Source organism: Callorhinus ursinus, unplaced genomic scaffold, assembly GCF_003265705.2.
Source record: "Callorhinus ursinus isolate GAN/ISIS: 27379988/994484 unplaced genomic scaffold, GSC_fseal_2.0 scaffold18, whole genome shotgun sequence".
Lineage (NCBI taxonomy): Eukaryota > Metazoa > Chordata > Mammalia > Carnivora > Otariidae > Callorhinus > Callorhinus ursinus.
In genome coordinates, this window is record NW_027397080.1 from 12117290 (window position 1) to 12227086 (window position 109797).

General features: G+C 48.0%; 4 protein-coding genes across 22 annotated transcripts; 2 read left to right on the forward strand and 2 right to left on the reverse strand.

Annotated features, from left to right (window-relative positions):
* The first annotated feature begins 6 nt into the window (after positions 1-6).
* Positions 7-7272, forward strand: FNDC5 (fibronectin type III domain containing 5). Of its 5 annotated transcripts, none has more exons than XR_012381306.1 (7): positions 7-87; positions 1700-1815; positions 2259-2457; positions 2798-2887; positions 4684-4817; positions 5151-5811; positions 5894-7272. XR_012381306.1 is itself a non-coding variant. In XM_073902978.1 (6 exons), exons 1-6 carry the CDS (start codon positions 15-17, stop codon positions 5154-5156), a joined length of 618 nt encoding a protein of 205 aa, XP_073759079.1. In that variant the 5' UTR covers positions 7-14; the 3' UTR covers positions 5157-7272. The 5 variants fall into 5 exon arrangements, 3 of the variants coding, with proteins under 3 accessions (XP_073759079.1, XP_025712312.2, XP_073759078.1); XR_012381305.1 differs by having other exon boundaries at positions 5721-5811; XM_073902978.1 differs by having other exon boundaries at positions 5151-7272.
* A 3106-nt stretch (positions 7273-10378) lies between these two features.
* Positions 10379-57714, reverse strand: S100PBP (S100P binding protein). 10 transcript variants are annotated; one of them, XR_012381308.1, is made up of 9 exons: positions 45373-45516; positions 39088-39200; positions 37576-38390; positions 36858-36946; positions 35085-35188; positions 31672-31699; positions 19279-19329; positions 15023-15110; positions 12978-13001 (listed from the first exon to the last, which is right to left on the reverse strand). XR_012381308.1 is itself a non-coding variant. In XM_073902981.1 (7 exons), the coding sequence occupies exons 3-7, from the start codon at positions 38386-38388 to the stop codon at positions 12857-12859; spliced, it is 1236 nt and encodes a 411-aa protein (XP_073759082.1). In that variant the 5' UTR covers positions 38389-38390; positions 39088-39200; positions 45373-45515; the 3' UTR covers positions 10379-12856. The 10 variants fall into 10 exon arrangements, 7 of the variants coding, with proteins under 7 accessions (XP_073759082.1, XP_025711795.1, XP_073759080.1 ...); XR_012381307.1 differs by lacking the exon at positions 31672-31699 and having other exon boundaries at positions 12979-13001; XR_012381309.1 differs by lacking the exon at positions 19279-19329 and having other exon boundaries at positions 12984-13001.
* On the forward strand, positions 45673-71182 carry YARS1 (tyrosyl-tRNA synthetase 1). Of its 2 annotated transcripts, none has more exons than XM_025856005.1 (13): positions 45673-45878; positions 48821-48967; positions 49109-49284; positions 54502-54631; positions 58698-58778; positions 60734-60826; positions 62659-62794; positions 63479-63564; positions 66269-66404; positions 67279-67376; positions 68238-68431; positions 68925-69066; positions 70300-71182. In XM_025856005.1, exons 1-13 carry the CDS (start codon positions 45714-45716, stop codon positions 70408-70410), a joined length of 1695 nt encoding a protein of 564 aa, XP_025711790.1. In that variant the 5' UTR covers positions 45673-45713; the 3' UTR covers positions 70411-71182. The 2 variants fall into 2 exon arrangements, with proteins under 2 accessions (XP_025711790.1, XP_025711791.1); XM_025856006.2 differs by having other exon boundaries at positions 45741-45878; positions 48761-48967.
* A 493-nt stretch (positions 71183-71675) lies between these two features.
* Positions 71676-99358, reverse strand: NHSL3 (NHS like 3). Of its 5 annotated transcripts, none has more exons than XM_073902985.1 (9): positions 99047-99358; positions 78260-78430; positions 78124-78179; positions 77707-77830; positions 76992-77108; positions 74327-76891; positions 73349-73864; positions 72518-72558; positions 71676-72422 (listed from the first exon to the last, which is right to left on the reverse strand). In XM_073902985.1, the coding sequence occupies exons 1-7, from the start codon at positions 99279-99281 to the stop codon at positions 73842-73844; spliced, it is 3291 nt and encodes a 1096-aa protein (XP_073759086.1). In that variant the 5' UTR covers positions 99282-99358; the 3' UTR covers positions 71676-72422; positions 72518-72558; positions 73349-73841. The 5 variants fall into 5 exon arrangements, with proteins under 5 accessions (XP_073759086.1, XP_073759085.1, XP_073759084.1 ...); XM_073902984.1 differs by having other exon boundaries at positions 72864-73864; XM_073902983.1 differs by having other exon boundaries at positions 71676-72558.
* Positions 99359-109797: the final 10439 nt, after the last annotated feature.

A 109797-nucleotide genomic window follows, 5' to 3' on the forward strand; every position in this document is an offset into this window, starting at 1 on the left:
CCGGAGGAGCCGCCATGCGCCCCGGGCCGCCCCGCGCCGCGCTCCGCCTGTGGCTGGGCTGCGTCTGCCTCGCGCTCGTGCAGGCGGGTAAGGGGGCCCGGGTGGGGGGGCGCAGGGGCGGGGGGCTCGGCGCGGGGCGGGCGGGCGGGAGTCCTCGGGCCCCTTCCTGCTCCCCGCCCTCCCAACCCGGCCCCGGCCTCTTCCCCACCTCTTGACTCCCAGGCCCGTCCTCCAGCCCCCGACCCCTGGCCCGCCACCCCAGCCTTGGGGGTGTAGGGTCTTGCGATCCCCAGTCCCCTCATCCCATGGCCCTGACCCCAGGCCTTTGCCTCAGGTGCCTGAGCTGAGCTTCCTTCTCTGGCCTGGGGAACAGTTGAGGACACCAGTCCCCCCACCTTGGGCTTCCCTCCCTGTCCCCAAAGCCCTGCAGGACAACTCTGCGGGTCAGAGCAGGATGGGGTCCCAGTTTGCTGAGCAAGTGTGAGGGGGATGGAGACTGGCACCCTAGAGCTCCGGGTGGGTGGGGTGGACCCCTGAGCCCTCGGCAGTCATGTTCTGGCCTGCCCCCAGCCCAGCCTCTCCTGGGGCTCTGTATCTGTCCCTTTGGCTTCTGGCGCCTCGCTCATCACTCCCTCTACCCATCTCTCTGTGGCTCAGTGTTTTCTCTCTCTCTCTCTCTCTCTCTGCTTCCTCTCTCCGTCTGTCTCTGATAGCCCACTTGTCTGTTTTCTGGTTCTGTGTCTGCCGCCACCTGTCTGTGTCCCTCTGTCTCTCTCTCCACCCATGGCTTTGTCGCCCCAGACCCAGCCCCTGGGGCCTCAGGTCCACTCCTGTGTGGGGCGAAGGGTGCTGCTCAGGGCCAGATCTTTCCCTCACCGTACTCGCCCCGTGGGAGATGTAGACACTGTGTGACTCCAGGGCCCCCTTCCTAGAGAGGTTCTTCCTGCCCTGATCACCATCCCTGTCTCCCCCCCACTCCCTTCTCGACTGATCCCCTTTCACCCCCTTCCCACATGCAGAAGACCCTGCCTAGCCTGTACTCTTGACTCTCCCCTAAGAGAACCTGCTCTGAGTGACCCCCTCTTCCCCGCCACCTCCCCACTTGCCTCTTGGGGCTGGCAGAGTGTGAAGAGGCTCCCGTAGACCCCTCCCCAGGCTACATTCTGTCTGCCTCACTGTGATACGGTGGTTCCTCTCCTGATGCTCACTCCCAGCCCAGGGCTCATCCTAGCCTGGCTCTTCTCAACCTCTGGGTCTTTCTCCTTCCCTCAAGGTCACTCACCTAACAGTGTGGTATTGTAAAAAGAGCACTGGACTGGGAGTCCTTTTGACTGCTTTTCATCAGACTAACTTTCAGCACCTGCAAACCTGGCCACCTCTGCCTCCTCTATGCCTGGCTCCCCACCTTTAACCACCCTTCCGTTAGATCTGGCCCTGGCCCAGGCCCATCAGTTTTAGCTTGGAACCCTGATAGGGCCAGTGTGACTTGTGGGGGCTCCCACCCTGGACAGGAGGAGCCTGGGCCTCTCAGGCCTCACTCTTGAACCGCTAATGGACTGAGACCCACGTGCCAACTCCATTGGACGCCTTGCTTTCTTCCTTCCCCCGCTGTGTGGCCTTCCCCAGGTTCCCACTTAGGAGACAGTGGGCCTGGGCCTCAGCAGGGGGTGCTCAGGCTCAGGTGCCTCCCCACCCCCAGATAGCCCCTCGGCCCCAGTGAATGTCACTGTCAGGCATCTCAAGGCCAACTCTGCGGTGGTGAGCTGGGATGTCCTGGAAGATGAAGTCGTCATCGGATTTGCCATCTCTCAGCAGGTAACCCTTGAAGGGCTGGGAGGGAAGGACACATCAAGATAGTAGCAGGGGGTGGGGAGGAGGGTGTATGGCTTGGAACGGGGACCCCAGAGGGGAATGGATCAGTGAGGAGGGCTCTGGGGCCTTTGACTGGAAACTGGGAATCGGAAGTCTGGTTTTGATCTCACACAGACCTGAGTTCGGGACCCGGGGCAAGTTCTCACTGGAGAGACGGTCTCGGGCGACTTTTCTAACCTCTCTGCACCCACGCTGTCTCACTCTCTGTAAAATGGAGCTAGCGATAGTCTTAGCCACCTGCAGAGACGAGGGGTGCGTGGGAAGCTTAAGTGTGTAAAGGCTTTAGCTCAGTAGCCGGGTGAGCCCTTGTCACGGCCAGAGAGAGGGGCCAAGCGGGGTCCGTGGCTGGGCGCTACCGACAGTGGGCCTGGCGTTTGCCTCGGCAGAAGAAGGACGTGCGGATGCTGCGCTTCATCCAGGAGGTGAACACCACCACCCGCTCGTGCGCCCTCTGGGACCTGGAGGAGGACACCGAGTACATTGTGCACGTGCAGGCCATCTCCATTCAGGGCCAGAGTCCGGCCAGCGAGCCAGTGCTGTTCAAGACCCCTCGTGAGGCAGAGAAGATGGCGTCCAAGAACAAAGGCAGGCCTGGCACTGTTAGGGGGCGTTGGGAGGGGAAGGGGGGCAGTCAGGGCCAGAGCAGTGGGTGGCTCGAAGAAAGCAGCGGCCCCCGCTGCCTCCCCGGACCCCCAGACCTGAGAGAGAGGAGGTCACCCTAGTCCCCGAGACAGTGGGGATATCAACTCTCAGCTTTGGGTCAAGCCCTGTGGCTGCTGCCCCAAGTAGCCATTAGCATGTTCTCAAATCTCTTTGTTAGGTGTCGGGGCACCTGTAGAGATAAGCACTTAAGATCTTGGGCCTGGCCCTAAATGGGTGGCTGGGGACGAAAAGAACCTTGGACCCAGTGTCTCCCTCCCCGCAGATGAGGTGACCATGAAGGAGATGGGGAGGAGCCAACAGCTGCGGACCGGCGAGGTGCTGATCATCGTAGTGGTCCTGTTCATGTGGGCCGGTGAGTGCCTCCAGGTTCTTCCTCGCTTGGCCTCTGGGGAAGGGAGGCCCCTTTCCTCCCAGAAGTGGAGGCAGCTGAGAGGTGATGTGAGTAGTCTTGAAGTCCTGCTCTGGGGACCAGATGGGACCCATTCTCTAGCTTAGCTGTCACGAGAAACTTAGCGGATTGAGAGCTAGCTGCCTTGGAGGACCTGTTATTTGAGCCCTCGCCCTTCCCTCCCTTGGGAGTAGTTTGGGCTCCTGGGGCAGACACACCCAAAGCCCCTTTGCCTTCTGGCCATGGCTGTAGCAACCATGCCTCCTCTGGGGTGCTGGGCCTCCAGGTGCTTCGGGCTTCGGACACCCTCTTAACCTACTCCTGCTTCTAGCCCCAGTTCTGAGTCCGCCTCCATAAAATCTCCCCAGTCTGTCCATGAGCATATGGCACTGCTTGTCTCTCCCTGTAGCTCCTCTTAGATGAGGTCGTTGGGCTCATGTCTCTGCCTTTTCCCACTTGTCTGAGCTACTCGAGGATAAAGAACACATTTCATCTCGGTACTTAACTCAACCGGCATTTTCTGAATGGCCTCTCCGTTCCAGATAGTACTAGAGTCATGACTAAGAAGAGCCCGGGGCTTGCAGGAACTGGCTCTAGGAGAAGCCAGACCCCTACTTAACTATAATTCAGTGTTATGGGTGCCCTGTATGGGGGCAGAGGGGAGGGAATTAATTCTAGGGCTTGCAGTAGAAATTAGGAAAAACACAGAGAGGCGGAAACATGGGATGGGAATTGAGCTTTGAGGGATGAATAGGAGTTCACCAGGCAGCCAAAAAAAGGAACAGGGTTCTGTTGACAGCATGTATAAGAAACAAATTCAGTTCAGTCTGGCTCAGTGCAGCTATGATCCAAGAAAGAAAGTAGGAAGGGGGGCAGTGAAGGAAGGGGAGGCTATAAAGTAGGCTGGAGTCCATTTTGAGGGACTTGAACACCACGCCAAAGCTGTCTTAGTTTGGGGGTTGAGAGAGCAGGCTGTATTGTAGAAGCATTTGGAAAAAATATTTTGTAGGCACATCAAAAAACAGGCACTTGTAAAAAAAAAGGAAAAACAAAGGCTTGTACCAAAGAGGTTTCTGGTGCATTGTCAGGCATGACACAGATAGTATTTACATAATCGTAACAATATAAACGTGGTGAACTAACCCAAGATTGTGATGTGATCTGTTAGGATGACGGGAAAGGAAGTGGGGGGAGATGTTAGCCTGTATCTACCATGGTGGAAAGTCAAAAGATAGGATCTAAAGCAGGTGGATCCGGAAATAGCACTATAAATAAAGCAGAGGTAAAAATGGAGAAGACACCTACCAGAATTGGAGTTGGCTTCCTTAATAGTATCTGGCTTTCAAAAACTATCACGTTCACGTATCAGTAGTTTGCTAACAATAAGCATTTAGCCGAGCGCAGACCCTGGAGTGCACACCCCGGCTCCCCGCACCGCGGGACCTTGAGTGGGTTCCTAGGCTGTCTACGTCGGTGCCCCCACTGCGACCTACAGGTGCCCTCCTAGCGCTCTGAGGACTCGGGGGCATCAGCCGTGCCGGGCTCAGCGGGCGTTACTGTTTCTGTTTCCCTGCACTGGAAAAGAGAGCTGTCAGGGGTTTGACGAAGGGAAGCAGGGGACGCGGGGCAGGGGGTGGCTGGCGGGGGGCGGGCGAGGCAGGGGCCGTTGCTCAGCAGGTGCCAGTGGGAAGGAAGCGGGCGGGCGGGGCTGGAGCCTTGGCGTCTCACTGCTCTCCCTTGCCCTCCCCCGCCCCCCCCAGGCGTCATTGCTCTCTTCTGCCGCCAGTATGACATTATCAAGGACAACGAACCCAATAACAACAAGGAGAAAACCAAGAGCGCGTCAGAAACCAGCACCCCAGAGCACCAAGGGGGAGGTCTCCTCCGCAGCAAGGTGAGGGCAGGTCTCGGGCCTGGGCGGGCGGCCCCTGGGCTGCAGCAGGGTCAGCGCGGGGCCGGGCGCGCCTGCAGCTGGGCAGAGCCAAGCTTGGCCACTGCCGGTGTGATGCAGGGGACACTGCACGTGGATTTTGGACCTTCTCCTATTGCCGGGTACCAGGGGCCAGTGGGGTTAAGAAAATGCTGCGAGTGGGGAGGGCAGAATGCTTGGTTGGTGTGGGACAGCACGAACAGGGGGTTCTGGGCTCATTTCGGCCCCTGCCGTGTTGTGTGACCTTGAGCAGGTGCTTCACCTCTTTGTACCTTCATTTCCTCTTCTGCAAAACAGATATGAAAACCTTGTCAGTGCTTGCTCTGAGCAGCTCAGAAGAGACGGTAGAGAAGTGGGAGGATCTCATGGTTCTGACGATGATTGTCCAACAAACAAACATCTGGCCCTCTCTACATTTCCTCCTCCCTCCCATCTCCTCACACCCCCTGGCTTATTGTCTTCTCTCTTGGCTTCTCTCTTTCTGGCGCATTTTCCTGAAGCCTCTTAGTAACCCCCATCTCCAGAAGCACGTCGACAGTGTCAGGGGCCGAGGCCGCGCTCAGAGACAGGTCTGCAGGATGGGAGAGAGCCAGCTGGCGGGATGGCTGTGCTGGGGGTGGACCGGGGGCTGGGGGGACCCAGGGCCTGGCACCCAGTCTTGGCCGCTAAGTGAGTGAGGATGAAGGCTGGGTTTGAGAAGGCAGAGAGACGAGACCCACAGGCGGGGCTCCTCCTTTCCTTCCGTGTGGGACAAAAGCCTGGCTTTTAGGTGGCAGCCCTTCCTTCTCGTGTCCTCCCCCTATTTCCGACCTTGCAAGAAGTCTATTCGATTAGCCCTGGCTGCTTCTCTCATTTTTTTCCTCCCAGTTTCCAAACAAGCCCTCGGTGAACATCATCGAAGCATGACTGCCTGTCTGCAGGGAGAAGGATTTCATTTTTCTTCTCTGCTGGTCTCCAGGTCCATGGGCACAGGGACAGGGAGGACCGTGGTGGGGGGGAGGCCCAGCTAGCTACACTGTTCTCCCTCTTCCCCATCCTAGTCTGGTGAAGGAGGCTGAACTACAAACCCAAATTCTGCAAAAAAATAAACAAGCCACAAAACTAAAAGGCCTGGCCCCATTCTGGAAAAGGCAAAGCTGCATGAGACACAGCCTTCTTTCTGCCTCCTTGCCTCTCCTGGACTGGCTTCCTCTTCGAGAAAATGCACAAAGCTCTTGGGAGATGACAAGCACCTAGACTGACTCCAACGGTGTCTTTCAGACCTAGAGCCATCAGGGAAGCCGTGGGGCAGGGTCATGGCTGCCAGCAAGCCTTTTCTGGATCCAGCTATCAAGGACTTGTTTGCTGTGTGACGCACAATTCGGCGAGTGTGTAAGATGTTCTGTTTTGTCTCTTTGGAAAACACGACTGAAGGGCTTCACTCCAGAGGGCAGAGGAATTCCCCGAGCTGATTGCCTGCAGCCTCTGTCTTCTTTGGCCCTTATCTGACTGTAACATCGTTAGTCTGGCGTCTTAAGAAGACGAAGTGGGAAAGAGACCTGGGAGGTGCTGGCCCCATTTTTTTTAGGAAGAGTCTCTTGGAGTTGGAACAATGCTGGCTCACACAACTGGAAAGGTATGTCCACTTGGGACATCCTGGGGGCTGCTGAGTCACCTGCTCTGGAGTGGAAGCTGCTGGAAGGCAGGCCTGAGCCATTACTGTGGACAGTCAGAGCAGCCCTGGCCTCTGGGGTCTCCATATCTCACCATCTCATCCAGGGTTCTGTGAAAGCTACCCAGGGTCCTCATGTCCTTCCCTAGAGCCTGAGTGGTGTGAGGTAACAGGTCTCTCTCTCCACTGCCCCTTTCTGGTAAACAAAACAAAACAAAACAAAACAAAATGGTGCTTGATAAGGGAAAGCAGACTCTTCCCTGGGACTGACAAGTTACGGCTGCTGAATGCCTGCAGGGGAAGAGATGGGCCTCGGCGCCTTCCGTTGGTGGTGAATGACGGGCATGTGGGAGGACTGCACCTAGCACAAGCCTGGCACACAGTAGGCGCTCAGTGAATACCTGTTGAACTGAACGTTAAGAGCAAGTGCCCCCCCCCCCACCAGCCAGAGAGCTGAAAGCCATCACCCAATGACCGCCCCTTCCTTCCGGTCTACAAGAGCTCTCCCGGCTAGGTCAGCCACCACTCTGCTTGGCCCGGTGTGGCAGCACAGGAAGGGAGGAGAGACAGGGTAAAAGGCAGATGTCAGCAATACTAAGGGCTTCCTCATGGAAGGGCATGAGGCTCCACTCATTGTCTTGTGACTTCCATCCCTGCTGAATGGGGCTGCAAGGCCAAGGCTCCTTAGGGGAGAGGTCCTTACCTCTGATCCAGTTAGAGCAATAACCTCTTTTTAAATGTAAAATAAAAGACAAATGAAAAGGCACATCCTTGTCTTCTGGTAAATGCCCAAATGTTACCCTCTTTTTCCGGCAACTGGCAGCAAGTCAGGATGTGTGGAGGAGGGAGTCCGTTCTCTCTCTCCATTTTGGCCTGCAGCTTCTTAGGGACATGCCTGCCAGCCAAGCTGGAGTTGGAAGGGAAATCTCGAACAGATGGGGGTGCACGTGTAGGAGGAGAAAATAGCTCCTCCATCTTCCTATTACTGAGGCCCCCAAACCCAAGCTTGAGCTGCCTTGCTGCACAGGTACGCAGGCTGGTGCTCAGTTTTTAGAAGGAAGGGTTCTCCCCTCTGGGCGGGGCTGGGTGTTTTCCCTGACCAGAGGAATGCAGTCGTAGCTTCTCCCCGGGGTGGGGAGGGAAGGAAGGAGGAACTGCAGAAGCTGCCTGCTGCCTCTCAGTAGTCCCAGCCTGCTGTTTGGGGCGGTTAAAGGAACATCATTAGGATCCCAACAGCAGGCTGAAAGGTGGAGTAAGGATGTCATTAGCCAGTGAGCAAACCAGTGAATGCGACACCTCGAACACTCCTGTCCAGAGCCAGCAAGAGCTGGAGAGAAAAGGTCAGGTGAGGGGGACTTAGGGCACACTGTTATGGAAGGTTCCAAGAGGAGGAGAGCAAGTCTTCAAGGCTGGGTGGGATCGTGGAAATCTGTTGGCACCCAGAACTCTAAACCACACCTGAGGAGAGGTACTTGCCAGGCTCCGTGTCCTGTGCGCCTGCCTAGTGCCACGTGGCGCAGAAGCCCCTAAGTCAGCACCAGGTACGTACAGACGGCTGTGGGGGCCAGGGATTTAGCAGTGCCTGTAGTACTTCAGCTGAGGGTATGAGGGGGACGGGAGAGGAATGAACACTCCAGTTTAGGTAAACCCCATTCCCTGTAGTTACCTCCCTAAACCCCCAAGTTCTACAACTGAGCTATTCTTGGACCAGCCATCATGCCCAGAACCCTACAGCTATGACTTGAGACGGGGTCCCCTCTTCACCACATAGACCCGCAGACTCCTCACAGCTTGGGACGGGTGTAGGCAAGTTCTTGGAGGCTGAGAGGCCTGACCTGCAGGCCACGCGGGGCCTGTGGGAGAATGCCGGGGGGGAGGTGAGGCTTTCTTGTCACCGAGTGACCCCTCAGACCAGCTACTTCTCTGGGGGGTGGTTTCCTTATTTGTCAAGAACAAAGGGGTACGAACAGGGTCCCAGAGCCCACCTGACACCTGGAGTAGGAGCCAGGGGGCTTCCTCCCAGGAACAAGAGGGAAGCCCCAGGGTCTGGAAGAGGAAGAAGGACGGTGTTTCTGTGGGGCAGGAGTCCTTCCCTTTTTCTGATCCTTTCAACCCAGGCTCTTCAGGGTAGCGTCCTCCAGAATCCACTTTTTAGATCTCTAATTCAGCTCTTTATAAAAATATGTAGTATCGTACCACTCCAGTCATGTGACGTTTTAGATTGCTATGTTATTTCTCACCCTCTTTAAACCTATTTGAGTTTTTGGGTTTTGCTTTTAAGTGGCCTCCAAGAACGAATTGCTTCCATAAATGGTTAACACCCCCTGGCTCCAGCCCCGCCAAATATTCCCAAAATATTATACAATATTCTCAAGCCCTCGTCACTTGAAGCTAAGTCAAAGGAGATCCTCATATACAAATAGTTCCTTAGTGATAATAATGATTGAGGACTACCACATGGAGTGTTTTACAGGTTGTCCAAAAGATTACATTCCACCCCCTTCTCAACGGGTGTTGGGGAAGGTCAGATTTTCTGTCTGTGGCATGTTCCAGTTGTCACTGGAGGAGGACAGGTGGGGAGGATTGACAAGGCAGGAGCTTGTTCATTAAGGAATTCCACCACTGACCAGCTGATACTTCCTGTGACAAGTGGAAATTTTTTTCCTGACAGGTGCTCTGACATACAAAGCAAGCATACCCTAGAACCAGCTTAGGAATAATTGTTTTCTCTTAGAAAAGCAGGACAACACAAAGAAAAGCAGGGAACTCTTTCTAGTTTTAGGTGGTTGGGGTTTTTTTCTTCCTGTAAAAGCTCCAAACAGGCTAGAGAATGACCCTATTGTTTTGAGAGAAGGTCCATTTCTCCTCCTCCTCACTTTTCCATAACATAAAACAAACTAAAGGTAAGGAACACCACCACTTCAGGAGAATGCAGCCTGGTCTCTGAGACCTTTAATGTCTGTAGTAATGCGTTGCTAAAAAGGAAATAAGCAACCACTGGACCAAGGATCTACACCTGACAGAAACAAAATGGATATGTATAGGTCAAGAGTACCTCAGAGTGAGACAGCATCAAATAGCTGAGTATTTAGCAAATCTATATTGAAGCTTTTGCCTGGACTATAGAATATCCATTAGACAAAACTTACATAAGAGCAAGCCCAAGAGCCTGTCCACAAACATGTCGCTACTTATTTTCTCAGCATGACTTGAGATTTTAAAAGCTTTGGCTAATACAGGTGACAAGCTTTTATTGCCGTTATCCTGTCTCCTGGGTAAGTCTAAGAAGCTCAGGTTCACAAAAGGGTTCTAAGGAACGCCGTGTCCCCCACATCTACCCACACTTATTCCACCTTGATTCCAGGTTCCAGGAGCAGTCAGTTTTTGGAGAAGCTGGGTTAAGAACTACCATCAGTTTTGTACGATCAGTTCTGGTTTCCCATATCCCTTTCAAAGGGAGAATGCCCTGGGATAACTCAGCTTCTTCTTTAATCAGCACCAGCTCAGGAGAGGCAGAGAGAGGTCCCTGCACAGCCATGGGAAGGAACGGAAGGCAGTGCTTGTCTGATCGGGCTGAGCAGGCTCCCCCTCTGCAAAAACAGCAGCACAGTGGTATTTCAGGCTTTCCCTATGTCAGGCTCCTGACATGCACTACATGTAGCTGCAAATCCCAATCAATTTCAACATTTCTTACCTGCTGGAAGGCCTTTCTCAACACTGTAATTTACCCTCAAAAGAATACGGAGCGTGGACCCTTGGCTCCCCAGTACCACACTCTACTAACTGCCACCCCCGCCCAGACCCCACTAACCTGCCTACGCAAAAGAGGAAGGAACCCTCCTTCAGAGCCTGCAACAGACGGCCACAGTACATATGCCATGACAAGAACTTTTATTTCTCTTTAATGACATTAAACACAACTGCTACAAGGGAAAAAACATGATAAAGAGGAGGCACCAAACTTCGGTTTCGTAATTGATCCTGACATCTCAAGTCCATCAGGCCTGCACGAGATGCAAAGCTATAGGTTATTGCAGGCTCTTAAAAGTAAACTATGTAAAGAGCACGTTTTTACTCTTTGTCAAGACCCCTGTGGTGAGAACGTAGTCACGAACGAAGAAAGCTAGGTAGGCAGTTAAATGCACATAACCCTTAAATAAAACACAGCAAGAACTCACGAAATACTAGACTGAGAACCGAACACCAAGTATGAGATATGAAGCTTTAAAAACATATTAAAACTCCAGATTTTACCTACTACCATCTTTAAGGCAAACATGCCTGGTAATGAGTTTTCTTTGGCTTTGTTTTTTTCCTTCTTAAAGAATACCATGTTAACCGCTAGAGAACAGTTCTCTCCTCCCCCAGTCCAACAGATTTAATTAAGCTGCTAACGCTTTGGAAAAACAGAATTATTTGAGCAAAGAGGAAATGTGATTGTCACATTTTCTAGTTAACCCGTCACTCATTTGGCAAAGGCCATGCTGCCATTACACATTCAGACTTAAACCCTCCTTTACCAGGAATGTGGGAAGATGAGCCTAAGCAAAATGCTGTCCCTTCACTCCTTGGGTTCATGGCAACTAGACAGCCACAGTGCTAATTATTCCAGCTACAATTAATTTTTATTATGCTATGGTTCCAAAGGTAGATGTCTGCTTATCTTACTCCATCATGCTAATTCAGGGAAACCTGGAGAAGTGACTAATGTAGTAAATGTCCATTATGCCAAGTGAAATAACAGATTTTGAATCTTGCCTTTGAACAGAACTTCTTGGCATTTGGTCCCAGAATCTAAACCAAACGTCCAAGGAAGAGAATTCTCACCTAGATGAAAACAGTAAACACCTCAGGACATCCATCTAAGTTGATTGGTGGCCTGAATGACCAAACCTTTCCTTCAGTTTCTAAAGCAGGGTAGGGTGTTTAAGATGGGTTTCTCACGTACAAAGGTGGGGCTGATGAAAACACAAAACCAGACGAAGGCAGTTAGCCCAGTATCACAGGCCGTGCTATGGCAACTATGTCCAGCCTTCATGGAGGGTGAACAGCACGAATGCGGGATGGCAAAACCTCCCAACAACTGTCTAGAGCCGTCTGTAAAGAATAGCGAACTCCTCAGACATCCTTCAGGATGGCTGCACAAAGTCTGTCAACTTAATTTAGAATACCAAACCTTTAGATCAGGTAATGCTTTTGTACACAGGCTTAATCACAACTACATTAGACCCACATTAGCAGTTTTGTCCAACTGTGTATCAGAGGTTTAACCAAATGAGATGGTAACATCTGGAAGCTAAAGGCACCTCTTGTTAACGAATAATGGAGACAAAAAAGTGCCTCTCCAAAGTCTCTGATAGGATGGAGCTCACTGACTAACACATCAACTCGTACTTGAAGTTGGAGTTAAGCAGATGAAACTGAAGACCAACTCACACCTCAGTAGCACTGGCTTTCTGGCCTGTCCCGGAGGTAAGACTGGGTGGGAAGCTCTTTAGTAAAGAGAGCAGGGACGCTGTTCTTAGGAGGCATATCTAGGTCTAACAGGATACAGGAACACACCAATAGAACCCAAGGAGCATAATGCTCACTGGGGAAAAAAGAAGGAAAATCCTTGAGAAAAGGCAGAGAAGATAATTGGTCACAAGACCACAAATCGACAAGGGTCAGTCAGCAGTCTTCCGTCAGAGTTAAGATGTGTAAGATTTGTAAACCTATTGTGCAAAACATATTTAATGAAGGGGGGGCAAAAAAATAAATAAATAAAGGCAGCTAGTAAGTACAAAAAGGAGAGATTTACACTTTTAATGTGTCCTTTCCACAGGATTCTTGTCCTGCTCCATCGTACTTCAAATGTCCTGGATTACCAACTTTAAAATACTGACAAGTACTCAAGAGATTCAAATAAAAATGTACAAGGGGTTGTTAAAAGTGACTTATGTCCACTTATAAGTCATCAGCAATAATTAACACTGGCTTATAGCCTGGTAATCTCTTCCTTACAGGAGATTAAAAGATGATTCTCTTTTGGGCACCAGAAGTAGACTTCACCTCTGTGAGGAGGTGGGTGTTTTGCTTGAGCCTAGGTATTCTGGCTTAATGCAGGCTTTCAAGAAGTGGCCACCTTCGATTTAAATAAAAAAAATTAAAACGTAACAGTGCTTAAACTTACATGCACACAGACAAACAAGAAGGACCTTATACAAAAAAATTTCAAGTCAGCAATGGAAATTTCCAAAAGGTGACAAGTTCTTTAAATAAAAATCTTGTGAAAAATAAAATTCAAAATCTACAAAGCACAAAAGAGCAGAAGATGAGATGCTGCTCTGAACAGGACCCTGGATAGGGACCTTCACTGCTGATGGGATGAGACAAATGGACTCGATGGGAAGTCTGGGAGACGCTGGAACCGATGGTGGCTTCGCCTGTTCCTGTCGACCCACTGAGTCAGACTGTATCTCTGCAGACGTTTCTGCCGGAATCGAGCAGCGTAGTTTCTATCACGAGAGAAGGAAAATAAAAACAGGAAAGATGAGGGTTTCAGCTGGAATGGCTATTTGCACACAAAAAAATGGCCTAGGCAACTACTTTAAGAATATCTTTACTTTTGGGCACCTGGGTGGCTCAGTCAGTTAAGCGTCTGCCTTCAGTTCAGGTCATGATCCCAGGGTCCTGGGATCGAGCCCTGTATCGAGCTCCCTGCTGAGCAGGGAGTCTGCTTCTCCCTTTACCCTTCCCCCTGCTTGTGCTCTCTGTCATGCTCTCTCAAATAAATTTTTTTAAAAATCCTTAAAAAAAAAAGTATCTTTACTTTTGGATATCAGATATTAATTTTACATTTCAATCCTCACAATTTTAGAAATTATTTATACTATTTTATTTATGTGAAAGTCACAATGTAAGCGCTAATTCCTTCCAACTCCAAAGCCAGTTGCCAAAGAGGAATTATGGTGATATGTGCCATATACACGAATGTTAAGAAAACCTAATATATAACGTATAATAATGTTTCAGTAGGAAAAAATATTTTCTCCCTCAAGAAACATTTAAAACAGGATCTATATTTCATTGGTTGCATCAGACCTGTACCTCCAACAGGACCTCACTGTCTGACACAGCTCAAGGTTGCTCAGGACACAGCAGTTAAAATTAGAATAAAATTCCCAGAGAAGGTAAGTCACCATGTGAGTATCACACTGCAAGTTTAGAGACTGAATAATTAATAGCACGGACTCAAAGTAAAGTTTCTTGAGCTTCTCCTTTAATTACCCCCAGTCCTTTAGGCTGGGGTTCTGAATAAGACCCTCTGAGATAATTTGGTCTCATTCTCAACTCCAGCTGTTCCTAATAACCACCTGGGAAGCTTTTTAAAGGTAAAGATTCTTGCCCCCAAACCCTGACTTAATGACTTAGGGTCCCTTGAGGCAGGACCTGGACATCTGTATTTTTAGCTATCTCCGCAGGTGACTGCCAGGAGCCAGAGTTGAAAATAACTGTAACATTTTATGATATTTCTCTAGCCCTATATGCAAGTACTTGCTGAATTCTTTAAATATGTCACCTCATTTAATGTGAATAACAATCCTATCAGAAAAGCACTCTCATTAGTATCTTGTAGAGGTAAGGAAACGGAGTCTCAAGTTAAATAACTTGTCCAAGGTCATAAAGTGGAGTTAAGTAGAAGAGCCTGGATTTGAATTCACACCTATCTCCAGAATTCATCTAATAACCATCACACTGCCCTGTCTGAGATCTGCTATGATTTGGCAACTATAGGGGAAACACTGAGTATAAAGGCCCTGAGGTGGGAGCACGTGTGACATATTCGAAAAATAGCGAGCCAGTGTGACTAGTGCAGAATGAGCAAGGGGAAGAGTAATAGATGAGGTCGGTGAGCTAACCATGTCAGCCCAAGCCATGGTCCTTATAGGGGATTGTGGAGATGGGAAGCCACTGGAAAATTCTGAGCAAAGAAGAGAATCTGAATCTCTTTGGCTGCTGAGTTGAGAATTGCAGGGAGACCATTTAGGAGACTTGCAACAGTCCAAGTGAAAATGATGAGAAATGGTCAGGTTATGGAGATATTTTGTATGTAAAGCTTATGGGATTTGCTACTGGGCTGAATATGGGGTGAGAAAAGAACCAAAGATGACTCCAAGGTTTCTCAGTAACTGGATCAAAGTAACTGAATAAATCTGTAAAACCACACTACATCAAGAATCCAGAAGGTCCAGAATAGAAAGGCCCTTTGACATCAATTAGTCCAACATATTAGTTTTAGTGATGTGAGGACCAGAGAAGTGGCATGACTTGATCAAAATCATATAGCTAAGTTATAAACTGCAAAGCTAGTACTGGATGCCCTGTTTCCTGAATTTCAGCTCAGTTCTTATTCCCTTATACTCTACTGTTTCTTTTCCCACCTCTGGAATTAAACAACAATTACACCCCAACTCCCCGCAACATTCTTCCTACAGCCAAATTTTCCTCCTCCTCCTCCTCCTAATCACCCACTCACCTCATGGTGAGGTCCGAAGGATGCTGCCATTTTGGGTTCTGCATATGATAAACTTGACCCATCAGGGCATACAGTTCCCCTGAGGCACCTGTGACACAGAGGGATCGTGGTTAGGAAGCAGCTCAGTGAACTCGCCCATGTCAGCCTATGTCAAAGCATGTGCTTTCAGGGAAAGAGAAAACAGGCACTGGTCCTAATACTATGATTATCACAAGCAGTCAGCACAAAAACTGTAAGCCAGAGAAGGGAGTTTGCTCTCAGATGATGATGATGATGATGATGAAGCAATAATGACAGCCACCATTCATTCATTCAACACTTATTAGCTCCTACAATGAGTGAGGAACTTTAGTGATCTCTAGAATATGGTGGTAGACAAGACGCTGTACCTGTGCTCAATTAAGTTTATATAGGAGACAGGCGATTCCAAAACTTGTGGTAAGTGAAGTGACAGGAGAAACACAGGCTGCTGTGTAAGCACAGAGACTGGAGGGTGGGGGTTTGAGAAAGCCCTCTCCAGGGTAAGTAAACCAGAAGCAGGAATCAAAAGGATGTCTAGAAGTTAGTGAGGTAAAGAGGGGTGGGGGTGCAGGTATCCAAGAGAAATAGCTAATATAAAGGCCCAGAGTTCCAAGACAGCAAAATACATTCAAGAAACAAGAGAAGTTGAGAATAGAAGGCAGATGGGGGCTTTTTGCTAACAAGAAAAATTATTGGAGGCAATTTCTCAAACACCTGGGAGCCTGGCAAGGTGCTATGCACTTTATATACTATCTTACCTAATTCTTAAAAAAAAAAAAAAAAATCTCATATGGAGATAGTTGTTATTAACATCTTTTTGGAAAGGGGAAACTGTGGCTCAGGGAGGTGGACTCGCCTTAAATGCTCAATCTCAAAACTGGCTCCTGTCTGACTCCATACTTTTGCCACCATCTGATAATGCTAATTTTGCACTTAAGGGCTGAGACTTAGGTTGAAGCTTGCAAAAACAGAAATTATGATTAGAGAAAACAAAATAATTTCCCTAGACCAGTGATTCTCAAATTTCAACATGCATCATAATCAGTGGAAGTATTATAAAACAGATTACTGGGTCCCAGCCCCAGAGTTTCTGATTCTGTAGGTCTCCAGTGGTACCTGAGAATTTGCATATCTAATAAATGCCCAAGTGATGTTGATGCTGCTGGCCTGGGAACCACACTTTGATTGAAAACCACTGCCCTAGACCGTAGAGACTTTTCTTTCAGCTAGCTCACACACTTCCCATTATTTTCTCCACTATGCTCTCAGAAACCAAAAGCAGTTGAACTAGGCTACAGACCATCTTTTCAAGTTCTGGTAAAAGATATTTACTTAACTTTTAGGACCAATCTAATTTATTGGAAGCCTCAAGAAGTTGAGCTTTGTAGAGAAAGTATATACTTTGAAGTTAGGCAGACTTAAATTAAAATTCTAATCCAGCCACTAACTAGCTCTGTGACCTGGGCAAATCATTTCACTTCTTCTAGGCCCACTTGATTCATCTATGAAATACAGACAATAATACTATCTAGCATGAAGCTGAACATTAGGAACACAGTACATAAAAGACTTAGCATAGTGCCTGACACAAAGCTGTTGTGCAGTATGTGCCTGCTATTGTGATTATGGTGTTAGAGCCACAGGTCTATGTTAGTTTGCAAAGACTCTTTGAATCATGTGACAATCAATCACCTCTCTGTAAGGAAAAATGTTTATTAAGTGGATCAGTCTACACATAAACTATGACATGTTTTATAACACTCAGCAGAAATTCTCTAACCATAACGAGATGATACTCTTCAGGAAAAATTTATAGATTCATTACAAGCTTCTGTGCAGTTAAAATAAAAAAGTACAACCAAGGGTAAAAGAAGACAATTGACAAAATGAAAAATACATTTGAAACATATCTGGCAAAGTTTTAATGTCCTCACTCTACAGGAGTAATCTCCTCATAAACAAAAGAGGTCAAAGGACATGAATAGGCAATTCACAAAAGTAAGACAAATGATCAATAAACATAGTGAAAAGATGTTCAATCTCACTAATATGGGAAGAAAACATATTAATCTCACTTCTTGAGAAGGAAATATAAATCAGAAAAGAATTTCTCCTTTAAGAAGGGAAGTAGCTTTAGATTAGAAAATCCCTTGCCTGCTGGATGTCTTAAGTTAAAATCAAAGGTCTCAAATCAAATTGCCTTTCCCATATCCTACATTCACATCACTAGCACCCCAATCGTTCTAGGCCTGCAAAAAAACATTTTAGTGAGGGGGAAAAACCAGCTTTGTAGGACTTTCAAGATCTGTTTCTCCTGCCAAAGCATCACTAAAGGAGGGCTGGCATGATACAGATACTGTGGTATCCGATCTCAGACTGGAACAAGATTATCTGTAGACCATGTCCTTCAGCTCACTCATCTCTCACCAGCTAGATCCTGATGATGGAGGCTAGAGATATACTACAAAGAAACCTATTCACTTTAAACTCAAAGGAGAAAAAAAAACTGGTCGATTAAGCCCAAGGAGGCTTCAAGTATTAAACTGCTAGGAGTCATAATCTAGCAGAAGCAACTTACATATAGCACTTACCGTGTTATCAGACATTGTCCTTTGAGCTTTACATATATTAACTCATTTGTTCATTGTTATAGTAATCCTATGAGGTATTTTCCCCATTTCACAGATGAAGAAACAGAGGCACAGAGAAACAATCTGCCCAAGGTCACACAGTTAGTAACAGAGACTGAATTCTAACAATATAATACCATCAAGTTGAATTTCCTTAAAAATTTTTCTGGGACTGACATTTCTTAGTGGGGATTAGAAAGCAAGAATCATAGCACAATATGTCTCTTGTATACCCAATTGGTACCTAGCACAGTGCTGAGTAAACAGGGCTCAATAATCAGGTCTCAGCTCATGCACCAAGAAATGTTAGTTTTCCTTAGCACTAAGAACTTACTGATGGACTACAGTAACATTTTTTGATAAGACTTAATGATCTAGAGATAATGGGAGCTACATTTATTAAGCATTAATTATGCGCCAGGCACTTTGCTAACTGCTTTGCATTCACCCTATCATCTAATCCTAACCACCACATGAGGCAAACAGCATGATCCCCATTTTATTCATGATTAAACTGAAGCTTAGAAGATACTCATCTAGCATCTAGTAAATGGGAAAGCCAGGATTCAAACCCAGGTGGAGCTAATAATCCAAAAACCTTATTTCAGCTCACAGCTCCTATTTCTTCTGCCAAATTTAGAGATGCGAACAAGAATGGAAATGTTTGAATTTTCTCTTCACAGTCTCTAACAGATGGGCTTTCTTGGACCAACAATCAGTACCATGGGTATACTTTAAGTTGTGGCTAAAAGGTGGCGAAGACTGTCCTTTGTTTTGTGCCTAAGAATGAAAGAGAAAAAAAACCTTAACATTGCAGGAATGAGATAAGCAATTCATCTAAACCTTAATCTATAAATACGTAGCTGACTAGTTTTGGGGACAATCCAGTCTAATAACTGTCCTTAATAAGTTAGGTCAATCAATTGTTAAAAAGGAGGAGGAATGGAAGATGCTGAATGCCTGCTAGCCAATGGTCCTTCGGACAAGTTTTATATGTCACCATACTTTGTACATGCCCCTGTTTAATTAAGTGTGGCACATGACCCACGAACAGAGAATCTCTCAGCTGGCTAATGACCTAAGAGCTGGCCTGGCACCAACATTAAGTGAATCAATCAGATACTCTCCTTCGGAACGTGACTGTGAGCTTTAGTAATGAGAATGAGAGAGAAGAGCACGCAGGCAGGGCTCCAGAAGAGAACAGACACACATGAGACAGCTAACAGAGAGCAGCAGAAGCACTGGTCAGAGAAGGATTAGAAGTATGAGAATCACTAACTCGGCAGGGAAACCTGAACAGGGAACAAAGGCACCCATTTCTGAGGGTGCATGAGGCCTGGATCTATGGCTGATTCTTTTTGCTACAAGAACCGGCTGTGTTGTCTAATCTTCTGTAAATCCTTAAACTCAGTTACTTAAAGGCAATCACAAAGTCTCTATTCCTTGCAATCAAAAAAATACCTAATACAGGGGAGGGGATGAAGAGGGAAAGAAAGAAAAAAACGTGCTATAGGGGTGCAGGCTACTGCTTTTATAAATACATTAATAAAATAGGAATAAAAAGGAAAAAAGATTAAGTGGAAAATAAGAATGCAAATGTGTCACCTCTAGGTTAACAAAACTGCGATGATCTAGTGCAAATCTTGACTGATTTTCCTTGCAGACAGGGCAAAAGACAAAAGAAAGAAATAGACATTATTATATATATATTATATAACTCATTTTTGAAGTGATGTATTAGATGGGGGCTATTGAGTGACACATAAATGTCCTCAACAGTAATGCCAAATGCAGAAGCAGAATGTACATAACCATTGTTGCTTGTGATCTCCTTTAACAATCAGAGACTTCTAAGCATGATGAATGGGCTTACCTCCCATTCTACTAAGCAACTAGAAACTGGGCAAAATATATGAAACAACTGTTTTCAGACTGCTCAGAATCGTGATTCCTGAGAGAAGGGAAATAACTGAGGCGAACCTGCAAACTTAGGAGTCTCTGAGTCTATAACTTTTCAAAATAAAAAGTTTAAAATGAAGGCAAAACAAACACTTTGTAAATAAAACAAAAGCAGAGAGACTTCATTGCCGGCAGACCTGCACCAAAAGAAATTAAAAATTCATCAGGAAAAAGGAAAATAACAGATGGAGAAGAATCAAGGGCACTGAAAAATGGTAAATATGTGAGTAAATATAAGACTTTTCCTCATTTAAAAAAAGTCTTTAAAAGATAACTGTTTAATGTGTTAAAGGGTTAAACATATACGTATATGTAAAATGTATAAAAATAATAGCATAAAAAACAGAATGGAGGGGCACCTGGCTGGCTCAGTCAGAAGAGCACTCGACTCGATCTTGGGGTCATGAGTTCGAGTCCCACACTGAGTGTAGAGATTAAATAAATAAACTTAAAAAAAAACAGAATGAAGATTTTGAAGTGTACTGTTATTAGGGCCTTATATTATATGTTAAGTGGTGTATTATTTGAAGGTAGACTGGTAGGTTAAAGATCCATATTGTAAACAACAGAATCACACTTCTCAAGGTGTGTTCAAGAGTCCCTGGGAGTCCCTCCACACCCTTCTGAGGCTTTACAAGGTCAAAATTATTTTCACAACAACACTAAGATGTTATTTGTCCTTTCCACTTGCATTCTCTCAAGTGTACCATGAAATTCTCGAGAGGCTATATGACGACAGAGTACAGAACCACAAATGAGGATCTAGCAGGCTTCTGTTAAGCCAGGAATTAAAAGAGATTTGCAAAAATGTAAATCAATGCCATTCTTCTCCCTAAATTTTTTATTTTGTTTTAAAGAAGTTATTTTTAGGGGCAGCTGGGTGGTTCAGTCAGTTAAGCGTTAGACTCTTGATCTCGGCTCAGGTCATGATCTCAGGTTTGTGAGATGGAGCCCTGTGTCGGGCTCTGTACTGGGCATGAAGCCTGCTTAGGATTCTCTCTCCCACTCCCTCTGCTCCTCCCCTCCTCTAAAAAAAAAAGTTATTTTTAGTGGCGCCTGGCTGGATCAGTCAGTGGAGCCTGCCACTCTTGATCTCTGGGTTGTGAGTACAAGCCCCATGTTGCATGTAGAGATTACTCTTTTTTAAAAAGTTATTTTTATAAACTGGGTGGCTCAGATGGTTGGGCGTCTGCCTTCGGCTCGGGTCATGATCCCAGGGTCCTGGGATCAAGTCCCGCATCGGGCTCCCTGCTCCTTGGGAGCCTGCTTCTCCCTCTGCTTCTCTCTCTCTCTCCCTCTGTCTCTCATGAATAAATAAAATCTTAAAAAAAAGTTATTTTTAATAAAAACATTATTTATGTTAATGTGCAATAAGTTCATTTTTAAAAATATTAATAAATATTTAAATAATTTTTCAGTTCTAACTTTTAATATGATTGAGTATAGATAGATGTAACCCATACAAACAAAACTTTGGGGTCCTGAATTTCTAGGAGTGTAAATGGGTCCTGAGACCAAAAGCTTTGAGAACTACTACCCTAGAACAACCACTAAAAATAAAACAGAGGTATAGGTAATAAATCAAGCATGGAGATAAAATGGAATACTAAAAAATACTTTAAAAAAAGGCCAGGAAAAGATGAAAGAAGACACAAAGAACAGATAAACAAATAGAAAACAAGTAATAAGATGGTAGATTTAAAACCAGCCATACTGACTGGACTAACACTCAAATTAAAAGACTGAAATTGGGGGCACCTGGGTGGCTCAGTCGTTAAGCGTCTGCCTTTGGCTCAGGTCATGACCCCACGGTCCTGGGATCAAGCCCCACATCGGGCTCCCTGCTCGGCGGGAAGCCTGCTTCTCCCTCTCCCACTCCCCCTGCTTGTGTCTCCTCTCTCGCTGTGTCTCTCTCTCTCTCTGTCAAATAAATAAATAAAATCTTAAAAAAGAAAAAAGACTGAAATTGTAAGGCTGGAAAAAAGAAAAGCTAGACTCACTATATAGTGCTTATAAGACATCCACTTTAATTTTTTTTTTAGAGAAGGAGGCGGGAGGGGCAAAGGGAGAGAAAGAGAGAGAAAATCTCAAGCAGACTCCAAACCCAGCACCTGCGCGGGATGAGAGGCTCCATCTCACAATCCTGAGATCATGACCTCAGCTGAAATCACAGGTCTCACATTTATCCAACTGAGCCACCCAGGCGCCCCAAGACATCCACTTTAGAACACAAAGATATGAACAGATTAAAAGGAAAAGATTTAAAAAAAATGTATAATGCACACAGTAGTGAAAGGAGGCTGTAATGGCTACATAAATATGAAACAAAGTAGACTTCTAAACAGAATATTACTAAGAATGTTAATACTGAATGCTACTAAGATTTAAAAAAATGTTCATAATGATAAAAGGGGTCAATTTATCAAGAGGATATAATATTCCTAAAAGTGTATGCCTCCAATACCAGAGTTTCAAAATACAAGAGGCAAAAACTGACAGAAGTGAAAGGAGAAACAGGAAAATCCACAATTAGAGTGGAGATATGAACACTCCTCTTTTAGTCAGAAAATCTGTAAGGATATAGAATTGAATACCACTAGCAACCTACAAAACCTCGCTGAAATGTATAGAACACTCCACTAACATCAGAATATACACTTTCAAGTGCACATAGAACATTCACCAAACAGACCATATGCTGGTCTATAAAAATAAGTCTCAGTATATTTAAAAGAATTGAACTCATACCGAAAATATTCTCTGACCACAACAGAATTAAGCTAGAAGTAACAGGAAGATAGACGAAAACTCCCAAATATTTGGAAATTAAGTAACACACTTCTATTTTTTTTTTTAAAGATTTTATTTATTTGACAGAGAGAGACACAGCAAGAGAGGAAACACAAGCAGGGGGAGTGGGAGAGGGAGAAGCAGCCCTCCCGCTGAGCAGGGAGCCCCGGGACGTGGGGTGGGGCTCGATCCCAGGACCCTGGGATCATGACCTGAGCCGAAGGCAGATACTTAACGACTGAGCCACTCAGGCGCCTCTAAGTAACACACTTCTAAATAGCCCATAAGTCAAAGAAGTAATCACAAGGGAAATAGAAATTGCTCTGAGCCAAATGAAAATAAAAATATATCAAAATCTGTGGGATGCACCTAAGCAGCACTTGAAGGAAAACCTGTGGCTTTAAATGCTTACAGAAGGGGAGCCTGGGTGGCTCAGTCATTTAAGTGTCTGCCTTTGGTTCAGGTCATGATCCCAGAGTCCTGGGACTGAACCCTGCATGGGGGGAGGGAGGGTGCGGGGGGTCCCCACTCATCAGGGAGTCTGCTTCTTCCTCTGCCCCTCCCCCTTCATGCTCTCTCTCTCTCTCAAAATAAAATCTTAAAAAAAAAAATGCTTACAGAAAATAGAAAGATCTCAGATCAGTGATCTAACCTTCCACATTAAAAAGCTAGAAGAAGAGGCGCCTGGGTGGCTCAGTCATTAGGCGTCTGCCTTCACCTCGGGTCGAGGTCCCAGGGTCCTAGGATGGAGTCCCACATCGGCTCCCTGCTCAGCGGGAGGCCTGCTTCTCCCTCTCCCACTCCCCCTGCTTGTGTTCCCTGTCTCACTGTGTCTCTCTCTGTCAAATAAATAAAATCTTAAAAAAAAAAAAAAAGCTAGAAGAGCAAATTAAACCCAAAGTAAGTAGAAGAAAAGCAACAACAAAGTGGAGAAAAAAATAAAAATGTAACAGCCAAAAACAATACAGAAATATGAAACTAAAAATTTGCTTTGGGGGCAAAAAATCAGTAAGACTGATTAACTAGATTGTCCAAGAAAAAAAGACAAATTACCAATAATAGAAATGAAACAGTAACCATCACTACAGATCCTACAGTAATTAAAGGAATAATAAAGGAACATTATGAATAATTTTATGCCAATAAAATAATAAACTTAGATAAAATGGGCAAATTCCTTGTAAGACACAAATTATCGAACTGGACTCAAAGATAAAGAAATTCTGAAAAAAACCTCCAGGGTTAGATGGCTTCACCGATAAATTCTATCAAACATTTAAAGGAATAAATACAAATCCTACATAAACTGAAACACTTCCCTACTTATTTTATGAAGCCAATACTACTATGATACTTAGAGGACAATACAAGAAAAACTAAAAACCAAAATGCCTTATAAACAAGACATAAAAACTCTTAAAAATATTAGCAAACTTAATTAAGGATAATTCAGTAAGGCATCCTAGGAATGCAAGTTAGCCTAAGAGTCAAAAATCAATAAATGTAATACACCACATTACAGAATAAGTCAAAATACCATGACCTTCTAAATAAATGCAGAAAATTCAACTGACAAAATTCACCACTCATTCATGATAAAAACTCTCACCCAACTACCAAAAGAAGGGGAACTTCTTCAAACCTGATAAAGGGTATCAATGATAAACTGACAGCTAATATCATACTTAATGTACTTGAGGTCCTAGCCAGTGCAGCAAGGCAAAAAAAAGAAACAAAGGCCTATAGATTGGAAAGGAAGAAATAAACTGTCCTTATTTGGAGATATCATGTTAACACAGAAAACCCTACGGAATTTATTAAAAAGTTACCAAAAGTATCAAAACCACAAGGGGATATCACCTCACACCAGTCAGAATGGCTAGTATCAAAACAACAAAAAATAACAACTGTTGGTGAGGATGTGGAGAAAAGGGAACCTTTGTGGACTATTGCTGGGAACGTAAACTGGTGCAACCACTATGGAAAACAGTATTGGAGGTTCCTCAAAAAAATTAAAAATAGACATACCATATGATCCAGTAATTCGACTCCTGGGTATTTACCCAAAGAAAGCAAAAACATTAATTTGAAAATATATATGCACCCCTATGCTTAGTGCAACGTTATTTACAATAGCCATGATATGGAAGCAACCTAATTGTCTATAATAGATGAATGGATAAAGAAGATATAACACACACACACACACACAAACTAGAATATTAGCCATAAAAAAGAATGAGATCTTATCATTTGCAACAACATGGATGGACCTAGGTGGTATAATACTAAGAGAAATAAGTCAGACAGAGGACAAATATGAGTTCACTTATATGTGGAACCTAAAAAAACAAATGAAAAAACAAAAAAGACTCAAACAGACTCTTAAACAGAGAGAACTGGTGGTTGCCAACAGGAAGGTGGGTGGGGGAATGGGTGAAATAGGTAAAGGAAATTAAGAGGTACAAACTTCCAGTTATAAAATAAGTAAGTCATGGAGATGAAAAATACAGCATACAGAATATTGTAATATTTTAATAATATTGTATGGTGACAGATGGTGACTACACTTACGTTGGTGACCGTTTATTAAATTATGAAAAAGCACTGAGATACTGATAAATGAATTTAACCAAATATGTGCAAGATTTGTACAATAAAAACTACAAGATGTTACTGACAGAAATTAACAAGGCCATAAATAAATGGAGAAATATATCCTGTTCACAGATTAGAAAGGCTCAGTATTGTTATGATGTCAGTTCTCCCCAAACTGATCTATTATAGAGTCAACACAATCCCAATGAAATACCCAACAGGTGTTTTTGAACAAACAGACAAGTTGAAGTTAATTTTTTTAAAAAATTATAGAGATCCAAATAATTTCGACTTGCTGTAAGTTACAGTAATCAAGACAGTATAATATTGACATAAGAATAGACATGTATATCAATGGAACAGAATAGAGAATTCAGAAATCCATGGGAAGGATAATCTTTTCAACAAATGGTGCTAGAATAACTACATATGCACATATAAAAAAGAACCTAAGCCTTTGCAATACAAAACTCAACATAAATAGTATGATCACTTTGGAAAAGTTATACAAACACTATATGACTCAGCAATTCCACTCTAATTATTTACTTTGGAGAAATGAAAATACACATCTATACAAAAACCCATATATGAATGTTCATAGATGCTTTATTCGTAACAGCCAAAGACTAGAAGCACAGATGTCTTTCAACAAGTGACTAAACTACAGTATATTAATACAAGGAAAAATTCAGCAGTAAACTACAGAACTACTGATACACACAACATAGGTAAATATGTAAAAATTACTCCAAGTAAAATAAGCCAAACACAAAAGGACACATATTTCATGACTCAGTTTATATGAAACTCTAGAAAAGACAAATCTAATTATAGTGACCAAAAAGAAAACAGTGCTTTCCCAGTGCAGGAGCCAGGCAGGGACAGAATGACTGAGATGGAGCACAAGGGAAATTTGGGGGATAGTAGGAATGTTCTATCAATCTTGATTGTTGTGATGATTTCATAGGTGCATACATTTGTCAAAGCTCAGCAAAATGTACCCTTAAAATGGGTACATTTTATTGCATGTAAAGTATACCTCAGTAAAGTTGACTTAAAAAAAAGATCAAGGCGTAAACAAAGATTGCACGAACAGATCTCCTCTTGTTCCTAACCTCCCTCACTAAATTAGAAAAGGAAGGTCTCAAATAAATGGTCTTAGCAACCATACAAAGAAACTACAAAAAGAGCAAATGAAACTCAAAGTAAGCAGAAAAAAGGACATAATAAATACCAGAATGGAAATTAATGAATAGAAAGTAGAAAAATAGAGAAAAATCAGTAAAACAAAAGCTGGGTTCTTTTTTAAGGAAGTATTACATCATAGTGTTCATAAACTTTTCGCTAGACTGATTAGAAGAGAGAAAACACAAATTACCGATACCAAGAACTGGAAAGATGACATCACTAGAGAATACTATATAAAAGGCAGGGGCCTGGGTGGCTCAGTTGGTTAATCGTCTGACTCTTTGATTTCTGCTCAGGTCAGGATCTTGGGGTCGTGAGATCGAGCTCCCCTACCCTCCGTTGGGCTCTGTGCTCAGAGCCAAGTCTACCTGGGATTCTCTCTCTCCCTTTCCCCCTCTCCCTAATTGCATGCTGGTTCTCTCTAAATAAATAAATAAAAATTTTTAAAATAAACAAACAAACATAAATAAATAAGTAAAAGACTAAGAAGGGAATGTTATTAACTTCATGCTAATAAATTTAACAACTTAGATGAAATGGTCAAATTCCTTGAAAGACTACAAAGGTTACCCAAAAAGAGATACCAATTCTTCTATACAGACTCTTCCAGAAAATTTGAAGAGGTAGAAATACTTCCCAATTCATTCTGTGAGACCAACATTACTCTGACACCAAGACCAGATCAAGAAATTACAAGTATATGGGGCGCCTGGGTGGCTCAGTTGGTTAAGCGACTGCCTTCGGCTCAGGTCATGATCCTGGAGTCCCTGGATCGAGTCCCACATCGGGCTCCCTGCTCAGCAGGGAGTCTGCTTCTCCCTCTGACCCTCTTCCCTCTCATGCTCTCTGTCTCTCATTCTTTCTCAAATAAATAAATAAAATCTTAAAAAAAAAAAAAAGAAATTACAAGTATAGACCAATATCCCTTATTAAGGCAGATGCAAAAATGCATAATAAAATTTTAGCAAATCAACCCAATGCTATTACTTTACAAGGATAATACTTTTAAGAACCAAGTGCAGAATGAATTAAGACCAGAAATGCAAGACTGGCTTAACACTGGAAAATCAAATAGTATAATTCTCTAATTAATGGACTTTAAAAAACACAACACTATGATCATCTCAACAGATGCAGATAAAGTATTTGACAAAATCCAATATCCACTTCTAATAACACTCTCAATAAGCTATAAATAGTAGAGAGCATTGTAAAGTTGATAAAGGGTATCTAGGAGATATAGCTAACATAATAGTTAACATAATAGTGAAAGACTAAATGTTTTCCTCCTAAGAGCAGCAACAAGTTACTTTAATTACTTGTATTAAACACTGTACTGGAGGGGCGCCTGGGTGGCTCAGTCGGTAAGCGTCTGCCTTCGGCTCAGGTCATGATCCCAGGGTCCTGGGATCGGGCCCCACATCGGGCTCCTTGCTCGGCAGGAAGCCTGCTTCTCCCTCTCCCACTCTCCCTGCTTGTGTTCCTTCTCTCACTGTGTCTCTCTGTCAAATAAATAAATAAAATCTTTAAAAAAACAAAAAAACACTGTACTGGAGTTCTAGCCAGTGCAATATGGCAAAAAAATTAAATAAAAGGCATCCAAATTGGAAAGGAACAAGTAAAAATGTGTTTATTTCTTGATGATCATAGATACAGAAACTGATGCAATCTACAAAAAAGTTACCAAAACTAACAAGTGAATTTATTAGCAAGGCTGCAGAATATAAGGTCAATGTACAAAAATCACCTGAATTTCTATATACTGGCAACAAACAATCCTTTGTAAGGATGGGATCATCTGGAATTCATACACTGCTGGTGAGAATATAAAATAGTATAACCACTTTGGAAAAGTTTGGTGGTCTGGGTTTTTTTTTAAAGATTTATTTATTTGAGAGACAGAAAGACAGCGAGAGAGAGAGCAAGCATGAGTTGGGGAAGGGGCAGAGGGAGAAAATCTCAAGCACTCCCCGATGAGCACAGAGACCAACTCCGGACTCAATTTCATGACCCTGAGATCGTGACCTGAGCTGAAATCAAGAGTCGGATGCTTAACCGACTTAGCCACCTAGGTGCCCCAGGTTTGGTAGTTTCTTAAAAAATTAAACATACACCTACCATACGGCCCAGTCATCTTACCCCTAGATTTTTACTCAAGAAAAATGAAAGCATATCCATACAAAGATTTGTACATGAATAGTCATAACAGCTTTACTTGTAACAGCCAAAATTTGGAAACAACCCAAATGCCCATCAACAGGTGAATGGATAAACAAATTGTGGTATATTTCTATAATGGAATACTGCTCAGCAATGAAAAGGAATAAACTATCAACAAAATGATGAATTTCAAAATAATTTTGCTTTGAGAAAAGCTAGTATATATACTGTACGATTCCATTTACATAAAGTTCTAGAAATTACAAACTATAGTGACAGCAAATCAGTGGTTGCTGGGAATTGAAGGGAGCAAGGAAAGACAAGAAGGAGGAATTACAAAGAGACACAAAGAAACTTTGTGGTGTGGTATATTTATCTTAATTGCAGTGTTTCATGGGTGTATAGAAATGTCAAAACTCAGCAAGTTGTATACGTTAAATTTCTTTACTGTATTTGAATTATTACTCAAAAAAGAAGAAAATCGGGGCACCTGGGTGGCTCAGTCGTTTAAGTGTCTGCCTTCGGCTCAGGTCATGATCCCAGTGTCCTGGGATTGAGTCCCACATCGGGCTCCCTGCTCAGCCGGGAGCCTGCTTCTCCCTCCTCCTGCTCTTGCATGCTCTCTCTCTCCCTCCCAAATAAATAAATAAAATCTTTACACAAAAAAAAGAAAGAAAGAAAGAAAAAATCTTGAGATAAGCAATTAGTTCATAAAATAAGAACGTAATATGCAAAGGGAACAGAATAGGAAAAAAACTCTTAGAAATCATAAATGTGAATATGAAAGTAAAGTCAATAAGAAGAAAATGTCACAGCAAGTAGACTAATTTGCATAAAATAATGAATAAAGAGCAGGCTAAAAACTTCCAGAGAGAAAAAAACAGGTTACATTAAAAGAAATAAAAATCAAATTAATAACAGACTTCTTAACAAGAACATTAGATGTATGCCTTCAAAATTCTGAGGAAAAATGACTTTTAATTTAGAATTCTATACCAAACTACCAATCAAGTATGAGGATAAGGATGTTTTCAGATAGGGAAGGGCCACCCAAATTTATCCATCACTTTCTTAGAAATTCTCAAAGAATGTGCTCCACTAAAATAGATCAAGAGGAAGAAATGGGGGTCCAGGATTCAATCCAGGAAGGCAGCAAAGGGAAACACCAGGATGACAGCTCTGCAGCAAGGCTAGAGAACAAGCAGTATAGATTGGAGCAGAACACAAGGCTCTAGAAAGGTCTCCAGAAAACAATTTTAAAGGAATTGATAGATTACTGGGTATGTCTGGGCATCTGTGGGGGAGGGGGCACGACACAGACACACAGACAATATAGATAAGGATGTAAATTGCATTTGTAAAAAAAAATTAAGGATAAATTAATTTATACTTAAAAATGACAAGCATTGGTGGGGATGGAGAGAAACTGGAACCTTTATACACTGTCAGTGGGACTGTAAAATAGTACAACCACTGTGTCAAACAGTAGGGAGTTTCCTCAAAAAATTCAAAGTAGAAATACCATATGATCTAACAATATTTCTGGGTACATATCCAAAAGAACTGAAAGCAGGGTCTTGAGGAGATAGGTATCTCTAGCAGGTGCGCACCCATGTTCGAAGCAGTATCATTCACAACAGCCAAGAGGTGGAAGCAACTCAAATGTCCATTGAAGGATAAATGGATAAACTGTGGTATATACATATAAAGCAGTATTATTCAGCCACAGAAAGGAAGGAAATTCGGCACATGCTACAACACAGATGAACCTTGAGGACATTATGCGAAATGAAATAAGCCAGTCACAAAAAGAAAAGTACTGTTTGATTCCACTTATATGAGGTATCTAAAATAGGCAAATTCACAGAAACAGAAAGGAGCATGGTGGTTACCAGGGACTACAGGGAAGGGAAAAAGGCGAGTCGTTTTTTAATGGTATGTATAGAGTTTGAGATTTGCAAGATAAAAAAAGTTAATGTGAATAAATTTAACACTACTGAACCGCACACTTAAAAATGGTTTAATTGGTGAATTTTATGTTATTTTGCCTACCACAATTTAAAAAAAAAGATTAATGGAGTCATGTCAGTAGACACAAGACCCCACTTGAAGGAAGGAGTGCCCATTGGTCAAATCTGAGACAAACAGAGCATCAAAAAAAGTAATGACTATTATCAACTATAACACATTAATTTTTAAAAATCTATGAGGTAATACTGATACTAAAAAAAATCTTCATAGAAGAATGATAGGTAATCATTGTAAAATAAATTATATATTTAGAAAATGAACACTTTCTATACAACTCTCTGTATAGTAGCCGATTTAGGTAAGGATCATCAATGAATGCTCAAATAATTAACAATTGCTGTGGAACAAGATATTCAAATGATACCGAAGCAATACCCCACAGATAACTTACTAATTACAAAGGGGAAAATGTGCCTTATAATGGAAAGATGTGGCAGTTAACACTTTATCTTTTTTTTTAAAGATTTTAGTTATTTGACAGAGAAAGATCAAGGGAGAGAGCACAGGTAGAGGGAGAGAGCACAAGCAGTGGGAGCGGCAGGCAGAGGGAGAGGAAGAAGCAGGCTCCCAGTTGAGCAGGGAGCTTGATGCAGGGCTGGATCCCAGCACCCTAGGGTCATGACTTGACCCAAAGATGGATGCTTAACTGACTGAGCCACCCAGGCGCCCCATGGCAGTTAACACTTTAACAAAGTAATCAAACTTAGCATCACTATTAGAACACCCTGTCATTAGGTGATGCCCCCTAATCTGATACAGGCTGAATAGACAACAGTACCTATGAATTATACCAGCCAAAAAATGCTTACTCTGAATCTAATCCCTCCTCTAGATCCAACTTCCAGTTTACAGGAAATACAGGAGGATAGAGGAACAAGTTAAGCGACACCAGAAGGAAACAATCAGACACAATTCAGAATGTGAGACAATCTACAAAATAAGTGACCTAGATTAAGAGAGACTAAGGAGACAATAATTAAACATGTGAACCTTGATTAGATCCTGTTCGAATAATTTACAAGAAGACATTTTTGGGACAACTGGGGAAACTGGAATATAAACTAGATATTAGATGATTTTTAAAAATTATAATTAAATATATATTTCAAAAAAACATAAATAAAAAATGTTTAACCTCACTAATTATTAAAACAAAATATGTTAAAATTTACCTATCAAATTGGTGACAATAAGAATTAATACAATTTTGGGGGGCAGGACAATCTGGTAACATGTAACAGAGGTTTTTAAAATATTTATATACTTTACCCAGCAATTCCACTTCTAGGTATTCATCCTATAGAAATAAGAGTTGTACATAAATATTTATTGACCAGAATGTTCACTGCAGCATTACTAATGAAAATGGGCACAACCTAATTATCCAAGATGGAATAATAAATTATATAATACTTTGTAATCATTAAAAATCTTGAGATATTCAACATGAAAAGGTCCTTAAAATACATTAAGTATTTGAACGGTAATAGCTATTTTTTGTGATCCCAGAGGGCAGAACTAGAAACTACCACTGGAAACTACAGGGAAGCAGAGTTTGGCTCAATGTAAAGAATAACTTTTCTAAGAATTAGAATTTTTTAAGCAATGAATGGCCTGCTTCATGATTTAATGAGTTTTATATTATTCGAATTCTAAGCAAAGGCTGAATGGTCACTTGGCAAAGAGATATATACTGATTTATATGTTAGGAGATTAAAGAGAAGATCTTAATGATCCTTTTCTACTCTAAGAACTTAAAATTCCATATAAAGTTTTCCATGAGCTGCAATGTCAGGAAGAAGTTGTTGGTATTTCTTTCTAAATGCTATTAGAGACTCATGTGGCATTAAACTAAAAAGAGATTATTAGTTGAAGGATGATTTACATTATCATATTCTGTACCAAAAATATACACATTATTGATAAAGTGAAAGATGATTAACCCAATGGAGAGGATTCAAACCGAATTGGCAGGAACTACATTTAAATCTACTCATTTTAATTTCTCTGTATCTAATAAAGAACTTGAACAGTTATACTTTTCCAAGGTGAGTTAGCACTACACATACCAAAAAGGACAGGAGGCACTATATGCTTCCTCTGTCTGCTTCTGGCTGCTCTTTACTTCATATATAAATAGAGGAGCAATGAAATAAGACCGCCCCACTCTCCTCTGCAATTTAGTATATAATCTTTGAACTTTGGATGCACGAATAGTGGGCAGTGGGAAGGAACACAAGAACATGGTATCACACTGGGTTCCTAGAAAGCAGAAGCAGGGGCGCCTGGGTGGCTCAGTTGGTTAAGCGACAGCCTTCAGCTCAGGTCATGATCTCAGGGTCCTGGGATCGAGCCCCGCATCGGGCTCCCTGCTCCGCGGGAAGCCTGCTTCTCCCTCTGACCCTCCCCCTGCTTGTGTTCCCTCTCTTGCTGTCTCTCTCTCTCTGTCAATTAAATAAATAAATAAAATCTTAAAAAAAAAAAAAGAAAGAAAGAAAGCAGAAGCAAGCACTGGAGGCCTGTGAAATTTTTAGAATAATTGGTGATGTTCACAGTTCTTAGACGTCAAAAAGGAATCCCCTAAAAGATGCATTTTAAAAAAAAAAATAACTTTTTACTATGGATATTTTTTCAAATACAAAGTAGAAAATAACATACTGAACCCACACATAACTATCATTCATCTTCATTCATCAACCTTTTGTTAGTTTCCTCTAATTTTCCGGGGTTTTGGCTTTTTTTTTTCAAGATCTAAAAACAAACACGTGACATCATACTATTTTACCTATAAAAACTTCAGTGTGAAAGGATACCAAGTACTCAATCAATGTTGGCAGCTATGGCTGGGTACTGTTCTATGCATTACAGTTGTACTTAAATTTTCAAATATGCTAAGCCTCATTATTACACCCATTTTGCAAATGAGAAACCTGAGTTTTTATTGGCTCAAGGTCACACAGCCAGTAAGCAGTGGAGCTAGGGTATGAACCCAGAAGTTAACTTTAGACTAGACTTTACTTTCCCAACCACTAAAGTATGCTTGCTGTCTTTCCTCTATATGCATTATTCTAGTTGTTCCTCATGGGATACAGATTACTATGGTAAAGTGGGAGAGGGACTGCTGAATGGGAAAGAGACTGGAAAAGATGCTACAAACATGAGCAGCTGCTCACTGCTTTTCTTATGAAATTTTCTTTTCTAAATGCCCCAAATGAGAAAGGAAAATATAACTGGATATCATCAGTCTGAATTGCCTAGGACATAAAAGGTCACTTCACAGAGGGAAAAGCAATGTTCAAGTCTCTTCCACAGAGGTGAAATATATACAAACTTCTTTTAATCTGCTCCTCCAATCAATGACCCAGGTGAAGGGGGTCTAGGCCAGTGGGAGAGGAATGTCTCTAGTTCCACAGCCAGACCTTTAAAATAGTTCAAACAAAGAGAGCGCACAAGCAGAGAGCTGAGCAATCATTACAAGTAGCATTTGAATGCTTAATGAAATCTTGGACTAAAAAATAAAAGGACCTGGAATAAAAAATTCTTCTGGCCGATGTAGTTCTAAAACTACTAAATAATTAAAGATTTGTAAATAAAGGGGAGTCTCCTCTGAATCTTCGGCCAAAAGTTGCCCTAGTGATTTATGACAGATCTTCGAGTAACAGAATTATCTTCCCCATGGAGCCTACCTAGAGCATCCTCTTTCCCCACTTCCACTGTCCCCAAACACAAACAGAAGTGCTTCTTCCTTGCTCCTAGTGCACTTTATACATAATTCTATTAGAATTATATCTCTATTGATTAGAGATATTCTAATCAATATTGTGGTAGAATTATCTTTTCCTTCTCTGAGCTATCAATTCCTAGAGAGCCAGGACCCTACTTTGGTCCTCTTTACATTTCCAATCCCTAATCTTCAAACCTAGCACCACTGAAAGTAGTTGAGAAAGGTTTGCTAAATGAACAAAGAAGCTGAAGATGACAAAATATGGAGCAATCTTTACGAGAAGGAATCCTTTTATCAGTACCTCTCTAATCTTGACACCTTCATTATAGCCCACAAGTTCCCCTCCCTTTAGGAGTTTTCCAATCAGCTACTAGTCCAGGATGAATAACACAGACAATAATCTCTTGAGGCCTGGAGAAAGAATCCAGTCATTTTGGTTTGTAAGAGCTTTTAGTGAACCAAGGAGAACTCAGCTTGAAGAATCTGGAAGGTAGTCAAAACCTTTTAAGAGCTTTTATTCAAATGTCAAGATGCAGAATGGTATTTGAAATGCTTGCTTTTTACATTTAAATTCTAAAGGAAACAAGAAAAAGAAATAATTCTAAATAAAAAACTAACAATTACTAAGCAGCCCCTGGTCATCCACTTCTATTTTTCAAACAAAAAATTCCCTATCTAAAAAACTACAGGTCTGGTTTCAGCCCTCAACCATAGGGGAGGCACTCTTCATGTACTGGTATGAGTCTCCTTGGATCACCCTCTTAATACCGGTTAGCTAAACCACTTAAGATCTTATTTGGTTAGGCAATCCCTTCCAGTAAAAATCTTTGGGTAAGAAAGTTATCTCTCTCATCAATTTAAGAAAACTCAAAATAATCTCCCAGTTTAATCTGTATTACACTGGAAAAAAAAAATCCCATCCCATCTTTTACATGCCATTCTTTGGCTACCATGTTACCTTGGTTAGTGTCCTTCGGGTATTCTAGATGAGCAATGACTTCCTTGAGATAACTTTCCTTCTGCTTTTCTAGATCTGATTGTGAAAATGTCGGAACATTAGTCCTTGAACAAAGCAAACCAGGAGGAGGAAAAACAGTTCATTAGAACCATGAGTATAATGCTTTGTAGAGAGAAGTCATATATTGCTGATCAGTTAGAACAACTAACTTTCAGAGGCAAAATAGTCTTTAAAATCCAGTGACAGAAGACAGTATTAGTAAAAAGCTGAAAAGTATGAAGGTAAAAAAAAAAGGAAGATGAGAAATAGATACAAACTCCTGTTAACAGGGCATAAGAAAGTGAAGATTACCTAGTCCCTAGAGAAAGAAAGCACTTGTTGAGTAATTCAAGGTTAATCAGGACATAGCTAACTTGACAGAGCCACAGAAAAACCGAATTAGATAAAGACCAAAAAGAACCAGCTGGATGTGGCAATTAGAATACTGGTGACCTTGGCAAGAACAACGTCTGGCCCTTGCTCATCCTGACTGCACTGATAACTGTGGAGTCAGTGGACGAGAATATTGAGATAGTAAGTACATAACTGCCCCAAGTAGCCTGACTTGGCTCCTTGGTATAATTTCCACTTTAAGTAATTCACAAAGTTTCCCTCAATTATGCAAACAAAACAAAACAAAAAACCCAAAAAACTGGGGTTAGGGACAGTAGTCAAAGGGGACGTTAGCCTTATTTTTAATATATTTAAAAAAATTTAAAGCAGTGGGGCGCCTAGGTGGCTCAGTCAGTTGTGCGTCTGCCTTTGGCTTGGGTTATGATCCCAGGGTCCTGGGATGGAGCCCTGAGTTGGGCTCCCTGCTCAGTGGTGAGTGTGCTTCTCTCTCTCCCTCTGCCTGTCGCTCCCCCTGCTTGTGTGCTCCTCTCTCTCTCTCTCTGTCAAATAAATAAATAAAATCTTAAAAAAATAAAAATAAATAAAAAATTTAAAGCAGGGGCGCCTGGGTGGCTCAGTCGTTAAGCATCTGCTTTTGGCTCAGGTCATGATCCCAGGGTCCTGGGATCGAGCCCCACATTGGGCTCCCTGCTCAGTGGGAAGCCTGCTTCTCCCTCTCCCACTACCCCCTGCTTGTGTTCCCTCTCTCGCTGTGTCTGTCAAATAAAGAAATAAAATCTTAAAAAAAATTTAATATCTGTATAATCAAAACAACTTTTTTAAATCTCATTGTAAGGAAGCCAATCTGACTCCACCTAAAAAATAGCTTTGCTAATTGAGAAGGCCCATGTAGAGACACTGCCATCTCCTGGCAACAAGAGAAGAGATTGAAAAGGTGACCCAAATCCGCAACCTCCACCATAATTTTTCCCCAAGGACAGTTGCATTCAAGTTGGGAGAGATGACAAAAGGATTTTTCTACATAATTATTTAATATTTGTGTTAAAATTATTCTAACCTCCTGTCCTGTGACCAGGCTTCCCGATGCACAGGAAAAGAAATCTTACATTTATACAGTGCTTTCACTAATATGTCTTTTTTACTCCCAAAATAACCTTGTGAGGCAGAAAAGGCATCATTAGCCTCATTTGTTGACAAACAAACTGAAGTCACAGATCATTTGACTTGCCCAAGGTCACAGAGCTACATGTTAGCGGTCCCAGAACTTAAAGTATGTTTACACCTGGCACATGCTTTTACTCCACACTAAGGGGTAACTGAGGAGGGGAAGAAAGAAATTGAAGAGAACAAATAGAAACCAGAATATTATAATACTGTTACCTTCTTTTGGCTTGCAGAACAGGAATGACTTTGCCTAGTCTTCTCTCATGGACTTTAAGCTTCCCCGAATCCTTGTCAAGAACATCCTGCTTTCGTTCAGAGCAGAAGGAAAGATAATTATAAGGAAAAAGCTGAAAACACTATTGATGGACATATTCTTTTATTCTTAATAAAGGCTACAGAGGCATATTTCTGAACCCTCCTGTGTACCAGGCACTATGACAGATACTTTAAATGAGACAGTGACTGTAATTTTAAGGAAAAGGAAGAAACCCTAAGCGGTATGCCCATTTGATAGACAGGGAATCAGGCTCAAAGAGGTTAGGTAAATTGCCCAAGATTTTTCAGCTCTTCAGTGGATGATCAGGTGCTATATGTCATTTAGCGTGGCAACCAAAGATTGAGACTTAAGCTGAAACCCAAAGAAGGGAAAAATAATAGTAAAATCATTATCTAAGTAATTATTCAATAAGTAGTAATTTAATATTATATACTAGTTACTATAAATACATTATTTCATTAATACTTACTATACTGTTAAGTATTTAGTACAATTTATAGATAAGAAATAGGACGAAACAGAGAGGCTAAATAATTTTACCAAGGTCACAGTTGTAGTCAGAATTCAACTCCCAATTTGTTTGATGAATACAAAGCTCTGCTATACAGCTTGTGAATGAAAATAATTTTTCTCTTTACATTGAAAAAGTATACTTACTTTGTTTGATGAACTGGAAACAACCGGAAACCTCACTTCACAATTTGATTTATTTGATCCATTTTTCCAGGATGACCACGTATTAGGAGTCTCTGAATGGTCCAAGATCTGAGAGAACACAGGTGTAGTTCTCTTACTGTCAGGTATGTTTTTAACAGACACAGTTTGTTCAAAGTCATTGTCTGAAGGAGAAGAGAGTGGGGGCACACCCCAAGCAGAATTACTGGGACTGATCCCTTCAGACTCAGTGCAGAGTTTGCTCTCCTTTGGGCTAAGACCATCTTTTCTCATCTCTTCCCCAAGGGAGGAGGGTTTTTCAGTATCTTTGGATGAATCAGTCTTGTCCTTATCAAGCACAGCATCACAAACTGTTGGATCAAATGGTGTAACAACTGTTATTTTTACAAGATTCTTTTCTAATGCAAAGTGTCTGTTTAATGGTTTAGTAGGAGTTGGTCCATGACCAACTGATGTACTTAGCTGAGGTAGTTTCAAGAGGCCAGGGGTCTCAGCTACTGGTCCCAAGCTATACAATGAATTTTTCTCTTGGGAAGTGTCAAATAGAATTTGACTCCCTTTCCCTTCCTTCTCAACACGGCTGCTATCATCTTTAAGGTCATCATCCTTCAAGAGCTCCTGAATATCTTCCTCTGTGAAACTAAAATGGCCATCATCTTCTTCTCCCTCAGACAGATCCAGCAAGGAGTCATCCAATCCATCCTCATCCAAAGAACCCCAAGAAAATGGGGTATTGTCTTTAGGCAAGAGAGAAGTTCCAGAAGACTGTTCAGAGGGCACGAGTGAGCACGTCATATCTGGAAAAATAAGAGGCAATTTCACTGAGGAACAGGAATTACCCCTATATCAACTTCAATCAGTTCTACAGTGGTGGTGTCCTGATATTTCGAATTCTTTGCACTGTGACTTGCAACATGAGAAATAATTTTAAGATATTTAACCTTACCAGGATCATAGAAATACACATTAGAACCGTGACATAATTTTCCTCCTAACAAAAGAGTGAAAATTAGGATGCCATAATATCTACGTTGATAAGGATATAGGAAATTAGCATCCTCATACACTATCAGTATAAAAGAGTGTAAGTGAGCACAATATTTTGTGGAGAATAATATGCAATACCATTTGATCCCACAATTTCAATTCTGTGAATTTTTCCTGCAGCAGTACCTATGCAAATACATTTGTAAGGATGTTCAAAGCAGCATTATTCAAAAGCGCCAAATATTGGAGACAACCTAAATGTCCATCACCAGAATTGCTCAGTGAAATCATGGTACATCCATACTATGGAATACTTTACAACTATTTAAAACATAATGAGGTAGATCAGTATATACTATCATGGAATAACATCCACAACATACAAATAAAACAAATATATATTATGTAAAATGTTTGGATTCTCACGGTGTATACTTTAAAAAAAACAAACGTATAACTTTTAAAAATAAAAAAAAAAAACTTCAATATAAGAATAGTCTTCCATACTGTGTGGAGCTGCTGGTGTGATCTCTTTGCCACGAGACCAAATGGAAAAAGGTTTCAGCTCCTGCTAGCTGTTCCTTTCAGAAGACTTGTCAAAATGATTGACTCCCACCTTCCTGCAGGCACAAAGAAAATTAGAGGATCTTCTCATCACTTTCAACTCTGCTAATTACAAAGTCAACTGTATTATGCTTTAAGGTGCTCCACCTATTAATTTTGATCTTGATTTTTTTTTTAAATACCAGAAAGTTGGATTTTGAGTCAAGAACATCAAAGAAAAACCTTTAGAGGAAAAATTATGCAACTAAGGAACTAGTTTTGTTCCTTCCAACAATTTTGTACTTTCTTAAGAGTATCATTTGCTCCAGTAAGAAGAATACTGGCTTGGGAGTACTGAGACCTTGCTTGTAGTCCTGGTTCTGTCACTAACCAGCTGTAATAATTTGGGTGAGCCACTTAACCATTTGGACTTGTTTCCTCATTTATAAAAAATGGGGACAGGATGGAGAAGAGGGACGAGGCAATGTCTAAGATTCCACCAAGATCTACAAGTTAATCATGATCACACATGCCAAAGTCTCATTTTCAACTTATACATAAATGCAAAGAACAGATCCAGAAAAATATAAACACAAAACTGATGACTGTTATAACCTATGAGGGGACAAAGAGACATGAAGGGGAGACTTCAGTGTCATTCTACTTTTCTACTTGAATATTTGTAAATTACTTATATAATTAAAACCTAGCTTTTAAACAGTCAGTGATGGACCTAATCTAAATTTAATTTTCTAGATGGGAAAGGTGATAAAAAACTTCTATTTCATGTATCATGTCAACATCTGAGAAGCTATAAAAAATGCTTAAACACTAAACTCAAGGGCGCCTGGGTGGCTCAGTTGGTTAAGCAACTGTCTTCGGCTCAGGTCATGATCCCAGGGTCCTGGGATCAAGTCCCGCATCGGACTCCCTGCTCCTTGGGAGCCTGCTTCTCCCTCTGCTTCTCTCTCATGAATAAATAAAATCTTAAAAAAAAAAAAAAAAAGAACCCCTAATCCCACAACACAAGAATCCATACAGGGCACCTGGGTGGTTCAGTTGGTTAAGCGACTACCTTCGGCTCAGGTCATGATCCTGGAGTCCCGGGATCGAGTCCCGCATCGGGCTCCCTGCTCGGCGAGGGGCCTGCTTCTCCCTCTAACCCTCCCCGCTCCCATGTACTCTCTCTCTCTCATTCTCACTCTCTCAAAATAAATAAATCTTAAAAAAAAAAACCCACTAAACTCAAAAATTTGGAAAATTCCTTATTAGCCTTCTGTGAATTTCCCCACACCCCGCTTTCCCTCCACTTCCTGAATTTTAGCTTCAGCTCATGCATTCTTTCAGAAAACATTTTCTGAGCTAATATCATCACACAGCACTGAGCAAGATAACTGGTTTCTATAGGACTTCTTAAAAAATAAAGACATGGTTTCCATCCTTAAAGAATGTATAATCCGGACACCTGGGTGGTTCAGTCAGTTAAGTGTCCAACTCTTGATCTCAGCTCAGGCCTTGATCTCACAGTTGTTGAGTTCGAGCGCCACACTGGGTTCCCAGGACCCTGGGATCATGACCTGAGCCGCAAGGCAGCCGTTTAGCTAACTGAGCCACCGAGACGCCCCTTAATGGGATTATTTTGAAGCAAGTCCCAGGCATCACATCATTTCATCTGTAAGTAACAAGGATTCCTTTTCTTTTTTTTCTAAGATTTTTTATTTATTTATTTGAGAGAGAGAGAATGAGAGATAGAGAGCATGAGAGGGAAGAGGGTCAGAGGGAGAAGCAGACTCCCTGCTGAGCAGGGAGCCCCGATGTGGGACTCGATCCCAGGACTCCAGGATCATGACCTGAACCAAAGGCAGTCGCTTAACCAACTGAGCCACCCAGGTGCCCCAATAACAAGGATTCCTTACCATAAAATATATGGTTCAGGTAACCAATTATTTTATAAATTATTTTTAAAGATTAAAAAAAATCAGTATCCAGTAAGTCCACACACTGCAACTGGCTGATATGTTTTGTATTTTAATCTATATACTCCCCATCTTTTTTTTCCCTTGCAATCTGTTAAGAGAAACAATACCATATAGTGTATGGATACATATCGTTAAATTATAAAAACTTGCATGGGAATAAGAAGCACAAAATTCAGGACAGTGGTTACCTCTGGTAGTGAAGAGGGAAGAGAAATGGCAAGCGGGCATGAGTACCTTCAATTCTATGTATAAAGTTTTATTTCTTTAAAAAAATGAACAAAAAAGACCTATAAAAAATATGGTTAAGGGGGACCTGGCTGGCTCAGTCAAGAGCCTATGACTCTTGATCTTGGAGCTGTGAGTTTGAGCCCCACATCAGGCGCAAAGAAATTACTTTAAAAATATATATATGGCAGGGTGCCTGGGTGGCTCAGCTGGTTAAGCAACCGACTCTTGATAGCAGCTCAGGTCTCGGTCTCAGGGTTGTGACTTCAAGCCCCGTGTTCGGGCTTAATAAAAATAAAGGGCAACATAATGAGACAGGGAAACCATTTTAGAAAGATTCCATTTCTGCTGTTTTTCTGCTAAGTCCTGTTTACTCATCTTCTATATTTTGCATCTGAGTAAAACAAAGAATCTATGTTGCCACTCCAAGGGGAGATAAGAAAGTTAATCATTCTCTAAGTTCCATCCTAGGCCTTAAAAACCTGGTAACATCTAAGAAGAACCAGATCCCAAACATGTTCCCAGACATTAGCTTAAAACAAACCTTGGTTGACATTGGCATCGATACCCCCTACCTTCAGTGATTTATGGAATAACACCTATTGTTCACCTTACACTCACCTTTGATCGGAGGCTTCCTCGGGTCCCTGAAGGCACATGTACCCTGGACTCCTTTCCACTATAAACCCATAACCTCAAGTGACAGAGCGACTTACTTTTCATTTTCGGAGCGTCCCAGACACTCCATCTGCTATACTCTATCACACTATTCAATGAACTCTGCTCTCACTTCCTCCTGGCTCCCATTTCATTCCTATTCTGCACAAAGCCAAGGACCCTGGTTGGCTGGTATCTGAGAGACCCCCTCTGAGTACTCGGATTCAGCCTGCCTACATCGATAAAATAAAGCTGAATGGCGTGATAATGGTATCATTATGTTACTTCCTATCCATTTTATATGCTTAGAATATTTAATAATAAAAATATTTTTAGGGGCACCTGGGTGGCTCAGTTGTTAAGCGTCTGCCGTTGGCTCAGGTCATGATCCCAGGGTTCTGGGATTGAGCCTCTTCCTGCTCGGCAGGAAGCCTGCTTCTCCCTCTCCCGCTCCCCCTGCTTGTGTTCCCTCTCTCGCTGCCTCTCTCTGTCAAATAAATAAATAAAATCTTTAAAAAAAAAATAAATAAAACTATATTTTCTTAAAGATTTTATTTATTTATTTGACAGAGAGAGAGAAAGCGAGAGCAGGAACACAAGCAGGGGGAGCGGGAGAGGGAGAAGCAGGCTTCCCTCCGAGCAGGGAGCCTGATGTGGAGCTCGATCCCAGGACCCTGGGATCATGACCTGAGCCGAAGGCAGACGCTTAACGACTGAGCCACCCAGGCGCCCAAGAAAATATAGTTTTAAATTAAGAAGTCAGTAGAGAAAGACAATGATTACATTCTGTAGTTTAAAATGTCCTCTTCTATACAACAGGGACCATCACAGTAGCAACCTCATAGTGTCGTTGCCAAAATTAAATGAGACCATGAACTAAAGCACTTCAAGTACTACAAGCACAATGTTAAAGCTCAGTAAATGGGGCGTCTGGGTGGCTCAGTTGGTTAAGCGACTGCCTTCAGCTCAGGTCATGATCCTGGAGTCCTGGGCTCGAGTCCCACATCGGGCTCCCTGCTCAGCGGGGAGCCTGCTTCTCCCTCTGACCCTCTTCCCTCTCGTGCTCTCTATCTCATTCTCTCTCTCTCAAATAAATAAATAAAATCTTAAAAAAAAAAAAAAAGGAAAAGCTCAGTAAGTAATGGCTACAGTTTCTATTTCATCCCACCATCATCACCTCCCTGACCCCTAAAGAGGTCTTAATGAAGCATAGGAATGGTAGAAAAGGATGTTAATCTAGTTGAGAACTTCCCCTAGGTGCTTGCTTGTTAGAAATTATCTAGTATACTCTAATTTCTTTTAGTTTAACCGAACATTCAACCATATTGCCACTGAGTTAATTAAAGACCAGGCTGTGTGGACATCTGAAATATCAGGCAAATCCTTTGAATTAATAGTTACTGAAGTAACAGAAGAGGGACTGAGCTAAATTCAGAGACCTCACAAGTCACTTAAAAGTCTCTGAACCTCAATTCAGATGAGAACACTCATCTGAAAAATGGGGGATGCAATTATATGCCGTTAACTTCAAATACAGATTATCATGAGGATCAAATGAGGGGATGTTTACCAAAGCACTCTAAACCTAAAAGCCCTATACTAATTAAAGTTGATATTTAATGAATTTGCAAAAGGGGGGAAATCTCAGATAAAGTTAAGGTCTAAAGTGAGTTTCCACAAGACAGCCTTAGCGCCTGTCTGCCATTCTACCATTAACTGCCTTTCTTGGCACTTGTTTTGTAACTTCCACCTAAAATGAGGATCTCTTTATTTTTAAGGAAAGAATATTTTTCCCATCTCCCAAGTCTATCTCTTAATTCCTCTGCTCCCCATCCCTCCTGTGACCCTATTCTGTCCTTCCACGTCTCTCTCATCTGTCCACCCCCTTCTTCACACTTCAGTTTACCACCCCCTCGCTCTGTTCTCTAACCACCTAGCTGCAACCTCAGGAACTGGTTCCCTTTCTATTTTTATCGTACCTAAGAAAACCTATTGCCTTAGAGCACAAAGCCTTTATTTTATTCAGGCCACTAAAATTGCAACACCAGACACAACCCTATATCCCTCTTTCAAGGTTCTAAAACCAAGACCGTTACCAAGCCAGATCTGATAGGTATGGCCAAGGGCAAAGATTATTTCCAAGGGACAGGCCTTTGATTTCCAACCTTCCCTAATAGGCAATACATGTGCTGCACACAGCACAAAAGGCACTCACTAGGCTTTATCACTCCGTAAAATGGGCCTAACACTTAAAATCAAAGTGAACTGAAATTATCTGTAAGAATTCTGCAACTTCCTTTGAAGTAAATGGAAATACTGTAGGACACAAAAACAACCTAGGGCTGGACATCTCTGCTTTAGGTTAACATTTCACTAGATATGGATTCCAGGATTCTCATTCCACAGGGGCATAGAAACTAAGTATTACTAAGCTACAGCAACAGATTTCTTTTTAAAAAGAAAATGTTTTAATTTAGACAGGATAGCTAAAGCTTGCAGCCTCTAACAAATCCACAAGAAACGAGATCAGCAGGTAGGCAATCCAATCACTTCTTTCCCCTCGCCGGGGCCCACCCTGCGGTGCCAGCTGCCTTCCCTCCCTCTCAGGAAGGAACCGGTGACACCTCCAGTCCCGAGAGCCAGAAGTAAGGGTGACCCATATCCACCCTTCGTAGGATACTGCTTGGGCTGCCCCCCGCTCTCCCCCAGAAACGCGACGGCCTCAGCACGGCATCGCCCTCGGGGCCAGGCCTTCGTACTTCCCTCCTCCCTCCCCCGAAAACATCGAGAATTCCCGCCACCCCGCGGAAGGCGGGAGAAGCGCCGGCTGCCTCCCCGCCCCTCCCCCCGCAGGGGCCAAACCAACCCCTCAACAGGCCTGCGAGATGCACCGCTCACCCGGAGGGTAGCCACCCACACCCACACCTCGGTGGGACGGAGCCCCCGCCAGCCCAAGGGGTGGGTCACCCTCTCCCTCCCCCACCCGCAAGGCGCGGCGGGAAAATCTTCTCCCTAGCAACAGCCCCCCCCAAAATGGGGTAGGGGAAGCGGCACCCCCAACCTACCTAACACACCCATCCTCCCCCACCCCCACTGGGCAGGGAGACTGACAGCACTCCCCGCCTCGCAGGTGACCCGACGGCCTCCCTCTTCCTCAGCAGGGTGAGGGGCATCTACCGCCCGCCGACGTGGAGGTGGGGCGCAGGGACACTCCCCCTCCCGCCGCCATCACCTCAGGAACGACAACCAGCCCTCTCCCAGCAGGGCGAAGGCCTCGCAACCCTTCAACGGGGTGGACGGGCATGTATGGCCCCCTGGAGAAGCAAGAGGCGCCCCCATCCCCCTCCCAGGCGGGAACGCAAACCCCCTCGTCCCTCCCGCTTTTCACCTCCGGAAGCGGGGCCGAAGCCTGGGCGAAAGACTGCGCCTCACTCCGCCCCCTGCGCCATTTTATCGCCCCCTCCCCGACCTCCCCCACCCCCAGGCAGTAGGGCCAGCGCAGGGGGGAGGGCAAACAGGCAGTGATTGGCAGGAAACCGCCCCGCCCCTCAGGGGGTTGTGCCCCGCGCAGACGCCGCAACCCCGCCCTCTGTGCCGCCTAGCCTTCCTGCTGGCTCCGCCCCTTTCTCGTCTCATCGACCCGCTCGACTCTCAGTTGCTCCTGACTCTTTCCTGTCCGCTCTTAGGCTAAGGGTTCAGGCCGAGGAAGCCGAGCGACGAGCTCAGCTGATGCAACCTACCTGGGCCCGCGTGACAGTTCCCGGCACGCGGCGGCGGCGGCGACCGAGGAAGCGGCGCGGTGCCGGGCTGAGCGCGGGAGATAGGGGCGACGGAGTCATGGGGGACGCTCCGAGCCCTGAAGAGAAGCTGCACCTTATCACCCGGAACCTGCAGGTCGGGCCTCAGACTTGGAAACGCGCTGTTGGGGACTGGGGGCTCGAGGTCCAGTGACCCTGAGCCTCACTACTGGGTCCTAAGTGTGTGGGGTCGGGGACTCCGCGCCGAGGCAGCTCAGAGAGACTATAGCCCTCGCTGCTGGTTGGTCGGTCGGCCAATCAAGCAGCAATTATCTGGGTCGCACAGAAATGACAGTGGGGCTCACCTCCTGTGGGCAGTTACCTTGTGTTGAGCCCAGCTTTGAATTCAGGACTCCCACCCCTCCCACCCTGTTATGTGTCAGGCGCGGTGTTAGGCACTGGGGATACATCAGGGCCCTGCCCTCACAGGGCTTGTCTGGAGGGAATCAGACGTTAAGAATGACCCATAATTCAAAAACTTAGTTACAGTTTGAAACAAGTACTGTAAAGTACTATCCGTGGAGCTTTGGAAGGAATTTAGGGGAGAGGGCTGGGGGAGTGTCAGGGAAGGCTGAGGAAGTGACCTCTAAACTGCGCCTTGATGATGCAGATCACTTCACATCTGTTCCTGCTGTTTCCAGGAACTGCAGGAGTAGAAGTAAATCACAAGAAGAATGGGTTGGGGGGCATTTTAGGTAGAAGGAAGCCAGGTCCAGACCCAGAGGGGAGAAGGAACACTGGTTCAGAGGGAAGGTTGATTTGGCTGGAGTAGAGTAAACAAAGTGCAGATCAAACAATAAATATATATTGCTCATTTCCTTGCCTCCTTCAGGCCTATTGTCACATTATCGGGAAGGTCTTTCCTGACCACTTTATTTAAATAACAAACCCCCTGCCACCAGAATTGTCTCATCCCTTGTTCTAGCCTTTTTTCATTGTTGTTTCTCCATAGAACTTACCACCATCTGACATACTATGTATTTTACTTGTTTGTTGAGAAAGGGTAGGCAGGGACCAAGTCATGAGGGCTTTGCATGCTGTGTTTAAAAGTGAAGTTTATTCTAAGAGCAGTGATACATTGGTTGGGCCACAGCTTGGTTTTTTTTTTTTATCTTTTTTTGAGATACAATTCAAATACCAAAAAATCCATCCTTTTAAAGTGTACATTTCGGTGGGTTTTAGTATAGTCACAAGATTGTATAATTAGCACCACTATCTCATTCCAGAACATTTTCATCACCAAAATAAAACCTGTACCCATTGGCAGTCACTGCCCATTTCCCCCCTCCTCGCAGCTCTAGGGAAACACTAATCTTCTTGCTGTCTTTAATTTGCCTATTCTGGACATTTCATATGAATGGCATCATGTGATATGTGGCTTTTTATGTCTCATTTTGTTCACTTAGCATGTTTTCAAGGTTCATCCATGTTGTCATACCCATCAGAACTTTATTCCTTCTTATGGCTGAAAAATATTCATGATTATATGGATATATCACATTTTGTTTCTCCATTCATCAGTTGGTGGACAGTTGGGTTCTTTCCTCTCATAACTTCGTCTTAACCAGTAATTTTTGCATGCTTCCTCTTAGCCAGATTCTTTGTCCTAGTCTCTTTCCACAAAACAATGCTGGTTGGGGACAAAGGATACACAAAGCTAATGGCATTGACTCACTCAGGTTTTAAAGGGTAAGTGGTAGGACCTTTCTTTGGGTGGCAAGAACTCTCCCAAGTTCCAAATAGTCAGGCTTGGAGGGTGCAAGCTCCAGCCACCAGCTACCTTAAAACAGGATTTTAATAAGTCCTGCTGATAGATGAGTAAAACCAGCAAAACAGTTTTTGTCTTTCATGGCTTCTAACTGCTTTCCCAAACCATCACTTGGAAGAAACACTAAAATCTCTTTTATTAGCAGCATACTGACCTATTAGGATTTTTCTAATATTGTCTTCAGGCAAAAGGAAACCATTTAATATTAAATAGGTGAATGAGTTGATTAATCAAGTTTTGCGTTTTAGAGATTTCTCTGGCTGCCTTCTGGAACATGGACCAGGGGGAGCAAGAATAGATACAGGAGTCCTGTTAGAAGGCTATTACAGTAGTCCTGGTGTGATCTGGTGTGGCCTAGTGGCCTAGACTAAGATGGTGGTATGGAGGCAGAGAGAAGGAGGAGGGTTTAGGAGCTTTGGGGTAACTTAGGCAACTTGGTGAATGATAGTACCATTTACTGCACTGGGGTGAAACTATAAGTGAAAAAGATGGATGGGGAGCGAGGCGGGAAGATGAGAGCATGAGGTTAATTTTGAACATGTTGAGTTTGAATTAACTGGGTTGATAACAAGTACATTGTCCCATATATGGGTGTGAGCAGGAGATTTGGTAGTTACTAGCTCATAAGTAGTAATTGAAGCATCTTAAAAGGGATCAGCTAGGGAAAATGTAGAGTAAGAAGAGGAGAGATAGGGCTGCAAGGATTGCTAATATTTAATGATTAGCAAGAAGAACAACTGCAAAGAAATCTGAGCCAGCAGCCAGAGAAGTAGGAGGAAAACTAAGAGAATAGAGAAGTGGAGGACCAAAAGAGGGGAGTGTTTCAGGGATGGAGTGAGGACTAAAAAAATTTTCATTGAATTTAGCAACAATGGGAGTCATCTGTGATCTTAGCCAGAGCATTTTTAGTGGGGTGATGCTGTATGGAATTCAACTGGAATGGGAGATGAGGAATAAAGACTGGAAGAAGAGACAACTATTTCAAGAAGTTGGCTCTGAAAGGAAGGAACGTGAGTTAGAGTAGATGGAGGGGAGGATGCAGGTAGGGACATGTCCCATTCCCTAACATCAGTGGCATTTCACTGGAGTGGTACTAGCAACAGCACCAACTTAGGTTGGTTCTCACTCAGCCCTGAGAGTATGGTTGGACTTCCCTGCTGGCTCTGGGCTTAGACCCCCAGTGATACGTGCTTTTGTTTTCCTTGTCACAGGGTAAAGGATGAGCAAGGTGGGGCACCAGCATTAAACCAGCTCTTCTGCTTCCACAACAGGAGGTTCTGGGGGAAGAGAAGCTGAAGGAGATACTCAAGGAGCGGGAACTTAAAGTTTACTGGGGAACAGCAACCACAGGCAAGCCACATGTGGCTTACTTCGTGCCTATGTCTAAGATTGCGGACTTCCTGAAAGCAGGATGTGAGGTAAGAAGTAATGTTTTATAAACCAAGCAGTTCCTTGGGGAATGACCAAAAGAGAGATTTAACAAGGGCAGGGCAGAGAGGGGGATTTGGAGGTACTTGGATGAAATTCAATTTTGTTGGTCCCTCATCTCTTATGTCCAGGTAACGATTCTGTTTGCGGACCTTCACGCATACCTGGATAACATGAAAGCTCCGTGGGAACTTCTAGAACTCCGAACCAGCTACTATGAGAATGTGATCAAGGCAATGCTGGAGAGCATTGGTGTACCCTTGGAAAAGCTCAAGTTTGTCAAAGGCACTGATTACCAGCTTAGCAAGTAAGTTCTAGATCATCCACTCTCCTTGTGGCTCTCATGCTACTACCTAATTAGAGGTCTGTGGAGTCCAGGCACTCTTTAAATTTGGATTAGAAGCCATTAAAAAATTTATACTCTTTGTCCTTTTAAGTCATCCATCAAAAATGTACTTAATGCGTGTGTACTGTCCATTTTGCTGGAGATATGAATGTAACCAAAACAAAGTCCTTGGCCTTGCAGAGCTCACAGCATATGGGCGAATGATGATCAACAATTCAGCTTCCCTTTTTCCTTCCAGCCTCAGCAAATAATGATTAAAGAAAGGTGAAAGAAAAATATTTCACTTGTTTCTCATCTCCCCAACAATTTTTTTTCAAGATTTTATTTATTTATTTGACAGAGAGAGACAGACAGCGAGAGAGGGAACCCAAGCAGGGGGAGTGGGAGAGGGAGAAGCAGGCCCCCTGCTGAGCAAGGTGCCCGATGTGGGCCCCTATCCCAGGACCCTGGGATCGTGACCTGAACCAAAGGCAGATGCCCAACGGACTGAGCCACCCAGGCAACCCTCCCCAACAATTTTTGTTTCTTTATATCTTTATCAATTTTATTCATATTTGTAATATTAACATAGATACGATTTTGTGTCCTAGTTTTTTTAATTTGAGTAATTTCCTAAGTAATTCCTCCATGTTGCCTCATAGTCCCCACATTTTTTTATTTTTAAAACCTCAGTTAAGCCATGTATCACTCCACTGGTCACTTTTGCATTTGAACCCTTAGAACAGCTTATTAAGGTAAGCATTGGTGTGTCCTATTTCACGGATAAGGAAAACGGATTCAGTTGTAACTTTCTCAAGTTCATACTCACTGTAAGTAGAAGAGCTAGGATGTGAACCCAGATCTCTTGCTTACAAGTTCATTTCTCTTTTTACTTCATTGATCATAATTTTCTTTCTTTCTTTTTTTTTTTAAAGGTTTTATTTGAGGGAGAGAGAGAGTGCGAGTTGGGGGAGGAGCAAAGGGAGAGGGAGGGAGAAGCAGACTATGTTGAGAGCAGAGCCCGACGCGGGATCGATCCCATGACCCCAAGATCAGACCTGAGCCAATACCAAGAGTTGGACACTTAACTGACTGCGCCACCCAGGCACCCCGATTGTAATTTTCTTTAGCATTCCTTACTGTTGGACATTTAGAGTTTGAAATAAGGCACATAACTTTCTTATGTAAACAGATGTTTGAATCCTCGGCCTCAGTAGAGTCCCTACAATTTCATTTATTTTTATGTTTGTTACAGATATTTATGGAGCACTTATTAGATGGCAAGCACTGTTCTGGGTCCTGAGTATACAAAAATATACTAAAACAAAAATCCCCATCCAAATGGGGCTTACGTTTCAGCAAGGAAATACAGTCAAAGGAAACAAATGAAAAAGTAATATATATAAACTGTGTCAGATGGTGATAGGTGCTACATAGCAGGCAGGCAGGAGAGAAAGTTCTTGGGGATTGGGGGGTTTCTATTAAAATATGGTGGCTAAAAAAGACCCCTATAATAAGAAGACATTAGACTGAGACCTGAAGAAGGTGAGGGAGTGAGTCATGCAAACAGTTACTGAGTTCTTACTATATGTCAGACTCTGTTCTAGGGCCTAGGATTATAACAGTGAATGTCTCAGGGAAGGTTTTTTTTTCCTCCCAGAATTGAACAGAATTTGGGGTTTGGGAAGATAGGATACATAAATAAAGCTACCTTGCTTCAAAGTCACTTGCTCTTTTTGTATACACAAAAGTGACTTCAAAGGAAGATGTCTTTTTAAGTATATGCTTTCATGTACTCCCTCTGTTCCAGACAACAGCAATGATAGACAAAAACATTAAAAAACCGGAGGACATAGCCAGATTCAAAGACATGCTAAACGTCTCTGTGGTAAGAAAACAGAATTGAAATGCAAATTGATGAGTTGGTCTGAAGTTACAGGTTTGCTCCGTTCCAGTCAAGAAGTGGACAGTGGGGACAAACCAGGCTTACTGCTTAAAGCCAGAGTATAAAGCAGGGCTTTTACCCTTTTCCCGTTCCCATCCCTACCCCTCAAGGAAAGTAGAGCCAAGGAGTAGGGGCACTATTAGTCACCTGCCTGGGTCTTTAGGGACTTTTGTCAAGCTTCAGGCCTATGGAAACTCGACTGTATGCATACCAGGAATTAAACCAAGCTGACCACCATTTATGAGTGTTATATCTATGATATTACCTAAAAGACATAAGTTCTAACATGCCAAGGAATAGCATCCATTTTTAAAAAGAAAATGATTAAACAGAGAGAGGCAGAGATGAAACATATAGAAATAAAAAGAATCATTTAGAAATCTTGGAAATGTAAAAATCAGTCATTAAAGCTAAACCAAACCAAACCAAACCAAAAAACCCCACAGGGGCACCAGACTGGCTCAGTTGGAAGAGTTCATGACTCTTAATTTCAGAGTTGTGAGTTCAAGCCCCACATTGGGTATAGAGATTATAAATAAATAAACTTTAAAACAAAAACCAAAAAACTCCGCAAACCAGCCTTCAATAGAAGGCTTCAACTCTAGACTGAACAAAGTTGAAGAGAAAACTAGAGATTTGAGAGATAGTACTGAGATTCACCCAGAATGCAGCCCAGAGAGATGGACAGAAAAACTGTAGGAGTGTTTGAGATGTGGATGAGGGCATTTGCTTCTAGCAGTGTGGCACACTGGGTACTCGGACCAGCCTTACTACTGAAAACAACTAAAAATGCGGGGTAAAATATTTTTTAAACATCCTGAATGCTTCAGATCAGTCAGTTGACAAATAGTCAAGAATACTCAGTGGCCAGAAATCAAACGTAAGTGGGAATACGAAGATACTTTATTTCAGGGGTGCCTGGCTGGCTCATTCAATAGAACATGCACCTTTTGATCTCGGGTTTGTAAGTTCGAGCCCCATGTTGGGTGTAGAGGTTACTTAAAGATAAAATCTTAAAAAAAAAAATCTTAAAAAAAAAAGATACTGTATTTCAACTAATCTGTCATTAAAAATATGGCTGATTAGGGGCACCTGGGTGGCTCAGTCAGTTAAGCCTCTGCCTTCGGCTCAGGTCATGATCCCAGGGTCCTGGGATCGAGCCCCGCATCGGGCTCCCTGCTTGGCAGGAAGCCTGCTTCTCCCTCTCCCACTCCCCCTGCTTGTGTTCCTGCTCTCTCTCTCTCTGTCAAATAAATAAAATCTTAAAAAAAAAAAAATACGGCTGATTAGTCTCTAACATGCCAGTGTTTAAAAGACTTATCTAGATTTTGAAGATATTAAATATTTTTTTAAAATGCAAAAAAATGCATTTTGTAATCTGTAAAATATAATTCGTGGAACACTAAGACTACTAGCGCCTCGAGACCTCGTTGAACTATATGGGATTGAACTTTGGTTTCAATGGCAGAGCACAGTGGGAAAAAAAAAAAAGCTAAGAAAATTGGAGTATTAGGCCAGGAGGTCCAATATTTGAATAATAAATGGTATGGAAAAGGGAACAAAGAGTTAGAGGGAAGGAAATCATCAATGAAATAATTTATAGAACAAGTAAATGAGTGTCCAGAGTGAAAGGGCCCATCAAGTGCCTGGCACGCTGGACGAAAATAAACCCATGCTACAGTGCACTATCTTGAAATTTCACAACACTAAGGACAGAAAAAAGGGGGGAAAATAGTATACTACAAACTTCCAAAGGGACAAAAGAAGTCACATAGAAATTTCAGGAATCACAATAGCTTTGCATTTCTCAAAAGAACACAGAGGGTGATGAAGCAAAGCCTTTGAACTTCTGGAGGAGGGACACCTGGCTGGCTTGGTCTACTGATCTCAGGGTTGTAGGTTCAAGCCCCATGTTGGGTGTAGAGATTACCCAAAAATAAAAACTTTATTTTTTTTTAAAGATTTTATTTATTTATTTGACAAGAGACACAGCGAGAGAGGGAACACAAGCAGGGGGCTGGGAGAGGGAGAAGCAGGCTTCCTGCTGAGCAGGGAGCCCAATGGAGGGCTCCATCCCAGGACCCTGGGACCATGACCTCTGCCGAAGGCAGATGCTTAACAACTGAGCCACCCAGGCGCCCCTTGACTCTGTAGTTTCTGACAAAGAATATAGGATATTAATCCTTGCCAGTTATATATGTTTTCAGTATTTTCTCCTAGTTGGTGGCTTGTCTTTTTACTTTATTTTACTTTTGATGTACTGAAGGTCTTAATTTTAACTTGAATTCATCAATATTTTCCTGTGATTTGTGCTTTTGGTGTGTTTTATTGAATTTTCATTGCCCTGAGATTGTAAGATAGTCTTATATATGTACAGTCTTTTAAATGTTTTATAGTTTGGCCTTTACAGTTAAATCTTTAATCTAGTTGGAATGGAGGGATCATTTTTTCCCCATATGGATAACTAATTGTCTTTGTACCACTTTCTCTTAAAAAGTTTATCCTTTCTTTGCTGATCTGCAATGCTGGCTCTGTCATAAATTAAGTTTCCATATTTATGAGGATCTATTTCTGAATTCTCTATTCTGTGTCAGTGGTTAATTCTCTACCCCATGCTATATAAATGACAAAGGATTTGCTATCCAGAATACTAAGGAACTCCAAAAAAAGAAAAAGTAGAAAAATGGGCTACTGGCATAGATACTTCACAGATGAGGATACGTAAATGACCAATAAAAACATGAAAATAACTTTTTTTAGATAAAGATATTCAGATATTTTACTCTTACACTTGAATGGTAGTTCAGGTGGGCATAGGTTTTTAGGTTGCAAACTGTTTTCCTTGAAAATTTTATTTTTTCTTTTTAAGATTTTATTTTGGGGCGCCTGGGTGGCTGGTTAAGCATCTGCCTTGGGCTCAGGTCATGATCCTGGGGTCCTAGGATCAAGCCCCAGGTTAGGCTCTCTGCTCAGCGGGGAGCCTGCTTCCCCCTCTCCCACTCCCATCCCCGCTTGTGCTCTCGCTGTCTCTCAAATAAATAAATAAAATCTTTAAAAAAAAAAAAAAAAAGGAAAGACATAAAAATCAAGTGGTATTTTGTATAAGACAAAGAACCAGTCACATTTTAGAAGCTACCAGGCAGCAGAGGTCTTTTGGAATGTCTTAAGATTGGGAGAGTGAATTAATGTGCTTTAGGATCAGAGTGAGGCCTTGGCCCAGTCTCACAGCTGTCCCCACTTCCTTTCCTCTTCAGAGAGTACACACTAGATGTGTACAGACTCTCCTCCGTGGTCACACAGCACGATGCCAAGAAAGCTGGGGCTGAGGTGGTAAAGCAGGTGGAGCACCCTTTGCTGAGTGGTCTGCTGTACCCCGGATTACAGGTACTCGGGAGGGATGGAGTTGCCCAAGGGCCTTTTCTGCTCTGGTTCTAGCTACTGGTTGCTCAGCCCCAGCGAAGCCCAGGTACTTCCTGTTCCTTCACTATGCTGCAGGCCTTCCTTCCTGTCTCTCTTCCCTCCCCTTTGACTTCTTCAGCTGTAGGTCCTCCCCTATCTGTCTGCACTTTAAAACACTGCTTGTCTGACACATCTTTTTTTTTAATTTAAACATCAGTTTATTTGCAGGTTGTATATATTTTTTCTTTTTTATCTTTTTTTAAGTAAGCTCTATGCCCAATGTGGGGTTTGAACTCACAACCCTGAGATTAAGAGCCGCACCCTCCACTGACTGAGCCAGCCAGGTGCCCCCAGATTTTATATATATATATATATATTTTTTTTTAATAGGGAAATGCATTTTTTTCATCTTTATTGTATCATTTATCATTGGGGGAGGATAGGAGGTTTTGTCTTTTTATTTATTCCATTATTTCTCTTTCTTGGAGAATCTCTGTTTTACTTATTTAGCTGAACTTGACATGAAAGAATTTAAAGAATACTTTTTTATTTTAAATGCTTGGAGAATTTATAGAGTTATTTTCCTGGATCGGTAATTTTTATGTGTTTTCTTAGAAAGTGCATTTCGGTTAACAAATCTCTTTACACAGGTATACATGGGAATTCACATCAGTTATTTACAGATCATACTGACAAACCACATCGTAAGTCTTCTATGCAGAGGTACACTGGATGTGACTGTTGGCTGAAAATGGCCTGATGACTAGGCTTTTTACACATACATAGTAAATGGGTTTGTTTTTTCATGTCTGCAGAATATGCCAAACACATGGAGGCCAGTCCTCCCAGAGAATGCTTTGCAGTGTCACATATCCTCTTTATGTTGATCATGATCTCTTAAATGAAGAAAATTTTAGAGTGATGTGTAAAAATAAATTTTAGGCCGGGCACCTGGGTGGCTCAGTCAGTAAAGCAGCCAGCTCTTGATTTCCATTCAGGTCATGATCTCAGGGTTGTGAGATCAAGCCCTGCATCAGGCTTCACGCTCAGTGGGGAGTCTGCTTGAGATTCTCTCTCTCCCTTTTCCCCCACCACGCGCACATGTGTGCGTGCCATCTCTCTCTAAAATAAATCTTTATTTTATTTATTTTTTGAGATTTATTTGACAGACAGAGAGCACAATCAGGGGAAGCCTCAGGCAGAGGGAGAGGGAGAAGCAGGCTCCCAAGGACCCTAGGATCATGACCTGAGCCAAAGGCCAACACTTAACTAACTGAGCCACCCAGGCACCCCATAAAATAAATAAATCTTTTTTTTTTTTAAGATTTATTTGACAGGGCGCCTGGGTGGCTCAGTTGGTTAAGCGACTGCCTTCGGCTCAGGTCATGATCCTGGGGTCCCGGGATCGAGTCCCGCATCGGGCTCCCTGCTCAGCGGGGAGTCTGCTTCTCCCTCTGACCCTCTTCCCTCTCGTGCTCTCTCTCATTCTCTCTCTCTCTCAAATAAATAAATAAAAATCTTTAAAAAAAAAAAAAAAGATTTATTTGACAAAGAGAGACACAGCAAGAGAGGGAACACAAGCAGGGGGCGTGGGAGAGGGAGAAGCAGGCTTCCTGCCGAGCAGGGAGCCTGATGTGGGGCTTGATCCCAAGACCCTGGGACCATGACCTAAGCCGAAGGCAGACACTTAACAACTGAGCCACCCAGGTGCCCCATAAAGAAATCTTTAAAAAACAAAACAAAGTAAAATAAATAAATTTTAGGCATGATCCTATTTTCTGTTAAATGAGGCACATCATATTTCATGTGTGTATATTTATATGAGCAAGGAAAAAAAGAAAAATTCAAACCAAATTGTTACTGTTGGTAACTAGCTCAGAAAGATAGGACAAAAATGGTATAGACTTAACTTTTTTTGTGTGTATATATATATTTTTAGATTTTTATTTATTTATGTATGTATTTGAGAGAAAGCAAGCGCACATGCAAGTTGGGGGGGTACAGAGAGGGAGAGAGAGAATCCTCATGCAGACTCCACACTGAGCTTGGAGCCCAATGAGGGCTCCATCTCACGACCCCGAGATCATGACCTGAGCTGAAACCAAGAATCAGACACTTAACTGACTGAGCCACCCAGGCGCCCCTCTTCGTATATGTCTGTAACATTTGATATAAGAGGGGTACCTTTGCTCCTCCTCCCATTCACATGCACTCTCTTCCTCGCTCTCAAATAAATAAATAAATAAAATCTTTAAAAAAAAATGTTTGGTAGAAGAATATCAAGTCTAACCTCATCACCTCCGAAAGAACTTTCTACGGGTTAAGCCTGGACACGTTCTAGATCTACACTGCCCCCATAGTAGCCTCTCCTCTAGTCATGGTCATGTGTGGCTATTAAAAATAATTAAAATTAAAATTTTTAGGTTCCAGTCACATTGGCTGTATTTCAGGTGCTCACAAGCCACACGTAGCTAGTTGCTAACCTATTGAACAGCACAGACATAGAACATATTCATCATTCCAGAATAGTATAGTGGACAGTGCTCTTCTAGATTATTCCAGCTTGGGGTGCCTAGGTGGCTCAGATGGTTGAGCATCTGCCTTTGGCTCAGGTCATGATCCCAGAGTCGTGGGATCGAGCCCCGCATCAGGCTCCTGGCTCAGCAAGGAGCCTCCTTCTCCCTCTGCCTCTCTCCCTGCTCATGCTTTCTCTCTCTGTATCTCTGTGTCTCAAATGAATAAATAAAATCTTTAAAAAAAAATTAGATTATTCCAGCTTGCTCACCTTTCTCTTCCTCTCCCCTCCATTCAATGAGACATGAAATCAGACCAGTTCTACTTTTAAAATCTCTTAAATGTGTTCTTGTTCTACATCCCTGCTGACCTGGTTCGGCATCGTTTCCTACCTGGACTCTGACGGCAGCCTCCTCGCTGTCTTGTCTCCAGTCCAAAGGGCTGTACTCTGTGCCCTGCCCTCTGACTGGTGTGATCTTTCTACAGTGTGGGCCAGGACGATGCTAGGCACCCTGGCATGATGGTCAGGATCCTTACTTCTCTGGTGCCATCACTAACCACTTCCTACTTCCGTTGAAGTTTGTGCTTTTGCATACCGAATCACTAATTTCTCTAAACATTTCACACCTCTTTGCCCTCTGACATCTGTTTCCTCTTCATGGTGAAAAACATCTATATATTCTTCAAAACCAAGGTCAGCCCACAGTCTGATTCCAGGAAGCCTTCAGTGCCACCTGTCTGACCAGCTAGAGATAAGCATTTCTTTCTTTGTGTCAGCACTGTTCCTTAAATGAACATCTCGGGTAGCCCTTCAAACACTGCACTGAAATTATCTATTTACATGTCTCTCTTTTCAGCTGGGTGTAGTTGGCTTCTTATAGGCCGAGTCTGGGTCCAATTCAGCTCTGCATCCTTAGGGCTGGTACTAGGCCTGGCAGGTAGTAAGTGACAAAATCAGCTTAGTCTTGTCTTTTGTTTCTGAGCTCTCACAGCACGTTCTTCTTATGCCTTTTTTTAAAGATTTTATTTATTTATTTGACAGAGAAAGAGAGTGCAAGAGAGGGAGAAGCAGACTCCCCGCGGAGCAGGGAGCCCTATGCGGGTCTCCATCCTAGGACCCTGAGATCATGACCTGAGCGGAAGCAGACACTTAACTGACTGAGCCACCCAGGCGCCCCTCTTATGCCATTATTTGAAATTTGTCACAGGCTGCCTTATTCAGTGGGTACCTTTGACCCGACTCTGCTGTGTCTTCTCCTTCCCTCCCTTCCCCACGGACTGTGAGCTTCCCAAAGGCAGAGGCTCTTACTTTTTCCCCATGACATCCACATGGAGTTCTGTCCACCACAGGCATTCAGCAAATGTTTATGCTGTTCTTGAGGCCAAGAGGGAGGCTGGATGCTGCTTTATTTGCTTCCTGGCTCTACTTTCTGAAAAAATCTAGTGATTTTCAAGTTTCTGATTTCCCAGATCCATATAGAAGAAATACAGTAGGAGTTAATGCTCATGTGTTTTGTTTTGTTTTTTTTTCACACAGGCCTTGGATGAAGAGTATTTGAAAGTAGATGCCCAGTTTGGAGGTGTTGATCAGAGAAAGATTTTCACCTTCGCAGAGAAGGTCAGTGTTCTCTTTCCTGTCTTTTTTTCTTTTGTGCCTTAGGTATGCAGTTAAGGTTTATTGACTATGCCGGTCCCACCACTCATAACTATATTGTATGGCGGGTATTGTTTTCCCTGTTTTGCAGACGAGAAAACCGACTGTCGAGAAAGAAAGTTGTCTATTATCACACAGTTAGTGACTAAGCAGCAGTTAGCCTCAGACCTGACTCAAAAGCCAGGAAGCTACCCCCAGACCTGTCGGATTTGCTTCTTTCCTAATAACACACTTCTTAGGGAAAGGGACCACCAATCAACTACTGGTCTTTCCCAGAGCATTCGGTCCATATTGCTCTGGATCTTACATAAACCACTCATCTCTGAGATGAGACTTAACAGGGTTTAAAGGAGGAAATCAGAGCAAACCCTTAATAGTTCTTTTTGGGGAAAGAACTTGAGTAAGTTGGAAAGGGCCATTGAGAAATGGTTGTTATTTTTTTTTTAGAGATTTTATTTATTTGTGAGAGAGAGAATGAGAGACAGCACGAGAGGGAAGAGGGTCAGAGGGAGAAGCAGACTCCCTGCTGAGCAGGGAGTCCGATGTGGGACTCGATCCCGGGACTCCAGGATCATGACCTGAGCCTAAGGCAGTCGCTTAACCAACTGAGCCACCCAGGTGCCCGAGAAATGGTTGTTATTTTTGAAAGCTTCTCAAAACCTCATCGTGGCAAGGGTATGGAGAAAACACTTAGTGGAAATGTAAATTTCTGGGAGGGTAGTTTGCCCTGATAATTATACAAGTTGGTGCTAAGGAAATAATTTTAAAAGTGCAACTTCAGTTACATATGAAAATATTTATCACATTATCAATTTAAAGGTAAAATCTAGAAATAGGGCCACCTCGCTATTTCAGTCGGTAGAGCATGCGACTCTTGATCTCAGGGTTGTTGTGTGTTCAAGCCCCACATTGGGTGTAGAGATTACTTAAAAAATATCCAGAAATAAACTCACATCCAATGGCAAGGGATTATTATGATATGTGTTACGATAACTCCGCACAATGGAATATTATATAGTATTCTTTAAATGGTTTTTGGATGTCTTTTTTTGTTAAGTTTTTAATTTTATTTCCAGTGTAGTTAACATACAGTGTTATATTAGTTTCAGGTGTGCAGCATACCGGTTTGCCAGTCCTGTACCTTACTCCGTGCTCATCGCGCAAGTGCCCTTCTTAATCCCTACCCCCAATTTCCCCCATCCCCTCACCCTCCTCCCCTCTGGGAACCATCAGTTTATTCTCTGTAGTTGAGTCCTGTTTCTTGGTTTTCTCTCTTTCCTTTTTTTTCCCCTTTGCTAGTTTGTTTTGTCTCTTAAGTTCCACATATGAATGAAATCATATGGTATGGTAGGGTATGGGAGCCCGCTTCTCCCTCTTCTTCTGCCTGCCGTCCCCCCTGCTTGTGCCCTCTCTCTGTCAAATAAATAAAATCTTTAAAAAAAAAAAGAAAGAAAGAAAGAAAGAAGTCAGAGAAAGACAAATACCATATGATTTCACTCATGTGGAATCTAAGAAACAAAACAAATGAACAAAGGGGGAAAAAAAGAGAGAGAGGCAAAGCAAGAAACAGACTCTTAACTCTAGGAAACAAACTGATGGCTACCCCAGGGGAGGTGGGTGGGGGATGAGGATTAAGGAGTATGCTTGTTGTCATGAGCACCAGGTGATGTATGGAAATGTAGAATCACCAAATTCTGCACCAAATACACTAATATTACAGTGTATGTTAACTAAGTTTAAATAAAAACTTTAAAAAAAGAAAGAAAGAAAGGTTGTGTATTCAGTAAAAAAAAAAAAAAAAAAGAGATTGGAAGAACTATATCAAACTGTTACGTTGCTGGCCAAGTTAGATGAGATTGGGGCACTGAGGAGGAGTTTATACTAACGCATGCTTTGTGTGTTTCTTTCTAACCCCTCAGTACCTCCCTGCACTTGGCTACTCAAAACGAGTCCATCTGATGAATCCTATGGTTCCAGGATTAACTGGCAGTAAAATGAGCTCCTCAGAAGAGGTACGTTTTCCAGCTCTGACTTGAGTTTTCGAAACCTTCAGCAAGAGATGAAGGGATTGAGTACTCAAAAGAAGAGTCCCCTCGCTAACTAGAATTCTTGTAGATTTGAGTTCCAAGGAATCTGAAGTCATCCAATTAATTTCAGTGGTTCTTGAGTATTAAAGGACCCAGAAGCAGTGCTGATGGGATCCAGTCATAATCCTAACAATTTTACTGCGGCTGATAAAACACACTAGCAAAAGTAATTTCTTCATTCGTAGAACTGTAATAAGACTCAGCCTTGTTCATGAGGTTAATGAGGCTAGGGTTGCATTTCACCATATGGCATCTTGATTCTCAGGGTGATGTTTGATATAACTAATGTGATAAATACAGTATCTTTTAACAGTTAAAAGTCCTGCTTAGGAAAAGTGCACTTTTGTTTTGATCACTAAGGGTACAGAATGGAGGATGTAGTGGGACCCAAAGATGTGAAAGGCTGAGTTCTGGGTTCCCAAACACAGCTGAGCTTCAGAACCACCTAGGAAATTAAAAAAAGAAAAAGAAAAAGCGTCAATTCGACTCTGTGCTTAGAGATTCTGATAAAGTGGTTCTGGGAACATCAGGAATCTGTATTTTTCCTTCTTTCTTTCCTTCTTTCTTTCTTTCTTTCTTTTTTATTAACATATAATGTATTATTTGTTTCAGGGGTACAGGTCTGTGAGGAATCCGTATTTTCTTTCAAATTCCACTAGATGATTCTGGTTGAAGTCACATTTGGGTGTTCATCTAGTTCTTTAAATCTGACTTTCCAGTCTTTGATCAGAGACCAGTAAATATACGCATGGAAACTGTTACTATTTTTAAAGGAATATATAAAATATTTGTTTTTCTCTGTGTTAAAATGCTCCAGGTATCAGTTATTTCTCTGACAGAATATCATATCACTCACCCTATTTAGTGACTTTCACCGTATCTTAGCCCTGGAAATCAGTGTTAGCAGCCATTTCTGAACATGACTGCATCAGAATCACTCAGAGAACTTTTTAAAAATGCAAATACCTGGCCCAACCTCAAGAGATTTAGATTCATCTCCCAGGAATTTACATTTTTTAAAGGCACCCCAGATGACTCATACATAGGCATACACAGACCAGAATTTGGTAACCACTGAACCCAAAGAACCATGAGCTTACTCTCCAAAATAAGAAACAGTTCCTATTACCTAAAAAGGGAAGATGGCTCTAGATACTAGATGGTACCTGATTTGGGGGGGTTGCCATGTAGCAAGCCGCTCACACACTTTTTCGGGCAGTGACAATGAGTATGCCCTTTTCAGAAAATAGTTTTCGGCCTGGCAATTTTGGGTAGCTTAGGCAAATAATCCTAGAGTAGGCAGAAACAAAAACAATAAAAACCTCTGCAAAGATATTGATTATAATAGTGTATATAATTTGTAAAAATTAGAACAGTCTAACAGTTCAGAAATTATGTTGTCACTAATAATTGGGAATGTGATACAGCATACAAATTAGAAGCAAAGACTAGATAGCCCCTCAGAAATACCTACGATATAGTCTCAAGTGAAAAAGCAAAAGGTAGACATTTGTTCTTGAAATACAAGTTTGTAACAATTCTGTGTGTTATAGGCCTGGGAAGAACACAGGAAAATTGAAATCGTGGTTTTTGTCAGGTGGCAATATTGTGAGTGGTTCTTGACTCTGATTAATTCTGCTTTTGTTAAAGTTGTTAATGTTTAAACCTCTCTTAAAAAAAAAAATTAAAATACATAGATTAGTTAAACATATCTCATTTCCCACCATAAGAGGTCCCTTCTCCTCCGTGGCTTATAGGAGTCCAAGATTGATCTCCTTGACCGGAAGGAGGACGTGAAGAAAAAACTAAAGAAGGCCTTCTGTGAGCCAGGGAATGTGGAGAACAATGGAGTTCTGTCTTTCATCAAGCATGTCCTCTTTCCCCTCAAGTCTGGTAAGATACTCGATTGCTTCTCAGAGGCCAGGCTGAAGGAGCAAAACTAGTACTGGGATCATTCTTGTGGTTGGTCAGGAGTCTTCCTTTAGAGATGGGCCTCCCTGATTCTGTGCTCTGACTTCTCATATACCGGGGTACACTTGGACTTGGGATGTCATTTCGTTGCCCATGAGGTTGTCACCAGGTTGGGTTCTAAGCAGGGTGTCAGGGTGGGCGGGTGTTGAAGAAATGAGGGTGGGCACAGGCATGCGGAATCAGAGCATTGCGAAAGAAATGTAAGGCACGATCCTTCCCCTTGAGTGTGGATGCCTGCTGAGTTCCTAGCTCATCTGATTTAAGATAAATGCCATAAAATAAAGTTTAAAATATATAAGAGAGGGGCACCTGGGTGGCCCAGTCATTAAGCGTCTGCCTTCGGCTCAGGTCATGATCCCAGAGTCCTGGGATCGAGCCCCGCATCGGGCTCCCTGTTCAGCGGAGAAGCCTGCTTCTCCCTCTCTCACTCCCCTTGCTTGTGTTCCCTCTCTCGCTGTGTCTCTCTGTCAAATAAATAAAATCTTTAAAAATAAATAAATAAATAAAATATATAACAGAAACTACAAATATCCATACCATTTGAGCTAGGAATGCTGACTCTGCCATTATCAATGACTTTGTTGGCATGGATCCTTTGTCTTACAGAGTTTGTGATCCTTCGAGATGAGAAATGGGGTGGAAACAAAACCTATACCGCTTACTTGGAGCTGGAAAAGGACTTTGCTGACGAGGTAATCCCAAAGGAGGAGTAATCCCCACCGAATTCCTTCTGACAGACCTTCTTGGCCTAGCCAGCTTTCTAATACCTGCCACAAGTTTCTGCTTGATGATCTCCAGGGCCGTGTATTGTGGGTAATGGCTTAATGAGGGTTCGTGTGGTTCACGGGTTAGGCGAGCAAATGGCAGCTAAAGTATTGGTGTCCTAATCACCCTGCAAAGGATTTAACCTGGAATGAAGAACCAAACCCAGCAAGATGAAGCATTTCAGGGAGAGGGTCAAAGTCAAGGTTCAAAAAAGAAACACCTCAGAAAGGACAGCATAGAGGATCCTGCTGATCTCAACAGACAGCTTAAGAAAAGAATTACTAGGTGCCTGTGAGTTAGGCACCATGGTAGGGGCTGGCATTATAGAGGATTAAATCCTCATGAAGCTTGTGGTCCGGAAGGAGAGGCGGACACGTAAACAAATATCATTGCTGTGTGGCTAGATGATGATGATGTATACACGGTTTAGAGATCAAATAGGAGGAAGTCATTACCTGGCTGTCTGGCAAAGCTTTGTAGAGGGGACGACATCCAAACAGAGGGAATAAATTGTGCACAGACATGGGCAGATGAAATAGCACAGTACGGAATCGCAAGGGGTTTGGTCTGACATGAGTCTAAAAGATGAGGCGGGGTGTTGTGGGCAAGCTAGGCAGGGCCAGGTCATAAAGCGAAGATGTGATAGTGGTGGGTATGGGGAAGGAAATGGGGGCTTTTGATTGACTCTGACTTTGGGTTAAATCAGCAGTGTGATTGGGCTGTCAGAATGTTAATGAAGTCTTGCTATATAAGGCATCAGAAATGTGGAGTCTGGAACCAGGGAGCCGATAGTCCATTCAGTTCTACACTGTTGTGAGTACATTTGGGGTTGTGCATTCAGCCCTGGACTCAAATTTTATGAGGTTTATTGGACAGCCTGGGTTGTGTTGATGTGGGGAGGAAGGGGGCTGTGATAAGGAACAGACCCAAACCCATGTCACAGAAGCACAGTTGAAAGAACTGGGGGTGTTTGGCTGGGAATCAGGCCTGCATTCAGTCCTCCTCAGCTACATGACAGACTCTCGCGGGGGAGGGGTTGGATTTCTTCCTGTGGCCCCAGAAGGCTAAGCCAGGTCTGCGGGTGGGGCCCGCAGTGGGACGTGTTCAGGTTCAACATCAGGGAGAGCCGTGCAGTGACCTTGGGTGGATGGCAACGGGCCGGGCTGCCTCACTTGACCTTTCGCCCCCATCACTGAGGTGTTCAGGCAGAGGCCAGAAATCCACTGCAGGCAACATGGTGTGAGGGTTTGAATATCAAACAGCGGAAAAGTCTCCATGACCTCTGAGCTCTGCGGCCCTTAAGGCCCATTTTTTGGATGTTTCGCTGCCTTTGCTCTGAAACCCTCTATCTGCAGTCTGAGGCAGGCCCCAAAACCCACACGGCACTCTCCAGCCCCGTGAATAGCCATTTGTTGGAATAACAAGAAGGATAGAAGAAATGCATCTGAAAAAGAGCCTGGAGCAGCACTAGCCAACGGCACGTTCTGTGATGGCGGACACATTCTGGACGTGCTGTCTCACACAGCTGCTGCTGGCCATGTGCGGTCAGCCTCTCCATGCGCCCCGTGCAACTGAGGAGCGGGATCGTACTTTACATTGAAATGGCCACACGAGGCTAGCGGCTACCATACTGGACAGAGCAGGTCTAAACACTCCTAAGGAAATGAAAGAATATCGGAAACAAAAATGGAGGCATTGTTGTATTACAGGTATTCACAGCTAAGAGATAACCCCTCAGAACATCTAGCAGAGCCTTTCAGGCCAGATTTGGGATAGAAAAGTACTAGTCACAGGACACAAGAAGAAAAATTGGATTGCTGAGCCCCTGCCACGTACTGGCATCACTCACCATATTCACCCACATTATGTGATTTAATCCTCATTCTGACTCTGAGGTATAGGCATTCTCTTCAGTTCTTAAGTAAAGCACCCCAAACTTAGAGGGGTTAAGTGCCTGGTCCGGGGTCACACAGCTATAGCTGGGACTCTAAGCCCGGTCTAACTCCAACGCCCTCGCTCTTTCTTCTCGCTCACTCAGTTCCCCGCCAGGCTGTCTCCTCAGGTTGCCTCTGTGAGTGTTTCTCTGCCTGTAAATGGACCCTGGTTCATGCCACTACTCGAAGCATGAATGGAGGGACTACGAGAATTTGATTAATAAAAACATTCAGCCTCAAAAAAAAAAAAAAAAACACAACTTCAGCCTCTAAAATCCCTCAAGTTATTGCAGCTCAGGTCATGATCTCAGGGTCATGAGATGGAGCCCCGCATTGGGCTCCACGCTGGGCATGGAGCCTGCTTAAGATTCCCTCGCTCCTTCTCCCTCTGCCCCCGACCCCCACCCACCACCCTCTGATTCCCACCCCTGCGCTCTCTCTCTCAAATAAATAAGTAAATCTTAATAAGATAAAAATCCCTCGAGTTAGTATGGAATTCAGAGTCAAAAGACCTAACTCTCAGGCAAGAAAAATAATCTTTCTGAACCCACGTCCCCCTCTTGGCTTTGTCAGCTTGACAGGGCTGTTCTGAGGATCAACAGCCTGCACTTTACACGCACGTTATCTTTAGTAGACTTGGACTTGCTGTGCCCCACTCCGGTGCCTCCTTTCACCGGGCCTTTGTACACTTCCACAGGTTGTACACCCTGGAGACCTGAAGAATTCTGTTGAGGTCGCCCTGAACAAGTTGCTGGATCCTATCCGGGAAAAGTTTAATACTCCTGCACTGAAGAAACTGACCAGCGCTGCCTACCCAGAGCCCTCCAAGCAGAGTAAGGCCAGCCAGGGAGGGGCAGGGCCATGGGCTGCATGACATCATCAGGACAGAGAGCCTGTCGGTGGGCTTCGGGAAAGGGTCTGTCTGAAATCGAGAGCCTGAGAAGCCAGGAGATCTGAAGCGCAAGAATATCCTACCCCGTCGACTCCTGGAATGGAACTTGAGTCATCCTGGTTTAGGTTTAGGCGATACTGTGATTACATCCTGTTGTCCCAAGTCTACTGGTGTGAGACATGTACTGTGGTCCTTGACTAAATCCTTCAATTAAGAGAGCAGTTGGGTTCGACCATGAGGGTAACAGAGCTACTCAGGCAGAGCCTGCACAGCTCCTTAGGGAAGCTCATCTTGAGCTTCGCCTAATTCCTTTCCATATGCTTCTGACCGGCTCTTAGTTGGCCATCCACTTATCCATGACGCTGAGATATTAATATGGATGGTTTTGTGTGACCTTCCCCGACTCAACAAATGTATGTGGAGAGCACGAATAGAAATAGCTAAAGGTAGCAAAGCTACTGTCGTTCCCCCTCCCCTTCCTCCCCGCCAGCTGATAACTGAGGGAGAGAATAGATGAAAACCTGGCATGTCATTTCTCAAAGGTTGCTGCTCCTGTTTTAAAGAAGATATAACTAGGGGTGCGTGGCTGGCTCATTCAGTAGAGCCTACATCTCTTGAGCTCAGGGTCATGAGTTTGAGTCCCATATTAGGCATAGAGATGACTTTAAAAAGAAAAAAGGAGGTATAACTAAAGGGGTAGATGCTGGGGATTCCGCACGAAACCCTGCTAGTGTCCCCAGTGGGTGGTGTCAGCAGTTGACCTATCATGGCGAAGGAGGAGAGTTCTGACCGCTTGGGGTTCTTCTCATTCCCAGAGCCAGTTGCCAAAGGCCCTGCCAAGAATTCAGAACCAGAGGAGGTCATCCCGTCCCGGCTGGATATCCGTGTGGGCAAAGTCATTAGTGTGGACAAGGTACTCACTTTTCACCACATCCCAGAGAGGCAGATAGGGGTCACGTTTGTCTGTTTCCATCTGGAGGAAACCTGGCCTAGGATGGGAAGTAACATCCCTGAGGTCATATTGCAAGTCAGAACGCAGGTGCCTAATTCCAGGTGTCAGGCTTTTCCTTTTGCTGCCTCTGAACCTTACGCAACCAGACAGCCAGGAACTCAGGGTGGGGGAAGGATATTAGTCAGAGGGAGCCTGCTCATCAGTTAAATCTGGTCCCATAGATTCCTCTGGTCTCTACCAGCTCAGCTGGACGTAGCTGCAGGCCTTATCTCGGATCAGCCACTGTGTCGCCCTGTCCCATCCCACTCACCCACCCCTGAAAATGGGGAAGGGAGAGGGATTTCCTTTTTCCCAGAGACAGAAGGTTATGCAGCCAGTGACCTGGGACCATTGTTGTGGACTTTTTTTCTCTCCCAGCATTGTTTTTCACTGCGTAGACCTGACTACCGAAACAACATTGAGGTTAGCTGCCGGTGCTCTTTGACATGGTGAGGCCAGTGCTGCCCTCCCCCCAGCGTCCAGGCTGGTGAGGCGCGTGGCCATAATGGTAGCCGCCCAGACCGGTCCGGGCCACTTGACCTCTGGGGGAGACTCCTTGCCCCGCCTTTTACCGACAGCCTGCCTCTCGGCGGACAGTAAAATGTACCCTCCTGGCCCATTCCGTCTGCTGTCTGGGGCCTGGAAAGAGTTTGCCCCAGAGGGCCCCCTAGGAGCCTATGCTGGGGAGTGGGATGCCCGCTCCGCAGTCCAAGGGCTCGCCGGGCCTCGTCCGTGATCCGCTGCATTGTGCTCCTGTCCGGGACTAACCTCTCTTGCCGGCAGCACCCCGACGCAGACAGCCTGTATGTGGAGAAGGTTGATGTCGGGGAGGCCGAGCCGCGGACTGTGGTGAGTGGCCTGGTGCAGTTTGTGCCCAAGGAGGAGCTGCTGGACCGGCTAGTGGTGGTGCTGTGCAATCTGAAACCCCAGAAGATGAGAGGCGTCGAGTCCCAAGGCATGCTTCTGTGCGCTTCTACGTGAGTGAGAACTGGGGGCGGGGCCGGGGGGTAGATCGGCCCACGGGATGCCCTCCCTCAAGTCGGGTGGAAACCCTAAGGACACTGACCAAAAGGTGGTACGTGAAGGAATGAATTGTTGGGCAAGTACTGTGAAGGAAGCGCTTTACCTAAAGTTAGTTTTATCAAGACAGAAATTGAAGGCTCCGAGCAGTATGCACGTTCCCGAGTCTCTCTACCAGTAAGAGACGGAGCCAGGAGTCAAACCTAATTCTCACTGGCCGTTCGGGCCTTGCTGTCTCTGTTATGTCCTACTTCCTCCCCTGAAAGCCCAGAGTTTGGTATCTCTCCCGACAGAGGGCTTCAGGGTAGCCATAGTCAACCCAACCCTGGTAACATCCAGAAACAGTGCAGCACTGAGGGCCCCTCTGTAAAGGCCCTGATGCCTTGGCTTCCATGGCAGCTGCAGGCAGGCCACAGCCTCACTCTTTCCTCGTCCTGTGTGTCTTCTCAGAGAGGGGGTAGACCGCACGGTTGAGCCTCTGGACCCTCCTGCAGGCTCTGCTCCCGGTGAGCGAGTGTTCGTGAAGGGCTATGAGAAGGGCCAACCAGATGAAGAGCTCAAGCCCAAGAAGAAAGTCTTTGAGAAGTTGCAGGTAAGTAGCTGGCCATGCCCCGTCCCCTCTCTTGCCTGGGCAGCCTGGACTGGGTCCCCAGACTGCTGTGTTACTGGGTCCACCACTGCCCTCCCCCCCGCGACCCATCCACCCCCTCCCCCCCAGGCCTTCCTGCCTCTCTAAGCCCCTCCCTTCCTTAGTCCACTGCTTTCCAGAGGAGGTGCCTGCAGAACATGGGAGCCCTCGCACATACTGAGCGTGGACAGACTATTTGAGGCACTGTGTGAGGGACTCAGACATTTCCTCTTCTGATCTTCAGTCCGTGATCTGAGGATTGTCCATATTTTATCTGGCAGGACACCTGCCAAGGCCACACAGGGTCACCAGAAGCCATGGAGCCAGGACCCCCTCCCCTACCACCAACCCACTCTGGTCTTAGAGCACTCAGGGGCATGGACTCACATACAGCCCGTCCCCATGACCCCTGAATGCATTCCTCCCTTCAGCAAGTACTGAGCCCCTGATATGCATGTCAGCCACCATTCTAGGTGCTCGGGCTACATCATGAACAAAGCAGCAACCGAGCTAAACGGGACACATATGACCTTCCCTAGTTAATCCCGCATTTCCTCGCTCAGCCAGAGTGTGTCTGGGGGGCATAGAGTCCTCCTGCATGTGGTGGGCAGGTGGTTTTACCCACTCCCTTCCTTCCTCCTTTCCCAGGCTGCTTTTTTGAATCACTTATTTTTCCTGCTATAAAATAAATTTCCAATGTAGAAATGTCCAAAGGATAGGGAACACGAAGAAAAAATACCCGTAGTCCTGCCACCTAGAGTTCCTGGAAAATAGCATTAGTGATTCTTTGTGGACTTTTTCAATGCAAGGAGGTAATATATTTACAGTTTGAGTCCCACCATATGTTTATTTTTTTTATTTAACTTGATGCCAGAAAAACTTGCCCGTCTTTTTAAATACCGAGAGGGGGGATCTGACTGTATAGTGTTGAATCATAATTACTGTAATGTAACAAAATTATTTAGCCTTATTAAACATTAAAGTTGTTCTAGGTTTTCATTATTCGTACGCTCCAGTGGATGTCTTGGTACATAGTTCTTTGCACTTACTCGTGACTGTTTTCCTAAACTAAATGCCTCGGATGAGCTGGCTCACTGGCTCGCCGGGAGTGAAGGAGAGGCACATGAGACCTTGGGGAAGGGCTGTCCTCGAGCTGCTCTCACCGCCACATTCACGGCTTCTGTTTATTTTGTGCAGGCTGACTTTAAAACCTCTGAGGACTGCATCGCACAGTGGAAGCAAACCGACTTCATGACCAAGCTGGGGTGCATCTCCTGTAAATCGCTGAAAGGGGGGAACATCAGCTAGCTATCCCGGCATCCTGCTCCCTCCTCCCATCCCCCCCCCCAGTCATCTGCTGTCTCAGTTTGCTCCCTCCTTCACCCATTTACCCATCTCCCAGGACACCAAAGCAGGAAGTTGGGGACTTTGTTAGGAGTGGAACTCAGTAAGTGGCAGCTCAGCCTCCCCCAGAATCCAGAACCATCCTGTCCGGGCTGCTGGGTGGGCTGCTGGGCTACTAACAGAGCCGCTGCCCCCCCCACCCCCCCAGTAGTAACGAGGGCGAGGCGGCAGCAGGGAGCCCAGCTCTACCTTCTCTGCCTGGCAGCTGACTGGAGAAATCTGGTTTCAATATAACTCCTAGAAAAGGTTTATGCCACAGCCCTTCTAATTGGAAAAATATTGGTTCCCATGTTTTCCTAGAGTTCTCCCGGCAGCTGTGCCTGTCTGGGATCTGGTGCCTGAACTGAGCTAATTACAGCCTTTCCCCAACAGGAAATTGTGGGATTCAAAAAGGAAAGGGAGGGGGAAAACAGAGAACCTAGTGGTCTACCAAGTGGTGGGCAGCTTTCCCCAGTGCCTGCCAACCCTGAGGCCCAGCCCCGAGGCTCCTGCCATTTCTTTCCCTTGATCCTGCGGGGTTGGGATATTCCCTAAACCAGCTGTGTGTTAATATCAGAAGTAAGGCAGATGGCACAGCCTGAATCTTTCTTCAGAGAGGGTGGGATACTTCTCCATAAGGCATCTTGATCAGAATCACTGTCACTGTCACGAATTCAAATAAACTGTCTGAACAAGAGTGTCTGGATGGGGCCTGTCTGTGAGCCAGACCATCTCCGGAGGGAGGAACACAAGTGTGGAGCAGCTGCTGGGCCCCTCACCCAGGCCAGGCTGCTTGTATCTTGGACTTTTGACCCTGTAATGGGCCGGGGGCGGGGCGGGGCGGGGTGGGGCGGGGAGGGGAGGGGAGTGGGTTGAACTGGATGGATCACAGACACTTTGGCTTTTCCTTTGGCCATAAACGCAGAAGAGGCCCGGGGCGCCTGAGTGGCTCAGGGGGTTGAGTGCCAGACTTGATTTCGGCTCAGGTCATGATCTCAGGGTGAGATCAAGCCCTGTGTCGGGCTCCACCCTGGGTGCGGAGCCTGCTTAAGATTCTAGCAAAAACGGGCAGAAGACACCGACTTTGGGGTCCAGTGCTCACAGCAGGCAGAAAGAACATTTTCCCTCCTGATAGTGGGCCCAGTCCCAGACCCCTGTCCCTCTCCCATTAAAAAGCAGCAAACCACAGCCAAGTTTTAATCATTTAATTAACACCTTTGAATGAAACACACACAGAGCTTTTTCATGTGTCTCACTCAGGCTTCAGGGCAGAGGGAATGGATTGTTTGTATAGACATATCAAAGACTCAAAAATTTAAAGAAATATATATATACTTCTCTCTCTAACATTTTTATGGAAATTAAAAATCAGAGGCTTTTGGTCTCTCCATTTGCACTAGGTCAAGCTCATTTACCCCAGAGGACAAAGAAGGGCTGCCTCTTCTGGATCCTCCCTTCTCCTCTGTACTCTGTCCCACCCAGTGGGGAAACAAGCTCAGAAGATTCTAGCTGAGGATAAGGAGCTCAAGTAACATTGAGAGGGGAGGGCAAGAAACACAGAAGCTGGGCTCCCTCCCACCTCCAGCAGCTCTAGGGTTGCCACCAGAGCCTGGTCTCATGGAGGCTTTGGCCTGGTCTTGGTTCCCAGGGCGTTGGGTCAGGAGCTCTGAGCAGAGCAGTGCATACTGACTATCCTCTTTCCCCAGCTCACTGGGCAGGTGCAATAGGTACCCAGTAGCTGCTCGCCCTCACCCATGGGGCAAGGGAACAAGCTTGGTTGACAGCTACAGGGAGAAGACAGTAGTGACGGCGGGCCAGAGGAACCTGGGCTCTCGTACCACATCCCCTGTGTTCCCAGCTCTTGTTCTGGGAGGGGTTCAGTCTCTCCAGAGAAGCAGCTAAAAGTGAGGTTCCTTGCCAGGCTCAAGCCCAAGTCACTGTTGAGGAAAGAGGATCAGGACAGAAGGCGTGGCCCAGGTGGGAGCCACACGACTGGAGGGAAGCGCCGGGGCCAGTGGGGAAGCCAGCTTACCTAGAGAGGTGGCACAGGCTGAAAATAGGTCATTAGAATTCCTAGAGGAGAGATCAGTAACAGAGGCTGACGGCTAGGGGGCAATCACCGAGCCTACTCCCTAGGAGCACAGAACCCCCCTTCATTGACAAGGGAAGAGTCTGCAGAATGAACCTTTGGGTTCCCATCCTTGTCACTCAGCGCCAGCGCCCCCCCCAACCCCGTGAAACCACCTGTGCTGAAAGGCAGCTGCAGAAAGAACATGCACCGAGTAAAGAGAAAGGTCACAGAATGTAATCTGTAGGGCCAGGTTCGGACCCACTGCCCAAACAAGCGCCCCCGCCCCCCGCCAGACCCCTCCACCCACCTCCTCAGGACTTCCTGCCCCCCTGAAAGGGACACAGCTTTGCCACAGCCCATGGGCTCCTGCCTCGGAAGTGTAGTGCCTGCCCACTCCAACCTGACCAAGTGAGACAAGGGGCGGATGCTTGGCATCACCAAGTGCCCACTGAGATGTCTCCCTATTCCATTCTCCCACTCTCTGTAGACAGAGGGCCTGTGGAACTCCCCTCCGGTTCCTCTCCCCCACCCCCACCCCCACTTAGGCCCTGGTGGTCCCCCACTTGTCCCCGGCATGGAGCACCTGGCAGAACTAGAAGGCAAGGAGGGTGGTTGGTGCTAAGTTGAGGCACAGGAGAGCTAACCCTTGCTGCACCCTTTGTGCTTTGGAATCCCACAGCCCCACTCCTGCCTCCAGCCTGGAGAAGCCTGTGGGAATGCAGTGACTCGCCCACCTCCAAGAACTAAGAAATGGGCAAACCGGATCAGAGGGAGGGGACAGATTGGTCCCACCTATGGGCTGGCTAAATGGGGACTGATGCTGCCGCCATGTAAACAGGCCCTTGGAATGTGGCTTCGTGGGCCCTGGAGGATGGACATGCAGCTGCCTTTCAAAAGTGCATTGATTCCGGACCGTATGCGCATGATTTGGACATGTGGAGGGGGAAGCAAAGAAACTCAAATGAGATGCTCTGCTCCCAACTGTGCGGCCTCGAGGCCAGCAGGGGGCGCAGCCACCCGCTCCCACCAGCCTCCTCCTTCAACATGAGGCCAAGGCCAAGACAAGCGGCCCCAGGGAAATCCATTCAGGGGGAAGAGGCATGAGCTGGATGACTTGGAGGGCAGGATCACCACCAGGCTTGCATAAATATCGAAGGCTGTGAAGGTTAAGGCTGCAGGCGTCCTCTCTACTAGGTCTGCCGTATCCTCTCGTCCTTGGAGCTGCTCAGGTCCCTGAGATTGTGTTCCTGGGATGGGTCAGCAGTGCCAGCGAGGTGCCTGGTGGTCAGACCAGCTCTTTCTGTGGGTCTGTGGAGGGGGGCGGGGGGGGACACACTCAACAGGGGGCCTCCCAGCTTGGTTCTGGACGGCCCACGGCACAGCCTCTCCCCAACTGAATGGCCTTGCCTGCAGCACCAGCCAGGTGCTTTACACCCACGAATGCAGTACCACTGCCCTGCGCTTTACAGCGAGGAAATGGAGGCCAGGATGAGTAGAGAAAATGGCAAAGCTGAGGTGGAACTCAGTAGGTCTGACTTCAAAGGCTCCTTCGCTAGCTTATCAAGGGTGACAGCTCACCCTTCCCAGGCAGCCTGACACCAGAAAAATCTGAAAGATCCGGTAACAGATGCCCGGTAGTGGGACTTCAGGCACCTCTTCCCCACCACCAGTGATGGGGGGACCCCCCCGACACACACACACACACTGTCCACGGTACCTGAGCCACACACACACACACACACACACACACACACACACTGTCCACGGTACCTGAGCCAGGCGGGCCCAGCTTCTGCTCCTCGGGGCCCACCAGCTGCACGACGCTTCCGTTCTCCACCAGCTCCCCCTTAGTCCTGTCCTCAGCACGAAGGAGCCCGTCGGTGGGAGGAGCAGGAAGGGACTCGGCCCGAGGAAAGGTGGGGGAGGTGGATGGCGGGACCCCCACCGGGGGCTTGCGGGCCACGGGTGGGGGAGCTTTAGGTGGCTTCTTTGGGGCTGGGGATGGCCGCTGCTCCGAGATGTTCCGAAGTTCAGCCACCAGATTCCGCTGGAGGTCAGCCTGGGCCTCAGGGGACACCGGCCGCTCCAGCTGCAGCTTCTTGGTGCCCTTGGAGAAGATGAAGCTAGCCATAGAGGCAGGGGACTGGGGAGACCGTGGCTCCGCCTCAGGTGGTCCATTGGGCTGGGCACTCTCAGGGTCCTTGCTGGCAGCCAGACTGGAGGCCTTGAGTCGCACAGCAGCATGGAGCCCTGAGGAGGGGGCGGGCGCTGGGCTGGCCCGCCCTGACAGGGCCCTCCGTAGCGGCTTCTGGGGGGCGGATGGCCCGGGTGCCGGGGTTGCAGCTACCGCAGGAGCGCCCACAGAGCGCAGCCGCACCATCTGCAGGAGCGAGGGGGTGACCAGGGGTGCACCAGCATCCTCCCTGGGGGCCGCACTGCCTTTGCTGCAGCCCACTGGTTCCTTCCGAGGGACCTTGGCCAGAAGCCCGGGGACAGCAGCCGAAGGTGGGCCTGGTGGAGCTGGAGGCGGCTCTGGGGAACTGAGGAGCTGGCTCTGGGAAGAGACGGTAACCGGGAAGGACGAAGCAGCCAGGGATCTGACAGGCTCTGGGGCGGCTGGAGGGCCCGCAGGCTCAGCGCCAGCCACAGAGAAAAAGGCCTCCTCAGGTGGGGGAAAGTCAGCCATGGACAGGTCGTGCTCCTCAGGTGCAGGAGGCGGCGGTGGGGGCCAGCTGGGGTCTTGCAGGGGCTCCTCAGCAGTCTCTGGGGCAGACGGGGCCTCAACCACCTCTGGCTTCTTAGTGGGTGGGGGGGGAGGATGATAAGATGGGGGTGGGGACGGTGGGGGTGACTTGTCTTTGGAGGCAATGGGAGACTCCTGCGGTGGGATCAGGGATGTCTGCGGAGCTGGCAGGGGCTCAGGACTCACATCAGTGGTAGAGACGGGCCCGGGGACCACAGCAGGAGTAACCGGAGCAGGGGCCGCTTGGTTAGGACTCTTGGACTTGGAAGGGGGTGGGGAGAAGGGGGCAGGCACCTTGGGGTGAGGAGGTATGGCAAACCTGTCACCCACGGTGGTCGACATCTGTGTACCGGAACGGTCTGAGGGGGCTGGGTCAGAGGATGAGGAGCAGAGAGACGTGAGGGAAGAGGAGACAGAGGCCCCAGGAGACCGAAGGGAAGTGACACGCTCTGGTTTAAGGGGTTGGGCCTTGCCCGGGGAAGCAGGGGCCCCTGTGAGACCCTTGGGAGGGAGGGTAGGGGTACCACTTTGGCTCGAGTACCCACTGGAGGGTGAGAGCGTCCGTTCTGGGGAGCGTGGGGGACGCCGGGAGCCCCCTGGAGACAAGCCAGGCACCCAGGTGCCTGCTGAGCTGGAGGGACAGGGGGCTGCCCCCATCCCTTCTGACCCACCAGTGGTGGGCGGCCGGGGCAGCTGCGGCGGCTGCTTCCGCTCAGGCTTGGGCGGCAACCCCAAGGGCCCGTCAGGGGCTGCCGAGCCCCGCTGATGGAGTGAGTAGGTCCGGCGGGGAGGCGGGGGGGGCCGCTTCAGCTTCCGCAGGGACACGCTCCGGCCCGACAACTGCCCGCTGCTCCGAATGCTGACGGTGTCCGAGGCCTCGGCCGTGCTGCCCCCGCTGGGAGAGCCCCTCCCGCTGCCCCCCTGGGGAAGGGGTGCCACACTATGGCTAGCCACAGAGCTCTCGGGCCGACCCTCAGAGCCACCCTTGGAGGAGAGGGTGGAGCCATCAGACACGATCGTCTCTGAGGACTGAGAGTGGCTCCAGGTGTCACTGGAGGAGGAAGGCTGGCGGCTGCGGGGCCGCGGACTGGAGGCCGAGGAGAAGCGGCCCAGCGAGCGGACAGAGGCTGGGCTGGCTGAGAGCAGGCTGCAGCGGCTCAGGGTGCGTAGGCTGCAGCGGCCCAGGGCCACCACGTCCACGGTGGGAGGGAGCACAGCGTGCGGGATCAGTTTCGACAAGTAGGTGGCCTGGGGCGAGATGGACATGGCCGGGCTCAGGGGCTCTGGAGGCCCTGCTCCTCCTGTCAGGCCGGGCACCGCTAAGGACATGGGCCGGGTCACCGGTGGGGGCCGGGGCCCCGTGGACCGCCCAACAAGGGTGTCATCCCGGTAGATACGGTCAATGTGGCGCTGCAGCATGGCCTCCGCCTCGGCACCAGCCTCGGCCTGCGCCTCCAGCGCCTGCAGGGACACCCGGGCGCCGGTCCCCGAGGCCGGGCCCGCTGGGCGGCCGTCCACCGTGGGGATGCGCACCGCATCCCGAGGACCAGGGGGCCGAGGGGTACCTGGTGCCTCACGCTCGTGCCGCAGGCCTGCAAGGGACAGGGAGGACACGGGAGTCAGCAGTGGGGGCGGCCGGGGCTCCCCACGCAGCCCCACGCCACCCCACCACCCTCCTACTGTGCGGCTCACCGAGCTCCTTCTGCACGTGCTGCGGCAGTCCCAGCACCGTGCTCCGCCTCTCGCGGCGCCGCCGCCCTGACTTCCCAGATGATTTGGAAAATGAGTCATGGGGTCGGAAGGTAGAGCCTGGGGGCCAGTCCAGGGGAGAGAAACCATTAGAGCAGGTCTCGGGGCACATTTTGCAGAGCACTGCTTTCGTAGAATAACTAATAAGAGCTCTGCAAAAAGATTTCCATAATCAAGTAGGCGTGGGCAAAGCTAGGTTCAACAAAGCTAGACACTTCTTTTCGGTACGACTTCTGGAAGGCTTTACTAGGCCGAGGATAATTTCCATTTAGTGAACAATTATTATGTGTTAGTCAGCATGCTAAACACTTGGCATTCATTCTGATAATGTTAAGTACTCTTATCCTCATTTTTATAGAACATCAAACGGAAGACTGGAGTGGCTGAGGGTTGGCCCAAGGTCACACAGCTGGGGAGGAGCAACACCAGGCTCAAAAACAGGTTTCCTGACTCCTAACTGTCCTGCTTTGCAGTTGGGTGTGCATCAGGAGTCTCCAAGAAGACACAGGTGATACTGTGTTTCCTGAATTCACTGACTCACAGAGCTTCGGGAGGTGCTAGATTAGGGGGAAAAGGGGAAAGCTGCAGGGGCTGGGACCCCAGATAGTGCCCACCACCCCTCTGCCCCGTCCAAGAATCCGGGCTGGTGAGCAGACACCTTTGCGCTGGATCATCTCTGAGCGGATAGAGAGAGCATCCTCTGCTGTGGAGCTCTCAGCCGTGTAGGATGTGGTCTGGCTGCAGAAGGAGATGCTATCTTCATCCGGCCCCATTCGGGAAGACTGTTGGGGGAAGAAGGAGATGAGGCCCTGGCCTCAGGCCACCCCAGAAGCCTACGTGGGCCTCTTGCTGTTGCCTCTTCAGGGCTCCCCTGTGGAGCTTTGGACTCCGATTCTCCCTGGCTTCACCTAGCACTGAGCAGACCTCAGCTGGACTAGCCCTTAGGGGTCATCTAGTCTACTCCTTCGCGATACAAGAAGGAAACTGAGATCCAGAAGGGTTCAAAGACATACTTGCCAGAGATTAAGCAGGGAGGGAAAAGCAGAGTCAGGAGTGAGCTGGGGGCAGGGCTCACCTGGATGCTCTGGGTGTCTCCATGGTCCCAGCCACCCTTATTCAGTTTCTGTTTTTCTGGAAGACACCAGAAAGGTGTGTTGGGCTAGGCCCCTGACCTTGGAAGCCAAGAGTAGTCCCGGAGGGGAGAAAGTTACCTTGGTGCTGTAGGGAACGGAGCCCCTCCTGGGCCTGTGTGTGCAGCTCTTCCAGGTGAGGTGGCCGCCCGCTGGGGAAGAAGACATTGTCCTGGTGCTCATCCACTACAGACCCTGGACCCTGGCCAGGCCCTACACTTAGACGTTTGTCACTCTCAGCCTTGGCAGAGCCTAGTGGAATGGGGGAGGAAGAGAAGTGAGGCCTGAGAGCATCTGGGTCCTGGGGATGCACAGGCCCCACAACAATAGCACCCACAGTCCCAAGACTGCACACAGCCCCTGGACATACATGCAACGCCTACCTTCCCCAATCTGTACGCACAACTCACAGTCCTGTGTTATACACTCAATACACATAGCCCCATGTACATGTACAAACTCTACCCAAGCGTGCTTGTATCTGAGTACCACACCACACAAAGGACCCCATACAGGTCACCATACCCAGGGCACACAAGCCCACCACAGAGGCACACAACACCCACAGGCTTCAGTCTCTACACACACCCACAGGCTTCAGGATGTACACAAACAGCACCCAAGTATAAACACATCGGAAGCCAACATCAAACACAGGGGCCCCCAGAGAACATACCCAGCCCCCACAACATCCACAGTCCCCATTCTGTACATATACAAACAGTACCCAAATATACACGCAACTGTGTATCCACACGTCACTCAGGGCCCGACACAAAGCACCCCAATATACACACAGCCCATAGCGGATACATTTCTCTTGTCGCCACACCCCAAGCTCCACTTTAGGGAAAACCAACCACCCCTTTCACACACACCTTTGGCCCAGGCCCAGGAAGACACCGTGGGACACTAGGGAGGGCTGTGGGCTAGCAGGGGTCCTAACCAGAATTCCCATGAAGTCCTGGGAGGAGGGACAAACCAGGGACATGGCCTCTGTGTCCCCTACTCACCCATGTGGCTGTCCCTTAGTGGAAGGATGGGCCGGGGAGGGGAGAAGGCGGCCCCGGGGTCCCTCCACCCCCAGAGGCCCTCCACCCCCAGACGAGGCAGCCCCCACCTCTCTTGGGAGAACATTCCCAGGCATCCCCCTCTCCTGGAGGCCCCAGCCCCCCGTGCAGAGGAGCCAGGGATCCATTACAAAGGATCCTGTTACAGGCCCCGCCCATGGGGAAGCTGGTCATCTAATCCTGGGAATGAGGGGCTGTGTCAGCACTTTGCAGCCCCAGCCCCCCTTTAAATGGAACCCACAACATAAGCAAAAGCACTGGGAGGATCATGTGACCTTGGCAGCACCTTGTAGAGGGGCAGGAACAAAACAAGCCCTTTAAACGGCCACGCCCCACGATCAGGGGCTTCAGCTCAGACACCTGCCCATTCCTACCTCCTCAGCTCATTCTTCAACAGCCAGCTCCTGCCCAGGGAACCTGCAGGGACCCTACAGGGTCAGAGCTCCTAGGTCTCCTGACAATCCAACCCATGGAGTCTCGCCTAACCCCTGAATTTTACAAGTTGGGGAAACAGGATTGAAAAGGAAAGGCCTTGCCTAAGGTCATCCAGCAAATCAGAGTCAGTGCCAGGACTCAGTTCAAGATTCCCAGAGGGGGACTCCTGAATCACACTCAAAGTGAGGATCCCCTGCCCACCCCCCAAAAGTCCAATAAACTCTGGCCCCCATGTCTTAATCCAGGCCTGAAAGCCTAGTTCCTAGAAGCAGAAAGCAGGCAGAGACCCCTCCCTCCAAAACTTCTCCACCGTCCTGCCCTCCGCCTCTAAACAGCATTTCGATGATCGTGCCCCAAATTCCAGCGGGGCTACTTTCCTCTCCCCTCTGCTCCCCACATCCCATCCTCCCACACATGCTGACTGACCTGGGGGTCGGCGGGGGTGTTCTGCCTCTCAGACCTGAAGCATTAGGATGCACCCAGTACAGTGTGGGTACCTCCAGAGGAAGCAGTCTCACCCAAGGGCTGCAGGCTTCAAGGTCAGAGACACCTGGACCCATCCTCCCAAACCCAACCAAGCAGGGCCCAGACAAAAGCAGCGGAAAAGCCGCTGGACAAAGGCACAGCGGAGGACAGGGCCGTCTGGCCGCCTTACTGCTCCCCATCCCCCACCCACTACCCTTCCCCAGCCTTGATCCCCCTTTTTACAGAAGGCTCTGGCAAATGGAGGTGTCAGGGTCCCTCCTCGCCCCCTCCCCAGCCACACCCACTCACCCTTCTTCTTAAAGAGCCCGAGGAGCACCGGGAGGCGGCGGCCCAGGAACACCACCATGACTGCGGGTGCCACCAGGGCCGTCCCCTATTCCGGCCTCTCCGGAACGCCGGGCGCCGCCCTCACCATAAGCCGGCACCGAGTGGTGCGAGTCGCCCGCCCGGCTGCAGAGCCGACTCCAGGCGAGGAGGGGGAGGGGCTGCTCTCCAGGTCCTCCTCCCACCTGCACCACTGATCCCGCCCCTCAAGTGGAGTGCAGAGGCAGGAACAGTCCCAGATTCTGACGGGGAAACTGAGGCCCAGAGTCTGCGGATGCTTAGCTCTGGTGGAGAGTGGGACTAGCAGGGCTGAAGATGCTCAGGCCCCGGGGGGCAGACCACTAACCCGTCCCCAAGTCCTCTTCTAAACGGTCAGGAGCCAAAGCCATGGCAGGGGTCCCAGCTGCCAGATGGTGGGTAGAAGAGCCACTAGACCACACTTGGCATGATGCCCATCCCCAAGTCCTCCTGGCTGGTAAGGGTCATTCCCTGGGGAAGGAACTCAGGGAATGGAACATGGAACAACAGCCTGGCAGAAGCCCAGAACTGCCTGTGATGGCAAGGCCATCGGCAAAGGCCCCTGGAGGCGTGGGAGCCAGCCCAGGACACAGGACACCGGGAAGCCAGGGAGTTGTCCAGAGCAGAAACACAGTGGCTGCTGGGAACAACTCCTCGTGTGTATGTTCAGACCCATGCTTTTCAAAGGACTTTCTTCCCACTTCGGTCATGTGGGAAGCAGCTCAGAGAAGCACTGTGAACTCTCCAAGGTCACAGAGCAGAGGCAGGCTTCATCGTATACCTCCTGCTCCTCCAGCCCAGGACCCTTCCCAATGGCCCCACTCTGTGACTTGGTGACTAGTGGATCACCAGGCAGAGAGAACAGAATTAGCCAAAAAAAAAAAAAACCCGGTAGTAGGCAAGGGCAGTAAAAATGAGGGGTAGGAGGTAACTGGAGGGAAGACAGCTCCAAGTTCAAATTCAGCTCTGTCACACACAAGTCATGACTTCATATGGAAACAAGACCAGTGAACTCCCCCTTACAAGACTGTTGTACCCATTCATTCAACCAGCAAGTATTTATTACGCTAGTACGGGGGCTACAGCGAATGGAGGAGAACTTTATCTTGTTCACCCTAGCGCCTAAATCAGCGCCTGTCATACCGTGAGTTCAATAAACATTTGACAAATACATCAACGAGGTACACTAAGAATACAATTTTAGATTAGTGAGGACTGAGGGGCTATGATAGGGAAGGGGTGCCTCTAGGGGCACGAAGGAAAGTCTCTCTAAGGAAAGGCCATTGGAACCAAGACCCGCAGAAAGCAAAGGAGCGGGCCAGGGCAAGTGCTGGGCGCAGAGCCTTCTGGGCTGGGGCAGCAGCAAGTGTAAAGGCCTCAAGGCAGGAGTGGGGGCTGGAAATGAGGGGGTGGGGGGAGGTGTCTCAGAACAGACAACGGGAGGCCAGTGGGGCGGGAAATATGGTGAGCAAGGGAGAAAATGGCAGGAGCCAGGTCGGGTGAGGCCCCACAGGTCAGCAGGGAAGGTTCATCTAGGTAATGACAGTGTTAAGAGATCCCCTCGGGCAACTCCAGAAAGAGTAGCTGAGGCTGTGGAAGAGAAAGTCTGTGAAGCACTGCCCCCAAACTCACCTCAGGACACGGCTCTCTTGCAGCACCTTTCTCCCTGAGTCGCTAAGAATTCACAGTGGCTCCCACGCGGCAAACAAGGGGCTTCCCTCTGCTGCCCCTTCCCCATTTGCTGCCCCGCCTCTCAGAGACCACTCAAGCAGAGGCTGAGCCCTCACTCTCTGGAGCACAAACTTTTGTGCAGCTGGATAGGGCGTAAATCCACAAATCATTTAAATCTAAACAACAATCCTAAGAAGTAGGCACTTTTATCCCCATTTGACAGATGAGGAAGTGGAGGCCAGAAAGGGCAAGCTGGGAAGGGTAAGGTGGCATTTGCCCTCAGGACAACTTGAACCCAAAAGCTATGCTCTGTCTGCTGTGCGAGCTACAAACCTGATCTCCCCTCTGAGGAAGGGCTGAGGGACCCAATCATCCCCAGAAATTCGAGGTTTCTTGGCCACATCCTCCCCTTGTCCCTCTCTTAGGCCAGACCCATCCACCCCTTATTAGTCCCGCTCAGACGCGAAGAGCAGCAGCCCCACACTTGCAGGGAGATTAATGCCAGGGGCTGGGGGAAGGCAAACAGTCTCTGCCCTCAGGGATCTTAAAACAGCCCTTTGAGACAGGTTCTCGAACATACTCTCCTGTAACTGATCCTGGACCTATGAGGCTCGGAGAGCTAGGTGACTTCCCAAGCTCTAGCTGGCTCCAAAACTGAAGCCTCTAATCACGCAGGGCACAGTCATCCTCAGCTTCCCCCTAACCAGGGAAACTCGGGGCTGAGCTCCACAAAGGGCAGGGGGAACAGCAGCTCAAGGTCCCAGGCCCCCAGCTGGCTGTCAGGGCCACAGCTGCAAATTCCCAGAGGATCCAAGGCTCTCACACTTGATAACATCTGGTTGCTCTAGCAACACCCCTCCCCCCCCCCCAGCTTGGCCAGAGCCTGAGGTCTCTCGGAGCCACTCAAGGCTCAGGCCCACACACCTGTGACTTGCTTAGGGAGGGGCTCAGCAACCTGAGTCTCAGGTGGAGGGCAGGGTCCTCACAAAGAAACTGGGGCTGACAGAGTGGAAGACCTCGCCCAAGGCCACATTTAGAGTCCTTGTTCCTGGACCTTCTGCCCTGGTACAGTCCAGAGGTGCAGCCGGGGGCTGAAGCTCACCACCAGCCTCCGCCTCCCCTCCTCCCCCACCTGCCCGAGGAAGGAAGCTTCCTGGATCAGAGAAGACACCTTGCTCTTGGCCACACCCCTCACATGAAGGGCACACCAGGAAGCACACAGGCCAAGCTTGGGAGCTCAGATCTAGTCCACCAGCAGAGGTTCTGTGCACAACGACCTCCAAAATGTCCCACTGGGCGCCCCCCCCCACCCTGACAGGTGCGTGCTCTCAGGACCACATCCACAAAGCACACCCAGGCCACCCTAATCCAGCTCCTTGTCACACACCAGCACAACTGCACTCACACAGGGCCCAGCCAGGTGGCTGTGTGTACACAAAGGCAGGTGCATGTACCCACCACTCTGGGGCTTTCCTGGGCCGGGGAACAGGGAGGAAAGGGGGGAGGGAGCCCCCAACCCCCAAGGCCAAGTGCACATTTGTGCTCATGCGTACACACTGTCTTGGCAACATCCTCCACGGGGTGAGGCCTCAACCTGTCCCATTCCAGAGCATGGGGCGAGGGTGGTGGCACGCCCACAGCCAGGCAGGCCTGACTCAGGGGAGAGGAATGAAGGGGGGAGGGCACAGCTGCCCAGGTGGCCTTGCTCAGGAGCTGGAACCCTCCAGGCCTGGCCCTGGGCCTGACCCCACTCCCCCACCACCACATCTGACCCCAGGCCAGCCCAGGAGGCAGGATTCAGAGTGTTCAGAGGTCCTGAGTCTCAAGCCCTCTGTCCTGGTGAACAAACCAGGGCCTTCCAATAGGAGCAGACCCAGAACACATGGAGATTTTATTCTCTTAGAGACAAGACAAAGGGACATGAACATCACAAAAACCTTCAGGTGAAGGTTTCTTTTTTCTTCTGTCTCCCAGAACACCTAACAAAAACCCAAAAGCCATGTATGACTTCCCTTTTAACAAATGAGTACAAGGAGGCTCCAGGGAAAGTGACTTGCTCAAGGTCACCCAACCAGGAAGTGGCTGAGCCCACAGCCAAACTTGGGTCTCACTCAACGCTTTCATGGTCCTAAGTCTGAGGAAGTTACGGGATCAGGGGGGCTGCAACCTCAGTTCCTGCCCAAAGAGGGGGAGCTCTACACCCCACCTCTACAGGGGGGAAATCCCCCTCCTTCCTTCCCTCAGTGGGAGGCCCCACCCTAGAGCAGAGCTGAAGAGCTGACAGGCCGGTTCTAAGGTAAATATGGGGGGGGCAGGGAGTGCCCCTGACAAGGAGAGGAGGATCCCATGCCTGACGCGCCTGGGGGGAACCAGCAGCAGTGCAGGGAGGAATTAGCTACAATAATATTAATAAATGTCATAACGAGTTTCCGGGTCAGTATTTGCTCCTGACAATAACATAGTAATCTCTTTCGGCCAGGATGCGCGTCTAACTTTCCGAGAGCCTTTTCCTTTGTCCCTTCAAGGCACGGTTCTCCCTATTTTACAGATGGCGGAAGGCAGCCACGATGAAGTCAAGAGAGGAAAGGCCTGGGAGTCAGAAGGTCTGGATTAGAGAGGCCTTGGTCGAATGAATCAGCCTCTCTGGGCCTCAGTTTCATCTGTAAAGTAGGACTCACAGCCACCTCACAGAGTGCCTGGGAAATCCGAAGCCACACACAAGCAAGTGCAAACACAAAGTGCTGGGCTCAGAGGGAGCCTCTGCCTCTCCAGGGTGGAGGGATGGGTAAAGGTCCCTCTCAGGCCTTTCCACTCACAACACCATAATAAACTTGTACTTATCCAGTGCCAACCAATTGAGAGACACACGTGGTCTCACTAAATCCCCCTCGCCCTATGGAGGCACTCCCTCAGGGTCAGTGACTAACCCAAGGTCACACAGCTAGTGACTGGCAGAGTCAGGGTGTGTGAGCCCAGCTCTGACTGGCTGTAAAATCCTGTTCTTTTTTTTTTTAAGTTTTTTTTTTAATTTATTCATTCAAGACACAGAGATACAGAGAGAGAGAGAGAGAGAGAGAGAGAGAGAGAGCACAAGCAGGAAGAGAAGCAGAGGGAGAGGGAGAAGCAGGCTCCCCGCCGAGCAGGGAGCCCGACGCGGGGCTTGATCCCAGGACCCCGGGATCATGACCTGAACCAAAGGAAGACGCCTAACCACCTGAGCCACCCAGGCGCCCCATGTAAAATCCTGTTCTTCCCATGCCACCAGAGGCCTCCTCTCCCACCCACTTCCGGAGCTCTCTTCAAGTCCCAAGTGGCATTAAGGACCATTATTAAGATAAGGTCTGATAGGGACACTTAACAAGCTCCCTCTCAGCTCATCAGTGACCTAGCCCTAACCCTTCTGTTGGGGACGGAAGGGAATTTCAGGGCCAGACCAGAGACCCCACAGCCCTGGGAGTCAGGAGCCTCAGGCTTGAGCTCTCCCTGCCCCCCAACTGCAGCATGATGCTGAGCCAGGCTGTGCCCTTTTCCGAGCCTCAGTGTCTTCATCTGTGAGATGGGAGGGTTGGCGAGCCGATCTCTAAAGATCCCTCAGCATGCAGGACTCTGCCCCTAGGAGGGTAGTGGTCCCCCACTTTGGGTCAGGGCTGGGGCAGCAAGGGGGTTCACCTTATCTCAAATTCCTCAGACCAGAGAGGGCTGGGCCAGCCCCTTGTCTGGAAGCCCAGGGTTTCCACAACCAAGTGCAGACATACAGTTGGTCACAAGTCTCCTCCAGGAAAGTGGAGGAGACAGAGAGACGCTGGGGTGAGGGGTAAGAGAAGCGGGACTTTTCCCAGTTTGGGGAGCTACCAAAGGCCCCTGGCACTCCAAGTACAGAGGCAGGGGGAGGGAAGAAAAGAATTCCAGGTGGTCTGACTCCACCAGTGACTCAGTCCATTCCTTCAATCACTTCATCTGCAAGGGGGGCCATGGTGGGGGGGTGGGCGGGAGCATGTGTATAAACCTGACAGTACAATGTCTGGGAAAAAGAGGGTGGTATGGTGGGGGATGCTCCCTGGGCTCCCAATTCACATCTTCCACCAATCCCCCAAACTGCCCAGGACCAGATGCCCAGTGGGTCTGGGGAGGGGAGGGTGGGGTTGGATTCCTGAGATCCAAGGCCAAACAATCCCAGCAGGTTACAGTATCTTTCCAGCAGTGAGAAGGCCTCTCCCTATCCCCCCGACACTTCCCTTTGTCCAAGGGCACTGATCCAATGGACCAACCGTTCCTTGGATCTCAGTTCTCCTTCCATTTCCCACCTGCTCCCTCTCTGAGCCCTTGGGGGGGGGGGGGCTTCAATGCTTCATCCTCAACCCCTGCCCCTCTCCCACAGCACTTCCTTCACTTGTCCTCCCTACAAAGTCCAAACCCCCAGGACCTCAGGCTTTCTTTGCCCAGAGGATCTGCAGGCCCCTCAATCATAAGAAACCCATCTATTCCTAAACTGATTAAGGGTACAGGCTTCAGAATCTTGACAGGCTTGGTTCTGAATCTCGGTTCAGCTACCTTCCTTGCTGAGTGGCCTCGGGCAAGTGACTTCACTTCTCTAAGCTCCAGCTTCCTCATCTGTTAAATGGGGACGATAATGGCTTCTAGCTTATAAGACTGTTGGGGGACGAATGAACTAACCAATGTAAAGGGTTTAGCATAGGCCCTTATTTTTAGCTCTGAGTTATTGTCTCTGTCACTGTCCCCCAGCCGAGCAGCCTCGAGCACAGAGCCTTCACAGCCCTCTCTGGCCCTTATTCCCAACATCTGATTAATCCCAGGTCCTATCACTTCTGCCACCTCCTCCGCAGTGTCTCTGCAGCTGCCACTCCTCTCCACTCCCACAGCCCCCACCCTGTCCCCAGCCCTCACCTCACCACCTCTCCCCTGGATTACTGCAATAGCCTCCAGACTGCTCTCTGGAGCTTCCACTCTCACCACCCCACCCCCCAACCTGTCCTGCCTGCACCTGCCCCTGCTGTGGCGCCATCTTCCTAACATACCACTTTCGCAGGCTCCTCCCTTGCTCAAACACCTTCACTGGCTCCCCAAGGCCAAGAGACTCCAGCCCTCTCTGCTTGCCTTGCATTCTTTCCCTCATCTTCTCACAGATGAATCAAGTGGATAAGTACTCAAACATCAGTCCCATACCTGGGCATGTGACAGCAGAGGCCTAGTGCTGGGGAAGCCTTAGAATCCTCAGACCAAAGGAATGGAAGTTTGCATTCACAGTGGAACTCCTTCTCTTCCCAAGCAAAGGAAGGAGCCTCGACTACATTTCTCTCCAGCCTCCACGCTCAGGTTCAACTCTATGCCTTTGCTCACGACCATTGCCCCATCGCTGAAGTGCATTCCTGGTCCTCTCTCTCGTTTAATCAACAATTCAGGACTCATTCCAACCTTGTAGTTACTTCAAAGACCAAATTAAGACCATCTCCCCAGTCTTCTAAAACTGACCCCAACCCAAAAGCCTTCTGAATATTCCCCAGCCTCCACACTTACTTCTGTGTTGCCTTGACATTGCTTTCTGGTTTTTAGGACCACCTTAAAGCCTGGTTAGTCCCTGAGTTGCAGCAGGAACTTAAGAGCACACGGGCTAGTGGGCGAGACTGTAAACAGAGGTTTCTTCATCTCTCTCTCCCCCACCACAAATGGTCACAAGTCCAGACCCACAGTTGGTTCTCAGGAAACCATCAGATTAGAGTGACCACAGGAAAGCAGGCGGAGCCCCAGCCCCACCCCTCGGTGCGGAATCCAAGAGGAGAGACAGGTGGACACATCCAGGACTTCAGGATTGCTAGGACACGGAGACTCCTGGAAGGTCCCGGAGTCTCTCATCAATCCACCTTCTGAGGAATCCGCAGAGCGCCTACCAGAACTTAATTAACCCTTTCCTGCTGTTATTTTGATTATGACGATTATTCTTTAAACCGCTACTGGCAAATGACCTTGCACAAGCCCACCTTCTCCAGACCTCAGTCTCTTTATCCACAAAATGGCTAGACAGAACTATAAGGGCCCCAGAAGTCACCTAAGCTACGCCCCCCTAAATCCACTGACAGGCCCCTCTGTGGGAGCCAGGAGGTCCACAGAAATGGAAACAATCTGCTCAAGGTCACCAGAGCCCATACCAGAGCCACACTGAAAACGCAGACCCCCTAATGCCCAGCCCAGCTTCTTCCTGTCACCCCCTATGTGGAGGGATGAGATCATCAGGCTCATTTCAGAACCTCTAGGAATGTGGGCCACCCTAGGAAGACATGGGTGGATTCCCTCACCACAGCAGAAGGAACCCCACCCCACCCCACCTTCCCCAGAATTCTTTCACTCCCAAAGACCAGAAGGAACACCTGCCTCTGTTGAGGACCCCTTATCTTCCTCAGGGGAAGGGGCAGATTCACCAGGTTAAGGGAACTAGCCACCCTCCACAGCCCCTCCTCCAACACCCCTTGGGACTCTGGGGGATACCCCGAACTGTCGCACCTGCTGGGGAAAACCAGGAATCCCACTTCCCAGCCCTAGGGTTGGAGGCCTTTTCTCCATTCTCCCCCTCTACCCACCCCCCACTTGGAGGCAGGAATGTGACCCGCGGAGAGATCCCGCAGCACGCCAGGAAAGGGCTGCGTTCCAGCTCGGTGGCTGCACTGAAAGGGGGGACATGCGGCAGCGACCACGGGGACCGCGGGTGGGGGGAAGGGGGACGAGAGGCAGCGGCGACGCAGGTGGGGGCGGGGAGGGAGCCCAGAGAACCAGTCTGACTCCCGATCACGCCAGACGGAGGCGGCCCCGAAGTCTCCAGCCCCTGGTTTCCTGCTTCTCCCCTGCACCTCTGTCTCCCCTCCCTCCTGCAAACTTTCAGCCTCTTGGGGCTAACGAGTGTGTGTGTACAAGCGCCTTAGGCTCTGTCTTTGAGCCTGAGTGTGGGAGTCTGGTTGTGCAGTTCTGAACCCGTGTGTACATCTGTGTGCCTAAGCCGCTGGGCAACTGTACCTACATGACTGATGTGTGTGTGCGACTGTGTGAATCTGACCGTGCGGCATAATTCGCGTGGCACTATATACCGTACACCTAGGTGTTATGTACCTGTGTCTCGGGGTCTGTGCGTCCTACAGCGATGCTGTGGGTGTGAACGTGTGTCTGCATGTCCGTACATTTGAGTGGGTGTTGTGTGTGACTGTGAAAATTGTGAACATGTACGTGTGCCCGCCCGTGGGTATTCGTATGTACGTGTGCCTCTTTGCGCATGTGAGGGGTGGGGTCTGTGCGGGGGATTCCCGGCCCCCCACGCTCACACCCACCAAGCCCCGGGAGGGGGCAGCAGCGGTGGCGGCGGCTGCGGCTGCGGCAAGGAGACCCTCCTCCCCGCCTGCCCCGCCCCCACCCCCGGCCCCTACCTGCCGGCCGCTTCGCCGACCGCCCGAACCGCCAGAAGCTGCGGGCCCGGGGGCCGCTGGGGGCCTTCCTCTTGTGGTGTGAGTTGCCCATGGCGGGCGCGGGAGCCGGCGCGGAAACCCTAGCGCAGCCCAACCAGCCCGGCCGCCGGGCCCGCAGCCCCGGGAGGGAGGCAGAGAGACGCGCGGGCGGCCGCCGCAGGCGCCCCCGGCCCCAGCTCAGCCACGCCTCCGGGCTCTGCGGCCAATGGCCGGGCCGGGGGCGGGGACAGTGGAGGGGCGGGGCCTCACGCGCGTCCCGTAGGCTCCGCCCTTCTCAGGACCTGGGAGACCAGCTGAGCCACCCCACCCAGAGCGCTCGCGAAAGGCCGGCGTGTCCAGGTGGGGCAGGCTGGTGGCCCGCTCTCCCGGCCCAAGGGCCGCCTCTCTGAGGATTGCAGAGGAGCCCGGAGAACTCGGAGCAGGGCCCCAGGCAGGCGGGGTCCGGAGCCCCGCTGCTGCTAGGGCCCACCCCGTGAGTGTCACGTGTCTGTGTGTGTATCTCCTGTCTCTGTGCCTGTGTGTACAAATGTATCGATCTGACTGTATTTCTGTGGTAGTCGTGTTCAAAATAACAGCACCCTTTTATATAGCCTTTACTATGTGCCAGGTGCTCTGATAACTGCTTTCATGCCACAAAACAATTCTATAAGGTAGGTACTTTTATCATCCCTGTTTTACAGATGGGGAAACTGAGGTTCCATGAAGTCAGCTGACTAGCCCAAAGTCAAACAGCAGTAAGCTGCTGAACTAGGACTCAAACCCAGACTGACTCTAATACCCACCGACCATGCTACGACCCCTCCACTTTCTCTGTGCCTGTGCATGTTAACTGGGCATTGGTAATTGTATGCTTCAATGTGGCTGTGTAGTTGTGTACCTGTGTATATGTCTGTGACCCTGAACACTTGGATGCCTCTGAGTAATCATCTGTGTGTGAGACTGTGTGCCTGTATCCATATAGAGTCTGTTTTCAAATGTCTGGATGTATGCTTTTGTGTGTCTGCCTATGTAATTGTGACTGGCTCTGTCACGTTGTGTCTGAGTGTAAGGAATGGAGTGTGAAGGTAAACGTATGTGAAGCCGCCCATGGTTGTGTGCCCCTCACTCACCCCCCCCTCGTACAAGTCTTTTGTTTTTCAAACCTAGGCCAGGCTTCACCTCTTCCAGAAACCTTCCAGGCTGCCAGGCTGTCCTCACCTCTATGTCCTCACAAGTGCCCTTGTGCCCAGGGCCCAGCAGCCTGGGCAGTGGCTCTCCTTTACCATTGCTCTGCCCTGTCTCTCCAACCAGGGGCAGCATGGTGTAGCAGAGACACCGCTGGGCTGGGAGTCCAGAGCCCTCAGTGCTAAGCCCCATATTGCTCATCCTTTCTGCCACCTGAGCAGATCCCTCCACTACACTGTGCTGCCCCTTATGCCCAGTGTCTCCAGGGCACCCCGTGCCTCCTGGCAAAATGGGAGAGTCAGAGCTGATTCCCTACCCTCCTTGAGGCCCACACCTTGCTAAGAGTTTGAGGTTAACAACAATGCAGTCCCTGAGGGGTTATATTTTATTCATCCATCCAGAAAACACTTGTCAAACATACACTATATATACCAAGCTGTGTGTACCAGGCTCCTGCTTTGCACAGAGAGTCCTAGTGTCAAAGCTGGAGGAGACCTCAGAGTATCTGCTAGCCCAGTTCCCTCAATTTACAGGTGGGGCCCATAAAGGGGAAAGGTGGTGTGGCGGAGCAGAGAGAATACTCAAGGATAACATCCAGATCCCTTGGCATGAGTTGAGCAACGGCAGGTATGCAAAGAGCTTCAAGGGACATCTGGAGGGTAGCAGGTGTCTTGGCCTTTGCAAGAGGCCTGGCAGCAACTGCCCTGCCCCCAGTTCAACCTCATCTCCCACCACACCCCTGCTGCTTGCCACCACCCCGCCCTCCCACTACACACCTCCAGGTCTTCCCACGTGCTTCTTCCTCCTCCAGCTTTGCCTGGAAGATTCCTCGTTCTCCTCAGTACCCTGCCCGACAGTCTGTTCCTCCAGGAAGTCCTCCCTGCACCCGTCCTCCCCCAGCTCAGCCCTCTGTGCTTCCACAAGCACTAGTGCTGCCCTCTGAAAGAATCGATCGCACCCCAGGGCTCCAGCACCCTGCGTAACACCGTCCCAGCACTTGTCTCGAGACAACGGTGCCTTTTGGTATCTCCCTTTCCAACCAGAAAACAAGCTCCCCAAGACAGTGATCGCCTCCCTCCGCCTCAGTACGCCCAAGTGCAGCATGGTGATGGGCACCCAGCAGGTGTGCTGTGGGTGTTGAACAGGAGCTGATGGAAGCAGAGACGGTGGGGCTTGCCTGCTGACGGAGGTGGTGATGATGTTGCCTACGTACTGGGAGAGGGGAAGCGGCACGGGCAGGAGAGTCCCAGTCTCACCTCCTTTCACTACAGAGGCTGTGCTGGCTCCAGGATCCTAGAGGAAGAGTGTTGCCCCCAGCCAAGAGCGGAAGGGTGCCTGGGGTAGGACCGTGGGAAGGAGGAGCTGGTAGGGAAGACCAGAACTCCTGGAAACCACAACACTGGGCCTGAGTGCCTCGTGACTCTCTGGACGGGCACGGTGAAGAGCTCGCCTAGCTAGAGGCTCGGAGGAGAGGGGTGTCCTGAGCAAACAGGAGGCCCAACCTGGAGCAGACCCCAGCAGCAGCCTCCGGGGAATTATGCACTTTGCCAGAAGATTTGGGGTTTAAACGCTTTGCAAGCTGAGCTGTCTCAGTGTCCCCTCTGTGCCAGTCACAGGCCTGGGCACCCTGTGAGTAGAGCTGACAACCTTTGATGAACCGGCCCCTGAGGGCAGGAGACATAAAAGCAGAGAGTCAGTGGAGTATAATAATGGGAGAGATGGACAACGATTTCACCCGTCCTGCCCCAGGAAGCTGCTGCCACCTACTTCTCCCCCAAGTCGGCCCAAGTGGGGTCTGCTGGGTCTGCAGCCGTGCAGCCGGAAGGTGGAGGTGTGGATACCTGCTCTCCCCACCCCACCACTTTCACCATGGCCCAAACAATGTACAATGCCTCCTCTCATTAGTCTTCATCCGCATGTGACAGGCCAGGAGCAGCTGAGACAGCTTTGAGGGCTGGGGAGAGGGGGATTTCCGGGGGACAGCTGGGTAAGGGGAGGCTCTCCCTCTTCCCTCTTCTGACAAGAGGGGAGATTTTTCTGGCGCAGGATTTAGCCACCCGAGTTCAGCAACCCTTGCTGGCAGCCCTGCTTCAGGGGCAGGAGAGGGACAGAACAGCGGAGGGAGGGCCCATCCTAGCCTGAAGGGGATTTCCAGAACTCTGGGACGTGGGCCATGGGTGGGGATTTGAGGCCTCCATGAGGAGGGAGGGGGAGAGGCAGCTGGAACAAGCCCCTGAAGGTGTTGGAGGTAAGGGAGGGGATGGAGGCCTTCTTGGCCTCAGCTTCGCGCTCATCTCATCCCACTCCTGGTAGGGGCACCTCTCTGGGACGGGATTTTCCATTTGAAGTCTGAACAAAGGAGTAGGGAAGCTGAGGTCAGCCTGGCGGGTGAGGGCTCCTAGTCCACCTCTAGTGCTGGCCGGCTGGATGACCTTGAGCGAGACACTTCGTCCTCTGGGCCTCAGCCGCCCGTCTGTATGTGCCATGAGGGCAGCCTGTGGCATCTCAGGCCATCGACGCTGAGTTTCTGGAATTGGAAGATGCCCAAGCTCTGGGGCCCCTATCAGATCACCCACCTATTACCCAGAGCCACTTTGTGCCAGGCCCTGTGCTGGGCAGGGCAGAGGGAAAGGAACATCAACCCAGCTCCTGCCCTCAGGCTGTTCAAAACAGCGAGGATGGCAATTCCTATACCCACAGAACCCAGACAGCCAGTTGGCCCCAGCCCTTCGCAGGTGCCTTGCCCGATTCCAGCCCTGCAAATCCCTCAACCCCCCAGCTTCCACTCATCCTTCCATTTTAGTTCACATGTCACCTCCTCCGGGAAGGCATCCCTGATGTCACCCTGGGATCACTATGCTCCCTCCTTTGTCCCACTTCTTAACCCTTAATTACCTGTTCAATGTCTGGTTCCTCCCTCCGAGTACAAGGTTCGTGAGACTGGGACCTTGTCTCTCATCCATCCCCAGGACAATGTCTGGCACATAGTAGGTACTTACTACCTAATGTTAAATACTTACTAAGTATTTTGATATACATTAGTGAGGCTCCCTCTCCCATCTGGACCCAAGATAGATAATGCCCATCCCTTTACAGGGGCCTGGAGGAGGTGGACACAGATTCCTCTATGGAAGTCACTCCCCCACTGGATGTATCCCACAGCAGAGGGAGCCCTGCCCCAGTCACATTGGTCCAGGCCCCAGGCTAAGGACACTGAGATGCCCTACCCAAAAAGGTGGCCAGAAAAAGACTGTCCAATTCCAAATCCCTTAAGCACCCGCTCTAGTCTGGAGGCAGTAATGTCCCTTGGGGCTATCAAGAGAGATGATGATGCTGGCGCCGGGCCTTGAGGGATGAATAAGAGTTCAGTGGATGGAAAAGTGAAGGGAAGCACACCCTAAGTAGGGTAAGCAGTGCCTGCAATGGCACAGAATGTGGAAATACACTTTTATTGAAAAGCAAACAGAGGGGCACCTGGGTGGTGCAGCCAGTTAAGCATCTGACTTTTGATTTCAGCTCGTGGCCCCGATCTCAGGGTTGTGAGATCGAGCCCTGCGTGGACTCTGTGTGGGGCATGGAGGCTGCTTAAGATTTTCTCTCTCCTCCTCCCTCTGCCCCTCCCCCCCAAAAAAAAGAAAGAAAGAAAGGCAAACAGACACTATCTTCCCTTAGATAGGCAAAGTGTCCATTATCCAAAGTGCCTTTGGGTCCTCACTTTGCTTTTAAAAGAGCTACAAAGGGGCGCCTGAGTGGCTCAGTCGGTTAAGCGACTGCCTTCGGCTCAGGTCATGATCCCGGGGTCCCAGGACGGAGCCCCGCATCAGGCTCCCTGCTCAGTGGGGAGTCTGCTTCTCCCTCTGCCCCTCACCCTGCTCATTCTCTCACTCTCTCTCAAATAAATAAATAAAATCTTTTTAAAAAATAAAACTAAATTGAAAAAAAAAAAGAGAGCCATACAGGCCCCTTCCTCAGCAGAGAGAGATGGCATTATTCACACAGATTCTCCCCGCCCACCTTACTATAACATCTAGGCCACTGGGTCCCAACGTCTTGTCCATGACTGGCCAAAAGGCAGACTCTCCTTTCCTGAGCATAGCTCCCACCCATTCTCCCACCAGAATTCTAGAACCAGGGAGGTTCTCAGAGGCCATGAAACCCCATCATTGTCAAGACAGGGCATATGTGGCCCACAGTGGGGTAGAACTCAAACTCAAGAGTCTCTCCACAACTCCACACCAAGGAGAGTTCCTGCTGAGTGAGTGGCCAGGCCAGCGTTGTTCAGGTTAAATCTGCTGGGCCTCAGTTCTTTCAGTACCGAAGCCACCGCACTCTGACTACCCCGTCCCCTCCCTGGCCACTACCCACTGCCCAAGAGGAGCCTTCAGGAGGGCTACATTCTCCTACAGTGGTTACTGGTTCCTCGTCTCCAGAGTCAGAAACATACCTAGCCTCATACTGTTTGGCTTCCAGAGCGTGGCCTCGGGAGGCCGACTGAGAGTTTCTGTCATTGCCATGCTGTGAACATCATTTCCATGCAGGTGGGGACCTTGCCTGTCCCGTCCCAGGTACTCACATTACCCTGAACAGTGCTGGACACGACATAATAAAGAATATGTCTTTTTCAAATGAATGAAGCTGAGTGACCTTGATCGACTTACTTTTCACCCACTGGGCCTATTTTCTCACCTAGAAATGGTAATAACTGCCCACCTCCCAGGTTGTGGTTAAGGACAAAGGAAAACATTCATGAAAATGCCCAGCCAGGGTCTGACACATAGCAGCCTTCATGTTCCTTCTTCAAATGAGCCAGCACACGGGGTGCCTGGGTGGCTCAGTCGGTCGAGCACCCGACCCTTGATTTGGCTTGGGTCATGATCTTGGGGTTGTGGGATCAAGCCCCGCCAATGGCTCCCCACTCAGCACAGAGTCTGCTTGAGATTCTCTCTCCTCTCCCTCTTCCCCTCCACCCACTCTCTCTCTCTCTCAAATAAATCAATCAAATTAGCCAGCACCCTGCCCTCCTTCTACACTCTGCTTACCTCCTGTAGAGAGCCTCCCCTGGTTATCTACTGGGCTCCAGTCCTGGCATCTGTCCCAGAAACACTTCCTCCCCACATACTTGTCTAGAGTCCAGGTGATATTTCTGGAAAATATGGATTCTTAGTTGTTTACCTTTCCTTATGCCTGAGTCTTCTGTTGGACAAGGGTTAAGAATCCACCTTCCGTGGCTTCCCCCTCAAACAATCATCATCATCACCACCATGGGTATCTGAGGTGGGACCAAGAGTTGAGTTCCAAACATGGATCAGCTAGTGTCCAAGTCCTCAGCATCGCAAGTGCAGAAACCTGCTCCCATCCAGACCATTCTCCACAGTTCACAGAGCACCTGCATCTCGGTTATCTCATTTGACCCCTGAAACACCCTTATAATGCCAGGATTTATTCTATTTTACAGATCAGGAAACTGAGGCTTAGAGGGGCTCACAATCTGCCAGTGTCACGCAGCCTGGGAGGGCCGGCAGAGTTGTCCTGTCAGCCTCTGAGCCCATTCCCACCAGACTGGGTCCTTAGAGCTCAGGCGAAGGTGATTAATAAGAGTAAGCCCTTGCATTTCAGTGGTGATTTCATGGTCCTCTAATTTCCACATTCGCTCTTGTGAGATCTTACAGAGACAATCGTGGAGTCACGGACCCACCAATGCAATGTCCAGCCAGAGGGTCACCCCTGTGAAAAGGTCCCCTCTCTTCCCTGAGACAGTAATCAGTGGGGCCACAGAGAGGTTGCTGCCCAACGTCACAGGGCTTGCTAGTGACCGAGCCAGAATTTGAACTCTCATTTTCCTAACTCTCCTACTCCTCCCACTCTTGACAGCTTCCTTCACTTCTCTCTGGGCCTTTTGCCATCTGTAGAATGGGTTGGATGAGAAGATCTTTCAGCCTTACCCGCTGGTCTGTGTCCCACCCGCATGTCCTCTTCATGAAAACAGTACCGGTTTTGGAGGCAGATGGTTTGAGTTTGAATCCCAGTTTGGACAAATGAAGCACTCACTGTCCCTAAGCCTCAATTTTTTCATCGGCAAATGGGCCCAAGTGAGCTAATGGATACAGGGCTCCTGGCACATTCAGAATAATCAATAACTACCAGATTTCCTCCCTTTTCTTTCTAAGTCTGTGCAGGGCAGGCCTGGAAGACAAGGGCTCAAAATTCTACTCCAAGCTCAGTTTTCCCAACTTAACTGCGGAGAAGTCAGATTAGGGGAGCCACGACCTGCATCTCAGAGATTGGGATGGGGGAGCTTCCGAGCAAAGGCCCCTGACCTCTCAGGAACTTTCTGTATATTCCTCCTTCCCATCTCCCCCCTCCCCCCATCTCCATTCTGAACATTTTCCCCAGAAAGAGTTAAGTCTTCTCTGGGCTTTCCCTTCCTGACCAGTAGTGCCAATGGAGATTAGAGAGATCGGATTTATTTCTCTTAATAAACAGAAAAGAAGTTGGGCCAGGCAGGTGACAAGGAAACAATTGGAATAATAGGAGGCTGGAGCAAAAGGGAGTTAGGACTCCCTCTAGTCGGACCTGGAGCCACCCCCAGATCTGGAGATACAACAGCCAGGGGCAGGGAGGTGGTTCCTATGCACATGGGCTCAAATCAGGCAACATGCTGCCCAGAAAGCCCAGTGCTACCAGATACCTAACACACGCAGGGGGAGGCCTACCCACTGACCCAATGATCCCAACCCAGGCTGTTGGAGCAGGGACGTACAGGGTCAGCTTTTCCAGCCCGTCTCCAGGCGGGTCTCAGAGGGGAAAAGGGTCCACTGCCCTGGGGTACACCACTAGCCTTCTATCTCCAATCCTGACCATCTGACCAGAATCCATCCTGCTCCAATTCTGACCCATGCCCTCTTGAGATGGGGATGACTTCACACTGAATCCCAGTGGGACAGCATTAGGACAGACTCTGCATCAGTTGGGAGCCCTGAGAAACACCCCTCACCCAAACCCTTCCTCAGGGCTTGGCCCAGCCATCCCCACCCCAGCACCGTAACTTCTATTTGTGCCTGGGCCAAAGGCCCTCTTCCAAAAGGAAGATGGGGCCAGACGCAATCACACAAGAGGCTTTTCACCCTCTTCCTGACCCCTCAAACGTTCCTTCTAATTCTCCTGCAGAGGAGGTGGTTAAAGGACACTGGGAGGGTAAACACAGTATGGGATGGGCCCGAACACACCGCCATTTCCTCACCTCTGGCCCTGCAGCTCCAGCCAGAGGAAAGGTAGACTTCGGAGCAGGGCAAGCCCCAAGGGAGCCCCACCCTCTTGCAGAGACTCATGCCCTACCCCTCAAAAGGGAGAAAGAAACAGAGGGGGAAATGAGAAAAGAACCAAGCAAGTGCCCAAAAGGAAAGTGACCCCAGCAGGGATGGGCCAAGTCAGCCACCCCTTCCCTCCCCTCAGGCTGCCCATCCATCAGGCCAGAGAGAGCCCAGAGACAGGGAATTGGCTGTTGTATTTTAAGTACCCATCGCAGCTCAGGTACAGCCTCTCCATTAATGTGGGCCTCAGTTTCCTCCATCTGTAAGCACACTTCTGACACGGGCATGTTTCTACCAGGACTGGGGGTAAGGAGTGATGGGGAGGGGCGCCATGGTTGGTTCTCATCGGGGGGGGGAGGTTCAGCACGCCAGGAGGTGGATGTTTGCCGTTTGGCCCAGGGGAATGGTGAGGGGGGCCAGGTGGGAAGAGCTAACACCGTTAAGAGCCCAAAGCATGCTGTGCCCCACGCTGGGTCCTCTGTGGGGCTGAAACACCTTCTGAGTGCAGTTGACCTTCTGGACCTGGAGGAATCCCCACCAGAGACGCAAGGCCACCTGCCTCTCCCATGGGCCCCAGGCCAGAGCCGAGTGTCCGGCCCCCTGACTCAGCAGAGGGCAGAAGCTGGGTGAGCCTGGGGGAGGGGGACTGCTTCACCGTCCCAAGAGCCAGACTACCGGCACTTCCTGCTTAAGCCAGGAGATTCCTGCCCCAGCCCTAGAATGGGACCGGGCTGAGTCTGGGAAATGCCGGGGCGGGGGCGGCGGAGAATGGGGGGTGCTCGCGCTGAGCCCCGGGCTCTCCGCCTCCCCGGCCCCGGCGCCTAGGGGCTCACCCTTCCAACACGCCGCGGACCCCCGGCGGAGCCACCCCGGCAGCACCCTCGGCGCCGCCCGGCGCGCAGCCCAGGTGCCCGGCCGCCTTACCTCGGCCTTTACCCTTGGCCCTCCTGGCCTTGTCGTCCGCCTTCTTGGCCCGGGGGGCGGCCGATTCGGCTCCCTCGGTCCCCGCCGCCTTCTTCTTGCGCCGCTTGCCCCGCAGCCAGCTGAAGGCGCGGCGGAGGCCGGACGCGCCGGAGCGGGACTTCTTCCTGCGCGGGGGGCCGCCTGGGCCCCCCGGCTCGTCGGCCGCAGGTGCGGCGGGGGGCGCGCGGGCCGCCATGGCGCGGCGGGCGGACCTCCGGCGCGGGGTAGGAGGGGGTCAGGCCCCCTGCGGCCGGGCACCCATGCGCGGCGCGGGCGCGCGGGCAGGCGGCCGCCGCGGGGACACGCGCCGGAGAAAAGTTTGGGCGGCGGAAGCGGAGCCCGCGGGGAGCGGCCGGGCGGCGGGAGAGGCGCGGGAGGGGCGGGCCGGGCGGCGGGCGGGGCGCGGAGGTCGGCCGGGAGCCGGGGAGGGAGCGGCCGCGGGGCGGGGGCGGCGCCGCCTGCCGCCCTCCCCGCCGCCTCTGGCCGGCTGTCCGGCTCCGGCCGCTCCGGGGGCCGGGGGAAGGCGGGGTCGGGTGGGTTGCGCCGCGGCCCGGGGGACCCAGAGGGCGGGGTCGCGGGGTGGGGCGGGGCGGGAGGAGCCGTCCTGAGGTTCGGTGCCGGCGGGGGGCACGAAAGGGACTTCGCTCCGCGGGAGGAGGTACGGGGAGGGGGGCGGAAATGCTGGGCTTGGACCCCAGGACAGCTAGGTATCCTGAGTTCAGCCTGGGAAGACCTGGGGGTTCTAGCATTCTTCTCCTGGAATATGGGAATTCTGAAAATTCTTTCCAGGACTCAGACGGTACTGGAGGTGTTTGCTCTAGAGACTGAGGCTGCTGATGCACCTGAGACCTGTGACCAACAGTGGGCTTTCCTCTCCAGTCTGGCGATTGGGAGTCTCCCCATCACTCCTAACCCCCAATTCATCGCCCCTTCCCCCAGTGTCAGCCCTCAATGTGGAGCTGGGATCCATGCTTCCTGCGCTCTCGCTTCACCCTTTAGTGAGGGGGAATGAGGAGAGTCATGCCTCAGTTTGCCTGTGCCTCAGTTTGCCCTTGGACTTCGCTGTCCAACCCCTGCCTGGGCCTGGATTCCCCACCGAGATGCTCAACACAGATTAGGGCTGATCTTGGGCTTGATAAACTCACAGCTTCTAAGGGGCTTTGAGATCCTCTTTGGGTAAGAAGTGGGCCTAAGGATAGTTGCAGGGAAGAAATCCTTTAAGAATCATGAAAATGCTGTGCTCATTTCCTCCAGGTCTCTGGCTCTTTATCATAGCTGATCAAGCACTTTTCAATCATCAGATCCCACAACAAGCCATGAGGGAAGCAGTGCAGGGAGTGTTACCCCCATAGCACAAAAGGGAAACTGAATCCAGGAGGGGACACTGCCCAAGACCACAGAGATGGTCAGTGGCAGAGAAACCGAGACCAGCAATCTAGATCTTGCCTTGGCCTGGTCCCCAGGACTAGAAATTGCCCCAGGGGCCAGCTGTGGGTTCAGGGGTCCCAAGAAGGGCATCGTAGCACCCCGCCAGTTAGAGTTTGCCTTCATCCACCCAACCTGACTCTGGACACATGGCTTTCTCCTGGTCCTGGTCTCCACAAGGGCAGAGACCCATTTGTCTGGGGTACCCAGTCCAGGCAGCCCTGGCATAGTGTAGACAGCACTCACCGTAAAGTTGAAAATAATTACACTGCAGGGTAAAATGGCTTCCCTAACCTGCCTTAGCCCCCTGTGTGTCCCTAGGGGCTCAGCTGTGGCAAACCTGGGGGGTTTGAGGCAGGTCACTATCCTTGCTGGGCCTCGGTTGCCCTGTCTAACCACCATTCGTTCAGGTCTAGCCCACATCCCAGAGGACCCCTTCTGGGTCAGGCACTGGGCCAGGCACAGGGATCACAATGAGCCCTGTCCTCATGTTCTCTCTGCCTAAAGCAGCACCAACTAGCCTTAAGGACCCTTCCTCTCCCTCACTTGGTAAGTATCAACGGAGAAGGGCTACAGACAAGGCTGAGAGACAGAGAACAAGAGCCATGCAGGAACTTGGCCTGTTGGATAGTGTGGAAGCACCGGGTAGGGAGGAGAGAGGAAGGCAAATCTACTCTGGTTTTTGGAAGGGGCGATCAGGAGAGGGGTATTAGTCAGTCTTGTCCCCCCACCAACCCTTTCAGCATCTCCTTCTTCCTGGTGGCCAGGACTGGCTACATCATTTGCAGGGCCTAGTCCGAAATGAAAATGCAGGAACTTTTGTTCAAAAATTACTAAAATTTTCGGGCACCTGTGCGGCTCAGTCGGTTAAACATCTGCTTTCAGCTCAGGTCATGATGTGAGGGGTCCTAGGATCAGGCCCCTTAGGGCTCCCTGCTCAGTGGGGAACCTGCTTCTCCCGCTCCCTCTGCCCCTCCCTCCCCGACTCATGCTCGCTCGCTCTCTCTCTCTCTCTCTCTCAAATAAATAAATAAATAATAAATAAATAAATAAGATTATTAAAATTCTCAAGAAGGCAGGGCGCCTGGCTGGCTCAGTGGATGGAGCATAAGACTCGATCTCGGGGTCATGAGTTTGAGCCCCAAGTTGGGCCTAGAGCTTACTTAAAAAAAATTTCAAGGGAGTCTGGGTGGGTCAGTTGTTAAGCGTCTGCCTTCGGCTCAGGTCATGATCCCAGGGTCCTAGGATCGAGCCCCACATCGGGCTCCCTGCTCAGCAGGAGGCCTGCTTCTCCCTCTCCCACTCCCCCTGCTTGTGTTCCCTCTCTCGCTGTGTCTCTCTCTGTCCAATAAATAAAATCTTTAAAAAATCTTTTTTCAAGAAGGTAACACCAGAGCATTCAACCATGTGTGGGGCCTTTCTGACTTCAGGGCTGGGGTGACTAGGATCTATGAAGTTGGCCCCGACAATGGTTCATATAATTCCTTAGAAAAGCTCCCTTCAAACCACAATCCGCCCCCCCCCACACACACACACAAGAGTGCCTGGCTGGCTCAGTTGGTGGAACATGCAACTCTCATTCTCAGGGTTGTGCGTTCGAGCCCCACATTGGGTATAGAGATTACTTAAAAATAAAATCTTTTTTAAAAAATTTGAAAACAAATCCCCACAATCCCCAGGAGTCAGCTCAGAGATTGGATCCCCTGATTTGGAGGTGGGGAAGGAGGGGAGTGGGGAGAGGTCAGGGTTATTTTCCCTTCACTGTTTCTAACTCCCAACAGCCAGACATTCTCACCTCGCAACTCCAACCTGGACTACTCTCAGACCGGCAGCCCCAGCTTTCCCTCCTGTCCCCTGGCCTAACGGACAGACATACTTCAGAGACACCCAGAGAGGGCTAGCCTGGGAAGGGCTATCCTGAAACCCTGCCCTCTAGATTCATGACTACTCAGCTCAGCTACGGTTTTTTTTGCTGGCCCTGTGGGCAGCTAAGGAAACAGACTTTCCAGCAGCCCATGTCAGCAGGGCCCAAAGTCCATCCTGGAACCAGGCTGTCACCTGACCAGGCAGGAAGCTGCAGCCCCAGGGAGAGACCAGTAGCCCCCAGGCCCTCCAGCTTTGCCCCCTCTGCTTCTGGAAACCCCAGGGCCACCCTGATGTCGCTCCCATACCCACCCAAGGCTCCCCACCTCCCACTCCCAGGGAGACCTGCCTCCCATGAGCTCCAGCTTTGTACTCTGCTGGGCCTGGTCTTCTCACAAACTCCAGACTGGGCAGCCAGGCCAAGGTGTGGCTGAGCCTCTCACATTTTACAGGGAACACCAGGAAGGAAAAGAGCCTGTAAATCACATAGCCAAGGGTAGGAGCACCTGTGACTGCCTCAGTTCTTAGACCAACTGGGGGGGGGGGGGCTGAAATTATAGTACAGGGAGGAGCAGTTCTGCAAAGTTGAGATATGGAGTGATTAATAGAACTCCTATTCCATGGATAAGACAGCCTAAGAAGTGGTGGAGTGACTTGCCCCAGTCACATAATTACCTCTGGACAGAGGTGGAATTTAAAACTGGCTTGTGTTCACGTGTGTGTTTGTGGGTGTATGTGTTTCCTAACTGAGCACTTGCTTTACGTCAAGCCTCCCTACCCCATGCCAGGTGCTTTCAAGGGTAGACAGTGAAGACCCTGGAAAGAGAAAGTACTTCTCCTGGGACCTCCCGAATGTTCTGCTTAACTTTGAAACGCACTTGCATGCATTTTTCTGGGGAAAGGTCCATAGCTTTAGCCAGATTCCCAAAGGGGTTCCTATTTCAGAACGAACTAAGAATCTACCCTTTGATCCTTTTCAGTGGGAGCATAAGATAGAAAGAGGCCCCTGGCATGATGCTCTCCTCCCCTCTCCTCCCTAAGGTGGGGGTGCGGGTGGGAGGAGCCATGCAGGTCCCATCCTCACCGTGGGCGTTCCCTGGTCCCCTGCCCTGGCTGCTGGCATCCGAGGAAGCAGGTTAACGTGTCAAACGACATCCGCTGAGGTCTTCTTAGATCTTCCCAGCACCTCCTAGAATCAGGTTCTGAGCCTACTTGCGCCCATTTCCCCTGCTGGGTTGAGAGGTGAAAAAGCACCCAAGGGGCCTGTGGTGGGCACCCAGAATGAGACCGAGCCTGGTGGGCTCCCAGCGCTGAGCTGATGCCAGTTCCTAGGAGGCTGAGGAGAGAAGGGGAGAGAGAATGAGACAGGAGAGGGCACAGGAGAGTGGGGAGCAGGGGCACAAGAGAGAAAGGAGAGGTAGCTCTGGCCACTGCCCAACCTCCGGGGCGGAACAAATTCTGATTCCCTTCATTCTTTTAACAAACATCTGAGCACCAGCTCTGTGCTCCAGGCTCCCGGTTGGACTGTTATTCTGTGATCCGATTGTCACTCTCTTAGCTGTCCACAGTGTAGAAAAGTGGTTTTCAACCTTTTTCTTTTAGCAGTAGAATTTTCTTTTTCCCCCTCAAACAAAAGCCACCTGCCTTTTATCTGAGAGATGAAATGGATAAGAGCGATGTTTTCTACATACAAATTTAGTTTATAAATCAACTTATAACCTTTACTTGCCACAAAGTAAATCAGCGGGAACCGTGACGTCACCATGATGGACTAAAAATTTGAAACCCAAGTTATAAGTGATGGTCTGGGTTTTAACTGAGAGCCGGCCTTCCATTTGTTTCTGTGGCAGTTTGTTTTATTATTTTTTTTAATTTTTTATTTCTTTATTTGACAGAGAGATAGAGAGAGAGCACAAGTAAGCAGGATGGCAGGCAGAGGGCAAGGGAGAAGCAGGCTCTCCACCAAGCAGGGAGCCAGACGTGGGGCTCGATCCCAGGACCCAAGGATCATGACCTGAGCCGAAGGCAGCCCCTCAACCAACTGAGCCACCCAGGCGCCCCAAGTGGCAGTTTGTTTTAATAGGTAATTAGAAAACACTGCGCCCACAGACAAGCAAGGGCGAATGGTAAGAATTTTAACAACTCTAGAAATGTCAGGAGAAGCTTTATTCTGAGGTCTGCACTGAAAGGAGTTATCCAACCAGCCTTTAATGACCTGTCAAAAGTTAGCCTAACCCGGTTCTCATCTCAATCCTGCCACTAACTTGCTGGGTGTCCCTGGGTGAGACACTTGTCCTTTCTGGGCACCAGCTTCCCTATCTGAGCATCCGATTTCACCTAGGAAAGTAGTGAGTGTGTGGAGGTATTTGAGTGTGTTGGGGTGTGTGATGGGGGTGCAGTGCACATAAGCAGAAACTTCATTACTCATCCTCACCGCCTACCCCCGTCCCAGCACTGGGCCTGAAGGAGGGTCCACAAAACCTCTCAACTGCCCAAGTTTGAAGGCAGAGGCGGGTTGCCATGGAGACATGCTTTGTTTCCCTACTGTCTGGCTGCCTCTGACAAACACAAAAAGCCGGGCCAGATGGACACTGACCTAGGCCAAAAGAGCAGGGATTTCCTGACCCAAGATCCACAGGGCTCACTGCTTTCCAAGGAGAAGGATTCAGTTCTCAGTTCTCACCCCCAGAACAGGGGGATGACCAGCCTGACCTGCCAGCTGAAAAGGCTTCCTGTAGGGGGCTGCCAGCTGGGGCCCTCAAGGTATTTGCAGATACTCACTCCACCAGTCCTAGGCAGCAAGCTGGGCCCTGTGCCCAAGGGCAGGGCTAGAAGGGAAACACCCACCCCTGGGGCCTCAAAGAAGCTGGGAGGTCAAGATCTGTGGGCAGAGCTCCCTGCCCATGATCAGAGGGAAATATTTGGATGTGGACTGTCGGAGAAAGCTCCCACAATCCACACAGAGGCTTATACAAACACAGGCTGACACACCCACAGGCACACCCGTTCACCCTGGCATACCCAGTTATATGGACACACATACTAAAACGCAAACCCAGCGACACATCGACATACCTGGATACCCATAAACACTCAGGTACACAACAGACTGACGTCTAAACACACACAAATACGAGAACATATTGAAACACCAACTCATACACAGATGTATCGCCCGCATACACACACATACACGCACATGACCAACACACACAAACACATATACAGAGACATGCCGATTCACACACACACATAGATACACAAATGCACACGATGCACAGACCCTCATACAGACATCCACCAACACAAAAACAAACACAGATACTCAGGGACCCATAAACCAAAGAGATATCCAGAAGGCCTGTTGCACAAATACAGAGACAAAGAGACAAACAGTTACAAGTAGAAAGGCAGACCCGCAAATACGTCATGCAGATCCAGGCCCCAGGAAGAAAAGGGAGCTGATACCCGGTGAGGGTCAAGTCTGCACGGTTTATCTGTAGCATCCTCGGTGAGGGTCAAGTCTGCACAGTTTATCTGTAGCATCCTCTAAAAATTCTTCCGACAATCCGTGAAGTTGGTAGCAGTATCAGGGCTCCTTACAAATGCGATAATGTAGAATACGGAGTCTCTACAAGGCCCAGACAATGCGGGAGGAAATAAGATAAAGTGTGAAAGTGGCTCGTCACCCACATTCCCCAGACCAGCCAAACACTCTTCATGCTGGTGGGCAGGATATACTTCTATGCGTTTACATACAAGCCTGTAAAGATACTACAAGTCTGAACATTTTCCATAGAACCAACTCAGAGAGGTTAAGAAATTTGACCAAGATCATAGAGCTAACTTAGCAGCAGAATCAGGATTTGGATTTAGCTCTGATTCACTCCAAAAAGCCCTTTCTGCTGCCTCAGCCTGCAGACAACCACGCGTTCACAGACAGATTCACAAAGGGGAGGCCCAGGCCCAGGGGCAGGGGGAGGGGCCGCACCTCTGAGCTGGGGAGGAAGAGAGGCCCAACAGGCTCTCTGCCTGGTTGCTCCGGGTCTCTTGGTCGGCTCTTCTGGCTACTTTCTGTTAAGGAGCAGATGTATTTCCTGGGACTGGAACCTTTGAATCATTGACCCCAGGTGAGCACCACGCAGGTGACTCAGCGATCCACGTGCAGCTCCAACACCCAGACTATCACAACCCATTTCTGCCAGTCTCCAGACCCCTCTCTCCCCATCAATCCCTTCACCACAGGTCCCAGGGGAAACCTTTCCTAAGGCTAAATCTGGACCTTGTCCTTCCGCTGCTTAAATCCCTTCCTGTTGTCTCCAGAATGAATCCCAGCCTCTTAGACACATAGAGCCCTTCACTCCCTGGCCCCAACCTGCCTCTCCCCATTTTTCCATTTGGCAAAGTACTTCTCCTCAGGACCAGCTCATATTCTCCTCTTGTTGAACCTTCCCCAACTCCCCATGCAGAATCCCTCCCTGCCTCCAGTCCCCACCCCCACCCCTACTCTCTCACTCCACAGAGTCTGTCCAGCAGACATCCACCTCAAGACTTAAAATCATCACCACTGATAGACTGATTAACTTCTAGGACTTGCCCTGAAGGTGCATTATATAATGATCTCCCCTCATCATTACAGCAGCCGTAGAGAGATAAGAACAATTGTCCCCATTTTACAGATGGTTAAATGGAGGCCCAGAGAGGTTAAGTCCCTGCCTTGCAGTCTGATTTTCTTGAAAGTCAGTCCTTGGGCTCCTGGGTGGTTCAGTTGGTTAAGCATCTGCCTTCAGCTCAGGTCATGATCCCAGGGTCCTGGGATCCAGCCCTGCATCGGGCTCCCTGCTCCGTGGGAAGGAAGCCTGCTTCTCCCTCTCCCACTCCCCCTGCTTGTGTTCCCTCTCTCGCTGTGTCTCTCTCGGTCAAATAAATAAATAAAATCTTAAAAAAAAACAAACAGAAGTCAGTCCTCGATCAAGCCATATACAATCACATTAGGGCAAACATGTTCATCTCTGAATTTCGGGGGGGTGCACAGACTTGGCACAGGGGGGAAGGGTTGGGTGAATGGTTGTTGAACGAGGTACCCATCCATTTGCTGTCCACCCGGGGGGGGGGGAGGATAGAGGAAAGAAGAGCGGAGGACGACGGGGAGACCCTGGCAGGGCCCCTGCTAACTGGGATTCCGCAACAAGTCACCAAAGACAAGAGTTTCCTCAGGATCTGGCAGGGGCTGTCCCTGCAGCCCAGGGACATCTGCACAGACCCTTCTGGGAGAGCAGGTGTCCTCTGCCTCCTCCACACATCCCTTCAGTCAGGAGCTCTGAACCAGTGTGTTATTAAATATTTACTGTTTCCCACTCTGCTCAGCTTGGTGCCAGGCCCCGGAGAAGGGGGACCAGAGAGCAGGGGACAGGGAACTATTTACAGTTAATGATCACCTACCAGGTGGCACAGAATTCTCCCAACAGCCCTGCAGCTTGGGTTCTCAGCCCGACTTTTGCAGCTGGAGAGACGAGGCTCAGAGGGGGGAGAACCTGGTCCCAGATCACACAGCCAGGGAGCCAGGATCCAGAGTCAGGTGTGTGCACGTGTTCCCGGGATCCTGCGCCCCAGCCCCAGCCCCAGCAGGGAGGATGTGGGCCCAGCTCAGACGAGACTCCAGGAGGCCATTTTTGAGGTGGGGCTGCGGCTGGAAGATAGCCTGCCTGGCAGATTTTCTACAATAACAACAGCTTGCGTCTGTGCGGCACTTTCCCTTCCATTAGCTCACTCTGCCCTCCCCAACGTCCCCTTGGGTGCCTATTATTGTCTCCACTTGACGGATGAGGGATGGAAGCTCAGTGAGGTCAGGTGATTTTCTCAAGGTTGCACAGCCCGTATGCATGGCAACTTTTGAACCCTAATCCTCCTGCTGGGTCGCCCTGCCTCTCCCATTTCTGCCCCCTTCCAGCGGGCCTCCATGCCGCCCAAGGGAGCTCTCAATCACAAATGTGAGATTCTGGCTCTAAGGGCCTGCCCTCTCATAACACACAGGGCCGCACCCTTGCCCAGAAATGATTCCTCAGCTCTTCCTGATTTGTCCAGCTTTCAAGCTCCTATTCAGCCTCCAAATGCCAACTCAAATGCTACCTTCTCTAGGAAGGCTTCCTGGATTGGCTTTCTTCATACAAACCTCTAAGAGAGCAATTATCTCATCATAGTTAATTGCTTGACTGTCTCCCTCACCAGACTGTGAGCTCCTGAAGAGCAAAGACAATGATTTTTCAAGTCTCTTCACTGCACCTAGTTTTGCTGTCTCAGTAAGCACTTGCTGAATAAATGGAACGACATCCCGGAGGGCTGGGCCTAGGGAAAGATGGTGGAGCATTAACAGAAATAGGAGCACGAAGAAGAGAACTTGGTGTTTGGGGAGGAAAAGGAAGGGACGAGATTTTGCTTTTGGCCATTTGGAGCCTGAGGTGCCCAGTAGGTAGGAGCTGGAAGTGGGGTGGGGAGAAAACGGGCCAGGAAGGAAGGCTATTAACAGTAACTGAGGGGCGCCCGGCTGGCTCAGTCTGTAAGAGCACGCAACTCTTGATCTCAGGGTCATGAGTTGGGTATGGAGATTACTTAATAAATAAAACTTTAAAAACAAACAAACAACCACTAACTAATACTTGCTATGTGCCAGATCCAGTGCTGAATGCATCATAGGCATTATCCCATTTGATCCCCAAGACATAGGTAATACTAATCCATTTGATGGAGGAGAAAGTGGAAACTCAGAGAATTAAATTAATTTATCCAAAGTTACACAGCTAGTAAATTAAGGGCAGAGCCAGGAGTTGAACCCAGGTCCATATGATGTCCAAGTCCATGCACCTTATCCGTTCTCTATACAGTAGACTAGAAAGGACTGAGCTTATAAACACATACGTTTACGGGGGTGGGAGTAGGCAGCGCAGATGAGAGAGGGAACTGTCTACGAGACAGAAGGGGAACCGGCAGGGTGGTGTCTCAGGACAAGAAAAGAGGTCCAAGAAGGGCCTGGTCGGCAGGGCCTACTGTCCCTGAGAGATCAAACTGGGTTGGGTGCAAGATGTGGCAACTAAGAGTCAACCTTCCAGAATGCTGCTTCTACGTGCATCAAGGAGTCAGTAAAGGGACCTGCTGAGTGGGAGGTGGGGAAACGGAGGTGGTTGGCTGGGAAGAGGAAGAGAGAACCCAGAACGAAGGGAGCACCCCATGGGTATGAGGACATAGGAGGGCAGGGCAAATAGGTTGGGGCTGGCTTGGAAATACTGGGGAAAGGATGCGAGCAGGTAGGAGGACGGTGAGCAGGTGAGCACTTTAGGCTGAGCCAGCCACTCAACCCAAGGACACTCTCAATCTCTTCCTCCCCAGCCCGGACATTGTCCCTCCTCCTTCTTTTTTTTTTTTTTTTT

Bases quoted from the DNA above. Each gene is read 5' to 3' on its own strand.
- FNDC5 (XM_025856527.2), top strand. From the start codon at position 15: ATGCGCCCCGGGCCGCCCCGCGCCGCGCTCCGCCTGTGGCTGGGCTGC. The intron at 2,458-2,797 runs GCAGGCCTGGCA...CCCTCCCCGCAG, and splicing joins GATGGCGTCCAAGAACAAAG to ATGAGGTGACCATGAAGGAG. The intron at 2,888-4,683 runs GTGAGTGCCTCC...CGCCCCCCCCAG, and splicing joins GGTCCTGTTCATGTGGGCCG to GCGTCATTGCTCTCTTCTGC.
- S100PBP (XM_025856012.2), bottom strand. From the start codon at position 38,388: ATGACGTGCTCACTCGTGCCCTCTGAACAGTCTTCTGGAACTTCTCTC. The intron at 35,189-36,857 runs GTAACAGTATTA...GCTTTGTTCAAG, and splicing joins GTTCTGCAAGCCAAAAGAAG to GACTAATGTTCCGACATTTT. The intron at 15,111-35,084 runs GTAACATGGTAG...TCTGTGTCACAG, and splicing joins CCCGAAGGACACTAACCAAG to GTGCCTCAGGGGAACTGTAT.
- YARS1 (XM_025856005.1), top strand. From the start codon at position 45,714: ATGCAACCTACCTGGGCCCGCGTGACAGTTCCCGGCACGCGGCGGCGG. The intron at 45,879-48,820 runs GTCGGGCCTCAG...CTTCCACAACAG, and splicing joins TTATCACCCGGAACCTGCAG to GAGGTTCTGGGGGAAGAGAA. The intron at 63,565-66,268 runs GTAATCCCAAAG...ACACTTCCACAG, and splicing joins AAAAGGACTTTGCTGACGAG to GTTGTACACCCTGGAGACCT.
- NHSL3 (XM_073902985.1), bottom strand. From the start codon at position 99,281: ATGGCGGCCCGCGCGCCCCCCGCCGCACCTGCGGCCGACGAGCCGGGG. The intron at 78,180-78,259 runs GTAACTTTCTCC...GGTGTCTTCCAG, and splicing joins CCGTTCCCTACAGCACCAAG to AAAAACAGAAACTGAATAAG. The intron at 73,865-74,326 runs GTACCGTGGACA...CCCCCTCCACAG, and splicing joins GCTGGGCCCGCCTGGCTCAG to ACCCACAGAAAGAGCTGGTC.